The sequence below is a fragment of the Bos taurus genome, chromosome 6 (assembly GCF_002263795.3).
Source record: "Bos taurus isolate L1 Dominette 01449 registration number 42190680 breed Hereford chromosome 6, ARS-UCD2.0, whole genome shotgun sequence".
Lineage (NCBI taxonomy): Eukaryota > Metazoa > Chordata > Mammalia > Artiodactyla > Bovidae > Bos > Bos taurus.
This window is the reverse complement of record NC_037333.1, coordinates 67,852,304-67,996,482: the sequence shown is the minus strand read 5'-3', so window position 1 is coordinate 67,996,482 and position 144,179 is coordinate 67,852,304. Positions and strand designations below refer to the sequence as shown.

General features: G+C 41.3%; 3 protein-coding genes, 1 long non-coding RNA gene and 1 pseudogene across 11 annotated transcripts; 4 read left to right on the top strand and 1 right to left on the bottom strand.

Annotated features, from left to right (window-relative positions):
* Positions 1–36,266: 36,266 nt before the first annotated feature.
* On the bottom strand, positions 36,267–80,202 carry SPATA18 (spermatogenesis associated 18). 6 transcript variants are annotated; one of them, XM_024993573.2, is made up of 14 exons: positions 79,891–80,200; positions 75,287–75,319; positions 62,045–62,150; positions 61,797–61,912; positions 58,960–59,066; positions 55,313–55,408; positions 52,907–53,152; positions 50,966–51,284; positions 48,342–48,500; positions 46,200–46,375; positions 42,411–42,534; positions 39,046–39,129; positions 36,718–36,763; positions 36,267–36,446 (listed from the first exon to the last, which is right to left on the bottom strand). In XM_024993573.2, exons 1-14 carry the CDS (start codon positions 79,975–79,977, stop codon positions 36,439–36,441), a joined length of 1,707 nt encoding a protein of 568 aa, XP_024849341.1. In that variant the 5' UTR covers positions 79,978–80,200; the 3' UTR covers positions 36,267–36,438. The 6 variants fall into 6 exon arrangements, 5 of the variants coding, with proteins under 5 accessions (XP_024849341.1, XP_024849342.1, XP_010804441.1 ...); XM_024993574.2 differs by lacking the exon at positions 55,313–55,408 and having other exon boundaries at positions 79,891–80,202; XM_010806139.4 differs by lacking the exon at positions 75,287–75,319 and having other exon boundaries at positions 79,891–80,198.
* Positions 80,203–80,282: 80 nt separating this feature from the next.
* On the top strand, positions 80,283–81,290 carry LOC112447076 (uncharacterized). The gene is made up of 2 exons (XR_003035150.2): positions 80,283–80,652; positions 81,168–81,290. It is a non-coding gene; the product is annotated as an uncharacterized lncRNA (long non-coding RNA).
* A 9,283-nt stretch (positions 81,291–90,573) lies between these two features.
* On the top strand, positions 90,574–117,651 carry SGCB (sarcoglycan beta). Its single transcript, NM_001102188.1, is given in 6 exon segments — positions 90,574–90,628; positions 99,713–99,922; positions 108,186–108,371; positions 109,141–109,332; positions 109,656–109,787; positions 114,084–117,651. Coding segments are annotated over 6 exon segments (954 nt in total). The 5' UTR covers positions 90,574–90,598; the 3' UTR covers positions 114,288–117,651.
* Positions 99,930–103,120, top strand: LOC107132568 (ATP synthase subunit ATP5MJ, mitochondrial-like; annotated as a pseudogene).
* A 75-nt stretch (positions 117,652–117,726) lies between the features above and the next one.
* On the top strand, positions 117,727–143,933 carry LRRC66 (leucine rich repeat containing 66). Of its 3 annotated transcripts, none has more exons than XM_005207958.5 (5): positions 117,727–118,029; positions 120,825–121,325; positions 133,283–133,452; positions 138,550–138,739; positions 140,349–143,933. In XM_005207958.5, exons 2-5 carry the CDS (start codon positions 120,830–120,832, stop codon positions 142,064–142,066), a joined length of 2,574 nt encoding a protein of 857 aa, XP_005208015.1. In that variant the 5' UTR covers positions 117,727–118,029; positions 120,825–120,829; the 3' UTR covers positions 142,067–143,933. The 3 variants fall into 3 exon arrangements, with proteins under 3 accessions (XP_005208015.1, XP_005208016.1, NP_001179375.1); XM_005207959.5 differs by lacking the exon at positions 117,727–118,029 and adding an exon at positions 119,446–120,558; NM_001192446.1 differs by lacking the exon at positions 117,727–118,029 and having other exon boundaries at positions 120,830–121,325; positions 140,349–142,066.
* Positions 143,934–144,179: the final 246 nt, after the last annotated feature.

Here is a 144,179-nt window from a genome sequence, read left to right as displayed (position 1 = left end):
CATGAATTTCTTCATAAGTTAACTTGAGTGCCCTAATGACATGATAAGCTTATAGACAGACTAATAAGGAATACAAAAAAGAGGACATGGATTTTCTGTACAAAGAATGAAAAGAGGTGACATCACTAAAGATTCTATAGGTATTCTAAGAATAATAAGGAAATACCATTAATAATACTATCACAACAAATCCAACAACTTAGATATAGCGGACAAATTCCTTAAAAGAAATAAACTATCAATGCTCCCCAAGAAGAAATAGATAAACTAAATACTACTGTATCTATTAAAGAAAGAAAAAATAATGTCATAGCCAATGGGATTTATTTCAGGAATGAAGATTGTCTCAATCAAGGTAATTCACCAGTTTTAGAAACTAAAAACAAAAAGATGTATGATCACTTCAGTAGATGAACAAAGAAAATTTTGCAAAATCAAATGTCTATTCCTAATTGAAAAAAAAACCTCTCAGCAAACTAGAAATACAAGAGAACTTCCTCAACCTGATAAAGAACATCTATAGAAACCTGCTTATTTGATAAAAGACTGGATGTTTTCCTCCAAGATCAGAAACAAAATAAAGATATCCACTCTCACACCTTTTATTCAGCAGTTGTACTGGAGGTTCTTTCCAAGGTAATTAGGCAAGAGAAATAAATAGCATCCACATAGAAAATAAAGAAGTAAAATTATTTTTAATTGCAGATGATGATTATGATTATTTCTTTAAAACATCCTGTGACTATCCCTAGCACTAATAAGTGGATTTTGCATGGTTGCAGGATTCAAGATCAATATTCAAAAATCAGTTTTATTTCTAGATGCTATTAGCAAATACTTGGAAATAGACATTTTAAAAAGTAGTATTTTCAGTAGCATCAATGACTATAAGATACTTAGGGTTAATTGTGAAAAATAATATAAAATCTATGCATGAAAAATTGAAATAACATTGTTGAGAGAAATTTAAGAAAGATCTGAATAAATGGAGAGATATATCATCTTCATGAGTCAGACACACATTATCAAGATGTTAATTCTCCTTCAATTAACCAACATAATCCCATTCAAATTTCCCAGATGGTTTTTTTGTCCCAATTTGCAAACTGATTCTAAAATTCATATACAAACAACTTTAAGAAAGAAAAATAAATTTGGAGAACTTCTACTATCTTGTTTTAAGACTTATTTAAAAAGCTACAGTCATTAAAACAGTATGTTATTAATGTCCAAGTAAACAAAGATCAATGGAACAAAATAGAGACTACAGAAATAGACTCTCACATGTATGGCCAACTGATTTTTTACAAATGTGCAAGGGAAACTCAGCCTGGAAAGAATAGTATTTTCAACAGATATTTTTGGATCAAGTGGATATCCGTGTGCCAAAAAAATTAATTTGAATTCATATCACACCTCACACCAAATGCAGAAATTAATTCAAAATCAATCATAAACCCAAGTGTAAAACCTAAAGCTAAAATTTGTAGAACACATAGGAGAATATATTTGCAACCATGAGTTAGGCAAATGTTTCTTATACAACATCAAAAGCAAGAGCCTTAAAAAAATTAAAATGTATAACTTTTTTTTATCTGCATCAAAATTAGGAATGTCTATCCTTTGAAAGATACTATTATGAGAATAAATAGAAAATTCACAGATTAAGAGAAAATATTTGTAAATCTTATACTTGATAAAGAGTTTGCATCCATAATTTGTAAAGAATCTTCAAAATAAAATGGTAAAAAAATAATCAAATAAAAAGTGAACAAAAAGCCAAGAAACTTCATCAAAGAAGATACATGGATGCAATGAAAAGAAAGAAGAAAATCGTATCCTTAGCATCATTTGTCATTAGTGAAATGTAAATTAAAACCACAATGAGATACCATTACTACATACCTACTAGAATAAAGAAGACTGACCTTAACAAGTGTTGGTAAGAATATGGAGTGACAGAAACTCTCATACACTGCTCAAGGAATGCAAGATGGTACAACATTTTGGAAAGTATTATGGTCATTTTTAAAAAATTTAACCATACAGCTACCATATAACCCAGATATCTCACTCCTAAGTATTTACTCAAGAGAAATGAAAGCACTTGTACACATATGTCCATAGCAGCATTACTTATAATAGCCTAAGACTAGAAACAATCCAAATGTCCAGTAAGTGAATGGAGAAACAAATGGCAGTATATCCATATAATGGAATGCTGCTGCTGCTGCTGCTGCTGCTGCTAAGTCGCTTCAGTCGTGTCCGACTCTGTGCAACCCCAGAGATGGCAGCCCACCAGGCTCCCCCGTCCCTGGGATTCTCCAGGCAAGAACACTGGAGTGGGTTGCCATTTCCTTCTCCAATGCATGAAAGGGAAAAGTGAAAATGAAGTCGCTCAGTCGTGTCCGACTCTTCGCAACCCCATGGACTGCAGCCTACCAGGCTCTTCCGTCCACGGGATTTTCCAGGCAAGAGTACTGGAGTGGGGTGCCATTGCCTTCTCCGATAATGGAATACTACTCAGCAATATTAAGGAATGCACTTTTGATACACATAAAGGATGAATCTCAAAATAATTATATTGAGTTTAAAAAGCTAGACAAAAGTAGAGGGAGATGCTATGTGATTTCATTTATATAAAATTCTAGAAAGATTAATGAATTTATGACAGAAAGCAGGTAAGTAGTGACCTGGGGACATGGAGAGGGGTATGATGAAGGGATTATAAAGGAGCACTATTTGGGTATTTGTAGATATGTTTATTTTCTTGATTGTGATGATAGTCTCATGGTGATGTATACATATCAAAAACTCATCAAATTGTATACTTTAAATAACTTCGTTCATGGTTAATTACAAATCAATAAAGATATTAAAAGATATTTACTCCTTGGAAGGAAAGTTATGACCAACCTAGAGAGCATATTCAAAAGCAGAGACATTACTTTGCCAACAAAGGCCCGTCTATTCAAGACTATGGTTTTCCCTGTGGTCATGTATGGATGTGAGAGTTGGACTGTGAAGAAGGCTGAGTGCCAAAGAATTGATGCTTTTGAACTGTGGTGTTGGAGAAGACTCTTGAGAGTCCCTTGGACTGCAAGGAGATCCAACCAGTCCATTCTGAAGGAGATCAGCCCTGGGATTTCTTTGGAAGGAATGATGCTGAAGCTGAAACTCCAGTACTTTGGCCACCTCATTCGAAGAGTTGACTCATTGATGCTGGGAGGGATTGGGGGCAGGAGGAGAAGGGGATGACAGAGGATGAGATGGCTGGATGGCATCACTGACTCGATGGACGTGAGTCTGAGTGAACTCCAGGAGTTGGTGATGGACAGGGAGGCCTGGAGTGCTTCGATTCATGGGGTCGCAAAGAGTCGGACATGACTAAGCAACTGAACTGAACTGAACTGAACTGAAAGATATTTTTTACAACTCAAGTCTAATTTTTTAAAAAAGTTTGTGACATGATGACTGTACTTTATTCACTGTAGTTTTTATTTTTAACTGCAGAAAATTGAAAACAATAAATGCTATTAATAAAGTTCTAGATAAATATGCTATACTATGGTGCATCCAACAATAAAATATATGCAGTTGTAAAAAATGAATGAAGAACATCTCTACGTACTGATTTGGAAAGATCTCCAAGTTGCTCAGAGAAGGGAAAAAGTAAACACTCCCTTCTATGAGTACTGAATGGGGTAGTCTGGAGGTTCCAGAATACTAAGAATCTATATTCAAATGTTTATTTAAAGATACCCATTGATTTGGGATCCTGAGTTTTGTCCTCTGCCATTTAAATGAAAAGTTTATATCTGCATATGTGTGTTTAAGTGGTGGAGAATAAGAATCTGTATTCATTACCAATATATTCAATATATTATATATTTGCTCATATATATATAGATAAAGAATATCTATAGATATAGATACTCTGAAAAGATTCCAAAAAATGGAAAACCATGGAAGAGAAATAGGAGGATGGGGGAGTAAGTACAGCAAAGATATTTTTAAAATTAAATTGAAAATTTGTATCAAAACTTTTTGAATCTTTTTAAAAAATAGAAAAATTCTGCCTAGGGACAGAGGAAAAAGAGAATTTATAGTGATAGCTTTAAAAAGGTATATTTATTCAGATATCTGAGACTAAGACCTCAGAGCTTCTTCAACCAAGAGCAAAAAGTAAGTAAAATAACTAAACTTCAAAGTTGTAGACACTTTTTTGAGCTTTTCCCCCTAGTTTCTTAGACCTCTTACTGAATTTCACAAAGTGTATTTCTGTTTCAGTTTTTTGATGTATCCTGCTGAATTTTTAGTCTTACAACACTTGCATAAAATGAATTAAAACTGTTAAAACTCCATGTGTGCAGGTGCTGAGTCACCTCGGTCTTGTCCAACTCTTTGCAACCCATGGACTACATACAGCCCACCAGGCTCCTCTGTTCATGGGGTTCTCCAGGCAAGAATACTGGAATGGGTTGCATGCCTTCCTTCAGGGGATCTTCCCATCCCAGGAACTGAACCCACATCTCTTATATCTCCTACCCTGACAGGTGGATTCTTAACCAGTAGCACCACCTAGGAAGCCCTGACAACTTCATAGTGTGTATTGTATTTCTTTTTATTGGTATATTCCTAATAGATAAGGACCAAATATTCAGGACATTAATCTGTAACCCCTTTCCTCTTTTCTTTTTGGCAAATATTAAACAATCAGTGTCAAAAGTCACTGGCAGGCAAAAAAGGACATAAAATAATTGTTATTCTTTTTCAAACAATTGTTTCATGCCAGAATCCATATGAAAATGATTGGTTAACTATTGCTAATCTTATTAAATGAAAAAAGAAAGGATATTGAAAACACCACACATAAAAAAATAAATTATTAAATCTCATTCATAGTACAATGAAATCTACACAATTCAGCTGAAAAACATTTGCCAATGGATGGCTGCCTCATTGTGAGCAGATGTTGTTGCCTTCAAAGAATTTTTGACAACAATGGGTCAAGAGCTTTCCAAATATAATTTAAATGTATGTATCTATATTTATATATTACCCAACAGTCCAGTGGCATAGATCCATTTTTTATCTGAGATTCAATTTCTTTTTGATTGCCTTGACCTGTCTAATAAGTTTCAAGTAACTGTGACCCTCATCGTATGCCCAAACTGAAAGGACTTGGCAAGAAATAAATAAAACTCATTTTTCTCTTCATTCACTCATCAGGGTTATTATGTGCTATTTGTTTGATTCTTTATTTCTTTGGCTCATAATCTGTTTTTTTGGACAGACATGTGTGATGCAGAGAAACTTAGGCCAGGATTACTTCCTGGCAATCAACAACCAAAAATGAATACTAAATTTGTTGGTTGTCGAAGCCTTGAGGAGTATTGGAGAAAAGAGTATTTCTTTCTCTGTCTTCATTTGCAATGGAAAATCAAAAGTGGATTTTAGAGGAATCATCTCCTATTGACACGTACGTTTTTATTTTCTCTGTGAATCTAGTGGGGATTGCTACATTTCAGCAGAGATTGACAAAACACTGAGATTTGTAAAGGGACAATTTCTAGGTTATTTTCTTAAGTGGGTTTATACTTCATAAATAGCCCTTTCTTTTCTTTTAAGAAAACTAATATCGTTGGCTTTTCCAGATGTAAGAGATCGTACAAGTTTATTTTGTACATGCTGCTACTGCTGCTGCTAAGTTGCTTCAGTCATGTCTGACTCTGTGTGACCCCATAGATGGCAGCCCATCAGGCTCCCCCGTCCCTAGGATTCTCCAGGCAAGAACACTGGAGTGGGTTGCCATTTCCTTCTCCAATGCGTGAAAGTGAAAAGTGAAAGTGAAGTCGCTCAGTCGTGTCCGACTCTTTGCGACCCCATGGACTGCAGCCTACCAGGCTCCTCCGTCCATGGGATTTTCCAGGCAAGAGTACTGGAGTGGGCTGCCATCACCTTCTCCGATTTTGTACATGAGTTGTTTCTAAAACCTAATTTCTCTGACTTGGTTCCAGAGCCAGCTTCATGGGTGTGTGATCTGTCCAATTACACAGGCCCCTCCCCTTTAAGGGCCCCATGCTTGAATTAAAGGTCTGCTATCGCCGTCTTAGAACTCAATAATTAGGACAAGGGACCTCACATTTTCATCTTGAACTGAATCCCTCCAAATTTCATAGCAGACCTGCTCAGTTCATGTAAGCAACCATCAAAGTCCTAGTGAAAGAGTCTCCTGGGCCTTATGGAATATAATAGAGGACATTTATTGAGCATTAGGGGCTGTTGTAAGAACTTTATGGGTATTAATTAATTGAAGCCTTAAAAAAACCTCTACAAGGTAAGTGTGATCATTAACCTCATTTTACAGATGCAGAAATTGAAACACAGAGGTTAATGAAACGAATCACTCACTCAGCAAATTGAGGGGCCAGAATTAGATCCCAGACAGCCTGACTCCAGAGCCTGCTATGTTAAAAGTAGTGAGGGCAGTTAAAGATCATTTCAGAATCACATGGCTTCCATAACATAGTGCTCACCCCCAGAAACCTGGAGATCCAGTCTTGTTTTGTGCCTCCATGTCCCATTTCCCTTGTTTCAGACTTTGTCTCGGTAACTGGTATACTGTAGATATTTGGTTTAGCGGAATTTATAGGCTGCCCCCATTGCTTTGATCCGTGAAGCGTCTCACCTGCAAGTACCTCCTCAGACCTAGGGATCACATTCTAACTCTTCTGGAAACATCCATATAACCTTCAATGCATCTGGGGTGTGTAAAGCTGACTTCCTAATTCATATATTTGCTAACCCAGAAGATATTCTTACTTTTTACTTATTTAAGGCAGACTCAGTTCTTTGGCTGAACTAAAAATGCATTTTGCCCCATAAAACTTGCTTCAGCAGGCTTCTAATTAGTTTGCCTTCTGTCAGCAATGGGAAACCAGCTTCTGGATGCTAATATTTTTCAGGCAGGGAGGGTAATAAAATCTGGCAATCAGCAACTATGAATAAAAACAAAGAAAGCAGAAATGAATTCCCATTTTGTGAGACATGGCAACTCAAGGCCAAAACATCTATGTAGTAAGTGATTTATTTAAAAACATTTGATGGTGAAGAACATGGAAGCCTGACTGGCTGCAATCCATGGGGTCACAAAGAGTCGTACATCACTGAGTAACTGAACTGAACTGATTTTTAAACAAAGAATAACATAAATACCTTACTGGAGGGAACATGACTGAAAGTGATTTTAAGGATTGCCAACATATGCCCAGAGAAGACAGTAAAAAGAGTTTAGCTTGGTGGCTATGAGCTCTATAGCTTGAAGACCTGGCTTCAAATCCTGCCTCTAGCACTTAAATCCTACGCACCCCAGCGGCTCAGAAGGTAAAGAATCTACCTGCAGTACAAGAGACCCAGGTTCAATCCCTGGATCGGGAAGATCCTCTGGTGAAGGGAATGGCACCCATTCCAGTATTCTTGCCTGAGGAATCCCATGGACAGAGGAGCCTGATGGGCTGCAGTCCATGGGGTTGCAAAGAGTTGGACATGACTGAGCAAACTTCCACTTTACTTTTACTACTACTTAAAAGAAAGTGAGATCTTGAGCAAGGTCTTTTTATACATAAAACAAACACCTACTATGTGCCAAGTGTTGTGCTAGATTCTGGATACATAAAATATAGACGTATTGGGAAAAAAACAACAACATGGAGCCTGCTTTTAAGCCGCCTCTATCTAGAGTGATACTTCTGATAATACAATGATACTACTGATAATAGTAGAATACTACTATTGCACCTTTATACAATGAGTGTAGAAGACAGCGCTTTCCAGCATCACTCGATTTTCCACCTCTCTGAGGACCTGGTTATAACCTTACCAAGGGCCAATAGAATGATTTACACTAGGATATCCATTTCTGAGTCTTCACTTCCAACTACAGATAGAGTGCACTCTCCATAAGCATTTCTCAGGAAAGAAGACTCTGCTTCTTTCCAATATGCTCTGCAAAATATTGACTATAGCTCCATGATGCTGCAACTCAATGTACCTCTAATCTGGCTGTTATTGTGTCTGGGCTCCCTCTTCAGGGAGCAGCTCCGGCATCCTGAAGATGGGAAGGTGCATCCTTTATTGGCGAGAGTCACTTTCCACTGAGTCCAAGCTAAAGACAATGCTGCATTGTGAAAACACGCATCGCTCTTCATCAATGCCTAAAACATCCCCCCCATATATACACACTGTCCCTTAGCAACTGTATATTCTTGTTGTTGTTTAGTTACTAAGTCGTGTCCAGCTCTTTTGCAACCCCATGGACTGTAATCCTCCATGGCTCCAGGGGATCTTCTCAACCCAGGGATTCAACTCATGTCTCCTGCATTGGCAGGAGTATTCTTTACCACTGAGCCAACTGGGAAGCCCAGCAATTGTATATATGATACCCAATATTAGGTAGATGCGTTCTCTCCAGAAATTTAAGATACAGCATGAACACATGAAATCTTGGAAAGACATCTCCCTGAAACATCTATTCACTCAAAGATCTGGGAGGGAAACATACATTTGGTATTTTTATATTCTTATGTATATGAATTTGAGTTATCAAAATCTGACATAAGGAGAGTAGAAAAATTAACAGATGTTGGACTTCCCTAGTAGCTCAGCTGGTAAAGAACCTACCTACAATGCAGGAGACACTGGTTTGATTCCTAGGTCAGGAAGATCCCCTGGAGATGGGATAGCTACTCACTCCAGTACTCTTGGGTTTCCCTGGTGGCTCTTATGGTAAAGAATCCACCTGCAATGCGGGAGACCTGGGTTTGATTCCTGGGTTGGGAAGATCCCCTGGAGGAGGGAAAGTCTACCCACTCCAGTATTCTTGCCTGGAGAATCCTCATGAACAGAGGAGCCTGAGGAGCTACAGTCCATGAGGTCTCAAGAGTTGGACATGACTGACTGAGCAACCAAGCACAGCACAACCCAGCAACCTGATGGATGAGCTTCCCTGGTGGCTCAGCACCAGGAGAAGGAAATGGCAATTCACTTTAGTATTTTCGCCTGGGAAATCCCATGGACGGAAGAGACTGGCAGGCTACAGTCCACGGGGTCACAAAAGAGTCAGACACAACTTAACGACTAAACAACAACAACACCTTGATGAATAGTATTGGTTCTCCTCTGTTCAATCCAGTTTTCCAAATTTATAGACTTAATATAAGACATCATCCACTGACCATAAGGACAAGTAGGAATTGTTTCGTGGTCCCCAAGGTAAACCTGGAGCTCTCAAAATGTCATACTCTCAGCTACCTTTCCAGACTAGGCAAGCTTGATAGGGTAGGATCTCATGTTAATTATTTCTTATATTATTATATTTCCATGAAAAATGTGAGGAAAATGCTGCTCCAAGTTATCCTATGCACTTTGAGTATTACTGATTCTCATAATACCAAATAAGTTAAAAACTAAATTTTAATCTAAAGGAAACTCCAGGAGTCATCCTATCTTAGGGTCTTCAAGCTCTACTTAGGGGTCACAGCATAGGTTAAGGTGAGACCAAGAGGGAACAGCTTGGCCTCCCCCCGTCAGGTCCTCTGCCAAAATCCTTTTCCCTCATCAGTAAGATCCCTTTTGATCCTATTTTTATTTGCCTAGGATTTCCAAATAGGCTGTCAGGGACTTTCCTGGCAGTCCAGTGCATGGGGTGTGGGTTTAAACCCTAGTTGGGAAACTAAGATCCCATATGCTGTGCATTGCAGCCAAAATATTTTTAAAAAATAAATAACTAAAATGTGAGACAGAGATTAAAAAAAAAAAAAAGAATAATCAGCTCCCAGTAGGATTTCATTTGAAGAAAATTTCCTAGAGAAAAAAGGAGCTGAAAGTAGTTATGTGATTCAATGTTCTTATTTTTTTAATACTATCAAATTCATATTATACCTCAACTCAGTCCCACCTACTCCTGCCTGAAGCCATGCATGCTAAGTCACTTCAGTCATGTCTGACTCTTTGTGACCCCATGTAGCCCACCAGGCTCCTCTGTCCATAAGATTCTCCAGGCAAGAATACTGGAGTGGGTTGACATTTCCTTCTCCAAGGAATCTTCCTGACCCAGGGATGGAACCCAAGTCTCTTATATCTCCTGCATTGGCAAGCAGATTCTTTATCATTAGTGCCACCTGGAAAGCCCCAACCTCAAGCCAGTGAGCCTCTAAGCACAGGAACCCAGAGCAAATCCTGATTCACAGTGGTAGGCAAGAATTTCTAGTCTCATTTACAGAACTGTCACCAGGATTCTTCAACCAAGCATTATGGCTTACTAGCAAATTGAGTGAATTTAAGAAAATATTGATTCCTGTTCATTTGTTTCCATTCATGTATGATTTTCCAGCATTAGGAAACAGTAGATGTGGGTCTTTTTTCCTATAGGGAGCAGGAAACACCTTCTTACCCTTTCACTTCAGAGCCTAGACTCAGAGGAAATATGATAAATGAATGTTTCCTTAAACTCCAGTCATTCATATACCATTTTTATGATTTTCATTATATCTGCATATAAATTGCTTTTTAATTTACCTAATATTTTTCTTTACATCAGTTCACATATTAACGTTCAGTTCAGTTCAGTTCAGTCACTCAGTCGTATCTGACTCTTTGGGACCCCATGAATCGCAGCACACCAGGCCTCCCTGTCCATCACCAACTCCCGGAGTTCACTGAGACTCATACCCATCGAGTCAGTGATGCCATCCAGCCATCTCATCCTCTGTCATCCCCTTCTCCTCCTGCCCCCAATCCCTCCCAGCATCAGAGTATTTTCCAATAAGTCAACTCTTCGCATGAGGTGGCCAAAGTACTGGAGTTTCAGCTTAAACATCATCCCTTCCAAAGAAATCCCAGGGCTGATCAGAATGGACTCATGCCTTAATCAATGACATCCATTAAATCATGAAAAGTCTTTTTACTAATACACGTTGAAATAAACACAAAATCATTAAAATAAAAAAAATTTGCATCTGGGCCAAATCATCTCATGTTATGGGGGTTTTATTGTTGTTTGGAAAGCACTGATCTAATTCAGCCATTCAGCAGATAGTTACTGAATCCCCAACTCTCATCCATATCCTGTGCTAGGTGTTAGAAAACATACACCTTTGAAGGGAATATGGTTTGTGTCGTTTCTCAAAATTATCTAACCAGGGAACACTTTCTTGAGAATCGGTTCATCTAACTGTCCTATGGAATATGCTTTGGAAAACATTATTCTAGAAATACCCTGCAGTGTCATAGTAGTCAGGATTGAAACTCTTGGGGGTGGGGGAGAGGCAGCAACTTTGGCCCTTCACCTTGGCCTATGGCTGGCAGAAAACCTTCCTACAATTGGCTCCTGAGTACTGGAGAATCAAGACTGCATTGAGAGTTATCACCTCTCGGGCAGAATTTAAGAAGTGAGGTAAGATGAACAGAAAAGTGCAGGAGTATTCAACACAACCAGAGCACCCTGAGAGACAGGAGGAGCTTCTGCTCACTCTGAGGAGTCTCCCCCAATGGGGGTCAAGAAAGGACAGATGGCACAGGGTTGCCAGCTACACAGTGGGGCAGTGGGAGACCCAATACTTAGGCTCAGCAGCTCATGTTAGGCTTCTTCTCTTGGAGCATTTGAAATACTGAGTCCATGAAGATGATGCTAAATATTTTCTTAGGGCCAAGACTATAAATTCAACTGTAAAACTGGAACATTTTCAACCTTATTTCTCCATAATGTGCGTGTTTGGGTTTTTTTAAAGTACTTTTCCAGTAAATTGCACACTGCTTGTCCACAGAAGTAAACAGCAGCCCAAGGGCAGATGATGAACAATATAGCTTTCGGTGCCTAAGTCGTAAGAACATTTCTCCTGCAAATATCACTGAATTTCCACAGCCAAGTTGAGCACCACATGTGTGCCATATTTATTCCCTGGGCAGCTGTTACTCTTATTTCCCCCCACCCCCCGATCCCAACAAATGTTATGAGTCATGTATGGGTGACTCGGGGCTTCATAAATTGTGGTAAATGAAATCAAATTTTCTTTTTTCCTATGTGATTGAGCAACAAAAACCACTGCTCTTGATAACACAAAATGAGAGCTGTTAACATATGTTCACAGGGCCTGCGATAGGTTTATAGGTCCCTTTCAGAACATCTCTCATATTTTAAGGTCTGTGTTTCTCCAATGCAGACTTGGGTACCAGACTTGAGTGATTTTTATATTCCCTTGGTCTCTCTGCATTAAAATTTTAGGCTCTGGTCAAGTTTAACTTTCCAATCCAAACCTCCAGTTAGATAAAAGAAAATTTGACCAAGATATAGCCAACCAAATCTGAGGAAAGGGTCTTAGGAGCATGGGTGAAGGGTGATATCATTGAGATGAGTGAGAAGAAAATTTCCATGGTCATCAATTTGGTGGACTGAATGGAAACAAAATAGCTATGGTTATTCTTCTTCAGGCATCCAGGCCCTTGGCAATGCAATGCTGAAGCCCCTACCATCAAGAGATGCAGGCTGTTTCTCCATCCTTGGATGTAGGCTGGCTTTGTAACTCACTTTGGCCAACAGAAGTGGAGGAAGTAACAGCGTGCAAGGACTTGCACTCTCCCCGTCTCCTTGACCTTGGCCCCACCATGTGAACAAACTTGGACAAGCCTGCTAGAGAATGAAAGACCACATGGTCCATGTCAGTTGACTGGACTGTATCAGCTGTGATCCCTGCTGGTACCTATAATACACATGGTAGCTGATCCAAGAGCCCCATGTTACAAAGTTTCACCAAGATTAGCTTTTAAAAAAAGAAAAAAATTATTATTTATTTATTTGGCTTCATTGGGTCTTAGTTGCATCACGTAGGATCTTCACTGCAGCACACAGGACCTTTTGTTGTGGCACAAGGACACTCTAGTTATGACACAAGAGCTCAGTTACCCCTCGGAATGTGGGATCTTAGTTCACCAATCAAAGATTGAACCTGCGTCCCTTGCACTGGAGAGCGAAATCTTAACCACTGGACCACCAGGGAAGTCCGGAGGAAGAGTTTGTTGATTTGCAGCTGACTGTAAGGGCATGAGCTACCCTGGTCCAAATCATCAGAACCACAAAGCTGCCCCATTAACTTGTGAGCAATAATATGTGGTTATTGTCTTAAACCATGAAATTTGGGGGTGGCTTGGTATACAGTAGCAACTACCTAGTATAAACATACAGACCATATTTATCTTCATCATCAATAATCATCATTCATTTTGACATTTTTTCCCATATATCTTCTCATCTCATCCCCAGTTTCCCCTTATTGTTAACATCTGACATTAGTGTGGTGCTTGTGTTACAACTGATGTGCTAATATTCAGTTCAGTTCAGTTCAGTCACCCAGTCATGTCCAACTCTTTGTGACCCCATGAACCACAGCACACCAGGCCTCCCTGTCCATCACCAACTCCCGGAGTTCACCCAAACCCATGTCCATTGAGTTGGTGATGCCATCCAACCATCTCATCCTCTGTCATCCCCTTCTCCTCCTGCCCTCAATCTTTCCCAGCATCAGGGTCTTTTCAAATGAGTCAGCTCTTCACATCAGGTAGCCAAAGTATTGGAGTTTCAGCTTCAGCATCAGTCCTTTCAATGAATATTCAGGACTGATTTCCTTTAAGAGCTAATATTAATACATTATTATTAATTAAAATCCATAGTTACATTAAGATTCACTGCATTATACCTTCTACTAGTTTTGACAAATGTATGATGACATGTATTTCCCATTATAGTATCAAACAGAATAGTTTCACTGCCCTAAAAAGTCCCTGTGCTCCAATTCATCCCTCCTTTCCTCCCCCTGGTCTCTGGCAACCACTGACCTTTTTACAGTCTCCATAGTTTTGTCTTTTCCAGAATGTCATGTAGTTAGAATCATACAGTATGTAGCCTTTTCAGAAGGACTCATTGTAGCATTTTCTATTTGTTTGCAATGTGCTACTTTTCCTAAATGATCTCATTTAACCCCATAGGGTGCTGTAATTATGCTTAGCTTACAGAGGAGAGAAGTGAATTCCTAAAAGACGTTAATTGGCCCAAGGACATGCAGCTAATGAGTGCTAAGTCTTGAGAAACTCTGGCCTTTCTAATTTTAGAGTCCAAACTCTTAATTATTACAGGAAAAGTTGCAAAGTGGTGATCCAAAGGTTGCATTCAGCCTGCAGTTTTGTTTCATTTGGCTCACCTGCTATTTTAAATACCAGAAAATTTCAGCTTTTCTTTTAAAAATTGTAGGATGTGGCAGTTTAAGTTCTCACACTGCAGTTGTCTTAGTCAACTTGGCTGTTATAACAAAATAGCAGGGACTGGGTGGTTTAAACAATGTTTATTTCTCACTGTTCTGGAGGCTAGAAGTCTCAGATCAAGGTGCTAATAAACTAAGAAGCAAGAGTTTACCTCCTTGAAAGGAGGATGGACTGGCTGAAGGAGTGATACTCTTAATGAAAAACACCATGATGGATTCTGATCCTGAGAAAGTGGGTCTGGAGGCACATTGAGAATAGAGGGTAGAGAGAACAAAGCTAGAGGAGTGTGGAGTCCCTGTAGGCAGCTCAGGACTTATGGGAGTCAAGGAAAAGAGGGGAGATTATGAGAGAAGAGCTAGCAAAGCGGCATGAAGCCTGGACGTTATACAATGTGGCAGGCTAGTGAGATATGCTGGTGGTGATAGGTGTCTTAAAACATCCAAGTGTTGGCAAGGATGGGGAGAAATTAAAACCTTTGCACACTTTAATGGGAACTCAGAATGTTGACGTTACTATAGAAAGCAATATGGAAGTTCTCAAAAATATATAGAGACAACCCTAATGGCCAGATGAATATATAAAGAAAATGAGAGATACATTTTTGTGTGTGTATATATATATATATATATATATATATATGTGGGGGAGGAGGGTGGTGGCTTCCCAGGCAGCACTAGTGGTAAAGAACCCACCTGCCAAGACAGGAGAATAAGAGATGTGGGTTCAATCCCTGAGTCAGGAAGATTCCCTGGAAGAGGGCATGGCAACCCACTCCAACATCCTTATCTGGAGAATCCCATGGACAGAGGAGCCTGGTGGGCTACATTTCATAGGGTCGCAAAGAGTTGAACATGACTAAAGAGAGAGAGAATACAAAATATCATTCAGTCTTTTAAAAAAGAGGAAATGCCATCATTTGTGACAACATGGATGAAACTAGAGGACATTACATTAAGTAAAACAAGGCAATCATAGGAAAACGTGCACACCACCTAAATGAAAAGTGTTAGTCGCTCAGTCGTGTCGGACTCTTTGTGACCCTGTGGACTGTAGCCCACCTGGCTCCTCCGTCCATAGGATTCTCCAGACAAGAATACTGGAGTGGGTAGCCTATCCCTTCTTTAGGGGATCTTTCCAAGCCAGGAATCGAACACGTCTCCTGCATTGCAGGCGGATTCTCACCAGCTGAGCTACCAGGGAAGTCCCACCTAAATGAGGTATTTAAGAATAGTCAAACTCATAAATCAACTGTACTCCAAGAAAAAAAAAAAAATAAGAATATAAAATGGTAAAACTCATCGAAATCAAGAATAGGATGGTTGTTGCCAGGGGCTAGGGAAGAGGAAAATGGGGAGTTGTTTTTCAAAAGGTATAAAGTTTCTGTTACACAAGATGAATAAGTTCTAGAGATCTGCTGTATAATACAGTACCTATAGCTAACAACACGGTACCATGTACTTCAAAATATGTTAATAGGATAGATCTCATGAAATGTTCTTACTGGAAAAAGCAAAATGCAAAAAGAACACAGGAAATTTTGGGAGGTAAGGTATATGTTTAGTACCTTGGAATGATATTACAGGTGTATGCATGTGTCCAAAGTCATCAAGATATGGACTTTGCTGCTGCTGCTGCTAAGTCGCTTCAGTTGTGTCCGACTCTGTGCGACCCTAGAGACAGCAGGTAGCCCACCAGGCTCCCCTGTCCCTGGGATTCTCCAGGCAAGAACACAGGAGTGGGTTGCCATTTCCTTCTCCAATGCATGAAAGTGAAAAGTGAAAGTGAAGTCGCTCAGTCGTGTCCGACTGTTAGCGACCCCATGGACTGCAGCCCACCAGGCTCCTCTGTCCATGGATTTTCCAGGCAAGAGTAGTGGATTGAGGTGCCATTGCCTTCTCTGAGATATAGACGTTAAATATATACAATTTTTGTGTATCAATTTATCTCAGTAAAGTTAGAAAAGAATAAAACTATTTGATATGCAATTGTACACTGATTACTGTGTTGTGTGGTGTTGTGAAGCTCTCACATACTAATTCATAGACCTTTAGTAGAAGTTCTACTACAGGACTTCCCTGAAGGGACAATGGATAAGAATCTGCCTGCCAATTCAGGGGACATGGTTCAATCCCTGGTCCAGGAAGATTTCACATGCCTCAGGAAACTAAAGGTTGTGTGCCACAACTCCTGAGCCCCTATACCGCAATTACTGAAGCACGTGCCCCTAGAGCCTGTGTTCCGCCACGAGAGGAGATAGCAGCGAGAAGCCCATGCACTGCGACTAGAGAGTAGCCCCAGTTCACAACTAGAGAAAGCCCTTGCACAGCAATGAAGATTCAGTGCAACCAAAAATAAATTTTTAAAAATTAAAAAAAAAACTTTTACTATAGTTCACAGTTGTGTATTCACAAGTGTTTGGGAGAGCGCAATCAAGACGAAGATTCTAAGTTTGGAGTAGTATGGGGCAGAGAAAATTGAAACACCACCAAGATTCAGAATGTAAAACAAGACCTCAGAGGACACAGGAAATGGCAATGAATTTCAGAATCTTGAGTGGACACTGAACTTAACTTGAGGTCTTTATTTGTAGGTTAGGCCACTCCTGTCTAGATCATAAGGGCTCAGGGGACCTCAGATGATATCTGAGTTACACAACCATTGTGTTTAATCAAGAATTTCCCACTGAAATCTCCCAGCTGGTTCCATTTGCCCTGCCCCAGGCAAACGCAAACCACAGGTATTTGACGCTAGTTGGGGAACAGGGTGTCCAGACAGAATGAATGTGTGGGCCTTGAGAGTGTACTTTCCCAACAACCTCTGCAATTAAAGGAATTTGTCACTCAAGATTTGAGTAAGTAGTTGTATGAGAGAAGATGGAATCTGTTTGAGGTTTCTACATGAAGTATAAATAACATAAATCCTTAAATTGCACTAAACTTTTTACGTTTAAAAGTATGTCTTCAGAGAACAGGGTATTTTGCCATCGTGACCTGGTGGAAATTTTTATCTCAAGCTCTTGATATTAAGAACTATTTCTCTATGTGATTTAATCAGCATGATATAAATATTGATAAATTTCCATAAACCATGTTTCAGAAAACATAATTGAGCCAACATAACAGAAATTATATTCAGCTGTGAGTAAACAGATACCTGGGAAAAAAATAGTATATTAATCACACAAGAATGAATTCTACTGTGTAAAAGAAGTCTAGAGTCAGGCTCTCCAGGTGTCATACTGTGAGGCAGAGTTTATCACTTCCATATAAATACAGGAGCTTGCTTTGCATATCAGATTAGGAAGAGGCCATCTGTGAATTCACTGGAACTGCTGAACACTTGAATAATCTAAGGGTCCAAGTGTTCTGCTTCCTTCCATAGTTGCTGTCTCATGTGAGTCTCACTCGAGGTAGTTCTGGAGACATTACCACCTCCTTTGCACATATCTGGAAAGACGGAAGATGTGGGTCATAAACCAGGAAGTGGCAGTTCTCTTTCCACTGAGCAAATGAATATGAAAAGCTCCAGATTCGCCACCAAAGACTGAAAAAAAAAGCTTTTCTGGGACAATGGTCTCTCTTCATGGGCACTGCTTTCTAGACACACTTGAGGTTTCTCACTTCGACCGAAGAGTAAGTCTCTGGGCAGAGAACCCTACGGTCACCACCACCAAGCAAGATCTGGGACAAACAACCCAGCTGCCCTCTGTTTCAGGGTTCTGTTTCCCCCTAAGCCTCCACAACTCTATTAAAACTCCAGACCCCACTTCTCATTTCATTGTGTGCCAAGAACAATTTATTTGTAGCTTTCTCAACTCCCACAAGGTCTCACTGGAGCTCTGTTCGTCTGATTTAATTAAAAGTCTTGAAAAAACTCATATACAGGACTTAATCTGTAACAATATTCATTATTCTCTCACTAAGTTGCTGGAAAACCCTTCGTAAACCCGGTGAACTCAACAGACTGCAGATCTAACCATATGACCATCCAAAAATTCCTTCTCATTTCCTAAACTAGCTCTATAGCCAGGTTCAGGGTCAAAGGAAACCCCAAAATCTCACGCAACTTTTCCAGGGCCCAAAGATGTGAGCCGTGTCTCCTTTAAGAGGGACTGGAAACCTAGCCTGGAAATGATGTTTCTAAATCAGATTCTCTCAGTCTGTGGGATCCAGCTGCTCGGATTTCAAGAGGATGACTTCTTGGGGCCTTCAGATCTTATTTCACATCAAGCGAAGTCTGGTCTTGATTAACGTTGCAGCGAGGAAAGCATATGGCAGTCAGAGGGGCAGAGGCTGGGTAATCAGCCCCTGCAGGTTCACACTGCAGAGAGTAAGAGGCATAAACTGTCTGCCGCTCACTGAAGCTGGGCTCCAAATGAAACACGAGCTCGCACTTTTCCTGTGTTTATATATTTGAGTTAATTGAGTTTTTAATTAGAAGAGTGAGTCGAGCCAGGAGAGGGATTTAGTGAGCTCAGTATTAAAATAACACATTGCTGAGGCCCATTTTCTCCAACTCCGACAGAATAAGTGTGGGGACGCTTTGCTGTCGTATATCTTAATAGAAAAGATGAGGGGTGGCGGGGGGAGGTGCTGGAGCTGAGACCGTTCACAAGTTACTAAGCGTTTGCATCTGCAGAGTGGAAGGAATGATGCCTTCAGCTCTCAAATTCCGTTAGGACTAGACAAAACACTGCTTCTAGGGAACACTGCAAGAACTAGCCGTACCAAGAGGAAATGGAGCCTCTCTTCCTTTCATCACAGCTCCAGACCAGACCAGAAATTACACTGGTTACTTCTACAGACATGGTACGGGGAGAGCCTTTGCGCAGAGGTCTCATTACAGAAGGAATCAGTTCACAGGTCTTGTCCTAAATGCTCAGACTTCTTTATGCTGCAGGAGAAAACCTTGAGGGGTAAAGTTCCCCAGATTCATAAATTCTTTGCTTTGTATTATAATGGTGTAGAATATGTCTATATAGTACGATAGGATTGCAGTGGGGTGCTCCTGTTATTTAAGATGTCTGCTTTTTTTCCTGCCAAAACAATGTGCTCTTCAGTCCCCTCTCTTATGCGCAATACTGAACTGCTATTTCTCAAAAATATTAAATCTTTCTAAAGAAACAGCAGTGATGTGTTTCCACCAAAGCTGGTAGGAGAACCAGGTCTGACCTGACCATCTATACACCCTACAGTGGGTTTTCCTTGGCTCAGTGTCCTGTCTTCACTGACAGCTTCTCACAAGTAAAGTCCAAGGATTCCTAGGAGTGTCCCTGCCTGATACCTGAAAACTAGAAATTCAGAACCTGGCAATCAGGGGAAAGGGCCACAGCACTGAGGAAGAAGGGACGGGGCTGGAGCAGGGTATAAGGAGACAGGATGCTGAGCATTGTCAGCAAGAGACAGCTTAACTTTTCCAGCTGCTTCTTCAATGTTCTATTGAGACTGGGGTTCTCAACACATTTATCTAGTACCTGTTCTGCTTTGTTTCAAATTTAGTTCTTATAAACCTCCCATTTTATCCATCAAAGTGAGTCTCTGGGAAGTTAAATGAATTGCCCGAGTTCACAAAGGAAACCACAGGCAGAGTAGGAATTCCCAGCCCCAAAGAACTGAAGCCTGGGCAGTAGTTCCACAGATCAAAGAGCCTGCTCAGAGGGTCAAGGGTTGGTTCAGGGCTCAGGCAGTTCTGGGGGACAAGGGGAAGGGGAGGAGACAAGAAGGAATGGACACTTTGGCTGCCGCCTCAGAGGGACCAGCAAACGATGAGACTTCCAGACTCACCCAGTAATCTGCCACTCCTCTGAGCCGTGATTTTTATCCTACCAGTTTCACCCCTGTCCCGTGCCCCCCTTCACACACATCTCTTTTATCCACTCAAAGCGTTCTCTCCCTCGTCCTGGATCCCAAAGGGAACTCCCACCTGCTGGTTGGAAAGCCTTGTTGCAACAAAAGATTCTTCTTAGGCTGAAATCCCAGGAGAGAGAGAAGGGGGAAGATGGGAGAGGAGAGAAGATAAGGAACTCAGACCGATGCCATATTTCTTCAAGAGGGTGCCTCAACAGGGGCTACCATCTGGGGGTAACTCCTTGTCTTCCTTCTGTACCTTCTTGCTCCTGCTAGCTCTCCCTCCAAGGCCCTGCATTCCTCAACAGAAACCCAGCCCTGCAGAGTCCTAGCTAGTGTCTGTCCTGCAGCCCCAACATGAATGGAGGAGCAGCCACCTCGTGGATGAGACCATTCCTCTAACCCAGGGACATGCCCTGTGGGGCAATGGTGGAAGCTCTCACCCACCCAGTGTCTCCAGGGTGGAGACTCACAGCCTTGGGGGAAAGTCTCCCACTTCCCTGAGATATGGGGTTGAAAGCTAGAATACCCTCAAGCACTTCGCTTGACTTCAAGGGAGAAAACTCCTAAGATTTTTTTTTTTTTTCTGTTCCAGGCATCATTGTACCCCACTTTTGAAGTTCTGGACTGAGAATTATTTTAAAACTCGCATCAGCTCAATTCTCATGCTGTTCTACTTGAAGGCAAATATTTTACTTCATAAGGCATTAGTGATTGTTTTTTCAAAGATTCAGCCTGGAAAGAGTCTCCCTGGACCCTTCCTCTCTGAGGCAGGGTCCCAGCAGGCTGACTTTACATATTCAGAATAAAGCTGCCCAAGGCAAGGTCTCCAGCCTTCATCAGTATGTCTTTGCATGTGGTACAGAATGTGTGTCCGTGTGCTTGTGTGCAATACAGTCTCTCACTTGGGCTGGTTCTGGAATGCCCATCTGTTGGTCATATACTCGCAGAGAAAGGAGCCTAGTGCAAAAAAAATCAGTGTCTACATGTCAGTCGTACCTCCCAACCCCCTCGGTAAACTCTAGCCCTGCATTTTGCACAGAGCATCAGGAGTCTGCCTTGCTCAAAGCTGAGCCAGAGGGAAAGTGAGGGAGGAGATAACCCAGCTCTTTTCTCTCGGTAAAACCCAGAGAAGTGTTTTACTAACGGAAACAGTGCCACACGAGTCCCATTTAGTGTCCACATAGGTTGGCGCAGCTTCTTTACAGCTCAGAGACACCCTAAAGGAGCCACCTCTGTGGTTAAAATTCCCTCATTGGACACTGCTGTGGAGTTGGGGCGGGCACTGAAGTTAGGGCTCTGCCGGGAGTCCTGTTAAGCGCGTTTCCACTGGTGGAGGGAATCATCACACCCACAACAAGGAGCAGGAGCAAAGGGAATCCTCCAGACCTCTTTTCTAGTCAGAGTTTCTGGTAATAAAAGCAACCCCCTCATCAGGCGAGCTGGCTGACCGCCTTCTCTAAGAGCCTCAGTTGACAGACTGGCTTTGCATTTTGCACCTGTATGTGTGTGTTACTTTGCCTTCGAAGACCTTAAACTTGAAGAAATTATAATGCCACCCCCCCACCCTCATATAATTCAATATTTTTCACAGTCTAAAAACTTAAGGAACTTTAACAAAATTCTGATTTGTTTTCCCTAAAGCAAGTTATAGTATTTTTTGAAAATGACAGACACTAAATTGTTTTATTTGGGGGGTGACCTTGCTTTGCTGATATACCCTAGTTCATGTTCAGTGTGACTGACAGCAGCCCAGGGTTTGTCCTGGGCCTCTGCTTCAAGTTTAAAAATCATAACAGACTTTTATCTGTTATAAAAGGCCTCAGGGTTATAAGCATACATAGTTCTGCAGGTTCTTGGGAAGAAGGAAAAAATCAGCTTTATTTTGTTTTCAATAACTCTATTATCACAATTAAGAATATTTAGGAATTAACGAGTTCAGTTAAACATATTTCTGGCTCTTAGGAACGAGGTTTCCAAGAGAGAGGCTTAGTGGGGCATCAGTATTATCTGCGAAGTGGATGACTTTCCAGTTTGTTTCTATAGTTCTCATTGTTCTTCAAGGCAGAGATCACTCAAGTGCTGGTGTATACTGAAACATCCTGCAATTGCTGGAGGGCCATCTCTTCTCAAGGCAACTCTCCAGTACACAGAGACTAAAGTCAAATGAAATACATATTTCAGAATGTCCCATCAAAGAGCCGACAATGGAATTGCATCCAGTAACTAACTACACCCCCATCTGTGACTTTCAAAGAAATGTCTCTCTTCTTGACACAAGATGGTGAATATCAGAGATTCTGTTTTGCTCAAATAAAACTGTTCCTGTGTTACTAAATCTCTTTGCATTTTTATTCACAGTGCCCTTGATTAGAAATGCCTTTCAGGTCCACCCGTACAGGAGTCCACACATCAGACTGGTGCTTCCATCTTATTGTCCATGTTGGTCTGAAACAGTCCTAGAAATCAAAAGGAAGTTTATTGATTAGACCTGTGTAACACAGGTCACATGATCAGAAACCGAAGGTGGGCAAATCCTCATTATTTCTTAGATTTAGCATTTTTTTGTTTTTGTGGCTACAGAGGAAAGTTGCTGATAAATGCAGCTTCATGTGATACAAGAAACTTGCTACTTTTGGTCTTGTTTTGTTTCCAATCTGATTCATTGAAAAGAAACAGATTACAATGAGATTTAATCATCAAAGCCCAGAGATACTAGCCATATTGAATTAATTTGCAGACACTTCAGACAATTCAAATCATGGATTCAGAACCCATAAGAATGTATTATCAATATCATCCTGTCTTTATTTAAAAGGCAAACACTTTGCTCATCGTGGATTTTTCCCCTTAACTTTGACTTTTTTTTAATATTGCATTAAAATATTTTATTACTGAGTTTTTGGTACCTATTAATAGTACAACTGCTATCACTTGCCTCTCCCTAGTCCAGACCCTAGTGCATACTTTTCCTAAGAATCTCAGAAGGAAGACAGAAGCCCTGTTTGAAGAATATGGTTATATAAGGTTTATATCCTCCTCAATAGGGAAACAGCAAAAATGGTTCTGAAAATCTCTTAAATGAGACCTTCCAAGACTTTGAAGATGCCACTAAACCAATACTAAAGCCACCTTCTCTTGTGCAAGTTTACTGTAAGTTTCACTTTTGAGCAATGCACAGTTCTAGGGGACACCGTTCTGTTTTTTGTTTTTGTTTTGTCTACACTGGGTCTTCGTTGCTACATTCAGGTTTCTCTAGTTGTGGTGAGCAGGGGCTTCTCATTGCGGTGGCTTCTCTTGCTGCAAAGAACAGCAGCTCTGCAGCAGGTGGGATCTTTCTGGACCAGAAATCAAACCCATGTGCCCTGCACTGGCAGATGGATTCCTAACCACTGGACCACCAAGGAAGACCAGGTGCCACAGCTCTCATCATAGTCTAATCAGTGCTGCTCAGGACTGCTGCCAGTTCACAAGCTACTGATTTCAGGTCCATCATTAAATAACGAGCTTGCATCAAAATTTAAATCCACTGTGTCCCTAAGCATGCTGTTTAGTGCAGCTTTTTGGTTTGTTTTTTCCCTCAGCAGTACTTTCTCAGTGAAGGAAAGTGCATTGATTTATATTCTGATCCCAGCTCCTTGTCAACTTGCACTTTGAATAGCAGTTATCCAAATGAGAGGGGCTCCCTGTGGATGTGAAAAGCCAAATCTGCGCAACTGAACATGGACGCTGTGTTTTCACCTCTCCTTGCCTTTTTATAGTTCTGGTAGCAAAACTAGGAACAAAGAGATGTCTTTGAAAACAGCCCCCTTTCAACCCTTCTTTAATCCTCACCCCTTTTCCCTACATCTTTAACATTCAAAACTTTCCCTTTCCCTTTCTAGGGCAAAGGTTCTATTACACTATTTTGGTTTAAGAGTGATAGGTACCTTTCCCACAAGGACTTCTGTCCTCCTGGGAGCAAGCACAATGTCTATTTATTAAAAATTAAATACGGAGTAGACAGATGCTCTATTGTTAAAACTAAATACAGATAAGCTCTAGGCTCGCTGATGGCTTACAACATTAATTAACAGCATCCTTGTTATTGATAATAAACCCACAGCAAGGAAGAGTTTCTTTTCCCAGCCATCAGTGACAATATCCTAAAACCGCTATATCTCTGAGGATACTGGAAAATAGGGGATTGACCACTTTCCCCAAAAGTCTGACTGAGGTGATACAGAGCCGAAAGAATTGGATTGAAGTCTCGTAAAGGAAGAGGAAGTAGAAAGTCTGTCATCAAATTTTGCTTGGAGACTAGAATTTTAACCTAAACTTAGATGTGTGGCCATTGACAGAAGGGATAGTTCCCATAGTGAGACTTTCACTGACTGTAAAGATGTAAATTTTAAGATCAATGTTCTCTGAAAAATTGTTAAAAAATAAAGTAGAAAAAAAAAAAAAAAACAGTAGGTCTAGAGAGGCCAAAATGGAAGTTTACATTTGTTAAATTGAAATATAGTTAATTTACAATGTTGTAGTAGTTTCAAGCATATAGCATAGTGATTCAGTTATACATACATATATATATACACACATATTTTCATATTATTTTCCATTATAAATTATTACAAAATAATGAGTACAGTTCCCTGTGCTGTACAGTAGGTCTTTGTTGTTTATCTATTTTATATATTAGATCAGATCAGATCAGTTGCTCAGTCATGTCCGACTCTTTGCGACCCCATGAATCACAGCACGCCAGGCCTCCCTGTCCATCACCAACTCCCAGAGTTCACTCAAACTCACGTCCATCGAGTCAGTAATGCCATCCAGCCATCTCATCCTCTGTCGTCCCCTTCTCCTCTTGCCCCCAATCCCTCCCAGCATCAGAGTCTTTTCCAATGAGTCAACTCTTCACATGACGTGGCCAAAGTACTGGAGTTTCAGCTTTAGCATCATTCCTTCCAAAGAAATCCCAGGGCTGATCTCCTTCAGAATGGACTGGTTGGATCTCCTTGCAGTCCAAGGGACTCTCAAGAGTCTTCTCCAAAACCACAGTTCAAAAGCATCAATTCTTCGGCACTCAGCCTTCTTCACAGTCCAACTCTCACATCCATACATGACCACAGGAAAAACCATAGCCTTGACTAGACGGACCTTTGTTGGCAAAGTAATGTCTCTGCTTTTGAACATGCTATCTAGGTTGGTCATAACTTTCCTTCCAAGGAGTAAGCGACTTTTAATTTCATGGCTGCAGTCACCATCTGTAGTGATTTTGGAGCCCAGAAAAATAAAGTCTGACACTGTTTGCACTGTTTCCCCATCTATTTCCCATGAAGTGATGGGACCAGATGCCATGATCTTCGTTTTCTGAATGCTGACCTTTAAGCCAACTTTTTCACTCTCCACTTTCACTTTCATCAAGAGGCTTTTGAGTTCCTCTTCACTTTCTGCCATAAGGGTGGTGTCATCTGCATATCTGAGGTTATTGATATTTCTCCCAGCAATCTTGATTCCAGCTTGTGTTTCTTCCAGTCCAGCGTTTCTCATGATGTACTCTGCATAAAAGTTAAACAAACAGGGTGACAATATACAGCCTTGATGTACTCCTTTTCCTATTTGGAACCAGTCTGTTGTTCCATGTCCAGTTCTAACTGTTGCTTCCTGACCTGCATACAAATTTCTCAAGAGGCAGATCAGGTGGTCTGGTATTCCCTTCTCTTTCAGAATTTTCCACAGTTTATTGTGATCCACACAGTCAAAGGCTTTGGCATAGTCAATAAAGCAGAAATAGATGTTTTTCTGGAACTCTCTTGCTTTTTCCATGATCCAGCGGATGTTGGCAATTTGATCTCTGGTTCCTCTGCCTTTTCTTTTCTTTCTTTCTTTTTTTTTTTTTGAATGTTAATTTTTTTTAAATTTTATTTTATTTTTAAACTTTACATATTGTATTAGTTTTGCCAAATATCAAAATGAATCTGCCACAGGTATACATGTGTTCCCCATCCTGAACCCTCTGCCTTTTCTAAAACCAGCTTGAACATCTGGAAGTTCACAGTTCACGTATTGCTAAAGCCTGGCTTGGAGAATTTTGAGCATTACTTTACTAGCGTGTGAGATGAGTGCATTTGTGTGGTAGTTTGAGCATTCTTTGGCATTGCCTTTCTTTGGGATTGCAATGAAAACCGACCTTTTCCAGTCCTGTGGCCACTGCTGAGTTTTCCAAATTTGCTGGCATATTGAGTGCAGCACTTTCACAGCATCATCTTTTACAATTTGAAATAGCTCAACTGGAATTCCATCACCTCCACTAGCTTTGTTCGTAGTGATGCTTTCTAAGGCCCACTTGATTTCACATTCCAGGATGTCTGGTTCTAGGTCAGTGATCACATCATCGTGATTATCTGGGTCGTGAAGATCTTCTTTGTACAGTTCTTCTGTGTATTCTTGCCATCTCTTCTTAATATCTTCTGTTTCTGTTAGGTCCATACCATTTCTGTCCTTTATCGAGCCCATCTTTGCATGAAATGTTCCTTTGGTATCTCTGATTTTCTTGAAGAGATCCCTAGTCTTTCCCATTCTGTTGTTTTCCTCTATTTCTTTGCATTGATCGCTGAAGAAGGCTTATATTTTAATCCCAAACTCCTAATTTATCTCCTTGCCCCTCACTCTGGAACTCTACATTTTTGACAGGAAACATTTCTGCTTCTGCAAAGATTTATTTTTTAATAAAGTTTTAATTAATGCTATAAAATTTTCTTCCTTTCATTGGGGAATTTTTCAAATGCTCACAATATTATTCTGGTGAGTTCCTGTAATTTTGTAGACAGTTTCTCAGCAATATTATTCTATCTTCCAGGTGAAAACTGAATTATTTGTTTGGAATAATCCTAAGGGTTTCTGAAACTGACCTCCCTGCTCAGGATGGACCTGGGGAGTTTGGACCATGGGAAAAGCTAACAGTTTGAGAAACCTTGGAGATCTTAAAGGATCATTAAACCTTCAGTTTCTCCTACTCCATGTTTAAGAGCAAAGAGCTATATGCTATATATAGTATAGCAAAGAGCTGTATTATATAAATATAATAAAAATATTTATTAAGGAATTGAATTGTTTTAGTAAGAACTCCAAATTAACAAGATGATGGTGTTAGGTTGCATAAAGAAATTTTAAAGTCAACACAGAGAAAGCTTTGTTCTAGCACAGGAATTGCTTCTTGAGCCTTGGGGATCAAACGCATAAATCCTTCATTAGGTATAATGATAGCTATATAACACTTCATGTTTTCTATCACACTCTGTATTTTATGCCTGGCCATTCTCCATCAATTTAAGTTGTTCTCCAAATTTATGTACAGCAGTAAAACTAGTAACTAAATTACAGATTTTACCAAAGGAAAAGATTTTACTATTCTCTAGCGAGTCTTAGTACCGAGGACCAATAGCCTCTTATTTCTTAAGCAATGTTGCCATCTGGTGGCTACCTCTATACATATCCCAAACCTAACTGAACTAAGGAGATCTTGAGATTGGAATTGATTTATAGTGCAGAATTTCTTTTAATTGTGAATCAAATTGGTTAAAGAGGAGGCGATTATCTCTCCTCCCCAATTTTACATTGATTATTGTTTTTTTGTCTTTTGGCCACATTTGGCTATTCACTGAACAAAAGCTAAACCAAACAAGGAAAACATTAAGAAGAAAATTAATCATTATTTCCACCAAAGCACCATGTATTTCAAATATTGGCATGTTCAATTTGGCTCCGCTATATCAATTTTTTTCCTGGAGATTTTCAGAACTTTCTTTTCAACACTAAGACACCGAAGTGATGAGAGATGATATTGGGGCCTGAAAACAGAAAAAGTGCTTTAGTCTTTACAAATATAAACTGCTGCTGCTGCTGCTAAGTCGCTTCAGTCGTGTCCGATTCTGTGCGACCCCATAGAGGGCAGCCCACCAGGCTCCCCCGTCCCTGGGATTCTCTAGACAAGAACACTGGAGTGGGTTGCCATTTCCTTCTCCAGAATATAAACTGAGACAGGTTCATTTCTGATTTTCTCTTTGGGACATTTGGTGAGTAAACAGAAAAGGCCAAATTTGCCTCCTCTATTTAACATTTGGGAAAATTCCAGTTGAGGTGGGCCACCTGTGAGGTCTAAATGCTTGGATGTCAGTTTCACTCTCTTTTAGATTTTCTCTAGAGACTCATATGAATAATAATAAAGCTGTTCCTAAGTCTGACTCATCCAGGTGACTAGCTCCATTTGGCAGACAACGATGACTAGGTGAACTGTGGCCAACGGGGACCCGTTATTCTGTGACTCTTTCATAATACGCAGTGAACACGGGGTGGAAGGGAACGACTTATGAAATACACATTCTGACAGCTCAACAAAGAAGCCATCCAAATAAGAAGTGCAAGAGAGGACATTTTTAACCTCTAGGGAAGAAAAGTAAAATTTCTCTTCTCTTTTGTTCTCTTTTATTGAAAATCTAATTATATAGCAACATTTTTATATGTATGTATACAGATGAAGTGGAGAAGGCAATGGCACCCCACTCCAGTACTCTTGCCTGGAAAATCCCATGGACGGAGGAGCCTGGTAGGCTGCAGTCCATGGGGTCCATAAGAGTCGGACACGACTGAGTGGCTTCACTTTCACGTTTCACTTTCATGCATTGGAGAAGGAAATGGCAACCCACTCCAGTGTTCTTACCTGGAGAATCCCAGGGACGGGGAAGCCTGGTGGGCTGTCATCTCTGGGGTCGCGCAGAGTCGGACATGACTGAAGCGACTTAGCAGCAGCAGCATACAGATGAAGAGTGCATATACTAAATTGTCAGTAGGGCTTCCCTGGTGGCTCAGAGGTTAAAGCGTCTGCCTGCATTGTAGGAGACCTGGGTTCGATCCCTGGGTTGGGAAGATCCCCTGGAGAAGGAAATGGCAACCCACTCCAGTATTCTTACCTGGAGAATCCCATGGATGGAGGAGCCTGGTGGGCTACAGTCCACGGGGTCGCAAAGAGTTGGACACAACTGAGCAACCACTCACTCACTCACTACCTATTATTGGAGTACAGTAAATAATTTAATATTCTCAGAGGCTTTTAAATTAATTTATTATTTTCCATTTAGAAAGTAAAGGACAGCATAATACATGCAATAAATTATTTCTGTAATATTCTGCTTGTAAGTCATTAAGCCAGACCTAGACCAGTGTTTTTCAAACTTGTCTGCTGATGTTAAAATACAGATGCCCCTGGAGATTCTGATTCAGTGTGCATGGAGTGGCATCCAAGAATCTCTCCTTGACTAGTTTGCCAAGTGATTTTCATCATCAAACAAATTTGGAAAGTATTAGTCAACATTTTTACTGAAGTGACTAAAGATGTAAGCATAATCACTACTCAGACTTACTGGAAGTTGAGTATAATTTAAGAATTGTCATTTTTAATAACCCAAATATTCAAAACTTTAGAAAATAATTATTTAAAAGTTTTTACAAAATTCATGCTTTATATGAATAAGGATGCAAATTCATCTTTATAAGGAATGCAATTTGGTGTGTTCTAATTTTGAATAATATCCATTTGTCTCTTTCATCGATTCATAATTACATTAAAGTTTAGGTACCTGTTTGTAAGAAGTGTAAATGGATTTTCACTAGAGAGATTAACTTGGAAAACAAAAGCCTGAAAAAGAAAACAGAAGAGAACAAGAGAGAGAAAATAGAAGTGAAGGTTAAGGTATAACATGTAAGGGATTAAAGGAGAAACATGGAATGCTGGAAAAGCAACACTGACATAAACACTGAGTTCAAGGGAATCTTACTTTATGATACAATTTATAGAAGGGTGAAAAAAACAAGAGGAAAGGCTAAGCAAAAGTATAAAGATATAGACATAAATAAATAAGAGATTTCCATTCTGAGCCTTTTATTCCATAGTAAATTTATTGGGTGAAAAGTCTGTTTATCTGTGACAAGAGTCAGAATTCTTCCCTCCCTTGTAAAAGCTGATAAAACCTAACTCCTAGTGGTCACAGCATCTGTGATTCTAGAAAACAGTAGGTCTTAGGAAGCATTTCCTGAAATAGGTCTTTCAGAACAGCACCTCTTCAAGAACTCCATGAAGAAAAAGGCTTCCATGGAAAAATAAATTTGGAGAACCTACACGACATTCTCCTTGAAGTTCCCCACAAACAGTAGAAGAGTCAAGGCTCTGAAGAATCCCAGAGAGACGATTTGTGTGAAGACCAGGGAACACATTGCAGGGCTGGGTTCCCTGGTCTAAGAAGATGGAAGCAGCCCCAGCATTCATTGCAGAAGGGTCCACTTCATCCAGTGGCACTCAAGATCTTCTGACAACTACAACCTTTTCAAAAATATACTTCACATCACATTGCAAGACATTATTTTGGTTGTTTCACTAAAATTATAGCTTAAACTATACTGAAATGAAGCTTTAACATACTCATTTATCATATTTTTTGTTGCTCACCTAATAGGAGATGGAGTTAGCTGCCTGGCTGACATACTAATTGCCAGTGATATTATGGAAAGTATGATGTTCATTCTGGCAACATTAAGAGAAAATTTTTGAGGATGAAATTACCCAATCACATTGCATTTGAAAGAAGAAAATTCATTCCTGCCTCATTTTCAAGGCCCCTATTCACTCACTGCATTAAGGCTTCACCGCTTTGGTATTTAAATGGCATATATTGAATGTCACTTATCCATATGGCCCCTGGACTCATATTTCAATGATCTAATGCAGTTTGGAATACTAGTTTCTTAGAATCTCTATAACACATTACCCTTAATTGTAGGTATGATATTATTTAAAGTCACACTACTAAGAAGTCTTTCATTTGACTCAAAATGTATAGAATGCTATTGGCAGCAATCTGCCTCATGAAGGATCCACAGGGTGCCTAAAAGTGAATTATAATGGTCCGCAACTTGCCTCGTTTTTTAGGAATATAGTAGGTGGAACACAAAGTAGGGGAACAAGAAGTGTTAGACGGATCTCTGAGCCCCTCTCCCCACACTCATTTTATTGTTCATGATGATCTTAGGATTATAGTTTCAGTGTATACCTGTTAAAAGACTAATTCACCTGTGGATGACATAAACTGAGTTACATTCTCTCATGAAGTTCACCATGCTTCTCCTATTGTGGTAGGAGAAGTTCTTGCATAACTTTCTTGTATATAGATATTTGTCCTCAAATTAATTCAATTGATATGTAGCTCTCTTTTAAATTTACTCTACTGACTTATTTTTCTCTTTCTTCCATCATATATGCTATGACAGGAAAAACAAAGGAATGTAATTGAACATGACATTAAGCTCAGAAGAGCCAGAACCTTGTCTATCAGTGTATCCCTAGCAGTGTATACTGTATCTATCACCCAGGAGAAGCTCATTGAACTTGCGAGTGTATGAATGAAAGAACAAACAAACAAAGCAATAAACAAAAGAAATGATGCAGTAGACCATCGAGGAACAAAAGAAAACATGAACTATTATTTTGAAATAAAAAGCCTTGAAGGAAGACTGTATGGTGAACTTGATGAATGGTTTCCTTACCTTTTTTACAGTGTGGATCACAACAAACTGTGCAAAATTCTTAAAGAGATGGGAATACCAGACCACTCGACCTGTCTCCTGAGAAATCTGTATGCAGGTAAAGAAGCAACAGTTAGGACTGGACATGGAACAACAGACTGGTTCCAAATCGGGAAAGGAGTACATCAAGGCTGTATATTGTCACCCTGCTTATTTAACTTATATGCAGAATACATCATGAGAAATGCAGGGCTGGATGAAGCACAAGCTGGAATCAAGATTGCTGGGAGAATTATCAATAACCTCAGATATGCAGATGACAGAAAGTGAAGAGGAACTAAAGAGCCTCTTGATGAAAGTGAAAGAGGAGAGTGAAAAAGTTGGCTTAAAACTCAACTTTCAGAAAACTAAGATCATGGCACCCAGTCTCATCATTTCATGGCAAATAGATGGGGAAACAATGGAAGCAGTGACAGACTTAATTTTTGGGGGCTCCAAAATCACTGCAGATGGTGACTGCGGCCATGAAATTAAAAGATGCTTGCTCCTTGGAAGAAAAGCTATGACCAACCTAGACAGCAAATTAAAAAACAGAACAAAGATCCATCTAGTCAAAGCTATGGTTTTTCCAGTGGTCATGTATGGATGTGAGTTGGACTATAAAGAAAGCTGAGCGCAGAAGAACTGATGCTTTTGAACTATAGTGTTGGAGAAGACTCTTGAGTCCCTTGGGCTGTAAGGAGATCCAACCAGTCAATCCTAAAGGAAATCAGTCCTGAATATTCATTGGAAGGACTGATGCTGAAGCTGAAACTCCAATACTTTGGCCACCTGATGTGAAGAACTGACTGATTGGAAAAGACCCTGATGCTGGGGAAGATTGAAGGTGGGAAGAGAATGGGACGACAGAGGATGAGATAGTTGGATGGCATCACTGACTCGATGGACATGAGTTTAAGTAAGCCCCAGGAGTTGGTGATGGACAGGGAAGCCTGGCGTGCTGCAGTCCATGGGGTTGCAAAGAGACAGACACCACTGAGAGACTGAACTGAACTGACACCTGGATTCCTTGTGGGGAGCAACTGAAATCATGTGCGTGAAAACTATAAAAACAGTATAGAACTACTCAGGAAGTGTGTCTCGAATATGAAGACAATGAATTGTGAATAAACTAAAGCTGACAATTAAGCTATAGCAAGAACTGCAGCATCACAGAGTCAACCCCAGAGCAGAGGTGCTGCTGATATTTTTTGAGGGCATTTGCAGCCATGGTTCAGGCCTCAGAGAAGGGAGGTAGATGAAGGGAATCTGCAAGGGGAGCATATCATTGCAAAGAACTTATAGGTACAGAAGAATTTTTTTCTTGATTTTATTATTAGAGGTTAAACTGATAATACAATAACTAACATTTACCCAGGTTACAATAAAAGTTTATCATTTTTCAAAGTCACCAAGGTTAAGGTGCATGCCTTGATGAAATGAGTATAGGTCAGCCGCCTTCTGTTTTTGGACCCTTTCCACAAATTATTCTAGACTAACTGTCAGGCCCCGTGCAGTTACAGTTCAAATCAAAGACTTGGGAAATGGCAAGCGGCCTGACATGATACAGAGCAAATAAACTGAGTACATACAACATTTTTCCCAACCAGGTGCATTCCCACATTTCAGTCCTAAAAAAATTCTGATATGTAGGCATTCTCATTACTTAGTGAGATTTTAGAAAAGACCTTTTAGCCCATAACACAAAGTAATTGATTTATGGTTTTAATATACACCAGCTTTGCCAGGCATGTATTTACTATGCAAATCAAGGCACTGCCGTAAGTTATTATTCAAGACTTCACCAAGAGTTGTTCACCATTTCAGAAAACCCCTGGCATCAGTGTTTCTGACGTCACCAATACAACACACACTGATCTGCATTTGTAGCTGGTAATTCTACATACAGGTGCAAGTGTCTGATGACTTCACTGTATCTTCTAGGATCATTATACCCAAGCCTTTTCGTTGAAATACATTCTTTTATTAAAATACATTATTAAAATACATTTATTGAAATACATTGTTTTATTAAAAATTTCCCTTTTTTCTGTTTATATTACAGCTTGAGTACTGTATCCACTGTTTAAAAGCATATATGCCTATAATCATACTAATTTTGAACTTCATTTCAAAATAGCCAGAATACATATTATGAAAGGAGGCACTGAGTCTGGGAGGGCTGACAGAACTACCGATCCCATCCACCTGCTTCAGTGAAACTGAGGCTCAGAGAGGTGCAGTAACTTGCTTCAGGCCACCAAGCAAGCTGAGGACCAAGTCAAAACTGGATCTGCCTGGACACTGAGCTCTTCTATCAGCACTGGGCCCTGCCTCAAAATGATGACTACACAAATGCAGAGGGGAGAACAATTAAGCTTGCACTTCAGAATAAATTGGTGGCTCAGACTGTAAAGAATCTGCCTGCAACGTGGGAGACCCAGGTTTGATCCCTGGGTCAGGAAGATCCCCTGGAGGAGGGCATGGCAACCCACTCCAGTATTCTTGCCTGGAGAATCCACGGACAGAGGAGCCTGGTGAGCTCCAGTCCATGGGGTCACAAAGAGTCGGACACGACTGAGTGACTAACACTTCCACTTTCACTTTCAGAATAAATTGGTGACCATTAGACCAAGGGGTGGAGGCTAGAGAGGTCTCTCCCTTGCCTGTGTCCCAACACAAGAGACAGATGCTTTAGAGAAGTTTTCCTTTTTGTTATCTGAGGGGGTTTTCATTTTGTTTTTTATTTGTTTTCACCTAAATAGCCCCAGCTGCTGGTTCTGGCTGAACTTATGCGAACTGAGCTGTGACCAATTTGGCGCTTCTCTCTAAAAGGCACAAGGCAAAAGTTGCTGTTTTCGAAGCTTGCATTTAAAGACGGCATTAAAATGGACAAAAAAAAAAGCAAAAACAACATTACTTATCATTCCATCAAGAGCTTGAACTTCTTCAACAGTACTTCACAGTGAAGAAATCAAGGGACAGACGTTCTATTTAAAAGCTACAAATGGTTCCCTTAGCTTTTAGCCTTGAGTTTCAGTTTCAGTCAGATGGAGTTCTTTTTTTCTTTTTAAGATTTAAAAAAAACTTTTTCTTCTTTAGTACATTTTTCTAAATTGAATTTTTCACACAGCAAAAATCAAAAATAGTGCTATTTTATTTTTTAATTGTTTAGCATAGCTAAATGTCATGTATTAATCAGCTATTCAATGAGAACTCTTCTGCATTTCAGGCATGTCCCTTTCTTTATTTTTTTAATGGAAACACATTTCATTTTAGATACAGCAGTGTGTACAAGTCAATCCCAAACTCCTAATCTATCCCTCCCCCTCCCCACCCTTCTCCCAGTGTAACCATAAATCTGTTCTGTAAGTCTGGTGAGTCTGTTTCTGCTTTGTAAATAAGTTCATTTGTATCATTTTTTAGGTTCCATGTGTAAGCAATATCACACAATGTTTATCTTTCTGTCTGACTTACCTCACTTAGCATATGGTAATCTGCAAGTCCACCCGTGTTACTACAAATGGCATTCGTTCATTCTTTTAATGCCTGGGTAGTATTCCATTGAATGTATGTACCAGTCTCCTTTACCCATTCATCTGTTGATGTATACTAAGGTTGCTTCCATGTCTTGGCTGTTGTAAATAGTGCTGCTATGAACACTGGGGTGCATGTGTCCTTTCGAATACATGTTTTTCACTGGTTGGATGCCTAAGAGTGGGATTGCTGGGTTATATCGGTAGCTCTATTTTTACTTTCTTAAGGAACCTCCATACTGTTCTCCATAGTGACTGCATCAGTCTACATTCCCACCATCGGTGTCAGATGGAGTTCTTAGGAGATCTGAGTTTATAACCAACTAAGCAGAATAGGTAAAAGATGTCAGAATGTCAGGTAGCTTTTATATTTAACATGTACATTAAAACTGCATTCAGAAACATTCCCAGGAGATAAACACAAGGTAACTAACATAATCTCCAAGTTAGCTCCTACCCAAATCACCACTCCACATTTATGAAACAAGGGAACTCTCTCAAGTAGGTAGCTTCAACCAACAGTGCTGAACTAAACCAAACGGGGCACTTCACTCCACAGTAGGAAAATAGAAGACAACCAATGAACTATACTTTCCTAAGTCATCATCGTGTACATGTAGCCTGACGTCCCTGTTATGCTATAAGTTCCCCAACTTGAGACTGGGGCTCTCTTCCAAGTCCCCAAAGAAAATAAAAACACCCCAGATTGTTTCCCAGCTAAATCTAAAACCAGCAATTATAATATTTATGATCACTCTGCAAATTGAAACGACTCTTCTTGTCTTTTGGACATAGCACAGTAAAAGTTTTTCACTTAAGTTGTTATAAAAGAGCCTTGTGTTTCAGATTGAGAATCCTGAACCTGTATAATGGACTTTGCTTCAAATGAATATGATCCTAAACACCTAGGCAATAGTTTTTATCAAATTAATGGAATCTGTATCTATAAAAATAAAATAAAATGCAATGTATCTGCAGTTACAAATGCACTAAGCCAAAACATTTAACTCTCTGTGTGAAGTGATACACAGAAGTGCCTTGTCACATTAGCTTAAGTGAGGTCTGAGGCAACACAGCAGACAGGTGGAAGAGCTGGGTAAGCTGGCCATTGGAGTATCCTGGGCAGAGGAAAATGGCTGGTGGTTTTAAAACCCTAGGGAGAAAAAGAAAGGACTCATTATTATGGTTGATTTTTTAGACTTTCTTTTGAGAAGACCTAAACAAAAGATGGGTGGTTAATCCAAGTTTGAAAGTGAAAATGTTAGTCGCTCAGTCGTGTCCAACTCTTTGGGACCCTATGGACCTTATGGACTGTAGCCTGCCAGTCTCCAGGAAGCAAAACATTCATATTGCTGCTCCATGCTGAGTACTAAGAGAAGCATTAAAAAACAGAAACCTTGCTCCACCTAGACAATCCCACTTACTTGGCAATCCACATCTTATTGGAGAAGGACTCCGGCTTCGAGATATCTGGAAAATATAAAAGTGTAATGAGAATTACACAGTAGATGAAGCTCAAACAATGAATCGTTTTGATGTTTTTTCCGTAAATCCAGCTAAACAGTTGCTCTGAAGCAGTTTAGAGCTATGGTGGCTTTGCCCTGAAGTTTTTGCCCTATGATTCCTTTTATACTTTCTGAAGTGCATGTATACTCAACTTAGCTTAAATTATTTATTATTAATTAAAAGCTGGGCTCAATGGCCTGGGTTTTGTTGGCTTTTGTGGTGGTGGTTGTTAACAGTTGCTAAACATTTTTTGAGATTGGATGCTCACTGGCCATACTGAATTCCATGACTTCCAGAAGGTATTATTATAATTATGAAGATTAATTAAGGCTAAAATTATCAAACAGTCTCTGGCACATCCTTTATATGAATTATCTCATGTGTCCAAAATGCTGCCTATTAAAGGGAGTCCCTGGGAAGCCAGAAAATACTCACATGTCAAATCTCACCTTTGCTTTCAATGAGCAAAAGCCAGCTATCCCAGTTACCTACAAGCCTGACACGGCTCAGAAATAATTGACTGCAGGCATCATTCTTACTCTGAGCTTTCACTTTAAATAGACACTAGCAAAGATAGAGGCTGCTCTGCCTATGAAATCTCAAACAAGTCAATCAGATTAACCAAAAATATTTGTACCAGTCTTATTGTAAGGAGATGATGGCAGAAAGGGACAGAATTTTGGCAATAGTTTCACCTTTGAGAATGCATTTATTCTTATAAAAAGTTTTAAGTTTGTTTACCCGGGGGACAAAAGAAAGAGAGAGGAAGGGCTCAAACATGTATAGGTAGTTGTCACAGAGGGACGCTGCCCATTGATAAATCTTCCAGTCAGTGTCCAGAGTTAAAATGTGTCGTGACTATAAGGACAAGTGGCTAATATTGCTCTTGCTTCTGATATAACACTTCCTCTTAGGATGAGGAGAATTTTTATTCTTCCAGTACAAAACTCATAAGATGTCTCTTTATCAGCCCATTAAGTGTACAATCCTTTTGCTTTTACCTATGGTAAATATTTATTCAGCAATAAGGATAATTAAGTTATATTAAAATCTGCAAGCGCAGAAGAACCATATCTGACACGCCTTTGCATTCTCAGGCCATTTTATTCCTATGGATAGTCTTCCCCAACCCATAAAAACTCTGTAAGATCATATACCACCTCCCCCATGAACCAAATCCAGAGGGAATCACTGCCTCCTCTAACAGCTTTAGTACATGGTGCCTCTTTCATGGACTCTATCATATACCACATTCAGTTACTTTGTTTAAATCATACTGATCTTCCCATACTGATCTTCCTATTGAAACCCATTCAGGAAAGAGAACATGTTTTAATTATTTTTGTGTTGCCCCTCTCCTCCTAGTCTAGCATCCACACGGTACAGAAGAAATGTTTGATAAGAACTTTATTAAACATAATGTTTTGCTGAGAAGGGTTTAGAAGTGTAGGGGGCTAGAGTTGCATCACTAGAGATAATTTCAGAGAAATGGAGCCTTGACAAATGCGATCCTCCTTCTTCACCACTCTCCCCAAAACTAGGTTGAACAAATATTCAAAGAATTTTTATTTGAAGGAAAAGCAAATTGTTAGCCTATCTGGTATCCACATGTCTTAGTCCAGACACGTATTAAAAAGGCATTAACTAAATATTATGACTGAATGAGTGAACAGTGGTGATTCATAATAATGTTAGGTTTGGGGGATGTTATCACCACAGTCTTCAGAAGTGTTTTTGCTTTTTTTTTTTTTCTTTGACAGACTTATTAGTAATCCTAAGAACAAATATGCAAGACTAATCTTAATTCTTCCTACTTTGAAATTTGGAGGAAAATCAATACCTGCAATTCCCTTTATACAGTATTGAAATCCAGATCATTTGAGCAACTTCTCCAAGCTCATACAAGAAGTTCTAGAGGAACCAGGGACTGGTGTGTGCAGAGATCAGTTGACTAAGATGTCCCATTCTCTGTTCAGAAAACTGATAGATAACTAATAGCCCATTTTCATTTAAAGATAAAAATAAAGCAATAAAACGCCTAATAAATAAAAAAAAATAACTACCTCTATTTCCTTCTTTCTAGAATGATAAATTCCTTAGCCCAAGATCAGATAGAAATTAACCTAAGGTGACTACAGCAGGTTCTCTTTCTACCTCCAGACTTACCATCACCTCTTTTATAGGTAACTGTGGATGAAAAAATACATACGATGATTTTGTGTAAAAACAATGAGACAGATACATACCATGCCTAAACCAATACGGGTACGAGGGCAGATAGGGCTTAAACTCCTGCTTCGACATCGACTTACAGATCGCACTGAATTCCACTGGGAAAAAAAAGAAAGAAAGAAAAATAGTCAGTGGTTTGTAAGAGCCCATGTGGCTTAAAACAATACTTATATCCCATAGAATGTACAAGAAATTTTCTGACATGATTACACTTGCCTGGTACTGGTCATCAGCATGAGGTGCACTAATTTCTTATAGCTGCACAATATTTGACAATAATTCTAGGATATTTCTCAATAAAATCTCCTTACAATGAACTTTGGGATATCCAAATTCTTGGTGCTAATGGAACTGTTGCAAGAAGGGAGACCCCTTCCAGGGCCTGAAACTGGGCTCTTGTCTAACACTCGGAAATGAATTGTCCGAGGAGACACATGAGTTGACAAAGCAAGAGATTTTATTGGGAAAGGGCACCCGGGTGGAGGGCAGTAGGGTAAGGGAACCCAGGAGAACAGCTCTGCCATGTGGCTCACAGTCTTGGGTTTTATGGTGATGGGATTAGTTTCCAGGTTGTCTTTAGCCAATCATTCTGACTCAAGAGTCTTTCCTGGTGGTGCAAGCCTTGTTCAGCCAAGATGGATGCCAGAGAGGAGGATTCTGGGAGGTGGTCGGACATGTGGTGTCTCCTTTTGACCTTTCCCGAACTCTTCCATTTGGTGGTGGCTTATTAGTTCCATGTTCCTTACCAGGACCTCCTGTCATAAAACAACGCATGCAAATGGTTACTATGGTGCCTGGTCAGGGTGGGCGGTTTCAGTCAGTGTGCTTCCCCTAACAACTCTCCCCTGAGAGACTTCATACTCAAGGTACTTCTTGGGAATTGGGGCGGAGGTCTTTCTTCTGTAACTTCTTCCTGCTGTGCATGGGCGTAGGCCTGCCTAGCAGAGCAGAAGTCTCTCTCTACCTGATCTAAGTCAAGGTATTTTTTGCCTAAAACCAGCATTCACCCTTGTAATAGCAGCAATTTAGTTCAAAACTGTTGGCTCCTCTCAGAGATGAAATAGAAAGGGGCCAAACAGGAGACCTAACAGGATGGTCATCTCTGGTCCCTAGAAACATTTGGGGTGAGGTCTGCAGGGTTTGTGACTTTTTTATTTTTTATTTTTTAGATTGATTGGTTTTTTAGATTGATTGCATGAGTTGTTTTATGACAGGAGGTCCTGGTAAGGAACATGGAGCTAATAAGCCACCACCAAATGGAAGAGTTTGGGAAAGGTTAAAAGGAGACACCACATGTCTGACCACCTCCCAGAATCCTCCTCTCTGGCATCCATCCTTGTTCTTGGCTGAACAAGGCTTGCACCTCCAGGAAAGACTCTTGAGTCAGAATGATTGGCTAAAGACAACCTGGAAACTAATCCCATCACCATAAAACCCAAGACTGTGAGCCACATGGCAGAGCTGTTCTCCTGGGTTCCCTTACCCTACTGCCCTCCACCCGGGTGCCCTTTCCCAATAAAATCTCTTGCTTTGTCAACTCATGTGTCTCCTCGGACAATTCATTTCCGAGTGTTAGACAAGAGCCCAGTTTCAGGCCCTGGAAGGGGTCCCCCTTCCTACAACAGAACTCTGTTTTGATGCAGAAGCTGTTAGAAATTACGTTCAAGTTTCCAAGTGTTGGAGACTGTAAGCTCCATGTGGGCAGGAATTTGCGGCTGTTTTGTTCATTGCTGGATCCCAAGCACCTAAACAGAGTGCTTGGGTCATAAACAACTACCAAATAAAATGAATTAATGAGTGAGTGCATGAGTGAATCACCACTGTGGACCTTCTACTCTCTAACTAAATCAAGGCTCAAAAAAGAAAACTCTATTTTCTACAATGAGATTTTACTAGTCAAAGTCTTCTTATCAGATCCTTTCATTCAACCCTTTCCTTTTCTGCTTTTGATTTTAGGGTATTTTCTTTAAGTTTGGGAGTTTCAACTTGGGTAAATACTGATGGTGCACTTAAGGAGAGAGACAAAGGAAGTTAAAAGGCAATTGCTATTTGATGTAGAACATAGAAATAGTGGCTCCTCCCCTTCCAAACTATACTGCAGACAGTCTACATTAAGAGTTTCTTAACAAAGGGTGATTGTTTTAAGGGCAAGAAGCAGTTTTATGAGCTTACTTCATGTGAGCATGTGCAATTCTCAAGTCAACACAACCAATTTCTACAGCCTCAGTTTCCATAGCACAGAATAGTTCACTGAGATACTATTTGCTCTAGTGAGATGTTTAAGCTGCAAAAACCCTTTTCTTAAGTTCTTTTAAAATATACTACTCTGCTTCTCACGCTCTGCATGTGAAAAGCTGCCATGAAACACTTCCTGTCTTCTCCAAGTCAAAGAGAACAGGAACTGAGACCACTCAGATGGTGGCTTTGCTCTGGACCCAGGAGCTTCTCTCCAGAATTCACTTACCTCCTTCTAGGAAGGGCAGGGTAAAACTCCATAATGGGAAACGTGCTGAATATCCAAGCATCCACAGCAACCAGTTCCAACACCCATTCCCCACCTTAGCACACACATGTTCACACACTTGCATACCTAATATTCCACTTTGAAGGCTTTCCAATTATTTGACATGTTCAAAGCATTCTACAGCTGATGTATATAGGAAACTGATTGACTACTCTCTCCCCACCTCCTCTGCCCTCTTTTTCTCCATCCCTCCCCTCCTTACACATCATACCAAGGAGAGAAAAACAGGACACGTTCCACACAGGACATATTTCCAAACAGAGAACTGTCGATAAAATTTGACCGTGTTCTGAAAGTTAATCAATCACTTTTAAATGCTTAGAATTATAGAATGCCTCCAACAGGTGAGCTCGAAGGCTTTGCCTTTATAATAGCATACTATTTATAAGATGAAGAAGGCAACTAGAACCAGTTCTATCTTATAAAGAGGCTTTCCAGGTGGCTCAGTGGTAAAGAATGACCTGCCAAGGAAGGAAATGTGGGTTCAATCCCTGGGTCGGGAAGATCCCCTGGAGGAGGAAATGGCAAGCACTCCAGTATTCTTGCCTGGGATGTCCCAGAGGAGCCTGGTGGGCCATGGGGTGGTAAAGAGTCAGACATGACTTAGCAACTAAACCACCTCCATCTTACAAATAAAGCAATAGACAAAGAAAAGACTGCCAGGAAATTCTGAAGACTCATGAGTCAAAGAAAAGAATCTGTTTTTTCACAACCAGTCCCATTCCTCTCCTTTGTATGAAATCTTATCAAACAACCCTTATGAACTTCTCTTATACAATCTTTGGGTTTTTAAACATTCTCGAACTTGTGAATCAAACACTTGGGATGAATTGTCACTACACAAGGCCACCGTACAAAAGCCCCTCTCCTGGTGACAGCTTCTCCCTTCATGATGACACAGTCATTCTCCATGAGAGCGGGCCACACATGATAGAAGACCAAGGGAGCCGTGAAATCAGAGTCATAGCTTCGACGGTACCTGTTATGAACACACAAAAGAACAAGAAAGAGAGGTTAAGCAGTTATGTAACCTAACCGGGAGGGGAGGGTCATCAGTGTAAAATTCTCATCTTTTATTCTGCTCAAACCTGGATAAATATGGATTCCGATTCTATTATTAAAGAGACAGTTGTGGGCTCCTAGAATAGGAACCAGTTATAACAAGGACCCAACATGAGCTCACTAAGAAAAAGTCATGTCATAGAGAACAGACTGGGGTTGCCAAGAGGGAGGAGGTTGGGGGAGGAGTGGAGCGGGAGGCTGCTGTTAGCAGATGCAAAATAGTATATTTAGATGGATAAACAACAGTGTCCTACTGTATAGCACAGGGAACTATATTCAACACCCTATGATAACCATCTGGAAAAGAATATTTTTAAAAAATGTAAATACATATGTATAATTGAATCACTGTGCTGTACAGCAGAAATTAATACAACATTGTGGAAGTCCAATGTGCCATCCATTGCATAATGGAGCAACCCTAACACAACGCTGCAAATCAACTATATTTCAATTAAAAAATTAACATCATGTTGATATGTGGCAAAACCAATACAATATTGTAAAGTTAAAAAAATTTTTTAAAAGTGGGGAAAAAATTAACAATAACAACAACAAAAACTCAAATCATGTCAGACTAATCTTGTTCCTACTCAGGATTACAAGAATTGTAATTCAGGGAAATGCTAGAGATGGAGAGCATCTGAAGTCCCATAAGCCACCTACAAGATTTCTTGTGTTATCTTTGTGGACAAAATAAGAAAAATATAGGTGGATTATTAACTTAAGTAGGTGGATTAGACACTGGTTCAATAATCATGTGCAAAATGGGTAGTTAATGAGTCAACGAGAATGAAGGTGCCCAGGGCTCACTTGCTCGCGCTCTCTCTCTCCCTCTCTCTCAATCCTGGGGTAAGTCAACATGTTCATCAATGACTCCCATGAAATACAGGAAAAATGTTCAAAGGTGGGGAGTGGGTAGGGAAAAAGAAACAGATGAGTGTATCAAGAAAATAGTTCAAGAGGTTGGAACTATAAGCTAAATCTACTAAGATAACAACATAATGTGGACATATATGAGGTCCTACAGTTGAGTCTAAAAAGCATGTAACTGGGTTCAGGAGGGAGGGGACATATGTATACCTATGACTGATTCATGTTGATATATGGCAGAAACCAACACAATATCATAAAGCAATTGTCCTCCAATTAAAAATAAATAAATTTTTAACAAATAAAAAGCATGTGACTGCACAGATGATTGGCTCAATCGCAGTAAAAATAAAAAATTTTTTAAAAACAGGTTTTAGTTGAACTCAAAATGAGCCAACAGTGTTCTATGGCTGGAAAAAAAAGAAAAGAAAAGCTACTATAAATTAGAAGACTTAATGGAGGATAAAAATGGTGATAGCCCCTCTATTCTGGTTAGTTCAAACTTGGGGTTTACGTTCATTGTGGACACTTTTTAAAATTTGTATTTACTTTTAATTGAAGGATAATTGCTTTACTATATTGGTTTGATTTCTTCCATACATCAACATGAACTAGCCATGGGTATACATATGTCCCCTCCCTCTTGAGTCTCCCTCCCACCTCCCACCCTTTCCCACCCCTCTAGGTTGTTACAGAGCCCCAGTTTGAGCCTCATTTACCTTGAGTCATATAGCAAATTTCCACTGGCTCTCTATCTTACATATGGTAGTGTATATGCTTCTATGCTACTCTCTCCATTCATCTCATCCTCTCCTTCCCCCCCCACCCCACCCTTGTCCGTAAGTCTGTTCTTTATGTCTGCATCTCCACTGCTGCCCTGCAAACAGGTTCATCAGTGGCATCTTTCTAGATTCCATATACATGCATTAGTGTATGGTATTTGCTTTTCTTTTTCTGACTTACTTCACTGTATAACATGCTCTAGATTCGTCCACCTCTTTAGAACTGACTCAAATGTGTTCCTTTTTATGACTGAGCAATATTCCATTGTATATATGTAAGTGTGGACACTCTTTTTTTTTAAGGAATACTCAGACAAACATGGAGCACAGACCAAGAGAACCAGTCTAAATGTGAGGTCTCAAAAATCCCTTCAAATGAAAAAAATCTAAAACCATGAGGCTGGAGAAGGATGAGTATTTGATTTCAAATGTGTGAAAGGCTATCAGGGTAAGAATAAAAACAAACAAACAAAAAAAGGTTTAGTCTTGTTCTGTGAAACCCTAGGGTAGAACCAAATAAATTCAGTCATTATTAGGAACTCCAGTCTGAGCTCACAGCCATCCAGGAGGACAGGCCACAGTGCCCCAAGAGACAGCATGTTACAGCAGGTATGTAGACTAAAATGGGTGAATACTTCTCAGTAGTTAGGCAGAAGATCTGAATGGACATTTTTCCGAAGAAGATATACAGATGGCCAACAGATACATGGAAAGATGTTCAACATCATTAATCACAGAGAAATCAAAATCACAATGAGCTATCACCTCACACCTGTTAGAAGAGTTGTTATCAAAAAGATAAGAAGTGCTGGCAAGGATGTGGAGAAAAGGGAACCCTTGTGCCCTATTGATGGGAATGTAAATTGGTATAGCCATTATGAAAAACTGTATGGAGGTTTCTCAAAAAACTAAAAACAGAATTACCATATGATCCAGGAATTCCACTTCTAGATATTTATCCAAAGAAAACTAAACTCTAACTTGAAAAGATACATGCATCCCCATGTTCACTGCAGCATTATTTACAATAGCCAAGATGGACACTTAACTGTTCATTGATGGATTAATGGTTAAAGAAGTTGTAGTATATATACAATGGTATACTATTTAGCTATAAAAAAGAAAACGAAATCTTGCCAATTGAGACAACATGGATGAACCCAAAAGGCATTATGAAATAAGTCAGACAGAGAAAGACAAATATCATACAATCTTACTTATACGTGGAATCTAAAACAAACAAAACCAAGCTCACAGATACAAAGAACAGATTAGTGGTTGTCAGAGGTGCGGGGTGTGCGAAATGGGTTAGAGAGGTCAAAAGGTACAAACTTTCAGTTACAAAATAAGTCATGCAGATGTATAACTGTTAACAATATAGTTAATCATACTGTACTGCAAATTTGAAAGTTGCTTAGAGAATAGATCTTAAAAGTTCTCATTGCAAGAAACAAATTTTTGTAACTATGTATGGTGACAGATGTTAAGTAGACTTTTCACGGTAATCATTTCACAATATATACAAATATAGAATCATGTTGTAGAAGTGAAACTAATATAACACTAAATGTCAATTATACCTCTATAAAAAATTTTAGACAATAAAAAGTAATGCATATTTGTATTTACATAGCACTTTTCTTTTAAAGTGTTCCAGAGTCCAGGTGCTCCTTAGTTCTCCCCAAAACCAATATACTCAATGGAAATCATAAGGTCTCCTCTGAATCACATTTGGCCGAGAAGGAAAATGACCCCAGGAGAGGGCCCCACTCTGTAGTGCAGAGAAGTATATGGCAGGGCTTGGAAATCAGGTAATATCTGTTGACTTCCCCACCCAGAGTTCTTTTCCCTGAATTGTTCCCAGGAAATAAAGACAATATCATTTATTTATAAAGAATCCCTTAGCTTCTGCTTCTATGTCTCTTACTTGCAATCATTAAAAATTTCTCCATCAGCCCCAAATGCAATATCCAGGGGTGGTTCTAAAGTCTGCATTGCAAAGGCAATGCAACATATCTCCTGGATGAAGTTACTGAGGAGGCAAAAGTCAACTTCAGGAGGGAATGAAATCTTGGGATTGACATTCATGGCTCGGATCACATCCTGAAAAACAAAAAGATGGCATCATCTTGTTACGAACCTGTGAAAGATACACTGACAATCCCTAAGGTTGTTATGACTGATGGGACGTGGGAAAAGGGCACATGAGTGAAAATAAGCTAAACTAGAAAAGGAGTGTATGTGCTGAAAGGAGGAAGACTCCTTAACAAAGAGGAGGAGAGATGACAGAGGACAAATGGCATACTAAAGGCCAAGAAAGTCTTCCCAGAAAACTAAAGTAAAAACTCTTAATAGCTTTTATTTATTATTTCCTACTATTTTTCTATTCTGGGCAAGTTATACAACTACCAGCACAAAACTCTGCCTCGTTCATAATCTGTAATAATACCAATTATAATCGTTCAGCCTCAGTCACTCAGTCGTGTCTGACTCTTTGAGACCCATGGACTGTAGCCTGCCATGGGATTTTCAAGCCAAGAGTACTGGAGTAGGTTCCCATTTCCTCCTCCAGGAGAACTTCCTGACCCAGGGATAAAACCCACAACTCCTGCATTGGCAGGCAGAGTCTGCCGCTGAGCCACCTGGGAAGCCCAACAATTATAATCTTGCTCTTACCGAGAGTTTTTTTTTTTTGCTAAGAAAATTACTTGCTTCCTTTCATTTAATCCTCTCACAAACTCTGTGGGCTCATGACCATTTTGCTCCCACTTAAGGATTAGAAAATCTAAGTACAGAAAAGTAAACGAGCAAGGTCACACAGCTAGTAAGTGTCTGCGCAGAGCCAGGATGCAAATCCATAGCTATCTTTCCCAAAATCATTGCTCTTAAGCACTACGATATTCTGTCTTCCAACCTTAAGGGCCTGTCTGAAGAATAGAACTACAAAGCTCAAAATAGTTTCCCCATAAAATGTCTAAGGAAGAAAACAGCCAATAATGACTGGTTCTATAAAGCACATTGGATGCTGCTCATTCCTGCTCTTTCATTATGTAGAAGTGAGAGAGTCAATCCCTAGGCAGGTTGATAAGAAGTCTGGGGCTCCCGAGGAGGGAACAAAGGGTCTGAGGCTCTCAAGGAGGAGAAAAGGACAAACATTTTTTTCTACATTGCTTTGTCTTAGTCAATATAACAATGTATCTTACTCAAGGATATGTTTCTCCTTAACAAGAACCCGCTGACTAATCTTGTTACCTTAAAACCTGTATACTGTGGGAGTGGGTCTAGTTCAATTCATTTCAGTTCAGTCGCTCAGTCGTGTCCGACTCCTGGCAACCCCATCGACTGCAGCACGCCAGGCTTCCCTGTCCATCAACAACTCCAGGAGCTTACTCAAACTCATGTCCATTGAGCCAGTGATGCCATCCAACCATCTCATCCTCTGTCATCCCCTTCTCCTCCTGCCCTCCATCTTTCCCAGCATCAGGGTCTTTTCAAATGGGTCAGTTTTTCTCATCAAGTGGCCAAAGTATTGGAGTTTCAGCTTCAGAATTAGTCCTTCCAATGAATATTCAGGACTGATTTTCTTTACGATGGACTGGTTGGATCTCTTTGCAGTCCAAGGGACTCTCAAGAGTCTTCTCCAACACCACAGTTCAAAAGCGTCAATTCTTCAGCACTCAGTTTTCTTTATAGTCCAACTCTCACATCCATACATGACAATTGGAAAACCCAATTTAAGATGTATGTTGTGGGAGTGGGTCTGATAAAAGTATATAAGGCCTCGCTAAGACTAGTGAGGAGGGCACTCTCCATCCCCCTTCTGACGTCTATGTCAGAAGCTTTCTCTGTCCATTTTCATACTTTAATAAAACTCTGCTACATCAAAGTTCTTGAGTGATCAAGCCTGCTCCCTGGTCCCAAAGTTAAATCTTCTTCAGAGATCACAAATCTGACATCGTTCACCATAAACTATCAGAAGTGATAGTAAGCACTGGATGGACTTCTGAGTTATTAGTATTCAATGCAGCAGCTGTGGCAAACCAGTCCCAATAAAAGACCCAACACTTACATTAACACTGCTTTGGGAATCATATAGATCAAGATGACAGATGATATAATCCGAGACAGCATCCTCAAAGTCATTTGACCCCGCACAAGATGGCGTCAGTGATTTCCTCACACGGATCTTGAAGTGTCTGAACGCCATTTTGGCCACATGGAATGCCTCCTGCACATAAAATACAGCCCGTGTATTTGGTGGGAGGAGGGAGTAAAGAGGTCCAAAGGAACAAAGAAAGAATACCAAAAAAATTCAGCATCATATTGGACTTCTGAAAACTAAACCCTGCAGTCAAAACTATTTTTAATCTGGGGGAAAATACACAACTAAATTTTGGAAAGTGCATAAATACATTTCTATCCATCATCTATTAGATTATCTATATTCACTAATTTTGAGACCATTGACCATTGTTCTGATAACCCTGATTTCAAGAAGCAGGACAATGCAGGCATTCAAGGAAATAAAATCACCTGTGGTTACATAAATACTTGAAGTATGCCAGTTGATGCTTTGTCCCCACAGCATGATCGTATTACTAGTCAAGAAATAAGAGAAAGTGATCAATCTAGTGGTCATGTCATACAAAGATACATATTGAGCATCTGGCATGTTTCCTGGCAGATATTGATTCAAAACATATTTATTTAATATCTGTTATGTAGCGGGCATAGGAAAACCTCAATTATGCATGAAAGATATGGCCTCTACAATTACAGAACGTTTAACAAATCAGTATGTGATTTTTAACTATATAACCCAGGGCTTGGCAAACTTTTTTCTGTAAGAAGCCAAATGGTAAGCATTTTAGGCTTTGTGGGTCCAAATGCTTTTGTCACTATTTTTTTTTTTAAACAGTCCTTTAAAATGTAAGAGTATCCTTGTATAATAGCTCCTGGGTGGTATTTCTCTTAGAATTACAGGCCAGAACCAGATACGGCCCAGGGGTCATAGTTTGCTGACTCCTAATATATAATAAACATAGGATAAAATTCAAAAGATTCTGATAATTCTTCTCTTACATCAATATTTTGTTTTGTTTTGTAATATTTAATTGTCGGGAGCTGCATTAGGCATTACTGACAAAATGGAGGCATGGCCCTAGACCCCCTCTTCATTCCACAGGCACAGACCCGGGATGAAGGAGTTAGGCCTTGTAATTCTGACTTGTCTTTTCCTCTCCTCGGCTGAGTTGACTGAAAAGGAATATTAAGGTGCTTATTGTTCTTGAGAGGAGCATGAGAAGGCACAAAGCTTTCTGCAGCTGTGCTCAGAAAATAATTCATAAAGTTAATCATTGACATTTGTTCAAAGACTTTTACAAAAGAGGGTTCCAGGATGAGCACATAGGCTGTAGCTTGAGGCCATGGGAGGGATTGCTATCTGAAGCCTATTTGTGAGGAAAATGTTTATGGCAAAGGAGTTTACTGAATTTAGGGCTTAGAAATAATTAAAACAGTTAGAAGTTAAAGATTTAAGGAATGTTGTAAAGTTAGCATATTTTACTATAGTTTATAGAAGTTAGGAATTTTTAGAAACACTATAGCTAGAAGCCTTTCTAAGAGATAGTGAGCTCAAGGATGTTAGGGGCAAACAGGATTTAGGAAGATAAGTAGTAAACTGAGGAATGTAGCATGAGTTACAATGTAATCACAAGTTAACTATAGGACACATTAGAGGAGGCAGATAATAGATGATAAGGCTGATTCCAAGGGAATCACTGAAGCAGGAACTCTGTTTGAAGAGCAACAATAATTTATGGAGATAATAAATCTGGAAGAGGGGGAACTGAAAATGTCAAACCTCTGGCCTAATGTTTTTGTAAAAGTATAAAAGAGAATCTTAAACTTGAAATAAACAGGCAGTCCAGAAGAAAACTGAGAGGCTGCCTCATCGCCAACACCGTTCATCTCTTCAGGTTGACTCCCTGGCTGCTGGAGCTGGACTCCAGCATTTAATTGTTCTCATAACAGGCTCTTAGTATCTCAATATGGTACCCATAGAACTGAAGATTATATATAAGCACTCCTTAATTTTCCATATTCAAATAGCTGTTATATTAGCAATTTCAGTAACTGCTCTTCATTAAATAAAAGAATTAACATATTCAGAGCCTTTTGATTTATCTAAGAATGGAAGATAACCAATCAAATGTTTGTTCTTGATTAGCTGCTAAGTTGTGTCCAACTCTTTTGCAACCCCATGGGCTGTAGCCCTCCAGATTCCTCTGTCCATGGGATTTCCCAGGCAAGAATATTGGAGTGGGTTGCCATTTCCTTCTCCAGGGGATCCTCCCCTACCCAGAGATCAAACCTCCATTGGCAGATGGGCTCTTTACCACTGAACCACCAGGTAAGCCCATAAGAAAAGGTTACTTAGTGTGAAAAATAATTCATTGCAAATATTTGTAATAAGTGGATGGAAGGAAAGTAAGAAGGAAGGAGAGAAAAAGAAAAAACAGAAGAAGAGAGCAAAGAGGAAAGAAGGGAGGGAAGAAACAGAAGCCCACCCTCCTTCGGTGATCTCAGGCTCTACGAGTCTTCTTGAGTGTCCTGTTGAGGTTATCCAGGTTTTCCCGCCCGCTTTGCCCAGGAACCACGGAAGCGCAGCGACCTATCGCGAGGCTCACTTACCACAGTCGCGATGTAGATGATCCGCTGCACCGTCTCGGCTTTGTCGATGCAGCGCCGCAGCAGGCACTGTGCATCCAGGCGGCCCTGGGAATAGGCATCGCTGAACCGGGACAGCAGGGCGGCTTTGCGCGCCACGCTGGACAGTTTGGCGCGATTCGGGGACGGGGTCCTGGCCTTGGCAGAGGAGGGGCTGGTGGATCTGCTTCGGCTGTGACTGTGGCTGCGGCTGTGGCTGCGGCTGTGGCTCCGGCTGTGGCTGCGGCTGTGGCTGTGGCTGCGGCTGCAAGGAGCAGGACTAGGAGACCTGCTCCTGGCGGACCTGTTGGTGAGCAGGAATCAGGCAAGGAAGTGCTCCGATTCCCTCCTCCCTTCTGTTCCTACACTCCAGCTGCTTCTCTCCCCATAAACCAGAAGCCACCGGAGGCAGAGGCAAGGAGAGCAGCTCCCGGTGAGAGGCACTGTGTCTCCTCAAAGGAAAAACAGTACTCTATATTTGCCTGATGCATTAGAATTTATAACTCACTTTCACTCACTCAGCACATCAGTTTACCCTTCAAACAGCCAGGTAAGGTCACCATTGATTGCTGGTCATTTTACAGATGAGGAGGTTGAGGCTCATAAACGCTAGGAGGGCTGCCCTAGAGTAACATAGCTAGCAAGAGCCAGAGTTAAAGAAGTCAGATTTCGCACCCTGACCTTGGGCGACTGACACATCACTGAGCTTTCTGGTATAAAATGAGATAAACAGATTGAACAATGAGAAAGAAAATGTGTTTTCCTTCTATAACAATGAAACCATTTGCAGTCATGTCTCCTCTCCAGATCCTCCATTTTCACCTACATAATTTGTGCCCTATTTTAGGATGGTGGTGGGGGTTGGAAGAATATGGGGAGGTACTTGGGGAATCGAAAAGCATTGTGTCAGTGAAAGGTATTATATATTGCTATCAAGTACATAATAAATGATCAGACTAGCTAGTCCTAAGGGAAAGTTTTGTGGAAGGAACTATGGGGCAAAAGGTGGGGCAAAAGGTAGTGCAAAGCAGCCTCTCTGAAGGTGGAAGGTGGAGGTGGGGGGGGGGGGGGCTTCATTTATAGTGTTTGCCAATTTCCACAGTGCAACACTCTCACCGTAGGCAATTTCAAACTATTCATGTGATGTCACTGAACCTGGAGTTAAGTAAAAATGCACAGAATCGGTCCCCAGGAGCTAGTACCAGCTGGCACCTGCACCACACTGATGGAGCGATTCCCCAAAATGAAAGATTAAGGTGACATTTAAGGAAATGGAGAGCTGGGGTAGGCGTGGCTTTGATGTTAGCCTGAATCTGGGCACACTGTGGGGCTGGCCGGGAAGAGGGAAGTGTTAAAGAGCACAAGAAAAGGCAGAGAAACATACTTAACACTGAATGACCTTTCTTAACATATTGTCCATCAGTAGAGGCAATTTCACATTCCCTTACCTACCCACCACACCTGACAAAGTGAGATGTAAAAAGGAAATGCCTGGCAGTAAAGTGATGGTGGGTTATCTCTGGAGAGAGGACTCCTAGGACTCAGAGAACAGGATCCTCCTATCATGAACAGTGTTTCAACACAGCCATCAAGTGTTTCAACAGGAATACTGCCTTTTGCATTATAGGCACTCAAATCTGGTTTCAAGCCACAAACTTTCCTTTGCACATCTCAGTTCCATTCCATAAGCTTCGATGTCAGTCCAAAATTAATTAGTGCCCAAGTATTGTAAATCCAGGAGGTATTTTCTCTGGAAGGGAGCAGTTAGAGAAACCAGCCCTCTACAGTTCAAAATTTTCCATACTGTTGGGGTTTGGGTTCAGGATATCATTTTACTTTTGTTTTTTTCCTTTACTGAGCCAGGCTTTGATCACTAACTTGGCAAAAAGGGGCTTAAGTGAAAAGATCTGTGAAAGTTTGTCAGACCTTCCTTGGAGTACAGATTTTTCAGCAGACAGAACCGCTATCTCGTCCTTCAGTGTTCGGAGCTGTTTCTCATAATCGCACACAGCTTCTGCGTTCCGCTGGTTTGCGCTCCTCCTGTCCAGGTCAGAGACCCGCTGCTCTGAGCCCCGCAGCTCCACTCTCCTACGCTCGGAGCCCCGCTTCTCTGATCTCCTACGATCTGAGTTTCTGTGGCGAGATTCTTCCTGGGCTTGAAGAGATTTAAGCCTAAACAGAAACAAAGGTTTGAAAGAAGAGAGAGGTAGAGATGGAGGAAAGGTGATAAACTGCAATTGGCGTACTTAATGAGGCTACTCTATTTAGTGTGCCGTTACTGCCTTGGAAAACTCATGGAAATAGGAACAAGAACAAATTAACAGAATTGCCAGGGTCAGGGAACCACACCGTGTCTGCAGCTTGCATGGGAAGGCTCCCGAAGAAAAGATAGATGTGCAAATCTTCTAGCCAAAGCTGTGGGCAGAGTCATGAAATCCTTGCAGAGGCAAAGCAGAGTCATCCTACTCTATATTGGATGGCTTCACTGCACTAAACTCTGGAAGCAAGTAACCTCCAAAACCTACTCCTGAAGCTGGTCAAGACATGATCTATTCTTACTAGTGCTTCAGAATGTGGGGGGCTAGGTGTGGGAGAAACTTCACTGGAAATTGAATAACATCCACAGCACTAAGCAGATGTGTGGACCTATAAAAATAATGTACTACAGAAAGGAGCAAAGCTTTAGAAATAAAATGGGCATCCTCATTACATACAAAGAGTGACCATCATACCCAGGGAGAAAAAGTCATAAGAAGAGAACATGGTGTGATGAAAATGACAATGGTGTTAGAAGAAAAGGGAAGGGGCAAGATTAAAGAGGATACAGAAGAATGAAAATGCAGTAGCAGAATTAAACGCTGCCCTAGAAACAGTGAAGAACAGAGTAGGTGCTATAGGAATTGCTGAGTAATAGGACATAAAGAATTTGAGAAGCTTTATCAGCTAGAAAAATAAGAGATTGAAACGATGATGAGAGGGGAGTTAGAAGTGGAAAACAAAGACGTGCTCCAAGCTAAAATTTATGGATGTTCCTTAAGAAATCAGAACAACTGGAACATGTATGAAGACAGTAGAAATGTGTATATATGTATTTTACTACAACTGCTCTTTTGGGGGAAAAAAATCAAAGTTAAGATTTTAAAAAGTATAACTTTAAAGGATCACTGTTTATTTTCCCCTTCTAGAAATTTATCTTTAGAGACTAACAATCTGAAATTTAAACTAAGATTTGCCACAAAAATTATTTCTAATGTTGAAAATTGGCATCAAAGTAAATATTTAATATTAGGGAAATAAATAAGGAAATATGATGGATCTATTTAAAACTAAGCTCTGCTTTATTTTTTCTTGGTAATAGAAAAAAATATTAAATGAAAAAATGGGTCCACAACTGTATACTTATATTTTGTTGTCTTTATTTTTAATGAACTAATTGGAAGAAATAGCCAATGGTGACAGTGAACTGGCTCTGGAATTATGAGAGGTTTTTGGTTCCTTTCTGCTATGCTTTGAAGATTTTCTATAGTAGATAGGCAAGTAGATGGGGAAACAATGGAAAACAGTGACAGATTTTATTTTCCTGGGCTCCAAAATCACTGCAGATGGTGACTGCAGCCATGAAATTAAAAGACACTTGCTCCTTGGAAGAAAAGCTATGACCAACCTAGACAGCATATTAAAAAGCAGAGACACTGCCAACAAAGGTCCATCTAGTCAAAGCTACGGTTTTTCCACTGGTCATGTATGGATGTGAGAGTTGGACTATAAAGAAAGCTGACCACCAAAGAACTGATGCTTCTGAACTGTGGTCTTGGAGAAAACTCTTGAGAGTCCCTTGGACTGCAAAGAGATCAAACCAGTCAATCCTAAAGGAAATCAGTCCTGAATAGTCATTGGAAGGACTGATGCTGAAGCTGAAGCTCCAATACTTTGGCCATGTGATGCAAAGAACTAACTCATTTGAAAAGACACTGATGCTGGGAAAGATTTAAGGCGGGAGGAAAAGGGGACAACAGAGGATGAGATAGTTGGATAGCATCACCGACTCAATGGACATGAGTTTGAGTAAGCTCCAGGAGTTGGTGATGGACAGAGAAGCCTGGCATGCTGCAGTCCATGAGGTCACAAAGAGTTGGACATGACTGAGAGACTGAACTGAACTGAACTGACTGCTTTTGTAATAAGAAAAGTATATAAAATATTAATAAAAATATTGCTGCCTCTCCTCTTTGTGGACAGATTCTTTTGTATTGTCATGGAGCACCAAAAAAGCTAAATTCAAAGATTAATTAGCAGCCTGCAATAATCCTGTCATTTTTTTTTTTTTCTTACTGCTTTTTTAGCTGATTTATTTCCTCCTCTGCAGCCAAAAGGGATATGGCAGATCTGTTCTTGGGTTCTTCAAGAGTCTTTTCAGTCTCAGCCATACTGTAAGAGAAATCAGTAACTAAAGACAGACTTTCCAAAACTGGCAGACTTTTTAAATCAAAGCATAGTTTCTCTTGGGAACTTTTGCCATATGCTATAAATTCAACATAAACAAGAACAAATTATAATACATCTGCATTCAATCAGATGATATTAAAAATAATATGTCACACTGGTATGCAAAAACGTGCTAGCATCTTTCCTCAATGTCAAACACAAAGAAATTTCAGTGCTACTACCCCTACAAGACTACATAATAATTACTGATATTAGAATATAAAGTTCAAAGAAACTTGTTCAATCTCTTCATCTCATCCTCCTAATTCATCTTCTCTAATTACAGTAAATCCCCAGGTTGCTTCTCTCTATAAAATCCCCATTTTTCTGTAATACATTAATACCTATTCTTATTATTTTGCACTGTAGCATTGTATTTGACTTAATTTTCCCAGAGTTACTAAATATAAAAATTTATTTGCCTACCTATAAAGAAAGTATTCTACAATTACACTCAACTACCAAGTATCTCATGTGTTCCTCCCTCCTGCCTCTGACTTCCACCACTAATCAAGGACAATTTTCCTGCAGAGGGAAGACTGGATGAGGGGAGCCTGGCATGAGATGAGGGTGGAGCGAGAGGTAGGGTCAGATCACACAGGGCTGGGAGAGCTCCAAGAAGGAATTTAGAATTTTTTTTCTAAGTACAAAAAGGGGTGGCTAAGAGGCTTTAAGCTGGATGTGGGGGAGTTACTTGCTATAATAAAAATATATTTCTATTTCCTGTGTGGAAAATGGATGGTAGTAGAGCAAGAACAGACCCAGGGGAGCCAGTTGGAAGGCAACTGAGGTGAGAGCTTACAGAGGTTTGACTGAGAGCAGCAGTAGTAATATAGAAAGGACCATGTGCAGGACATGTTTAGGAGGTAGATTCCACTGGATCCTCCAACAGATTGGACACAGGAAATGAGAACAGGTGAGGTTTCTAACCAGAGTCCCAGCATAAAATATAGTGGTCTTCTCTTGTCTGCTGCTGCTGCTGCTAAGTTGCTTCAGTTGTGTCCGACTCTGTGCGACCCCATAGACAGCAGCCCACCAGGCTCCCTTGTCCCTGGGATTCTCAAGGCAAGAACACTGGAGTGGATTGCCATTTCCTTCCCTTGTCTACGGCTCATCAAACCTGGACAGACCTGTCCCCATTCTATTGGAATTGGCTCCTTTGGAACTGAGTCACACACAAACTGGACTCCGCAAGGTTAGACCTGGGAACCTCCTTAGATGCGCCCTTCATTCCACAGTAGATAGCATCCTGGATTTAGAGACAATGAAACAGAGTAGTGGAGGAGAGAGCTGGCTACCATTAAACCTGGGTGAACAGCCTCCATCATTTCTGATGCCTTAAGAAATAGAATATGAACCACAAACGGGTTAAACCAAAACAAAAGTAGGAAATTTAGGGGAAAAAACAAGCACTTTACTGTGTGCAACTTTCAAATGGGGGAGGGGAGTGTACACACAGGTAGAGTATAAGTACAAATGATAAAGTAAACAGGGCAAAGGGCCTATGAAAGGGTACATAGGTGTTTTTACTACTATTCTTGTAAATTTTCTGTATTTGACATTATTTCCAGATAAACGCTTTAAAAAAAAAATCCAAGCAGTCATAGCTTTTGGTCCATAATACCTCTTATGGGTAACTACACAGCTATGGTGACAAGAGAAGGAGGTAGGAATTCCTGGTTCCTATGGGTGCTGCCTGAAGTCAAGAACCAGAAAGGTCACAAAGATTTGCCTCATAACCAGAGGCAGCAGCAGAAGCCATCGAATGCCCCAGGAAACCTAACAACAGCATCCATCAGCACAAGACTCTAGCACCCAGGCAGAACCAAGGCAGCAAGAAGCCAGAGGGAAGTACAACACCCAAAGCCCCTCTCCTCCAGCACCAGGAGAATGCAAAAGCATCCCTCCACCCCTAGACAGCCATCTAAGGAAGGAGGAGGACAGTGAGACCCCTTGAAAGGGCAAACACAGCCCCTAACAGAAGTCCGAACTTGGAATTAACTGAAGATTTACACAAAAAGAACTATGATAAACCAGAAAAGAAGTGGCAGGGTTAAGGCTCCTCTTTGCTGCTGCTACTGCTGCTAAGTCGCTTCAGTTGTGTCTGACTCTGTGTGACCCCATAGACGGCAGCCCACCAGGCTCCCCCGTCCCTGGGATTCTCCAGGCAAGAACACTGGAGTGGGTTGCCATTTCCTTCTCCGGTGCATGAAAGTGAAAAGTGAAAGTGAAGTCGCTCAGTCGTACCTGACTCTTAGCAACCCCATGAAATGCAGTCTACCAGGCTCCTCCATCCATGGGACTTTCCAGGCAAGAGTACTGGAGTGGGGCCATTTCCTTCTCGGAAAAATGTTAATAGGCATAAACTAATAGGTGATTTTCACCTTTGTACTTTTATTATATGCATCTTGAGAAGGAAATGTGTATAACTTTTATAATTGGGCAAAACTAAATCAATCGATCAATAGAGATGTTTTCTTAGAAGGAAATCTCAGCAGAGAACAAGGCAGAATACCATATGGTATTCACTGTAAGCGCCCTGTAGTATGGTAGTCGCTCAGTCGGTCAGACTCTTTGCAACCCCATGAACTGTAGCCCGCCCACTCCTCTGTCCATGGGATTCTCCAGGCAAGAATACTGGAGTGGGTTGCCATTTCCTTCTCCAATGCATTAAAGTGAAACGTGAAAGTGAAGTCGCTTAGTCGTGTCCAACTCTTAGCGACCCCACGGACTGCACTCTACCAGGCTCCTGCGTCCAGCCCTAACTAGTGACAAAAGAATCCTTTGCTGCCCTCTGCTGGTCAGCCATGGAGCAATGCTGCCGTGGGAGAAACACCTTATGATGGATTTTTGTTAGACAAGTTGAAGCAGTTGCATCACATTTGTCTGTCTCCCTCAAGTACAAACCCAAAGTCTGCAATTTTCATTGCAGTGATTACTTGAGCTTGCTGCCCTGGCTTTGCACATAGCATACATCTGAGGTCCATTATTGCCTGACAGTACTTAACTTTTTCAAATTACACTTTTGTATCTCAAAAGTATTCCAAAATTTTGAATGCTTCTTAGTCAGGAATACATAGACCTTAAATGACAGACAGATGCAGACTGCTTCATTTTACTTTTTCTCTCTTTCTCTTATTTTTTCTCTTTACCTGATCTTTCACTCTTTTCCTATCTGCATCTTTTCTTATTTTCCTTCCCAAAGGTAGAATTGCATGTTACAATCTTTCTTTTTTATAAATATGGACTGATAGTGGGCCTATGAAGAAGGAGGAACCTCAGGAATGGAGCCAAGGGAACCAGAGTCTTAGGGATCATAACATAGAAATCCCATCCCCAAATTCAAAGACACTGACTCCCAACTCATACACACACACATCATGTTACGTATTTGCAAATATCTACATTTTACATGAGCCAATATTTTCCTTTTAAACTTAAATATTAAGAATAAGCAATTCTTTTTGAAAGAAGATAACTTGCATTCCTCTTACTCGTCTTGAACCTGGTTGAGTTGATTACGAGTTGCACTCAAATCAGCATCTAATTGTTGTATGTCTCGAGTACCAGACTCCTTATGTCTGTCCTTATCGAATGTGTCCTGGAATGATAAAAAAATAAAAAATAAAAACAGAGTCTGAAAACATGAAGCCACATGGACAGCAAAAACATTACGCTGGACAAAAGAAGTCAAGCCAAAAGGGCATGTAATGTATTGTTTCATTTTTGTGAATTTTCCGTGCAGGCATAATGAACCTAGAGTGATAAAAATCCAAAGGGTGATTGCCCTAAGGGCGGAGGGAGGGAACTGGGAAGTGGCACAAGGGAATGAGCTGAAGGAATGGAAATGTTTTGTATCTCAATAGGGATGTGAGTTACAAGGATATATCCATTTGTCAAAATTCATCAACCTATGGTTTTCACTGCAGGTAAGTGATACCTCAGATTTTTTAAAAAGACATCAAAATATCATTCTACATCTTTATGTAGAATAACATCTACAGGGGGTAAAAATCTAAGAGACTTTTTTTTCCCCATATAAAAACTTTCTTTAATGAAAACTGACATCTACAGAGCACTTCCTACATGGAGGTTTTTTCCCATGCTTATCACGTTTAACTAACAATGACCCTATTAGGTAAGCAAAAGCATTGTTCCCATTTAGCAACTGAGGAAACTGAGACCTAATAGGCTGGACAATCTACCTAGGACCTAAGAAGGTGGACAAGGATTCTGTCAAGTGATCTCTAAGCAGGAATCCTTCACCCACTACCTCATAAGGCCCTCTTGCTTAGAACACAGCTATGGTGGTCTTAGAACGCAGCCTGGTCTTAGAACAGGTCATAGAACACAGCTATGGTCTTAGAACACAGCCTGATCTAAGTTGTTCATCTTTTGAAAGAAATTTATACGAATCCAAAAAACATTGAAAATCAAGGTTACCAATGTTTTGCTTATCCAGACATAGTGATACCCGTGCCTTACCAGTGGTCCCCAACCTTTTTGGCTCCAGTGACCAGTTTCATGGAAGACAATTTTCCCACGGACCCTGGGGTGGGGGATGGTTTCAGGATGATTCAAGTGCATTACATTTATCGTGCACTTTATTTCTATTATTATTACATCAATTCCACCTCAGATCATCAGGCATTAGATCCTGGAGGTTGGGGGCCTCTGCTCTGAGCAAAGTATGTGTTCTCTTTTCAGTCTGGTCCTCAACTATTAAAACACTACCACTGCTGCGTGGAAACCACCGATATATCAACCACAATGATGACACTCTCTTGATCAGTCTACCAGGATTGAGTTTTCTTATCTGGGAAGTTTCCAATTAGGTAATTCATTTAATTTTACTTTTTCAGAATACTGAGCTGCCCCCCCCTTTTAATGATCCCTTTCTCTTATGACTCCCCTCCCCTCCCCCATGATACCCTGTCAGGGTGACTAACTTGTCTTTTTTTTTTTTTTTTAATTTATTTATTTTAATTGGAGGCTACTTACTTTACAATATTGTAGTGGTTTTGCCATACATTGACATGAATCAGCCATGGGTGTACATGTGTTCCTCATCCCTCCCCATCCCATCCCTCTGGGTTGTCCCAGTGCACCAGCCCTGAGCACCCTGTCTCATGCAACGAACCTGGACTGGCGGTCTGTTTCACATATGATAATATCCATGTTTCAATGCTATTCTCTCAAATCATCCCACTCTCGCCTTCTCCCACAGAGTCCAAAGGACTGTTCTATACATCTGTGTCTCTTTTGCTGTCTTGCATATAGGGTTATTGTTACCATCTTTCTAAATTCCATATATATGTTTTAGTATACCATATTGGTGTTTTTCTTTCTGGCTTACTTCACTCTGTATAATAGGCTCCAGTTTCATCCACCTCATTAGAACTGATTCAAATGTATTCTTTTTAATGGCTAAGTAATATTCCATTGTGTATATGTACCACAGCTTTCTTATCCATTCGTCTGCTGATGGACATCTAGGTTGCTTCCATGTCCTGGCTATTGTAAATAGTGCTGCAATAAACATTGGGGTACATGTGTCTCTTTCAATTCTGGTTTCCTCAGTGTGTATGCCCAGCAGTGGGATTGCTGGGTCGTATGGCAGTTCTATTTCCAGTTTTTTAAGGAACCTCCACACTGCTCTCCATAGTGGCTGTACTAGTTTGCATTCCCACCAACAGTGTAAGAGGGTTCCCTTTTCTCCACAACCTCTCCAGCATTTATTGCTTGTAGACTTTTGGATCACAGCCATTCTGATTGGCGTGAAATGGTACCTCATTGTGGTTTTGATTTGCATTTCTCTGATAATGAGGGATGTTGAGCATCTTTTCATGTGTTTGTTAGCCATCTGTATGTCTTCTTTGGAGAAATGTCTGTTTATTTCTTTGGCCCATTTTTTGATTGGGTCGTTTATTTTTCTGGAATTGAGCTGCAGGAGTTGTTTGTATATTTTTGAGATAACTTGTCATTTTAAAGTTACTATTTAATGCCTACAGTGGGTGCATCAATGTCCCAAATACAGACCATCACCAGACCCTTTTCATAGCTGAGGAAGCAGAGGCTCCTTGAGTTGACTGAAGCCATACCACCAGGAAGTAGGCAAGGCTGAGATTTTAATGCTGATCTGTCTTAAGAGAAAACTCAATCCATTATGCTACATACTACGATAATAGAAACTCACCTTTCCAACCCAGGTCTCAGTTCCCTAACTAGAACTGAGACCCTCACTAGGTAAAAAGCCTTATCTTATGTATGTTTGAGTTCCCAGAGCCTGATCAGGTGCTGAATACTGAGGATGATCCTTTAGTATCCCTACCTGTAAAGAAGGGACCTTGCTGTCCACAGGTTTTCCCAGGGAAGCAGCTGTAAAGGAGGCCTCCAGCCAAGGCAAAAGGCGTGATTTGATTGTTTCCACACCATCATAATGTCCTCCTGGAAGAATCCACAGACCAGGTGAGCGAGAGAAAGCCAACCACATCCACCCAGGCACAGAGCAAAGGGAAGGGAAAAGGAAAAGAAGGCAAAGAGGGGAGAACCAGAGGGAGACGCACGGGCTGTTCTCACCTTCTTGGGCTGCTATAGTGAGGATCCCAAAGAGTTGTCCCTGCACTTTGGCAACTTGTTCAATGAGTTCAAGGCAGTGATTTAGATTTTGATCACATGAGTTCGCCTGCAAAGCCAGAATGGCAGACATCAGTTCAATTTCATCCTTCTGGGACCCACTGCACGGTGGACATACGTGTCACTTTATGGACATATGTATCCCTTTACACAAGGGCCAGCTGACACTGGCATGCTCCCAGGGCAGAGACTGCTGTGTGCTCACAAAACACACTTGCACCCCACTCCAGTACTCTCGCCTGGAAAATCCCATGGATGGAGGAGCCTGGTAGGCTGCAGTCCATGGGGTCGCTAAGAGCCGGACACGACTGGGTGACTTCACTTTCACTTTTCACTTTCATGCATTGGAGAAGGAAATGGCAACCCGCTCCAGTGTTCTTGCCTGGAGAATCCCAGGGACGGTGGAGCCTGATGGGCTGCCGTCTATGGGGCCGCACAGAGTCGGACACGACTGAAGCCACTTAGCAGCAGCAGCAGCAGCTAAGTGCCAGGCACTGTCCATGCTTTATGTAGGTAAACTCAGAAAATCCACACCATAGGTACTGTAGAAGATTAGGAGGACTATTGTCATCATTGCCATTTTTAGATGAGAAAACTGAGACCCAGAGAGGTTAAGTAATATGCCCAGGGGTACTTAGCTAGTATGATGTCAGAACTGAGACCTGCTTCCAGAGTCCATGCTCTTGACTACTAAACTATACTGACATTTGGATCATGATTAGTGCCAGAAGAAGGAGGGGGAGGATTGGATTATGTGACAAAAAGTGAGTTAGGAGGGCAGTCAGGGAAGCCTCTCTGAGGAGGAGTCACTGGAGCTAAGTCTCAGATTCAGAGCACCAGAGAAAGAGCAGGCCAGGCTGTGGGAACACCAAGGCAGAGACCCAATGGCAGGAAGGAATCTGGCGACCTTGAACCAGAGGTAAGTGCGTGTGGCAGAGGATAGGTGGTCAGAGAGGTTGGCAGGACAGATTCTGCGGGCACCCTGCAGGCCGGGTAAGCAGTCGGGATGGAAGGGACTCGTAACTGAGAGGGAGATGCTGGTTAACTTTCCATGCCTGGTTAACGGTATCTGGGACTAGCTCTATTGTAACACTTATAAGAAGAAATGGACACAATCAAAATCTCTCATTCTTCTATCCCCTTCTCCTAAAAAGTCTATGAGCTGTTTTGGTTCGATTTTGACTATGAGTTTTCTTTTTTAAAGACTTTGTCTTTCTCATCAATCACTAGTATCCATGGCAAATCAAAGGCCCCAAAGATTTGATGAATGAGTGACTGAGTGACTATCATAATATGGGCATGATCAGGACATACGGGACCCACAGTCTGATCAGCTTTCTCCATTCCTTCCTTGTTGAACCAGCAACTCCTTGCCCTTGCTATTTCATTCCTGCACTTACCACAGTGAACTTCATTTCCCCAGTTACAGCCTTTTGCCCTCTGACTGGATCATGCCATGTGCTAAGTGGACAGAGAATAGGCTTGGGAGTCAAGCAGACCTGAGTATCTCAGCTCTGCTACCTGCCACTGTTCTGTGTAATTCTGCACAGGTTGCTTAGCCTCTATGAGCCCATATCCCAACCTGGAAAATGAAGATTATGGCTTGCAGAGTGTTAAGAGAATCAAATCAAAATAATGCACTTTCTGCACCTTCAAGATGTAGCCCCTGTAAGATGTAGCACCTGTAAGATGCTGCACAGAACTGAAGGGAGCAACGGACTGAGTAATAGGGCAGACCCTAGTTCAGATCCAGTTCTCCACTTATTAGCTTATTCCCTTAGAGAAGACATTTTTAAAATGCTCTTCCGTTCACTGGAATTTAGAAGGTGGATGATCTCACCAGCTAGCATAGGTGCAGAGTAGAGAAGGTATATAATAATTAGTATTATTATAGTATTATTACTATAGGTTTCTGTGCCTTGACCAGTGCCCGGCACACTGTAGGGGTCCAATGTTTATCGAATGAGTTTGCACACACCACTAACATAGAGAATATACCGTGTCAGACTGCTTCTGATCCCAAGACGTGTCACAACACGTTGCCCGTTTCTAACACAATGCATTGCACAAGACACTCAACCTGCCATTGTCACAGTACTCTACCAAACAGTTACTCCCCACAAGATAAACAGAGCAAAGATATGAACTAATTACGTGCTTGCGTGCGTGCTCAGTCACTTCAGTCGTGTTTGACTCTTTGCGACCCTATGGACTATAGCCCATCGGCTCCTCTGTCCATGAGATTCTTAAGGCAAGAACACTGGAGTGGGTTGCCAAGCCCTCCTCCAGGGGATCTTCCCAACCCAGGGATCAAACTCTAGTCTCTTTCATCTCCTGCATTAGTAGGTAGATTCTTTACTACTAGTGCCATCTGAGAAGTCCATGAACTAAATTGTACTGTCTCCTAATTCCAAATCTCATTCACTTATAAATCCTTGAATTCTTTTAATTCCTAAGCCTTGGGCTGGCAGCTCAGGGAACAAAACTACATTAAAAAATAAAAAGTTGCCTGCTGTCAATGAACTCAACAGCTGGGGAAGCAGGATAGAGAGTAGGAAACACACAGGGGATAAATAATTCCCTTAGAGTTTACTAAGTGCTCTAAGAAGATAGTGAGGTGTAAAAGAAGTAAAATATACTCTGGTACCGGGTGATGGGTGGGAGGTTAAGACACTTTGAGCAGAGGAAGAGCAAATATTATTATCAAGGCAAGAAGCCACAAGGCATATTGTATGGGAGAGGAGAATACAAGGTCCAGAGACTAAGTAAAACAGGACTTTGTCACATGAAGAGCTCTGGGCTCTATCCAATCACTGAAAAGTTTAATGAGGCAAGTGGAGGGTTCACTTTGATTTCACAAAAATGACTGGCAGAAGCAGACCAGATAATTGGATTAGAGAGTGCATCTGGGAAGGAAGTAGGCAGTTGTAAGCATCTAGCTGAGAGATTCTGAGAGCTGTGGAGGTGACAATACTCCTTCCCAGCTCTGGAATCACATCTGTGTTGGCCACGGTCCCACTGATCCTAGCATTACCTGAGGAGGAAGTCAGGTGGTTTGGGAAGAGGTAAGAGGTATGTGAGGGAGAATGCTCTTTCCAGACGGTTTAAGGAGTCTGGGCTTTCCTGGTGGCTCAGATGGTCAAGAAACTGCCTGCAATGCAAGAGACCCGGGTTCAATCCCTGGATCAGGAAGATCTACTGGGGAACGGAATGGCTACCCACTCCAGTATTCTTGCCTGGAGAATTCTATGGACAGAGGAGTCTGGCGTGCTGCAGTCCATGCAAAGAGTTGGACATGACTTAGTGACTGAACAACAACAATAGCTCCTTCTAAAAAAATTTAATGAAAGAGAAAACAGTTACATCACAATTATAAATAAGAATTATTTATGAAAACTTTACTTCATTTATATAAAGTATAAGGGGGTATATGGTGTTGAGGGTATGGTGTTGGAGAAGACTTGAGAGTCCGCGGACTACAAGGAGATCAAACCAGTCCATCCTAAAGGAAATCAACCCTGAATATTCATTGGAAGGACTGATGCTGAAGCTGAAGCTCCAATACTTTCGCCACCTGACTCAAAGAGCCAACTCATTGGAAAAGATCCTGATGCTGGGGAAGATTGAAGGCAGGAGGAGAAGAGGATGACAGAGAATGAGATGGCTGGGTGGCATCACTGACTCAATGGACAAGAGTTAAGCAAGTTCAGGAGATGGTGAAGGACAGGGAAGCCCAGCATGCTGCAGTCTATGGGGATGCAAAGAGTCAGACACAAATGAGTGACTGAACAACAACAAAGGGGGTACGTGTGCTATGTTGTAAAGTAAAATGCATTAACTTTGTGCGTAAGTTTTAACAATACTATCCCAGGGAATAGGGTTTTGGCTGTGTTGAAAATCACTGATTTGGGCAATGAGGAGCCCCAAAACAATCCCATGAAGAGTTGTATAAAAATTGGATTGGAGGGAGGCATGGAGAAAGGTAGGAAATCAATAAGAATATGCCATGCTGCTGGTGTGGAACTTTGCTGGGGGCCAGCGTGAGGCACTCCACCCATGGCAAAGGTCATGAGGAAGGAGGCTCAACATACGCAAAGGCGGGATTGAGCCTCAGGAGTCCCCCTGGAAATCCTCGAGCATCTACCCCCATAACCAAAGTCTGCCTACTTTACTACTTTGTGCTCTCACCTACACCTCTGACTTTACGGGGGGCTGTCCCCCACCACCTCTTTCGGAGAAGGAGCTAACTTAGAGCTCCAGTTAATAATAATTCCTGGGCATGACAAGAGTGTTTTAACCTACAAACTCCTCTGAAGGTTCTCTAGCCTGCCTGACAGGCTTGTCCAGCCACATGTGATTGCTCACAGCCTCCCAACTGTGAGAGGCACAAGATGCTTTAAACCTTCTAAAAACAGGTTCCTTAGAAAAATTAGAAAACCATTAGTATAAATATAATGGGCTGATTAGAAATTGTATTGGTGAAGGGTTTTTCATTTGTTGAGCCAATGTTTGTTGCTAAGTCTCCACATCTCTTGCCCTTACACACATTAATGAATATATAGAAGAAATAAGTATTAACCTTTGATATAAATCACGTTAGACCTTAGGCTAAGTAAATTCTTTCCTTAATTAAAACCCACTACACCCTCACCCTATAGGAATGTAACTTTATCTGGTACCTTCGGAAGGTGGAGTCTTTTTTAAGAATAATCACCCCTGGAGAAATAAGTGTCCTGGTTGACTGACCGCTGTCACAAGGAGAGGGTCATAAATTGTCAGCAGGCCCCCTGGCCAGAAGATGATGTAACACCCCTAAGACCTCTGTATACATTTGTATGAAGCACCTGACTTTGATAAAAGTCAGGACTGCTGAACCCACGTGACTTTTGCATAACATCTCAGTGTATAAAAGTAGACCATGGAAAATAAAGAATTGGGATCAGATCCTCGAAAGACTGGTCTTCCCATGTCTCTCTCTCTCTCAAACTCTGGCTGAGTCTCCATCTGGAGCGCGGAACCCGCCATGCTTACTAATTATGCCTGGGCTTCTAAGATCCGACCGGGGAGGCCTCAGTGTCTCCTCTCCTTCGGGAGAACGGAAGGACGCCTGCGGCCTACATAAGTGGTGCAAGCTTCTTGTCTTGAAGTTTTATTGGTTTCTCGCGTAAACCAAGCTACTCAGCCTCTTTTCTCCACTGAATTTTCCTGCTGAGCTATCCTCATTCTATTACTCTTTATATCTCTAATTAATATCTAATTGAAGCTATTGTATCCTGATCCTTGCCGATGCTGTCCCCGCTTCGAACTCCCTGGATCAGCCGGGGCTGGGCCCCAGCAGAACTTACACAAGGAAACTTCAGATTTATTCTAGTGGCTTTGTGAAGATAGGAAAGCTAGAAGTAACAGAAAGGAGTGTCATATTCCAGAATATAACCACCAGCATTACTAACATTTTTTTTTAAATGTTCTTTTGAAGGGAAAAAAAACCCTGTGTATTGGAGATAGGCTACTAGCCTCCTTTTGTAAGCATGATGGCTGCAAAAATACTGTGAGTTGTGAGGGAAAGAATTCTCTGCACAGCAAGCAGCTGCTTTGTCAGTATGTCTCCTCCCTTACTCTCCTGCAGCTGTAGGCATTATTGCTACAAAGCTCATGTGAGATCTGCCTTAACCATAGGCCAGAAGTTAGTTTCCCCACATATGTAAGATATGATTGGAGTTTGAATAAGAGCAACTGCAGCTAAAGGGGAAAGGTGGGAGATATTTGAGACTTTTAAAAGGTGAACTCCTCAGGGCTTGATGAACCCATTTACAAGGTGTGATGGAGACAGAGGAGATCGGGTTTCTGACTTGGGCCACAGGGGAGATTGTGATGCTGTTGCCTAATCAGAGGCCACAAGTAGAGAAGCAACAAGACCGGAGGGAGGGAAACTCATCCTGTTTGCTTCATGTTGACTCAGAGGATCTGGCCATCCACATGGAGCTGTCTGGAAGGCAGGTGGCCAGCCATTCAGGTCGGGAGCTCTGGAGAAAGGTCAAGGCTGGAGATAAATCTTGGAGTCATCAACATCTGGGAAGTAGCTAAAGCCATAAAATTGGATGAAAGTGTCAGTATGTTTGACTCTTTGCGACCCCATGTACTATAACCCACCAGGCTCCTCGTCCATGAAATTCTCCAGGCAAGAATACTGCTGGAGTGGGTTGCCTTTCCCTTCTCCAGGGAATCTTCCTGACCCAGGGGTCAAATCCAGGTCTCCTGCATTGCAGGCAGATTCTTTACTATCTGAGCTACAGGAGAAGTCCAATAAAAGTGGATAAGATGTGTCAACTGCTGCAGAGAAATCAAGGAGATAAGGACTATGGAAAAAAAAAAAGAGAGAGAGATTAGACTTGACCTGACCATTAGGTGGAGCAGTTACAGCAGAATGTTTTGGGGAAAGGATACTTGATGTTGTTCCAGATCATTCCAGGTTGAGGAACAAATGGGAGTTAAAGAAGCAAAGACAGTGAAGACAGATTAGTCTTTCAAGAAGTTTTGCAGTGTGGGGAAGGAGAGATACAGAACAGAGGCTTTGTTCCCACCCCTTTAGTGTTATCACTCTCTAGCCCAGACCAAACCTTCTGACCAACTGAGCTTAAATGTTGCCTTATTTCCAAGGTTCTTCATAAGGTGCCTCTGCATGACTTCTGCTGCCTCACTTCCTCCAGCAGCTCTCTCCACTCCCACACAAACCTATTTCGCTAGTGTACGTGTGCCGTGGGCACAAGATCAACAATCCTTTGATCCCTTTCAATTCCTATACTTCTGAACAGCCTTGACCTTATTAACATTTCTCACGAGACCCCAGTCATCGCAGCCTGTGTTGAAATGGCTCTCTCATCATACTATTCTATTCTTAACTTGAATCACCTACACAATATTGGAAAGAGAGAAAATTTTCACCCCAGTTCAGTTCAGTTCACTCGCTCAGTCGTGTCCGACTCTTTTCGACCCCATGAACCACAGCACGCCAGGCCTCCCTGTCCATCACCAACTCCTGGAGTCTACCCAAACCCATGTCCATTGAATCGGTGATGCCATCTAACCATCTCATTCTCCACAAATATTAATAATAAAACATACCATTAAATATTTTTAATCAACTTGCAAATTTCAATTTGAAAAGCTATTCAAATCTATCAATTTTAGTACAAAATATAGTTATTTCCACTTAGAGAAACTTTACATTCATATACACAAAATATGCTTCATCTGTATTAGATAAGAAACTGTGCAAAAGGATTTATCATAGTATCCTTTAAAATATGAAAGTTACAATCATTTAATAATGATCTGCCTGATATTTTTGGAGAAGGCGATGGCACCCCACTCCAGTACTCTCGCCTGGAAAATCCCATGGACGGAGGACCTTGGTAGCCTGCAGTCCATGGGGTCGCAAAGAGTCGGACACGACTGAGTGACTTCACTTTCACTTTTCACTTTCATGCACTGGAGAAGGAAATTGCAACTCACTCCAGTGTTCTTGCAGCCTGATATTTTTATTTTTTAATACTCTTCTTTTTTTTAATTTTATTTTATTTTTAAACTTTACATAATTGTATTAGTTTCGCCAAATATCAAAATGAATCCGCCACAGGTATACATGTGTTCCCCATCCTGAACCCTCCTCCCTCCTCCCTCCCCATACCATCCCTCTGGGTTGTCCCAATGCACTAGCCCCAAGCATCCAGTATCGTGCATCGAACCTGGACTGGCATCTCGTTTCATACATGATATTTTACATGTTTCAATGCCATTCTCCCAAATCTTCCCACCCTCTCCCTCTCCCACAGAGTCCATAAGACTGTTCTATACATCAGTGTCTCTTTTGCTGTCTCGTACACAGGGTTATTGTTACCATCTTTCTAAATTCCATATATATGCATTATAGAAAAAGAATGCCATTTCCAAACACGCCAATTAGCGAATATGTACAGGAGCAAAGAAAAAAGATGATCATATTAGGAAGGATGTGGAGTCTAGTCTGAGGGGTGGCATTTCTCAGGTCTTTGCAGCTGACCCTGGAAATTCACATATGGAAAGCAAAGCCCTAATTTCTATCTTCCTTCCCCATTCCAATCTCCCCACTGCCACCACTGACTGGGGTATGTATTTTTAGAGGGTGGATGGGGGAAGGATGGCAGGAAACAGACACTGCAAGTCAGTGGAATGTCCTTCCCTCCTTCTGTAGGAGATAACAGAATGGACTTGACAAGCAAAAGAGCTAGGTTCAAAACCAAGTTCTAAAGTGGAGTGGCCTTGGGCAAGCAAGCTGCCCTCTTGGGATTTGGAGGGCAAATCCACGGATTAGACTCCACATCCTTCCTAATGATTATCTCTTTTCCTTGTTCCTGTACGTATTCGCTAATTGGCGTGTTTGGAAATGGCATTCTTGTTCTATGTAAAATGACTTTTTTTTAAAGAAGAGTATTAAAAAATAAAAATATCAGGCAAATCATTATTAAATGATTGTAACTTTCATATTTTAAAGGATACTGTGATAAATCCTTTTGCACAGTTTCTTATCTAATACAGATGAATAAAATACAGATGTGTAAAATACAGAAAATAAAGCCTGCTATTTCATAGGTTCTTATAAAGCTTAAAGGCAATAATGCACAAAGAATGGTTTAAGGGCTTTCAATAACTGTTTAAACACTCGTTTTAAGGGATTAAGAGGTACTACTATGAGTAAACTACTATGAATAAAATAGACATTGTACTGCAACAAGCATTGGGGTACATGCATCTGTTTCAATTATGGTTTTCTCAGGGTATATGCCCAGTGGTGGGATTGTTGGGTCATATGGCAGTTCTATTCCTAGTTTTTAAAGGAATCTCCATATTGTTCTCCATGGTGCCTGTATCAATTTACATTCCCACCAACAGTGCCAGATGGGGACAGAGATGGGAAAGGGGACATATGTATACCTGTGACTGACTCATGTTGATGTATGGCAGAAACCAACACAATATTGTAAAGCAATTATCCTCCAATTAAAAAAAATCAAAAATAAATAAATAAGCTACAAGGATATTATGTACAGCATGGGGAATATAGCCAATATTCAATAATTATAAATAGAGCATAGCCTTCAAAAATTGTGAATCACTATATTATATACCTGAAACTTATGTAACACTATACATCAACTATACCTTAAAAAAGTCTTTTAAATGAAGTCCTCTGCAAAGTAAAAGTAAAAATGCTGGTTATAACAGGCTATAACTGCTTCTAGAAAGGTGCCCATTTGTGGGCAGCCTTTCAAGCAGCTCTATTTTGAAATCAACCCTCTGTTCTACATCATTGAGGCTGACCCTGCCACACACTCACTGCCTCCACAACAAAGTTTTTAAACTGCGATCCTGAATTTTATTTTTTCCTTAATATATATATTTTATTGAAGTACAGTTGACTTACAGTGTTTCAGGTGCACAGCAAGGTAACTCAGTTATACATATACATTGTTTATATTATTTTTCAGATTACTTTCCACTATAGGTTATTACAAAATATTGACTATAGTTTCCCGTGCTATACAGTTAACCTTTGTTGCTTGTGTTGAATATCTATTTTTTCCTGAATTTTAGATATAAGAAAGAGGAGGATTATATCTCAACGATTTAGGAACAGCTTCTATTTAGGCTTTCCCAATGGATTTTGGAGGCAAGCATGGCAACCCATTCCAGTATTCTTGCCAGGAAAATACTATGGACAGAGGAGTCTGGCAGGCTATAGTCCATGGGGTCTCAAAGAGTCAGACATGACTGAAGCAACTGAGCATGCACACACTGGATTTTAGTGTCTTGATCCATAATTAATATTCCTACTGGACTTATTTTGTTACTTCTTCTCCTTTAATATTAAACAATGGTGATGTTTACATTAACCAGTTTGTCCAAGATGAAAAATAAGGAGAATCAAATTTAAAAGTTGGTAGACTCTTTGTTAAAAAGAAAATAGTCTTCCTTAACTATTTGTCAATTATTTTGTAGCCATGAATTTATCATTAGTAACTGTGGCAGAAGGAGTGGTACCCATTAAGTATTCCACGTGCTTTTCCACATTTCTCAGGCTCCCTTATAGTTAGACAGCAGCCACACAACTAAGTCTGCCCAAGGGACAATGAGTGCAAGGGCTGTGTATGATGTAGGAGCAGGGCAAGTTCTCCATTCCCTCTATTCCCCTTACAGAACCTTCAGGGTCCGGTAATGAGGCAGCTGCTCCATCTGATGGAGGGCACCTGAAACTGAGCCAGTGACAGACAAGAGCTACCATCAGACTTTGCATGAATGGGAAAGAAATCTCTATTCTGTCAAGACACTAAGGTTTGGCATTTATTCATTACTGGCCAGTAATGCACCCGTCCCCTGGCCCCCACCACCCCATCTCCTTGGCCTTATCTCATGTCCACTCCCTGCCTGGAAGTATTCCCAGTCCCCCGAGATATGCTAGCTTTTTCATGCTTCCCAGCTTCTTGCACACATCCTTTCCTCTCTCCCTTGTCCTCTTCTCCAGCTAGAATTTCATTACCAAGATGCAGCTGACATTTCTATTCCCAGAACCTAGCATAGACAAGACATATTGTAAAAAAAAATTGTCTGAGGAATAAACGTACACTGCAGAAAAAGTGTGAATATAGAGTATCTCACCCAAACCTTTATACATACCAGGAGCTAAGTAACCATTTGTTCAATTAATTCTTAAACTCTTAATACTTGGCTCAGTTATTGGTTGAACAAGAAGGAATTCTCTTTGGCTGTTCCACTAACATTCTCAATAACCACAAAGGAGGAAAACTAACTCTGCAATTCATGTGTTTACCACAACCCGTCCCTGAGTCTCCAATGGAGTCCAGGTTTTAAAGACCAAGTAATGCACCATCACTGCAGATGGTGGCTGCAGCCATGAAATTAAGAGACACTTGCTCCTTGGAAGAAAAGCTATGATCAACCTAGACAGCATACTAAAAAACAGAGACATCACTTTGCCAACAAAGGTCTGTCTAGTCAGAGCTATCGTTTTTCCAGTAGTCATGCACAGATGTGAGAGTTGGACTATAAAGCTGAGCACCAAAGAATTAATGCTTTTGAACTGTGGTGTTGGAGAAAACTCTTGAGAGTCCCCTGGACTGCAAGATCAAACCAGTCCGTCCTAAAGGAAATCAGTCCTGAATATTCATTGGAAGGACCGATGTTGAAGCTGAAACTCCAATACTTTGGCCACCTGATGCGAAGATATGACTCATTTGAAAAGACCCTGATGCTGGGAAAGACTAAAGGCGGGCGGAGAAGGGGACAACAGAAGATGAGATGGTTGGATGACATCACCGACTCAATGAGTTTGAGCAAGCTCCGGGAGTTGGTGATGGACAGGGAAGCCTGACGTGCTGTGGTCCATGGGGTCGCAAAGAGTCAGACACAACTGAGCGACTGAACTGAAGGAGATAAAGGTCCTGAAGGGAAGAAAAGTGTTCTCTATAAATTTAATAACTAGTTGAACCCTCAAGAATGTAGAAGGGGAGGAGTGAAGGGGGGTCAGGGAATCTGTTTGAAGACACCATAGCAATGACAACCACCTTTTGAGAGGGTAACAGGTAGGGAGGGTAGAGGTGCCCCCAGGCGGCAGGAGGAAGTAAACTGCAAGTGGCAGACTTTTGTTTCCTTCTGTGTTGAGGAAACAGGTTCTGCCTAAGACCAACCTTTTTTATCTTTTCTCAAACCTTGGGCTGATAATGGCTCAGCAAACCAGTACTCATACTAATTGTTTTATGGCTGGGGATGACACACCTTGGCCATCCTATCTCAAAAATGCTTATTGTGGGAGAGGGGCCTGATGAAACTCCCTCAGCCTTGAGGTGTTTCTTTATCTGATTAGAAGCTAGCTAACAGACATAAAATGCCTTGGCACTCTTTCTGTTCCCTTCTGATGTCTATGTTAGAAGCTTTCCCTATCTCTGCTATACTTCATTAAAACTGCTACACAAAAGGCTCCAAGTAATCAAGTCTCGTCTCTGACCCTGGATCAAAATCCTCTCTTCCAGAGGTCACGAATCCTGGCGTAACACACAGCTCGCAGTAGCAACCTTTCACTTTTGTATTTAGAATCAGGCATGTTTTGGCATAAAAACAGGCTCTATTTCAATCACAGAGATTATTCTAAAACAAACAGAGGACACTTCTTTAAGAGCTCGTTTTTATGTGCTGATATTTAATATGTTGTTTACACTTGTTAGTACAGAATTCTATAGCACAAGGGAAGGGTAATGCAAGAGAAGCATTACCTCCCTATATAATACTTTTAGTTTCTCCCCACTGCCCTCAGGATAAAGTCCGAACTCCATAACACACCACCAAGGCACCCGTCCCCTGGCCCCCACCACCCCATCTCCTTGGCCTTATCTCATGTCCACTCCCTGCCTGGAAGTATTCCCAGTCCCCCGAGATATGCTAGCTTTTTCATGCTTCCCAGCTTCTTGCACACATCCTTTCCTCTCTCCCTTGTCCTCTTCTCCAGCTAGAATTTCATTACCAAGATGCAGCTGACATTTCTATTCCCAGAACCTAGCATAGACAAGACATATTGTAAAAAAAAAATTGTCTGAGGAATAAACGTACACTGCAGAAAAAGTGTGAATATAGAGTATCTCACCCAAACCTTTATACATACCAGGAGCTAAGTAACCATTTGTTCAATTAATTCTTAAACTCTTAATACTTGGCTCAGTTATTGGTTGAACAAGAAGGAATTCTCTTTGGCTGTTCCACTAACATTCTCAATAACCACAAAGGAGGAAAACTAACTCTGCAATTCATGTGTTTACCACAACCCGTCCCTGAGTCTCCAATGGAGTCCAGGTTTTAAAGACCAAGTAATGCAATAATTCAGCATCTCTTTAATAACGAAAAGAAAATGAGGTGGTGCTGTTTGCTGTTGTTTTTAGGATTTGCTTCTCTGGGAGGGGAGTGGGTTGGAAAATATTTCTTCCTGAAGTTAGGATAAATATAACTTAAAAAAATAAAATCAAGCAAGAAACAGTTTTGCCAAAGGCCCAGAAGATTGGTAGATGTTGTAAGGTTAAAAACAAGCCAAAAGATAAAAAACAAAGGCTTCAGGGCAGAAAATTATATTTTAAAAGAACTTACTGTTTCTGACAACGTAGGAATCAAGGAAACAGACTGTGTATGAGACGGTGGTGATGGCCGGATAAAGGCAGAGGGGATAGGAATGGATAAAGAAGGAAATTATATTAGAGAAATTAAGAAGAAAAACTAAATAGCATCTAATTGTTAATCCAAATGATGGCTAGTTTGGAAAACAATCAAAATTCTGCATTGTGTTTTAGAATTAATCTGTTCAAGTTATTTATCTATTTCACTTGAAAATAACTTTTCCCAAAGGAATAACTTTAACCATGTTCCTAATTCTAGAGGAATATACACGGTCTTTTCTTTTGCTTGAGTTTATCAGAAATCAACTAATGTGGTCACAGTCAGAAAAGTCAACCTTCCATAGCACACATAATTTGAAGCTTTTAAGGAAAAAACATAGTTCTCTACAACCAATATTTTAATAAATATAATTTGCTACAATGAGTACTCTTCATCTTAAGGATTCAAGGCCAAAGTCTTTGGAACTAATAAAATAACATTGCAGTATCACAGGAAAACCCTTAGCAATTGACTGAAACTCAAACTGTAGATGACAAGATGTTGAATAAGTCTCAATGTAACCTAAATGTTGGTAGGTGCTGTAAAGAGATTTTCTCATCATCTTTCTTTAAGCGCCACACCCCCACCACCCACCACACACACACACTGTTCAGAACGCTTGCACCCTCTCACTTGTGCTCCTGATCGTTAATCCTGGCTTCTGGTTTCAATTTTAAGAAAAGTTGAATTAAAGATGTTTGGGGATCATTTCTGGGCTTCCCTGCTGGCTCAGGGGTAAAGAATCTGTCAGCAATGCAGGAGATGCAGGAGATTCCCGTTTGGTCCCTGCGTCAGGAAGATCCCCTGGAGGAGGGCATGGCAATCCACTTCAATAGTCTTGCCTGGAGAACCCCATGGACAGAGGAGCCTAGTGGGCTATGGTCCATAGGGTCACAAAGAGTTGAACACGACTGAAGCATCTGAACACACAAGGCACACACAGGGATCATTTCTAATTTTACACTGAATATGAGGTTTGTCAGAAATGAGTCCAAGGAACTGGGTGTCTGGGAGAAAGGTGGTGGCATTCAGCCAGTCATGATTTATTGAGCAACTACTAGGGGCCAAACGGAGAAGGCAATGGCACCCCACTCCAGTACTCTTGCCTGGAAAATCCCATGGACCGAGGAGCCTGGAAGGCCGCAGTCCATGGGGTCGCTAAGAGTCAGACACAACTGAGCGACTTCCCTTTCACTTTTCACTTTCATGCATTGGAGAGGAAATGGCAAGCCACTCCAGTGTTCTTGCCTGGAGAATCCCAGGGACTCGGGAGCCTGATGAGCTTCTGTCTATGGGGTCACACAGAGTTGGACACAACTGAAGTGACTTAGCAGGGGCCAAAAGTGGAATGAAACAGAAATCTCTGCCGTCTGAAGCTTACCTTTTAGGGTGTGTTGGGGGAGGGGAGGGAAGGAAGACTAATCAACAAAATAAAAGAGTAAATCAGTAAAAATTAGAAGGGGTAGATATTATGGAAGAAATAAAGCAGAGAAGGGGCACAGTGGTTCCAGGGGTGAGGGTGGCTGCTCAGTCCAATACAGTCGCCACTGGTCATATGTAACTAGTTGAATTCAAACTAGATTTCAATGAAGTTAAAACTTCAGTTCCTCAGTTTGCACTCATTGAATTTCAAATGCTTATTGGCCACCATGTTGGACAGTGATGATATAAAGATATATATAGAATGCATCCATCATCATGGAAAGTTCTTTCAGACAGTTCTACTCTACAAAGAGCAAGGAGTCTAGTATTGCTGGAGTGGTTGAGCAAGGGACAGGGTAAGAGATAACATCACAGAGTTTAAAGGAGCACAGTTGTACAGGAGTTTGATGGCCATTGCAGGAACTTTTTTTCTGAAATATGAAGTTTGGAGAGTTTTGCCATAGGAGTAACTTAATCTGACTTGGTATTTAGAAGAATTACTTTGGGTTATTTTTTTTTAAGTCACCCAAATAAAAGATGACCAAAGGTGTACAAGTGTGGCAGCAGAGGCAGGGACGGTGTGGAACATGCTCAGGTTCTGCACAAGCTTAGAAGCTAGTACCAACAGATTCTGCTGGTGAGAAAGTAGTGGAGTATGTCATGATAAAGACTGTAACTAAAGGAAAGAAGTCAGTGTTTGTGGCATGGGAGAAGCTATGGTCAGTCACACACTGATTTGACTTTGCAATGACAAAAGCACAACTGAAAATGTCCAATGGACATTTGGAGAAGTGAGAGCTCAGATGAGAAAAGGACCTGAGTATAGATATGATATTCATCAGCATAGGGGTAAGAGATGAAACAGGAATGGAGGTGGAAGAGAAGGTTTCTAAAGTCTGCCCTTGAAGAACAACTATAAGAGAGGTGTGGGTAAGACAAGGAGACAAATAGAGTCTTAGAAAAATGCAGGTGTCGACAGCCAAATGCAAGAGAGATGCCAGAAAGTTGAAGAGAAATGATGATGCCCAAGGAATGGCCACAAAATGTGGAAAGGCACTGATCTCTAAGAGTGCAGTCTCTACTAATTATATGTGTGTATTGGAGATGGGGAGAGCCACAATCTAAATATAAATGGTTTCGGTGAGAACAGAAGAATGGGGTGCACCACTGTTAGTGAGAAGAGAAAGTACAATAAACTGTGGCATTTCTCAGAACTTACAGGTCGTTTCTAAAACAATCATTTGATTTGGTCCAGCCACTACCAGTGTCATTTGTGTTCAACATTGTCTAGTGACAAACTGAATACACTTTTTAATGGTTCAAGTTAATTTAGGCCACAGGGCAAGAAAAATTGTATAAGAAGTAGCTTTAAGAAGGGAAAATGCATGTATTAGGATTTGTTATTCTCATCCTTCTGAGATTAAGTAACAAGTAGCCACTTTTAAAGGTAGGTGGTGGGGGGAACCCAAGGCTTTGTGCTAATGGTGAATTTCAATTTTCCTGCAATTCTGATGGAGAAGGAATAATCAATATTGGTACTTTAAATGTGGGCAAATGGGGTAAACACTAGAAAAGAAGGCTAAGGAGAAAGCCATAGTTCTTTGAGCTCCCCTCCTCCCAGGAGCCTGGTTACAAGGTGGATAGGAAAGTCCAGGGACTCATGATGGCAGGCAGTTGCATTTTCCTGGTAGGATTTCAGAAACAAGCTAATCTAGACTCAAAAAATTGAGATCCAAAAAGCACCTTCACCCATGATCAATTCCAGTCTCCCAGTTAGCTGAGGAGGTACTGAGACCTAGAGGTTAAATAATTTGCCCCAAATGATTCAGTTTTTGTTGTTGTTGGTTGTTGTTGTTTAGTCACTAAGCCACCAGGCTTCTCTGTCCATGGGATTTTCCGGGCAAGAAAGAATACTGGTGTGGGTTGCCATTTCCTTCTCCAGGGGATCTTGCAGACCCAGGGAATGAACCAGCATCTCCTACACTGGCAGGTGGATTCTTTACCGCTGAGCCACCAGGGAAGCCCCAATGATTCAGCCAGCCAGTTCTCTGCAAAGTCAGACCTAAAAGCTGGCGGGGTGGAGCTGATTCTGGGTCCCCAGCTCTTTTTCCTGCATTGTTCTACTTGCTATGTGAGAATAGGACTCTCCTTTTTTTTGTTATTGTTCAGTCGCTAAGTCATGTCTGACTCTTTGAGACCCGATGGATTGTAGCCCTCCAGGCTCCTCTGTCCATGGGGATTCTCCAGACAAGAATACTAGAGTGGGTTGCCATGCCCTTCTCCAGGGGATCTTCCTGATCCAGGAATCAAACCGGAGTCTCTTGCATTGCAGATGGATTTTTTTTACCAGCTGAGCTACAGCATAGAACTCTTCTTTTTAAGACAGACCAACCGAAGCAAATTCTGCATTGGAGTTCTACTATCTGGACTCGGAGATGAACGGGAGCTGGAGTAGGGTGGGGGATGGAAGGAATTAATGAGATTTGAAGAACCCTATTGGGTTTGACGACAGAATATTGGCTTACAAATGCCTTGACAACAGGCTTTCTGAAATCTGCCCTGGTGTTGAAACTGCCTTACTTGCCATGCTCATCAGCGCACAAGTGAAACTCGCAAGGTTGACTAGTGTCCGTTTCATTGACTTCTGGGTACTAACTCCTGGGTATATTTCTATAAAAATCTTATCTCCAGAGTGGGAGACTTGCGGAAAGGCAAGAAGAGGGATGTAATAAATAATAATAATTCGAGTCGGGGTATGGGGGTGGACTGCAGGCAGAGGAGACTGGAGGAAGAGTGACAAGCCAGACCGGACCTGGGTTGCTCGCAGGGCTTTCCCGTTGCTAGGACCGCCAGCGTCCTTGGCTACCGCTCGCTAAAATAGGAGCTCTCCTCTGCTACGACCAGTCCAGCGCTTCGCGGACCGCGCCACCTCGCGTCAGAAGGAGAAAAAGGAATCGCATTTCCCCGCTTCCCTCGGTGCGGGTCCCACAGAGGAATCAAAACTGCGGGACTTGGCAAAGCAGTCACCCGGAGGCCAGTCCTAAGAACCTCCCGCTGAGGGTTGTGCGAGGAACTAGAGAGAGGGCGAACCCCGGGGGTCTTCCCCTCTGACTCACGTTGTACTCCCTCAGCCAGGACTCTAGCTTGTCCTGCAACGATCGTAAAGCTTCGTTGGAGACCAGTCTCCTCAGGTTATCTGCCATCGCTCGCTCTTCCGCTCGGCCCGCTCTGGGAGATGGACTCGTGGACCGCGGGGTGGTGTGGCGGGAAAGGTGTTCTCTTCCTGAGGAGCTCAGAGCGCGGCTGGTGTTTCCATCCTCCCCGCTCGGGTCGGACGGGGCAGGGTTCGAGAAGCCGGGGGGAGGTGCCCTGGGCCACAGCCGCCGCGCCTCATTCGCTGCCCCGTGCGCGGTCTCCCGGCTCCCGCGCGGCCGCCGGGAGCCAGGACAATAAAATACCCAGGCGATTATTAAACAAACCTTGACGTGAGCGCGCGGCAGCTGGGGACGCGCGCGGCCCGTTTCCTTGGCAACGCCTGCGCCGCCGCCCAGCCCTAGCCCAGCGCACTACCCGCCTGCAGCCCCGCCGCCCGCATCCCTCCTGCCTCCCCACCTCGACCCGCCCGCGGGTCCGGGGCACCGCCAGGACGCGCCATGCCGCTCTTCCTCATGCTACTGATGCTCAGCCTCATGCTGCTGCTGCTAGTGCTGCTGGTGGCCGAAAGCGAGAGCCCCCAAAGTCTGTGAGACTCTGGGTTGGGCCGGCGGCTGGAAGACGTTAAGACTTCAGATGGCAGCAGCCCGACCCTGATGGAGAGAGAGGCGCCCGCAGTGTGGCGATGCTGGGCAGCCGGAGGCCTCTTGTCTAGGAAAGCAAAGGTTCTTTCTTTCTAGACGTTTTTGGTTAGGCGGTGAAGAAAGCAGTTGTTTGGCTCCTTCCTATATTCTTTCACTTCTCAAGACTTTATTTCTTCCTTTGTAACATCTAGGATTTGGTGGGTGCCCAGCTAAATAGATTTTAGCTCCAGGATGTTCACAAATTAAAGTCAATCAGGTTTAAATAATATTTGGTTTGTTTTTAGAATCATTAAGCACTCTAAAGTTATTTAATTATGAATTCTCTACTTGAGACTTTGTGCAAGTTTAGAGCCGGTTTTGGCACTATTTCAAAAGGTGTATTAAGCCACAGTGGTAGTTTGGACTACTTAAGAAATGAAACCATTTCAACCATCATTAAGCACTTTAGTACCCGTATTTTCAATGTCGTCAAATAATGTGCAGATTGCAAATCATCCTAATCTATCTTTTTTAAAACGGAGCGGGTGGAAGCAGGACCTCAGCTAGCTAGTCGATTAGCTAGTTTAATTCAGTTTCTTCTTCTTTTTTTTTTTCAGGTATTTAAGAGTTATGAACATTGAACATGTCCACTGATGGTAAACTTAAGACTTTTTGCCCCCACCCGCTTTTTTCCTCTTAATTAGTGGTTTTACTGTCCTCTGATAAAAATGAAAGGCTCATTCTGGAGTCTGTGTTCTTACTATCTTCTGTAGACCACAAAATAAGGACTATAAAAGTTCTCACCACAAGAAAAAAAACTTGTAACTATGTCTGGTGATAGATATTAATTAGACTGATTGTAGTGATTATTTCACGTTATATACAAATATTGAATCACTATGTTGTACGTAATGTATTATTTTAATTATATGTCAACAAAAAGAAGAAAGAATATAAAGAGAACACACATTTTATCATAGTGCAATAACAATTGCTAAACTACAAAAAATAAATGTTCATTACTGACTTTCTTTAAAAAATATAAAGAATGAGGAAGGCAACGAAGAAGCTTATAGATTTCTTAACTTAATGCACATTTTTATAGATGATTGGAATCTTTGAACAGTCTGATTTACTTATTAATAAAAACCAAGTTGTAATATTTGCTTAGGTCAGACTCAGGGTTAAATCCTCCTCCTTACTGTTACACTTTAATTAACCTCTAGTCCTTGTTTATATCATCTTGCATGCCTGTGTGCTCAGTTGCTTCAGTCGTTTGGGACTCTTTTATGACTGTAGCCTGCCAGGCTCTTCTGTCCATGGGATTGTCCTGGCAAGAATACTGAATAGGTTACCATTTCCTCCTCCAGGGGATCTTCTCAACCTAGGGATCAAACAGCGTCTCCTGAGATGGATTCTGAGCCATCTAGGAAGCCCTTATATCATCTTACTATAGTTCCTACTTCACAGTGTTATTAAATAAGATCATTCATGTGAAGTGCAACACAGTGCCTGACATGTTATAGCAAATGTTATAAATTTGCTTCCTAAATGCTATGATTACTATTACTACACATGTACAATAGGTCACAGTACTAATATTAAACAGCGAAGGGTAGGTTGGAAACATATAAAGCAACAATAGGGCTGCTGATTGAGTAAATTATTCAATGGAATGTTTCACTATAGAAATCTCATTTTTGAACAGCTAGTATCTAGGAATTACTACTATATAATGTTAAATGAAAAAAAGCATGTCTCTAAATTATATATTGGAGAAGGCAATGACACCCCCACTCCAGTACTGTTGCCCAGAAAATCCCATGGATGGAGGAACCTGGTAGGCTGCAGTCCATGGGGTCGCTAAGAGTCGGACACGACTGAGCGACTTCCCTTTCACTTTCCACTTTCATGCATTGGAGAAGGAAATGGCAACCCACCCCAGTGTTCTTGCCTGGAGAATCCCATGGACGGAGAAGCCTGGTAGGCTGCAGTCCATGGGGTCGCATAGAGTCGGACACGACTGAAGTGACTTAGTAGTAGTAGTAGTAGTAAATTATATATATTGTCTTACATTATACAACATGAACCCAAGGCATGATTATGGATGATTTTAATTGGTTCCTTTATACTTTCCCAATTTTTCAAATTTCCACCATGAACACAAACTGCTTTTATGAAAACTTACTCAGAAACAGCTATCCAAAAACTTGATCACCTTCAAAAAAATGTTACTCAAAATATCAATATTTAAGCCAACTCAAAATAGAATATGCTTTGACCAAATGTTCATATTACTCATTTAATAGACGTATGGAGTCTTAGGATAGAATGAGCCTGAAATCACTTAGAATATGCTACCTGACCTTATCTCTACAATACTTGACCACCACAAGTAGATTCAAGACCCTTCAGGTTTCCCAGTCATTTCATACACCTCTTAGTTTCCATAGAGCTCTGGAGCATGGTTGTCCTTAGCAAGAACTTGATGCTTACTAATAACAAGCATAACTCTCAAGTACTCAAAACAAAGGAAATGTTTTACGTACTTATTCATTATTTATCCTCCTAAAATTTCCAAAAGAGGATCTCAGATCACTTACAGTAAAAGGTTTGTAGAAAACATCTTTGTTAGATTTAGAAAAAAATTAATGAAAAAAACACAAATGTGCCCCCAGTTTAAGTCTGTGTACTAATATTTAGCCTTATTTTACATTTATTTTGGGGCTATGTGGCAGTCAAGAAAAAAAGGAAACTGGGTGGTATGATTACCATTTGATTTTTAAAGTACACATACCAATTTTTTGAATGAAAGCACATTTTTTGGTACCAGTCCTTAAATATGTTTATTCCTTTCCAAAGAGTATAGAATAACAGATGAATGTGTCCTTAATAACCTCTCCTTTGTAAAGAAAATACAGAAACAATCTTCATGTGACTTTCTTGCAGTCACCTTTGATCAATGCCAATGGGGGTAACACTAGAACACATGCCATCAAAGAGAGGGCCAAGCAATTGACACCCCATTTCTTAGCTCTCTGGTGATGTTACTTGATACAAGCTTAGAACTTCCATACCTGTAGGAATAAGTAGATGCCCTCATAAGTGCCCTTAATGATGATCCCAACATGGAACAACAGACTGGTTCCAAATAGGAAAAGGAGTACGTCAAGGTTGTATATTGTCACCGTGCTTATTTAACTTATATGCAGAGTATATCATGAGAAACGCTGGACTGGAAGAAGCACAAGCTGGAATCAAGATTGCTGGGAGAAATATCAATAACCTTAGATATGCAGATGCCACCACCCATATGGCAGAAAGTGAAGAGGAACTAAAAAGCCTCTTGATGTAAGTGAAAGTGGAGAGTGAAAAAGTTGGCTTAAAGCTCAACATTCAGAAAACGAAGATCATGGCATCCGGTCCCATCACTTCATGGGAAATAGATGGGGAAACAATGTCAGACTTTATTTTTTGGGGCTCCAAAATCACTGCAGATGGTGACTGCAGCCATGAAATTAAAAGATGCTTGCTCCTTGGAAGGAAAGTTATGACCAACCTAGATAGCATATTCAAAAGCAGAGACATTACTTTTCAAACAAAGGTCCGTCTAGTCAAGGCTATGGTTTTTCCAGTGGTCATGTATGGATGTGAGAGTTGGACTGTGAAGAAGGCTGAGTGCCGAAGAATTGATGCTCTTGAACTGTGGTGCTGGAGAAGACTCTTTCGAGTCCCTTGGACTGCAAGGAGATCCAACCAGTCCATTCTGAAGGAGATCAGCCCTAGGATTTGTTTGGAAGGAATGATGCTAAAGCTGAAACTCCAGTACTTTAGCCACCTCATGTGAAGAGTTGACTCATTGGAAAAGACTCTGATGCTGGGAGGGATTGGGGGCAGGAGGAGAAGGGGACGACAGAAGATGAGATGGCTGGATGGCATCACTGACTCGATGGACGTGAGTCTGAGTGAACTCCAGGAGTTGGTGATGGACAGGGAGGCCTGGCGTGCTGTGATTCGTGGGGTTGCAAAGAGTCGGACACGACTGAGCGGCTGAACTGAACTGAACTGAACTGAACTTCCTTAGCACTTTTGATGGGTGCAGGATGGCAATCAATTTAAGAGAGAGTTAGACCCTGGAATGCAAACAGTAGACATTGCTGATTAAAGAAGAATCCACATGCTTCAAACTATAAGCATGCACTCAACAAGGTTGAGATTCTGTTTTTAAAGTCTATATGTATATGTGTATATATATATATATATATATATATATAGCTTCCTGGCATCTCAGAGGTTAAAGCATCTGCCTGCAATGCGGGAGACCCAGGTTCGATCCCTGAGTCTGGAAGATCCCCTGGAGAAGGAAATGGCAACCCACTCCAGTATTCTTGCCTGGAGAACCCCATGGACAGAGGAGCCTGGTAGGCTACAGTCCACGGGGTTGCAAAGAGTCAGACACGACTGAGCAACTTCACTTTCACTTTCTTTCACTTTTTTATATATATATATACATATGATAAAGGAAGTGTTTTATATATATATATATATATATATATGATAAAGGAAGGGTTAGAGTCCCTCCATATATATATATATATATATGGAAATAGATAAGTAAAGGTTCTATTTGAAGAATCTTTTGATGCTCTAATTTTGTTCCTATTTATTTCAGGATATTATCAAGCAGGCATTTATTTGGAAATAAAAGAAAAATCAAATCTTTCTTTCTGGTACACTATCAGATTATCTTAGAGAAGTTCAAAGGACAATAAATTTGAAACATGGATACTCTTGTTTTATCTCACACTCTTCCAGTTAGTGGTTTCTCATGACTTTACATAAGTCTTTAATCATTCTGAGCCTCACTTTTCTTCCATCTACATAATGAAAAACATGGACTTGATGAGCTCTAAGATCTCTTGCAGTTCTGACATTCTTTAATGTTGTTTCCCACCCCCCCCCTTTTTTTGTAACATATTGGTTATGGTTGAGATTGAGCAAATGTCGCTTGTTGTCTCAATTTCTGGTTCACAGTTCAGTTGAGGTCAGGCCTTGATTCTGAGAGCGTTAGCCAATATTAAAAGTTGAACCTCTTTTTGGCATACAATTTATTTTGCAGGCTTGCTGAAATAACTAATAGAGCTAATCTCCAAGAAATAAACACGGGGTTCCTCCAAAGTTACACTTTTAATAAATTTAAACTCAGCTCAAACTGACAAAATCTTCCTAACTCCCCCACCCCCACAAAGCTCATCACTCTCTTCTTTATGCTTTGTCTCTCTAACTTTAGAAATGTTGATACTGTTATCCTACTATATTAAACTTATTTGTCTGCATCCTATATAAGCTTGTGAGTTTCTTAAAGAAAAGGGCAAAGGTCTATTTAGTTTAATATCCTCAGCACAGCAAGTGGCACATTCTAAGCCCTCTATAAATGTTTGTTAAACTATTAACAAAAAGAGAAAGAAGTAAAAGAAAGAAGAAAGGAAAACAAAGAAGGAAAGAAGGCAGGAAGGAGATGATAGGCTGCTTTATATCTGAGGTCATAACCCCATAGAGGTAGAAGAGCAAATTTAATAGCTATTGGTTGTTCTTAAAGCATCATAATTCTACCACCCAGCCAGGAGCCTTTTTTTCTAGAGAAGTGTAATGAGTCAAACATCTGGATGGAATAGGCTTTCTGAAAGTTCTTACTTTTGTCCACTTTGAATTTTACCTGTATCAGTTAGCTGGAGAGATTTTTAATTAGGGATTTTATGAAGCCAACAAAAGAGCAACCAAACTCCTCAGTATAGCAAGAGCTGTGTGTGTTTTCTGATGCTTGTATGTAAGAAGCTTGTATGCAAGGAGCTCCAAGGATATTCAGTGGGATCCTCATCATAATTTCCACTGGGGACAGTTGCAAACCCTCAGCATATGTGGCTAAAGGCATAATCTGTTCTGCTCTAGTCAGGCTTCTACCCAGTCCTCTTCTGTGTGTGTCATGCTATTCTTATCCTACAGCTGTCAGTGTTAGTCCTTTGGGTTGGGGCCTATATTACTATTTGAAGAAAATCTTTTAGCTTTTGCTGACCCAATTGTATGTGATTTCCTTTAAATTTAGTGGTGGTATTAAATTTTTACTGGTGGTATTGCCAAGGCACTTTGTCTCTATGTATGAGACAGGTTGGCAAAACCAAGGCAGAGCTGCTAGTCTTAGAAACTGGGGTATTACAGATTTCTAAGATACTTATCTGGGGAGGCCTTACAAATAGCTGTGAAAAGAAGAGACGTGAAAAGCAAAGGAGAAAAGGAAAGATATAAGCATCTGAATGCAGAGTTCCAAAGAATAGCAAGGAGAGATAAGAAAGCCTTCTTCAGCGATCAATGCAAAGAAATAGAGGAAAACAACAGAATAGGAAAGACTAGAGATCTTTTCAAGAAAATTAGAGATACCAAGGGAACATTTCATGCAAAGATGGGCTCGATAAAGGACAGAAATGGTATGGACCTAACAGAAGCAGAAGATATTAAGAAGAGGTAGCAAGAATACCCAGAAGAACTATACAAAAAAGATCTTCACGACCCAGATAATCACGATGGTGTGATCACTGACCTAGAGCCAGACATCCTGGAATGTAAAGTCAAGTGGGCCTTAGAAAGCATCACTACGAACAAAGCTAGTGGAGGTGATGGAATTCCAGTTGAGCCATTTCAAATCCTGAAAGATGATGCTGTGAAAGTGCTGCACTCAATATGCCAGCAAATTTGGAAAACTCAGCAGTGGCCACAGGACTGGAAAAGGTCAGTTTTCATTCCAATCCCAAAGAAAGGCAATGCCAAAGAATGCTCAAACTACCGCACAATGGCACTCATCTCACACGCTAGTAAAGTAATGCTCAAAATTCTCCAAGCCAGGCGTCAGCAATATGTGAACCGTGAACTTCCAGATGTTCAAGCTGGTTTTAGAAAAGGCAGAGGAACCAGAGATCAAATTCACAACATCCGCTGGATCATGGAAAAAGCAAGAGAGTTCCAGAAAGACATCTATTTCTGCTTTATTGACTCTGCCAAAGCCTTTGACTGTGTGGATCACAATAAATGTGGAAAATTCTTCAAGAGATGGGAATACCAGACCATCTGACCTGCCTCTTGAGAAACGTGTATGCAGGTCAGAAAGCAACAATTAGAACTGGACATGGAACAACAGACTGGTTCCAAATAGGAAAAGGAGTACGTCAGTCAAGGCTGTATATTGTTACCCTGCTTATTTAACTTATATGCAGAGTATATCATGAGAAACACTGGGCTGGAAGAAGCACAAGCTGGAATCAAGATTGCCAGGAGAAATATCAATAACCTCAGATATGCAGATGATACCACCCTTATGGCAGAAAGTGAAGAGGAACTAAAAAGCCTCTTGATGAAAGTGAAAGAGGAGAGTGAAAAAGTTGGCTTAAAGCTCAACATTCAGAAAACGAAGATCATGGCATCTGGCCCCATCACTTCATGGGAATTAGATGGGGAAACAATGGAAACAGTGTCAGACTTTATTTTGGGGGGCTCCAAAATCACTACAGATGGTGACTGCAGCCATGAAATTAAAAGATGCTTGCTCCTTGGAAGGAAAGTTATGACCAACCTAGATAGCATATTAAAAAGCAGAGACATTACTTTTCAAACAAAGGTCCGTCTAGTCAAGGCTATGGTTTTTCCAGTGGTCATGTATGGATGTGAGAGTTGGACTGTGAAGAAAGCTGAGGGCCAAAGAATTGATGCTTTTGAACCGTGGTGTTGGAGAAGACTCTTGAGAGTCCCTTGGACTGCAAAGAGATCCAACCAGTCCATTCTAAAGGAGATCAGTCCTGGGTGTTCATTGGAAGGACTGATGCTAAAGCTGAAACTGCAATACTTTGGCCACCTCATTCGAAGAGTTGACTCACTGGAAAGACTCTGATGCTGGGAGGGATTGGGGGCAAGAGGAGAAGGGGATGACAGAGGATGAGATAGCTGGATGGCATTACGGACTCAATGGACAGGAGTTTGAGTGAACTCTGGGAGATGGTGATGGACAGGGAGGCCTGCTGCTTCTACTGCTGCTGCTAAGTCACTTCAGTCGTGTCCGACTCTGTGCGACCCCATAGATGGCAGCCCACCAGGCTCCCCCGTCCCTGGGATTCTCCAGGGAAGAACACTGGAGTGGGTTGCCATGTCCTTCTCCAATGCATGAAAGTGAAAAGTGAAAGTGAAGTTGCTCAGTCATGTCCGACTCCTAGCGACCTCATGGACTGCAACCTACCAGGCTCCTCCATCCATGGGATTTTCCAGGCAAGAGTACTGGAGTGGGCTGCCATTGCCTTCTTCAGACAGGGAGTCCTAGCGTGCATCAATTCATGGGGTCGCAAAGTTCAGACACGACTGAGTGACTGAACTGAAATGAACTGAACTGAACTGAAGATACTTATTAAGCTTCATTACTGTCTTAAGCATTGGAGATAGAAGGATGAGTAAGATACGGATCTTCCAGATATAGCTCCCCATTTTTTTGATGAACTTAGGACAGGTAAACAAAATAGAATACAATGCACTCTGAAATACATGTAGAAGACAAGGAGCAGAATTAAGGGACAGACTGCCCAGGCATGTAGGAAGGCTCAAAGAGAACATGACATTTGAATGGATTTTTGAATGATGAATAAGAGTGTGCTTGACAGAGAAAAAGAGAAGGACTTTTCAAGCAGAAGGAAAAGAAGCAAAACATAGGAAGTAAGGACTAGAGGACTAGAATTAGAGATAGGAATTAAGGATCAGTCAAAAGCCCAGTTATCTGAGTGGATTATTGGGACCACAGCCAGACTATTATCAGAGGCTTACTGCTGATTCCCCAAAGCATTGAGCTGTAAGCAGAAACCGTCTTTCTGCTTAAGATGAAGCTTGTCCTAGAGATCCAGGAAGGAGTCAGCCTAGAGATGCAAGTCAATTGGTTCCAGCATTTGGAAAGGATTTGCAGAACTTGATGACCAGCTAGGTACTGATCTTAGCCAAAACTAGAGGAGAGACGGGAAAGATTATAAAGGATTTACCAGGTGAGAGAGCTGAATCTTCTAACTACAATTTCTTGGCAATCCTCTGATGTAAAGTACGCAGAGAGAGAAACATCAGCTCCGGTCATCAAAAAGCAAAACTGATTTAGTTCCTAGAGAAAGAAAAATTTGGCCAGCAGGTCTCTCTGGTGTTCCTGTTGAGTTAGGCAGGCCTGGGGTCCCAAGATGCTTAGAAGAAGTTTCAGCTACTTGAGGAATAGTTAACGCACCTTGCTCACCACTGCCCTCTCTTTCTTTTTTTTTTTTTAAACTAAGAGGATTATTGGATTATATTGACTCGACAGGGAACAAGGAATGTGTACTCGAGCTACTTGTATATCTGAGTGCCTTCCTGGTGTGCAGTAAACATCTGTTAAATTGGATTCCCCAGGAGATACATCACACTATCTTCAACCCACCTCCAAAACCACAGAAAAAAAGCATCAGCCTTCACCGGCCCGCCAAAACTAAGCAGCATCCCTGAAGTGACTGTCCTCTTTAAGGACATTCGGTTTTCAAGATTTTAGCTGCCTGTCAGCAACTTGTTAACTTCTGTCCACGTTGTCACCACCTCCTCCCTCGTCCACATGTACTCTGCAAATGCGCCCTCCCCACCCAGCCAAGGAGACCCCCGACTCGTGAAGCAAGGAGCCCTCCTGATGGCACCAGCACCGCCCCCCACCCCTTGCTGGGAAATGGAGGGGAAGGGAGAGGGGTCCTCTGTATTTTGAGGGCGCCCTTTTGGAAGAATCCAGAGGCGGCCCGAGGTCGAACGGAATCCCGGTGTGCGAGAAAACGCTCCCGGAGGCCACTGCCTGGGCGCCGGGGGCAGCGGAGCTGGCACCAGCGGCCTGGGCGGGGCGGGGTTGGAGATGGGGGGCGGGGGCGAGGAGCGGCGGGCCCCTCCCGCCCCTCCAGCGCGCAAGCGCAGGCGCGCGAGGTGCGGAGGCGGCCGGGAGGGCGGCGGAGCCGGCGGGCGCGGGAAGATGGCGGCGGCGGCGGCGGCCACGGAGCAGGTCTGTGAGCCCCGCCGCAGCCGGGGGCTGGAGGGCCGGGGGAGGATGGGGTCCTGCCAGTGAGGTCCTCCGTAGGACCGGCAGGCGGGGGCTGGGGCGCGAGGGCGGGCTCCGCGGGGCGGGGCTGGGCGGGAGCTGTCCGCAGCCCGGGATGCTGGCGAAGGCCGGGCGGGACCCCGGGCAAGGGTCTCCGGGGCGGATAAGGGGGAGCCAGCCGCGGGCTCCCGGCCTGGCCTGGCTGTCCCTTGGCGAGGTCAGGAGGGGCGCTGTCTTGGAGGCCTGGGATGGGGTCGAGGCAGCCCGGAGCCTCCGCCAGGACGTACCGGGGACATGTCCTGCTCCATGGCCAGCGAAGATGCGGATAAAAATAACCCCAGCCAACGAGCCGCCAGCCTCCCCTGATACCAGCCAAAAAACAGTCAGCTGTTATTGGATATCAGCTTGCGGCCACTTCTTGTGTGCCATCCCCCTAGGCTGACAGCCACGTTTCTCCTCCCGCTTTGGTTCTGGAGACTAAGTCGCCAATCAGTACAAGACTGTCTCCTATCCAGTTGGTTTAAAATCATTTTTTTAAAATCCTTTATCAAGTATTCCCTAATCTGCATTGTGAACTTGTAACTTAGAATAGCTTAAAAGGCTATTTTCTTCCCCAAAAGCAGGCTATACATTATGCACACACTTACACACACATGCACACATTTACACACACACACACACACACACACACACCTGTAGTTACTAGGGTGGTTTGTTATAATAAAAATAATTTTGATAGTCTCTTCTTCCCTTCTTAACTGTTATTTTCCTTTAACAATAAACTGTGGTAGGATAGTTTCTTTGGAAACGTCTCATTCTTCAGCATTGTTGAAAAAAATAAATGAGCCAGGTAGCCAACATTCTGTTTCCAGAAAAATCTTGTCTGGAAAGATTTTCTTAAGTAATTAACTGCTTTTAGAGACATAGTAGGTAGATATCACTGGAACAGTGATGCTGAGCGCCATGAAAAATAAAAGACATGACATCTGCCTTCAAAGTTAAAGTCGAACTGCCAGATAAATGCAGAAAAATCAGCTAAAGATGGTAGGCAAGCTACAGCACCTAAACAATAAAATGTAAAGGAATGAGTGAAATTGAGACAAAGCTTCTTGGAGTTGTTGAGATTGAAATTGTCCCTTGCTTTTGTGATTTCCCTCCTGAATTATCAGCGCCTGTTTTAGACGGTTCTTTTTTCATCTGCATCACTTGTTGATACTCTTGGGAGTTCCACCTAGTTTCTATTCTTGCTTTACACAAAGACTGGGCAATCTGATCCATCCCTTATTCTCCACTTCAGAGTTAGGTATTTATGTCTCCAGTCGGAATTTAACTGAATTTTCCACGGGCACCCCAAAGTCAGAAATTTTTAATGGTGAATGGTGCATCACACTCACCATTAAAAGGGCTACAACCATCCATTCACTTGGTTCACCTTGCCACAAGCAGGACTGGCTCAAGGGAGCTCAGGATGGACCCACCTTTGGGTTAATGCTCTGCTCTCCCAGGCTTGGTACTTGAGCAGAGAACCTCACGTTTTCTTTTTGCTCTAGACCCCACAAATTATGTATCAGGCCCTACTTGGGGGTCATCTTAGATGCCCCTAAGCAACACTCACATCCAGTCAATCACCGGATCCTTTCAGTTCTACCTCTTGAGGACTCTCCCAAATCTTGATGTGCAGTGTCAAAATTCAGTCAAGCCTTCCTTTGGACTGTTAGGGAAACCTGCTGTTGATGTCTCCATCTCTAAACTCATCTATTCCAGTTCAACTCTTCTTGGTTTAATTTTGCTGTAATGCAAATCTATCACTAACCTATTTTAAATCCCCATTGCCTTCAGAATAGAGTCTGTCATTCTTGATGTGGTACTTATATCTACTCATTTATTGATCCCTAACCACATCTTGGGGCTTCCCAGTGGCTCAGCGGTCAGGAATCCACCTCCAAAGCAGGAGACCCAAGTTTAATCCCTGAGTGGGGAAGATCCCCTGGAGGAGGAGGGCATGGTAACCCACTCCAGTATTCTTGCCTGGAGAATCCCATGAACAGAGGAGCCTGGAGGAGTTCAGTCCATAGGGTTGCAAAGAGTCGGACATGACTAAAGTGACTTAGCATGCAAGCACAACCACATTGCACTTCTTATTTTGTCCCATTCGTATACTCATCTTCTTCACCATCCATATAAAATTACCAGCATTAGTTTGCACAAGATGACCTCTACTCAGTTTCATGATGTTTCCTCTGCCTGGAAGGCCTTTCTTGGTACTTTACTTGGCTAACTTCTGTTTGTCCTTCAATGTTCAACTGAGGCCCCAGCTTTTTTGAAGAATCGTCAACTCATGACCTTGATAAGTCAAAGGGTATTCCTCTTATGCACTCTTTTCAGTTTCATTGCTCTACCACTGCACTTGCCATGTTGAGCTGTAATTGCTAATGACTCCATCTATCTACTCTGCTGGCCTGTAAGTAAGTTTGTTGAAAGTAGGTGCTATGCCTTGCACGTCTTTGTAGTCTGGAACATCTGGCATATAGTAACTCATCAGTAAATGGTAAGTACAAAGAATGAAATATACTGATGTACATGAATTGACAGAGAAAAGTAAAGAATTCATCCCAAGAAGGTAAGATGTGCCCTGTCTCTCTCTTATGTAGACCTGTATTCAGAGTCTGGCTAAGAGTTCTAAATTGCCCATCTGACATCACTGTCATAATCCTATACTGGATCTGTGAAAATTAGAAGCAAACTCACTTTCCCTAAGATATTCTACTTTCTCTGGCCGAAAAACTACCAAAATACAAATTCAGCTCTAAAATGTTTGCAGTGTCGACAGGCCCTCATAGCTTCTGCACCTCATGTGGATACACAACCTACACGACTGTATTCAGCAACTTGTTTTGTGTTAAACCTGTTAAGTAGATTGAAAGCTCTTCTACAAAGCCTTTCTTACCGCTTCAGTTCAGTTCACTTACTCAGTTGTGTCCGCTCTTTGCGACTCCATGAACCACAGCACGCCAGGCCTCCCTATCCATCACCAACTCCCAGAGTTCACGCAAACCCATGTCCACTGAGTCGGTGATGCCATCCAACCATCTCATCCTCTGTCGTCCCCTCCTCCTCCTGCCCTCAAACTTTCCCAGCATCAGGGTCTGTTCAAATGAGTCAGTTCTTCGCATCAGGTGGCCAAAGTATTGGAGTTTCAGCTTCAGCATCAGTCCTACCAATGAACACCCAGGACTGATCTCCTTTAGGATGGACTGGTTGGATCTCCTTGCAGTCCAAGGGACTCTCAAGAGCCTTCTCCAACACCACAGTTCAAAAGCATCAATTCTTCAGTGCTCAGCTTTCTTTATAGTCCAACTGTCATATCCATACATGACCACTGGAAAAACCATAACCTCAACTAGACGGACCTTTGTTGACAGAGTAATGTCTTTGTTTTTTAATATGCTATCTAGGTTGGTCATAATTTTCCTTCCAAGGAGCAAGCGTCTTTTAATTTCATGGCTGCAATCACCATTTGCAGTGATTTTGGAGCATCTATTTCTGCTTTATTGACTATGCCAAAGCCTTTGACTGTGTGGATCATAATAAACTGTGGAAAATTCTGAAAGAGATGGGAATACCAGACCACCTGACCTGCCTCTTGAGAAACCTGTTTGCAGGTCAGGAAGCAACAGTTAGAACTGGACATGGAACAACAGACTGGTTCCAAATAGGAAAAAGAGTACGTGAAGGCTGTATTTTGTCACCCTGCTTATTTAACTTTTATGCAGAGTACATAATGAGAAACGCTGGGCTGGAGGAAGCACAAGCTGGAATCAAGATTGCCAGGAGAAATATCAATAACCTCATATATGCAGATGACACCACCTTTATGGCAGAAAGTAAAGAAGAACTAAAGAGCCTCTTGATGAAAGTGAAAGAGGAGAGTGAAAAAGTTGGCTTAAAGCTCAACATTGAGAAAACTAAGATCATGGCATCCAGTCCCATCACTTCATGGGAAATAGATGGGGCAACAGTGGAAACTGTGGCTGACTTTATTTTTCTGGGCTCCAAAATCACTGCAGATGGTGATTGCAGCCATGAAATTAAAAGATGTTTATGCTTGCTGCTTGGTGGAGTTTAAAAAATTTTGTCTGCCACATTACCCACAATGATTATTCTTGCCTTTTTCTGTTTTCCATAAGCCCTCAACCAGCCTGCTACCCCTGCAACCACAGTAAGATTCCAGATGCCCTCTCCGCTCTTTATTGAGAGCTGACCTTGCCTTTTACATCCCGAGGAAAAATAGAAATGGTTTCTCTTCCTGGTGTGAACCATTTGAATGAAATGGGAGCCCACCTTTTAAGACTCTTCTGTACATTCACTTTCTTTCCTGTCTCCTGGAGGATCTTATTTCCCTCATTACTCTGCCCTACTCTGAGGTATCTGGTCTTTGTCCTTCTTGGCATGTTTCCCTCTGCCATCAAACATGTGAGTCTTCCTACAAATTGTTGGAAAGGGACAGAAAGATCCTAACAACAAGAACAAGCACAGTTTTCCTCTGACAGTACATAATTCTTTAGTTATTGTCTTCTCTCTCAATGAAAATAAATGTACACTTGCTGGCATCTTTTCAGGACTATTTCTACTTACCAGTTTGCTACTCAGAGTTTGAAAATCACAGAGGCAATTCTTACCATATTAAGTTCAGCAATGCTGCACATCCTTAGTTTTCTTGTATTTCTCATTTTCCATTGCTCCTGCACAAAGTTTTCCAAGAGTACTTCCTTGGCTCTTTGTTCTTTTGCTCTATACAAGGGGTCCCTGACTTCCAGGACCCAATGCCTGATGATCTGAGGTGTAGCTGATGGAATAATAATAGAAATAAAGTGTGTAATAAATGTAATGCCCTTGAATCATCCCCAGACCATCCCCCTACACCCCAGTCTGTGGAAAAATTGTCTTCCATGATACTGATCCCTGGTGCCACAAAAAGAGTTGGGGACCACTGCTTCATGTTTTTTTTTTTTTTTTTTTACAGTAGACTGATATTAGTCTCATAGATTTAATTTACTTTGAAGCTGAAGACTCAAATTCGTCAAGTCCTGACTGACCTAATATCTCATACCATCCTTCTCATTGCCTCTGAGGCATGTGGTCGTTTCTCATTCAGTTCAAATGCAGCATATGTAAAATCTCCCTGCTTCATTCCCCATGTTTAACTAGTCACCATTCAGTAAACTGAGGGGCTTTTTTTTTTTTAAACCTGGCTACAAATTCACTCAGTTATTCTCTTGAAGTGTATTTTTAATCTCTCCTTTTTCATCCCACCCGTTTTAGGCCGTCAATACCTTGAGTTTCCCTTACGACAACATCCCAGCAGCCTACTTGCTAATATTCTCCTCTTTCCTGTGTCTCCTGCAAATACTCACACATTTAGCATCCTGAAATATATATTGTTCATATTCAGAGACCTTTAGTGACTCACAAATAAACAGATGTCAAGACTAGAATTTGTTCACAGGTGTCCCAAAACTTCTACAACCTGTCCTCCTTTTCCGCCTTGATCCTGCCTGCATTGCCAGATCTGACTCACCTGCTCCTTCTGGTTTCCCGGACAACTCTAAGCCCTGCTGTCTCTTCTCCCATGAACTCCACAGCATGTATTGTCTGTACTATTGATTTTGGCATCGGAGCATACAGAATATGTTATTGTGCAATTCACATTTGTAATATCTGGAGGATGAGGATCTTGTCCTGTATTTCTTGTGTATTCCTATGTATGGGATTAATGTTAAAGCCTAAAGAGCTTAAAAAATGCTTATTCAATAAATTAATTTTCTCAAAGCTCTCAAAAATATGAAAGTTGGGCAGTAAGCATTTCTACTCCTTCCTTTTATGTTCATGATATACCAAATAATCACCTACAATGTCATTCAACCTTAGTCAGAGGTTCTCAAATTTTTTGGTCTCTGGTTTTCTTTTTACTCTTCAAAATGACTGAGAATCCCAAAGAGAAAAAGCTGTGGATTTGTAGGGGGAAATCAAGAGAAATTAAGTCTGAAGGAATCTCTGGTATCTGAAATTATTAGACATACTCATTTCAGTAAAATATCACTGAGTGCCTTGTTGTTCAGTTGCCAAGGTGTGTCTGACTCTGCAACCCCATGGACTGCAGCACGCCAGGCCTCCCTGTCCTTCACCAACTCCTGGAGTTTACTCAAACTCCTGTCCATCGAGTCGATGATGCCATCCAACCATCTCATCCTCTGTCATCCCCTTCTCCTCCCGCCTTCAATCTTTCCCAGCATCAGGTTCTTTTCCAGTGAGTCGGCTCTTCACATCAGGTGGCCAAAGTATTGGAGTTTCAGCTTCAACATCAGTCCTTCCAATGAACACCCAGGACTGATCTCATTTAGGATGGACTGGTTGGATCTCCTTGCAGTCCAAGGGGCTCTGAAGAGTTTTCTCTAACACCACAGTTCAAAAGCATCAATTCTTCGGCACTCAGCTTTCTTCACAGTCCAACTCACGTCCATACATGACCACTGGAAAAACCATAGCCTTGACTAGACGGACCTTTGTTGGCAAAGTAATGTCTCTGCTTTTTAACATGCTGTCTAGGTTGGTCATAACTTTCCTTCCAAGGAGCAAGCGTCTTTTAATTTAATGGCTGCAGTCACCATCTGCAGTGATTTTAGAGCCCCCCAAAATAAAGTCTGTCACTGTTTCCACTGTTTACCCAACCTTTTGAGCTGAAGTGATGGGACCAGATGCCATGATCTTAGTTTTCTGAATGTTGAGCTTTAAGCCAACTTTTTCACTCTCCTCTTTCACTTTCAACAAGAGGCTCTTTAGTTCTTTGCTTTCTGCCATAAGGGTTGTGTCATCTGCACATCTGAGGTTATTGATATTTCTCCCGGCAATCTTGATTCCAGCTTGTGCTTCATCCAACCCAGCATTTCTTATGATGTACTCTGCATATAAGTTAAATAAGCAGGGTGACAATATACAGCCTTGACGTACTCCTTTCCCTATTTGGAACCAGTCTGTTGTCCCATGTCCAGTTCTAACTACGCCAGAATACTGGAGTGGGTAGCCTTTCCCTTCTCCAGGGGATCTTCCCAACCCAGGAATCGAACCCAGGTCTCCCGCGTTGCAGGCGGATTCTTTACCAGCTGAGCCAGATGGAAAGACAGAAAAACCATACCTTTGACTATATGGACCTTTGTCGGTGAAGTGATGTCTCTGCTTTTTCTCTGCTGTCTAGGTTTGTCATAGCTTTTCTTCCAAGGAGCAAGCATCTTTTACTTTCCTGGCTACTGTCACCACAGTGACTTTGAAACCCAAGAAAATAAAATCTGTTACTGTTTCCACTTTTTCCCCATCTATTTGCCATGAAGTGATGGGAGCAGATTCCTTGATCTTAGTTTTTTGAATGCTGAATTTTAAGCCAGCTTTTTCCCTCTTCTCTTTAACCCTCATCAAGAGACTCTTTATTTCCTCTTTGCTTTCTGCCATTAGAGTGGCATCATCTGCATCTCTGAGGTTGTTGATATTTTCCCCGGCAATATCAGCAGCACAATGGTTGCTTTATGGTAACTTAATGTAGCCAGTGGGCTTCCCTGGTGGTTCCGCCTGTCAATGGAAGAGACTCAGGTTTGATCCCTGGGTCGGGAAGATCCCCTGGAGAAATGGCAATTTTTTGGAAATGGCAATCCACTCTAGTATTCTTGCCTGGGCAGTCTCATGAACAGAGGAGCCTCATGGGCTATAGTTCACAGGATCTCAAAAGAGCTGGACACAACTCAGCAACTAAACAACAAATGTTAATCAGTACAGTTCTTTCATGGTAGCCTAACCTATACACTTGTGAATGAATTGTAAAAATAAAAACTTTTTATGGCATAAAGTATCACAATCATATTCATATCCTTTTTAAAAAGCCAGTGATATGGGATGATCAGCTGATAACCAGTTTCTCCAGTTATGAGACAGAGAGACTGTACATAATATAATTCTTTAAAAACAAGGTTATAAAACAGTAAGGAAATTGTTATTACTTTTATATTAACTATTACTCATCTTATGTATCTACATGTTTTATACATTCACAGCAAATCTTTTAATTTTTTCAGTATTTCATCTGCAAGTTTTTTTAAATTGTTGAAAATCTCCAAAATTTTTTCCAATACATTTATTGAAAAAAATCCATATATAAGTGGATCCATGCTGTTCAAACCCATTTTGTTCAAGGGTCATCTGCACATTCATGAGAGAAGAAGAGTAAAAAAAGAAAACAGCATCATAGAGGGTTTCTTTTGAAAATGATTTTCACCCTCCAGACACTTAAAGGATTTCAAGAAACCTCTCCATGGTTTCTCAGCCCATACTTTGAAAACTGCTGGTCTAGGATAATACTAACTTTAGCCAACTGGAGTGATAAGTAAAGTGTATTAGCCTTTCTAAATTCTTTTCATGTAAATGAAGTATGTATATGATTAAGCAGATCTTTATAAATTATTAATAAAAACAGTTCCACTATAGAGTATATCTATCAGCTCTCCCCCAAAATGAGCTGGCTGTTCACTTGACTGATGGTAGGACTATTCAAAGCAGATAGTAGAAGTCTGTTATCAGACTGTTACCTACAACCCTTCTCAGTACAGTCGTGTCCCCGCTTGGAGCCTGCAACTCAACATGTGTGTGCATGCATGCTAAGTCACTTCAGTTGTGTCCAGAGCTTTGCAACCCTTTGGACTGTAGCCTGCCAGGCTCTGTCCATGGGGATTCTTCAGACAAGAATACTAGATAGAGTGGATTGCCATGCCCTCCTCCAGAGGATCTTTCCAACCCAGGGATCAAACCATGTCTCCTGCATTGGCAGATGGGTTCTTTACCACTAGCGTCACCTAGGAAGCTCCAGTGCAACATGACTTGAGGTTTATTAGTAGAAAATGTATCACTAACCAATTCAGCTTTCTTTCCTTATGAATTTGCACCTAACAAATAATGCATCCAAAATAGAGGGTATAGCTGCTCCATTGTGTTTTATTTTGCTTTTAGCAAAGTTCCAATGGTCCTGTGAAGAAGTCCATGCGTGAGAAGGCTGTTGAAAGAAGGAATGTCAATAAAGAGCACAACAGTAACTTTAAAGCCGGCTATATTCCAATCGATGAAGATCGCCTCCATAAAACGGGACTGAGAGGGAGAAAGGGCAATTTAGCCATCTGTGTGATTGTCCTCCTGTTTATCCTGGCTGTCATCAATTTAATTGTGAGTATTTAGCACAGAGTATTCTTTTCTTAATTAGCATGAGGAATTTTTCTTCTGTTTTTAGTGAAATCATGGTAAAGAATCTGCCTGCAGTGTGGGAGACCCAGTCAGTCCCTCAGTTGGGAAGATCCCCTGGAGAAGGAAATGGCAACCCACTCCAGTATTCTTGCCTGGAGAGTTCCATGGACAGAGGAGCCTGGCAGTCTACAGCCCATGGGGTTGCCAAGAGTCAGACACGACTGAGCAACTAACACTTTCTTACCTTGTTTTTTTGGCATTTAGCTTTACTGTACTTTGCCTATACTGCATTTTTTACAGATTGAAGATTTGAGGCAGCCTTGTCCCAGGCATGCCTGTTAGTGCCAGGCATGGCAGCATGCTCACTTTTTCCAGCAGTGTCTGCTCACTTCAGTCCCCTTGTCACAGTTCAGAAATTTTCACTATATCTCAAGAGTTTTTCTCATTATTATATTTCTTATGGTGATCTCTGACCAGTGATCTTTAATATTACCATTGTAATTGTGTGGGGTTCCCACTATCCACATCCATAAAAGATGGTGAATTTAATTGATAAATGTTGTATGCATTCTGATTGCTCCATCCACTAGCCCTTCCCCCCTTTCACTCTTTCTCTCTCTCTACTTGAAGTGAAGTGAGGTGAAGTCACTCGGTCATGTCTGACTCCCATCATGCTCCTCTGTCCATGGGATTTTCCAGGCAAGAATACTGGAGTGGGTTGCCATTTCCTTCTCCAGGGAATCTTCCCAACCCAGGGATCTAACCTGGGCCTCCTGCATTGTAGACAGACTCCTTACTGGATGAGCCATTCCCTAAGAGGCCGTTCCCATGGCCTCTTAAGTGTTCAAGTGAAAGGAGGAGTTGCAAGTATCTCTCAGTTTAAATCAAAAGTTAGATATGATTCAGCTTAGTGAGGAAGGTACATGACAAGCTGAAATCAGCTGAAAGCTAGGTCTTTTATGCCAAACACTTAGACAAGTTGTGAATGCAAAGAAAAGCTTCTTAAAGGAAATTGAAGGTCCTACTCTAGGGAATTCCTTGGTGGTTCAGTGGTTAGGATTTGACACTTTGACTGCCAAAGTGCCCATTTAAATTCCTGGTCGAGAAATTAAGATCTCACAAGCTTTGCAGCACAACAACAACAAAAACTTAATTCCTATTCTAGAGAACACATGAATGGTAAGAAAACAAAATAGTTTTATTGCTGATACAGAAGAAGTTTTACTTGTCTGAATGGAAGATCAAACCAGCCACAAAACTCTCTTAAGTCAAAGCCAAATCCAGAGTAACTAACACCCTTCAATTCTATGAAGGCTGAGAGAGGTAAGGAAGCTGCAGAAGTTTGAAGCTAATGGAGGTTGGTTCATGGCGTTTAAGAAAAAAGGCTCTCCATAACATAAAAGTACAAGGTGAAATAACCTGTGCTGATATAGAAGCTGCAACAAGTTAACCAGAAGACCTAGCTAAGATCATTACTGAAGGTGACTTCACTAAATGACAGATTATCAATGCAGACAAAACAGCCTTATGTTGGAAGAAGATGCCATCTAAGACTTTCGTAGCTAGAGAGAAGCCAGTGCCTGGCTTCAGAGAACACGCTGATTCTCTTGTTGGGGGCTGAGACAGCCAGTGACTTTAAGTTGCATCCAGCGCTTATTTGCCATTTGGAGAATCCTAGGGCCCTAAGAATTATGCTAAATCTTCTGTGTCTGGGCTCTGTAAGTGGAACAACCAAGTCTGAATAACTGCACACTTGTTTACAACATAATTTACTGAATATTTTAAGCCCACTGTTGAGATTTGCTGCTCAGGAAAAAAAAAAAGTTTCTTTCAAAATGTTACTGCTCGTTGATGATGCATCAGTCACCTAAGAGCTCTGATAGAGATGCACAACGTTGTTTGTGGTGTAGATGTAGTGTTGTTTTCATGCCTGGTAATACAGCATCCAGTCTGCAGCTCACCCATCAAGCAATAATTTTGACTTCCAGGTCTTATTAAGAAATATATTTTTTATTAAAAAAAAAAGAAATACATTTTTTAAGGATAATAGCTACCGTAGATAGTGACTCCTCTGATGGATCTGAGCAAAGTAAGTTGAAAAGCCTTTGGAAAGAATTCATTATTCCAGATACCATCAAGAACAATGGGGGTTTATGGGAAGAGGTCAAAATATCAATGTACACTGCAGTTTGAAAGAAGTTGATTGCAGTCCTTATGGTTGACTTTGAGCGGTTCAAGACTTCAGTGGATCAAGTAACTATAGATGTGGTAGAAATATCAAGATAATTAGAAAGAGCCTGAAGATGTGATAAATTGCCACCATCCCCCTGATAAAGGATAAGGAGTTGCTTCTTATGGATGAGCAAAGAAAGTGGTTTCTTGAGATGAAATCTCCTCCTGAGGGAGATGCTATGAAGATTATGGACATGACAATAAAGGATTTGGACTGTTACATAAATTTAGTTGATAAAGCAGTGGCAGGTCCTGCACAGAGATGCCTCAAAGCCTTGTTAAGACTGTTTGGATCTCCGTGAAGCCCTGCTATACCCACGTTTACCTGGAGATTTGGGTAGGCATGGCTTCATGATTTATAAAATCAGGAGTGCTGATAAAAGAGGTAAAGCCTTGTAAGTTTCCAGTCCTGCACCTGCTCGTGGTCATCATTAACCAGCTTTACTTGAGTGGGATGTAGGTCTGACTGTGTTGTGGGAACACAGGACGTTGTGTATGCTTGTAGCAGTGCTGCTGCTCTCGGGCATGAATAAATGTGCCTGTGAGGATCTCTCACCCGCCACACACACACACACACACACACACACATAAATAATAAAAGCAGTAGCAGGATTTGAGAGGATTGGCTCCAATTTTGAAAGAAGTCATACTGTAGGTAAAATGCTATCAGCTATGTGTACTACAGAAAAGTCATGAAGAGTCAGTGCAGCAAAATTCATTATCATCTTATTTTTAAAAATTGCCACAACCACCCCAGCCCTTCAGCAACCACCACCCCGATCTGTCAGCAGCCATGAATGTCAAGGCAAGACCCTCCACCAGCAAAGAGTTTATACTCACTAAGGGCTCAGGTGATAGCATTTTTTAGAAAATAAGCATTTTTTAATTAAGGTATGTACATTTTTTTTTTTGGCCTAACCTCATGGCTTGCATGGAGAAGGCAGTGGCACCCCACTCCAGTACTTTTGCTTGGAAAATCCCATGGACGGAGGAGCCTGGTGGGCTGCAGTCCATGGGGTCGCTAAGAGTTGGATACGACTGAGCGACTTCACTTCACTTTTCACTTTCATGCATTGGAGAAGGAAATGGCAACCCACTCCAGTGTTATTGCCTGGAGAATCCCGGGGACAGGGAAGCCTGGTGAACTGCCATCTCTAGGGTCGCACAGAGTCGGACACGACTGAAGGGACTTAGCAGTAGCAGCAGCATGGCTTGCAGGATCTTAGTTCCCTGACTAGAGATCAAACTCAGATCCTCAGCAGTGAGAGTGCTGGGTCCTAACCACTGGACCACCAGGTGTACCAACAGGATTCCCTGAAAGTTGTTTTTTTAGACGTAATGTTATTGCATGCTTAATAGACTACAGTATACTGCTGCTGCTGCTAAGTCGCTTCAGTCATGTCCGACTCTGTGGGACCCCATAGACAGAAGCCCACCAGGCTCCCCCGTGCCTGGGATTCTCCAGGCAAGAACACTGGAGTGGGTTGCCATTTCCTTCTCCAACGCATGAAAGGGAAAAGTGAAAGTGAAGTCGCTCAGTCGTGTCCGACTCTTCGAGACCCCATGGTCTGCAGCCTACCAGGCTCCTCCGTCCATGGGATTTTCCAGGCAAGAGTACTGGAGTGTGGTGCCATCGCTTTCTCCTAAGTGTCCTTAGGGCTCATCAACTCACATTGAAGGGCTGCAATTGCTGATGACTGTGACATCCTTGTATACTGATACAGCAGGAAATACTTCATTTCTCACCATGTATTAATTTTACTTAGAAAAAAATGTTTATAGACTGTTTCCTTTAAACAACTTAACTTTTAAAAGATTAGCATCAACTCAACAGAAGAGACCTTTCCCAAGATGATTTTATTGCCTTCATCTCTCGTAAAAATACACTCCTTCATGTTTTCTTTCAACTTTTACCAAATTTACTTTGCCTCCTCAGCTTAAAAATAGTGAACCTTGGATGCAGTAAAAGGTTACCTTTTGCAGTCCTAAATCTTTATAGTTGAAGAACGAAAGGACCTGAGGTAGACTAGTTTACACCAAGGTATGAGGAGTTGGTGTATTACCTTTTCCAAAGATAATTGCTTTCTTAAAGAAGGAGACTTTTTAATAAATATTTATTCATTTATTTGGCTGTGTCAGGTCTCAGTTGTGGCACATGGGTTTAGTTGCCCCACGACATGTGGGATCTTAGTTCCTTGACCACGGATCGAACTCATGTCCCCTGCATTGCAAGGCACATTCTTAACCACTGGACCACCAGGAAGGTCTCTTAAAGAAGAAGACTCTTAACCCAAGGTTGAAACTATCTGAGAGTTAAATGTGAAACCCTCTGGCATGTGTGTGGACAGACATTTTCAGAGACTGATTATTGGTATCCCTAACACCGATCATGAACATGGATGCAGCAGTTCTACAGGGATTCTGTTTACTGTATTCTTTACTTCTAATACTCTTAAGTCAGTCCTTGTATTTTATGTACATCTAAAACATTTGTGTCTAATTGTTCACTTAAATTGAAAAGAGCTGAAACTATAGCTTTACTAGGAGCACATGTTCTGAATTTATTTTATTGAAAAGTTATGGTTAAGATAGCAAAAAAAAGAGACATTTTTCATCCACTTCTGCTCTAAAAAGTTCAACCTAAGGTTACAATGTCAAGAAGCAGAAATATCTTGGAAGAAAGCGGGAGGCAATCAGAATTCTAAATCATAATATTTGAAGACAAAAAGGAGGATAAGGAATGGCAACTTACCAGAGAAGAGAAACTGCATGTTGGGGAGGGGTTGCAGAGGGCATTGGTGGAAGTGCCTTGCAGAATCCTGAAAAACCTCAGGAAGTGGAAGTACAAGTTCCTTGAAAAGCAGGAGTGAGAGGGGAACCGAAAACAGAAAGCTGCTTTGAAAAATCCGTAGAAGGACCCATGCGATCCCCAGCCCTGCTCCCCTTCCAGCCAGCAGTCACGGAGCTGCCCCTCCTCACCCTGCGCTGAACCAGACAGGATTCTTTCTGCTGAGGGTAGGCATGGGTTTCCACAGGAAAGCAGGGGAGTGCTGCACCCTGAGTCTTGAGGCTCCCTTATCCTCATCCCCCACCTCCAGCTCCCTGCACCAGGCTTACATTCTCTGGGCAGGATCTGAAGATGCTGACACTTGGCAGGTCCCCGTGAAAAAGCTACCTAAATCCCCCTACTGTGAAGCCTGTCAGTTACTAGCCCCACCCCACACAGAGACCTTTCCATGAACTTTTTATAACCACTGTGTTAAATATGAACACAGAGTCACAGGGATCAGTAAATTTTTATGGAAAGCTCCCAGAATTGAGAAATCATTGAGACCAAAAGCACCCAAACCACGGAGAAAGTAGGAATTCAGGGAAATAGAGAAAATGTAGCAAATGACAGTAAACTTAGATGTCCGTCAGCAGACGAATGGATAAGGAGGTTGTGTACATATACACAATATCAGGGCTTCCCTGATAGCTCTGTTGGTAAAGAATCCACCTGTAATGCAGGAGACCCCAGTTTGATTCCTGGATTGGGAAGATCCACTGGAGAAGGGATAGGCTGCCCACTCCAGTATTCTTGGGCTTCCCTTGTGGCTCAGCTGGTAAAGAATCCACCTGCAATGTGGGAGACCCCAGTTTGATTCCTGGGTTGGGAAGATCCCCTGGAGAAGGGAAAGGCTACCCACTCCTGTATTCTGGCCTGGAGAATTCCATGGGCTCTATAGTCCATGGGGTCACAAAGAGTCGGACACAACTGAGTGACTTTCATTTACTTACTTATACACAATGGAATATTACTCAGCTATAAAAAGGAACACATTTGAGTCAGTTCTAATGAGGTGGATGAAACTGGAGCCTATTATACAGAGCAAAGTACTTCAGAAAGAGAAATATCAATACTGTATATTAACACATACGTATGGAATTTAGAAAGACAGTAATGATGATCCTATATGCAAGGCAGCAAAAGAGACACAGAAGTAAAGAACAGGCTTTTGGACTCTGTGGGAGAAGGTGAGGGTGGGATGATTTGAGAGAGTAGCATTGAAACATGTATATTACCATATGTGAAATAGATGACCAGTGCAGGTTCGCTGCATGAAACAGGGCACTCAAAACCAGAGAGATGGGGTCGGGAGGGAGGTGAGTGGGGGATTCAGGATGGGGGGACATGTGCACCCATGGCTGATTCATGTCGATGTATGGCACAAACCATCATAATATTGCAAACTAATTTTTTAAAAAGATAAAACACTAAAATCATTATCTTCAGAGAAGTAAGAGGATATTGTGTCCATTAAACAAGGATACCATGCCATTAAAAAGCAATTAAAGAATATGGAAAAACTCATAGAAATATACACACATGGGTGGGTAGATGAATGGATAGATAGGTAGGTAGATAGATAACATAGATATTGGAAGAAAAAAGAAACCTGCACGAAATTCAACAAAATTAATCCATGAACATGCTGTTAATAGGAGTTTTAGAAAGAGAAAAGAACACACTAGGGAGAATGTTACCAAATAAATCAAGAAAATTTGAAAGCTACCATTCCGGGTCCATGTGTGTGTGTGAAGTCGCTTCAGTCGTATCTGACTCTGCAACCCTAGGGACCGTAGCCTGCCAGGCTCCTCTGTCCATGGGATTCTCCAGACAACAATACTGGAATGGGTTGCTATTTCCTACTCCAGGGGATTTTCCCCCCCAGAGATGGAACCAGCATCTCTTAAGTCTCCTGCATTGGTAGGCAGGCACTTTACCACTAGACCACCTGGGAAGCCCATTCTGGTCCAGCAGATGCCTAAAAAGGACTCACACCAAAGCTATCACTGTTAAATTTAAGCAGACCAGGAATAAAGCGAAGATCTTAAAATCTTCCAGAGAATTTTTTTTAAGAAGACTACGTATAAAGAACACAAAATCAGAGTGGCATCAGACCTTTCAAAAGCAGTGCTGGAAACTAGCAGGCAGGAGAGCAAGGGCTTTCAAAATTCAGACAGAAAATAATTTCGAATCTAGGAATGTGTGTCAAGCTAAACTATCAATCAAATGTGAAAGATTATAGAGACGTTTTCTTAGCTGTGCTCAAAAAATATTTACTTTCCATACATTCTTCCTAAGGAAGCCACAGGAGACTGCTTTACTGAAAGAAGGTACTAAACCAAGAAGGTTGAAGACAAGGATACAGGAAACTGCGTACCCCACACTGGAGAAAGAACAAGGAAGCTGCAGCATGAAAGTGAAGGGAGGGCTCAGGGTAACAGCTGTGAGGCAGACCCAGAGGGCAAGAACAGACTAGAGGCAGAAGATGAGGGTTCCAGAAAGAGTTCTGGGCGAGGAAAACAGAACTAACACATTTTCTGGGAGGTTTGGACTTTTAGAACATTTTATTGAGAGACATTTTATAGAAATGTTGGAGAGTTTGAAAAGACTTAGTCTGATATTCAGAGAAATTAAGCAAATAAGGGAAAGACAAAAAGACACTGAAAGACACAAAGCCCAAGAAAAGAACTGCCATCATAGTACAGTGTTTGGCTTAGTATGAATAATATTTATTTTGTCATAATGGCTGAGAATACTGAACATGGATGTAACGTGCACTGGAGTTAGGGGAGAAGAAGTATAAATGAGCTAAAATTCTCATCTGCTAAAATAGATTAATAGATAACAATCTAAAATTGATCAGTAAAGACATAACACACACCTTATTTAGAAATATGGAGAGAAGTTCTAGACAAAAATAGCTAAAATTGCTTAAAGTGGACAAGATACAGAGGGGGTAAAAAAAAAACTGCTTCCTTTTTTTTAACTTTTAGATTTGTATATAATACCTTGATTAAAATAAAATTGGTTTTGTTTGTAAGTGGAAACCCAGTTTATGTGTTTATGTCACTGATGAAACCATTTAGGAAGTTTAATCCTTTGGCAGCCGCCTTTTCTGTTTGCTTTCAAGTTGTGTTAAGAATGTATGCTGCCTATCAACAGTGGGTTTGATTGCTCTTTTAGATAACACTTGTTATCTGGGCTGTGATTCGCATTGGACCAAATGGCTGTGACAGCATGGAGTTTCATGAAAGTGGTCTGCTTCGATTTAAACAAGTATCTGACATGGGAGTTATACATCCTCTTTATAAGAGCACAGTAGGAGGAAGGCGAAATGAAAATTTAGTCATCACTGGCAACAATCAGCCTGTAAGTAACCATATTATTTGAAAAACATTAGTGAAAAATTCTTTGTAAAAACCTCAAGTTGATTGTTTGAAATGGATATTTTCCTTTAGAGAAAATTCATAATTATATTTGATAATACTGGTCTTGTAATCTATTAATATTCAGTACTTTCTTAATATTCTAGGTTTTGTTTATGGTAACATTTTCTGGGATAGATACAATTACTATGAGAATGCATACTCTTTTCTCCTCCATATGAAGAAACCATTTTATAAAGCACCTTCGGCCCACCCTCGCCTTCCCCCACTGTGTCCAATACGACATTGTAAAGCAGTTATCCTCCAGTTAAAAATAAATTTTAAAAATCATCACCTTCCCAGGTTAGAATAACCTCTACTCCCTGGTTGTCTGGTAGGGAATACGTCCATCTAGTCAGTGGCAACCCCGTCTGGTAGGGAATACATCCATCTAGTCAGTGGCAACCCCTGCCGAATGGCTAATATAACTGACCAGAACCTGAAGGAAGCCTCCTTACTGGCCCTGCCCATCTTAGCTCTGGGTCCCTGTGCTCGGCAACCATCTGTTTTTTGCCAAGCATTACAGCACATAAGCCTGTAAGCCCTCATTTGAAAGAACTCTTCTCCCAAGTGGGTGGAGGGAGTCAGAGAGAGGCAGTGAAAATTACTTGAAGTTAAAAGTCTGTTATTGTAGAGTTTTTGATAATGCTCTTGATGAATTTTGGATGCAGCCTTTTTCAAAAACATATTCATGATGAAGTGTTTTTCTGAAGATTGTTTTTCAGCAAGGGACAACAAAGCTCAGTGTGGGAAAGAACAAAACTTCTATTACAAGTGACACTGGCATGCAGTTTTTCGACCCAAGGACTCAAAATATCTTATTCAGCACAGACTATGAAACTCATGAGTTTCATTTGCCAAGTGGAGTGAAAAGTCTGAATGTTCAAAAAGCATCTACTGAAAGGGTATGGTTTATTTACTTTGCTTTATTCATGGAAGAGAATTACTGTCTAGAGTTACAAAGTGTGTATGCGGAGGAGGCAGTTTTACTGATACAGTGCTGTGAAAGAATTAACTCCAAAATAGTGGAAAAGATTGGTTCTACATTTGCCATCAACTGGTTTGTGTGATCATTATCAAATCATCTCTCTTTACATCTATAAAATATGAATGAAAACACTTGCCTTTCATATTTTTTCATTGAAACTTCTACTCTTCTATCTCTAATAACAATTCTCACTTTAATTTAGAAATTCTTCATCACTAGTTTGTTCTTTTTAATTTTCAGATTACTAGCAATGCTACTAGTGACCTAAATATAAAAGTCGGTGGGCGTGCTATTGTCCGTGGAAATGAAGGCGTGTTCATTATGGGCAAAACCATTCAATTCCACATGGGTGGTAATATGGAGTTAAAGGCTGTGAGTATTTTTTGAATTTAAGTGAATTGCTAGATTCTTGGGTATATAAACCCATGTTTGGAAAGTATAGTTATGAAAAATGATAGTGTATTTGTGTTTTTTTGACATGGAAAGATGTTCACAATAGATTATGAAGTGGAAGTAAGTTGTAAAACAATGTGTGAAATACCTTGTTTTTATTTTTCAGATTATATGTATGTTTATAAAAACCTGGAAGGTTATGCCAAAATGTCAACAGTGGTTAGTTATGGGCAGCAGGGTAACAGATGATTTTTATTTTATTTCTGCTTGCCTGTTACTTTCTAAAAAAAAGTTTTTTTGCATAATGATGCCTGTATTATTTTAAAAGGCAAGCAAACAAACAAAAAAAAACTTCTTAAAGAATATCAAAATAACTATCCATGCCCTGAAGTTGATGGGCTTTTTTCAGTTAAAGATATTTCATATCCCTTCCTGGGTTTTGTATCTAGTGATGTAAAAATCAATTCAGTTCAGTTCAGTTGCTCAGTCGTGTCCGACTCTTTGCAGCCCCATGAATTGCAGCACGCCAGGCCTCCCTGTCCATCACCATCTCCCGGAGTTCACTCAAACTCACATCCATCAAGTCGGTGATGCCATCCAGCCATCTCATCCTCTGTCGTCCCCTTTTTCTCCTGCCCCCAATCCCTCCCAGCATCAGAGTCTTTTCCAGTGAGTCAACTCTGCGCATGAGGTGGCCAAAGTACTGGAGTTTCAGCTTTAGCATCATTCCTTCCAAAGAACACGCAGGGCTAATCTCCTTTAGAATGGACTGGTTGGATCTCCTTGCAGTCAAAGGGACTCTCAAGAGTCTTCTCCACACCACAGTTCAAAAGCATCAATTCTTCGGCGCTCAGCTTTCTTCACAGTCCAACTCTCACATCCATACATGACCAGTGGAAAAACCATAGCCTTGACTAAACGGACCTTTGTTGGCAAAGTAATGTGTCTGCTTTTCAATATGCTATCTAGGTTGGTCATAACTTTTCTTCCAAGAAGTAAGCGTCTTTTAAATTCATGGCTGCAGTCACCATCTGCAGTGATTTTGGAGCCCAAAAAGATAAAGTCTGACATTGTTTCCACTGTTTCCCCATCTATTTGCCATGAAGTGATGGGACCAGATGTCACGATCTTTGTTTTCTGAATGTTGAGCTTTAAGCCAACTTTTTCACTCTCCTCTTTCACTTTCATCAAGAGGCTTTTTAGTTCCTCTTCACTTTCTGCCATAAGAGTGGTGTCATCTGCATATTTGGGGTTATTGATATTTCTCCCAGCAATCTTGACTCCAGCTTGTGCTATACTTCCATTAAAAAAACTGCTTTACAAATTTAAAGAAAGTAAAATTACATGACCACAAGATGGCAGCATTGGAACAAAATTTGAAAATTCCATGTACTATCTCAATTTCATGTACTATTTCTGAAAGAAAATGGAATACCAGACCACCTGACCTGCCTCCTGAGAAATTTGTGTGCAGGTCAGGAAGCAACATTTAGAACTGGACATGGAACAACAGACTGGTTCCAAATAGGAAAAGGAGTACGTCAAGGCTGTATATTGTCCCCCTGCTTATTTAACTTATACACAGAATACATCATGAGAAACGCTGGGCTGGATAAAGCACAAGCTGGAATCAAGATTGCCGGGAGAAATAATAATAACCTCAGATATGCAGACAACACTACCCTATGGAAGAAAGCAAAGAAGAACTAAATCTTGATGAAAGCGAAAGAAGAGAGTGAAAAAGTCGGCTTAAAACTCAACATTCAGAAAACTAAGATCATGGCATCCGGTCCTATCACTTCATAGCAAGTAGATGGTGAAACAGTGGCAGACTTTATTTTGGGGGGCTTCAAAATCACTGCAGATGGTGACTGCAGCCATGAAATTAAAAGACATTTGCTCCTTGGAAGGAAAGTTATGACCAGCCTAGACAGCATATTAAAAAGCAGAGACATTACTTTACCGACAAAGGTCCGTCTAGTCAAGGCTATGGTTTTCCCATAGTCATGTATAGATGTGAGAGTTGGACTGTGAAGAAAGCTGAGCACCGAAGAATTGATGCCTTTGAACTGTGGTGTTGGAGAAGACTCTTGAGGGTCCCTTGGACTTCAAGGAGATCCAACCAGTCCATCCTAAAGGAAATCAGCCCTGAGTATTCATTGGAAGGACTGATGTTGAAGCTGAAACTCTAATACTTTGGTCACCTGATGTGAAGAACTGACTCATGTGAAAAGACCCTGATGCTGGGAAATATTGAAGGCAGGAGGAGGAGGGGACGACAGAGGATGAGATGGTTGGAGGGCATTACCGACTCGATGGACATGAGTTTGAGTAAGCTCCGGGAGTTGGTGATGGACAGGGAGGCCTGACGTGCTGCAGTCCATGGGGTCGCAAAGAGTTGGACACGATTGAGCAGCTGAACAACAACAACATCACTAACATAGTCAATTAACGATTTCCATCACTTCATAATCAACTTTCTCTCATTGATTTAAGCACCCTCTATAAGCTGATGACTCACCTTTGGAACTTCTTCTTTCTCCCCTGAACTAAGATTCATATATCCAACTGCCTTCCCACCTCTCCACTTCAGTGTCTAATAGGCATCTCAAACGCAGCACATCTAAAAGTCTGCATATCCTGCCTCCCTCTCCAAACATGTATTTCTCTCAGTGTTCCCATCTTGTTAAATGGTGCCCATTGGTTCATCAGCAGAGCCTTCGGGCTCTACCTTCAGAAGATGTACAGAGCCTGGCTGATGCTCGCCACCTCCTCCACCTCCACCACCATGGTGCAGACCACCATCATTTCCTGCCTGCACTGGCAAAACAGCCTCCTCTTTCACTCCTGTATGCAGTTCTCTATAAAAACAGCCAGAGAAATCCTTTTTAAAAGATCATGTCACTTCTCTATTCAGAACCCTCCAAATGTCTTCCCGTCTGATTGGGAATAAAATCCAAAGTCCATTCCCTGGCCCCATGTGTCTTGCCCCTGGTTATTTCTGTGACTCACCTCCTTCAGCCACACCGGCCTCCTGTCTGTTCCTGGAACACAAGTCCCACGTGCATATTGTTCTTTCCTTTGCCCGGTCACCCACATGCCCTGCTCCCTCATGTCACCCAGTTTCCACCAGACTGTGACCTCATCAGAGAGGCCTTCCCTGACCTTCCTCAGTAACGTAGAACCCCACCTGGTCACTCTCTCTCTACTTATCCTGACTTGCTCTTCTCAGATGATGTTCGTTTTACCTCTTAAGATGTTTATTGTCTGCCCCTCCCCAGTAAAACATCAATGTATGAGGACTTGAACTTTGCTGGTCTGTTGACTGCTATGTACTCAACACCAAGAATAGTGTCTGACACGTAGGAGACATTTAAAAATAATCATTGAATGAAGGAAAAGAAGAAAAGGGAAGAAGGGAGAGAGAGGAGTTCCAAAAAAGAAAGAGTCTGCAATACAGTAGTGCTCCTGGGACAGTGGGCTGGAAGAAGAGAACTTCCAGGCAGTCTTCTTTGAGTATCTGGTCTTCAAAATTATATGGCTTGAATCTTCATTTATGGTGTTTCCAAAAATAATTGGAAAGTAAGATTACTTTTCTCTAAGAGAAAAACATTTTCTAGTTTTTCTTTTTCTGTTCATTGTCAGAAACGTATCAATCAGAAACTTAGTTAAAATTCTCTTTCTGCTGCTGCTGCTGCTAAGTCGCTTCAGTCGTGTCCGACTCTGTGCGACCCCATAGATGGCAGCCCACCAGGCTCCCCTGTCCCTGGGATTCTCCAGGCAAGAACACTGGAGTGGGTTGCCATTTCCTTCTCCAATGCATGAAAGTGAAAAGTGAAAGTGAAGTCGCTCAGTCGTGTCCGACTCCTAGCGACCCCATGGACTGCAGCCTACCAGGCTCCTCCATCCATGGGATTTTCCAGGCAAGAGTACTGGAGTGGGGTGCCATTGCCTTCTCCAAAACTCTCCTAAGTAGTAGCAAATGAAAATGATCTGAGACTTGATCAGTGTAAGTCTTATGTGCACTTAGGAATTTTGATATAATTTTTAGCTAACTGAGAAATAAATTGTGTTAAGTGTATAAATACACCTTATGAACAGTTACTAAGAGGTCACTAGTCGAATTTCGATTGGTTTGGGAATTTTTTTTTTGTTATTTTGGTCCTGACTTTATCTTACCACCTTCTATTCTTGCTCATATTCCAGTGAGTTTATTGTTTTTGTTCTGTCCCTTCTTGTGGGTGTAAATAAACCGTATGATTTTTCTCCTGATAGGAAAACAGCATCATCCTGAACGGAACTGTGATGGTCAGCACGAATCGCCTCCCAAGTTCTTCCAGCGGAGACCAGTTTGGTGGTGATGACTGGGTGCGTTACAAACTCTGTATGTGCGCTGACGGAACGCTCTTCAGAGTGCAGGTGACGGGTCAGAACATGGGCTGCCAGACCTCAGACAACCCCTGTGGAGACCTGTACTAGAAGAACCCAAGAGCACATCAATAGATTCATATTGTGACTTGACTTTTTATTTTTTTAAGACTAGGCATGCATATCATGTTTTTACAGAGTTTGTGATAACTCATAATTATTTTATCTGCAGTGCACTGCTGCATCTATTATGTAGTCTCCATGTTTAAAATAGTCTCAGAGAGCCTAAATTCTAATACATTTCATTGAGTTGCACTGATCTTCAATTTACAGTTCTCTAAAATTATTGAGAGAAATGAATATAATCAAAATTAATCTTTAAAGAAGTATTCTTAAAATGCCACTGTTCCTGTCTAAAGGATAAAGGGATGAAGCAACTGTTTAGACTCACTATAAGTAACTTTTGGTAACTAATGGGGATAGACCCACTTACAATACTTAAAGGTACACCATCAATAAATACTACATGTTCTGTCTTTTGGCTTCTAAGAGGAAAGACAGATTTTTAGTGCATTACTTTCAACTATATCCTCACATACAAGTGAGGTCACTAAAGAGCTTCACATATGGGAGATAGTAAGGAACTAAAGGTCCGTCTCGTCACAGCTATGGTTTTTCCAGTAGTCATGTATGGATGTGAGAGTTGGGCTATAAAGTTGAGTGCTGAAGAATTGATGCTTTTGAACTGTGGTGTTGGAGAAGACTCTTGAGAGTCCCTTGGACTGCAAGGAGATCCAATCAGTCCATCCTAAAGGAGATCAGTCCTGGGTGTACATTGGAAGGACTGATGTTAAAGCTGAAACTCCAATACTTTGGCCACCTGATGCGAAGAGCTAACTCATTTGAAAAGACCTTGATGCTGGGAAAGATTGAAGGCGGGAGGAGAAGGGGACGACAGAGGATGAGATGGATGGAGGGCATCACCGACTCAATGGACATGAGTTTGAGTAAACTCTGGGAATTGGTGATGGACAGGGAGGCCTGGCATGCTGCAGTCCATGGGGTCACAAAGAGTTGGACACAACTGAGTGACTGAACTGAACTGAACTGCTGGTTCCTTAGATTTGCACTAGGATAAAAATACTCTAAGAGAATGTTCACTCATTAAATATTGATTTACTCGTTAAATACTGTGTTCGCAATGTGGTAGAAATGAAAGGAAAGCACCATCTCAGCTTTAACTAGTAAATGATGACAGCTGTCACTTACGGAGCATCTTACACTGCTAGGCGTTGTCCTAAGCATTGCACATGTAACGTCTAGTTCTCACTACAGACTGTAAGCAGACGGTATCCCAGTTGACCCATTTAGGAAACTGAGGATTAGAGAAGTTAAGAAACTTGCCTGAGGAAAGAGCAGAGTTGGGATTGGAATTCAGATGTGATTCAAACCTAGATAGACCTGTTTCTAAATACCACATTCTTTTTATCACTATCTGTACTGAATTTTTAGGTATTTAAAACTCTAGAAAAGATGAACAGAGGCTAATTCAGACTTACCTATGCAGATAAGAATCAAAACAGTTGTGCTACTCTAGATAAAAGAAAATCAATCTCATGTCAAATAACTGGCCAGTCAATATCAGATTTCAAAGTTTCTTAAGCCAGTTCCAAAATATTATACTATAGAGAGGTCATAGTTGTGGGTTACCCCCATTCCCCAACTGGGGTGCCTGACTGGGTAAAGGGGTTGCCAAGATATGTATACCTCAGCCTTCCAGGTGGCACATTGGGAGACGGGAAGGTCATGTCCCAGGCGAGCCCTGCTGGCCAGAGATGGCTGGTGAGTTTACCCCAGCGAGCCAGACACATATTAACCTTTTTAATATGTGCCAAACCTTGAGAAGAGTCAGGAAGCACTGGACTAAAGGGCACTAATGCAGGAAGTAATACAAGTAATTTTTATGTCAGATGAGAATTGATCTTTGCTTCTAACATCAGCACCCATTGTAATGATTTACAACCCTCAAGGCTGTTGATTTTTAATGTGTTTCATACTTAACTTAAAAGGAATTCTGGTATTATTAACACACATGCAACATCAGGAAGAGAGACTTCAAAGTAGTGTGCCGTAAAGTAGGCAGCAGAGATAAACCATAATCCCCATTTTGCATTTAAATATAACAATACTCTGTCCTTGACACTTTGAACTATATAGATGAGAAAATCAATACAAAAAATAATTTGCATTCAGTATTGTCACAGTCTGTCTGATAGAAAAACCAAACCACAAAACAGTAGAGACTGACTTGCCTGTTACTGAGTACAGTTTTTAAGTGAAGAAAAAAAGAGAGGAAGTGAAATTTATGACCTGTGGGTATTGTTAGTTGTAGTGATATTCAAAACCCATATGAATGATACTCAGAAAAAATCCATTGGAATTTTCATTCAGCTGCTCAGTATATTTGTAAATTTTACATTCATTACATGTCTGCTTTATTTAGATTTGCTTTGCAGTTTTGTTTAGATAAATATTTTTACAAAAACCGCAAAACACTGTTACAAAGTATTATTCATTGAATGTAATTCATGAAACAATCTATTTTTACTTCTCTGAGAAATAACTTGTTTTTGATACATTTCCATAAAGTGCTTTGGACATGAGAGAATATTTTGATGTTTTTATAGAACTGATTGTTAAGGTAACAGGTATAGTATTTTAGGACACTTTACAGGTAGCTTTTGCTTCTTCATCGAAACATAGTCCTGGAAAATTCCCTGGGAAGCAGAACAAGAACAAACCATCCATTTTGTGTAACAGTAAAGCCTCAGCTACTCATTCTCACCATCAGATGGTATTTTTCTATAAGCTGAATTCTTAACTTTGCCTCTTCTGCTGATTCCTCCCCTCCGTCAAGCACTGATACGACAGGCAACAGACTTAGGGTGAGTAGAGGACAAAGACAGGATCCCAGGAAAATGGGGCAGACCCAGGCTTGTTTAAATAACTACTCTCCTTTAGAGGTAGATGACAGTGACAAGGGGGACAAATGAAAGCAAGGTACTTTAGAGGCTGTGTAATGGGCAGGTAGGAAGAGTGCAAACAGCACACAGTAGGGACTGTCTATGTGTTGTCTGTAATATCTAAAAATATACTTGTGTTCTTTTTGCATTATGAAAAAAACAAATGGTGTTTGATAGTTTTGAATGAACAGTGAAAGTTCTACCTAGTTTTGAGTGAGTTCTTTAAAAGAATGAGGATGTTACGGTGCTAAACTTGACAAAAAAAGAGACCACTGAAATGCTGATAATTTTAGTAACCTTTTTTCAAAGCATTGAGGGGGCAAAGATTACAAATTATGCCATATAAAAATAAACATACATCTGTTTTGAGTTACTAATTTGACTTTCAGTTGATTCAGTTTGTAATAACTGTTAATGACCTCTGTTTACAATAAAGATTCTATAAAATTGTTTGCTGCTGATTGTTTAATTGTTAAAATATTGGCAGGTTTCTACTCACTCCTATAAACATGAAATAGCTTGAGAATTGGGCACCCCCAGTATTTATGTCATCTCTCTGGAATCCTAGAGCTCAGAGTGAGAAGTTGTACAGTCCCAGTCTGGAAAGTCCTGCCCTCTGCACTGCAGAAGGCCTCTCTCTCTGGTGGCTTTTCCCAACATCCCAGGGGAATGTGCATTACAAGAGGCCAGAGCTTAGATAAGAAGGGGTTAAAGGTTTGCCAGAGGGCAGGCTCCAGGGCCGATGGGTGGAGCCTCAGAGGCTCGGGTCTAAAATCCTCACCTGGCATGATTCAGAGAGACCCACTGGAAAGAATCCCTGAGGACCGGAGGTATGCCCAAGAAACAGTGTTCCTGGTGTGTGCTTTCTACGTCTTGGCAAAACTAGCCTCTTTCGCTTTTTCCTTCTAATTGTGGTAACTTCTCTTTCATGTAGGAATGGACTCGTTTCCTTTCTACTTTCTGATTTTTCTACTGCTTTCTCCCTACCTCTCTCACTGACACACCCAATATTTCTGTTTCCTCATTACTTCAGCTTGAATGTGTCCATTTATAGATTTACATTTCACCTAATTGTCTCCAGTAGCCTCAGAAAATTTTTCTGGAGTTCTCAGATGTTCCTTACCTAACATAGAAGTTTGTTTTAGTGTGTATAATCTTTTGAATTTATTTTTAATTGGAGGATAATTGCTTTAAAATATGTTGGTTTCTGCCATACGACAATGCAGAGGGGATATATGTATATTATGGCTAGTTTGCATTGTTGTATAATATTTTTTAATTTATGAATTAATACCTTTCACTTTAAGATATAAAGTTATCCTTATCAGCTGTTTTGAAGTCAAATCTACTAGTTACAGATAAATCTCTTCAACTTAGAAAGAATCAGGTAAGTGGGGGGAAAAAAGTGATTTTTAAGTCCCCTTAAGAAAAAACTTTTCAACCGCATGTTTCTCTTTAGTATTATAGTATGCCTCTGAATGATGACTTTTTTCTGTTACTGCTGATATTGTGACATTAGCTTGCTATATAATTGCATACTGATGATTTCAGCTTTGAAATGTAGTAACAAATACCTTTCTGACTATACAAATTAATTCAATTGCTGGTATTACAAAAGAGGTATGCTTTAAAAATCAGTCACTCCTCCATGCTGTAGGGCACCTTTGCAGTTCATGGCCATGTGTACCTGAATTTAGATACCCTTCAATTATGGGAGATTTGACCTTATATGAAACCAAAGTTTAAAAAGTTACATGGTAAGTTTCATTCACTCCATCTATTCATTTATCCAAGCAGAGTATAACCCTATGACAAACTGCAGACTTAAAAATATAGAACATGGGGGGAAATATATAAATTTAGATGATAAATAGGTTGATGATACAGATATATCCCTATTTATAGATAGCATAGTCCTATGACAGACTGAAGACTATTAAAAATATTTTTTAAATAGGGGAACTTTATGTATATAAATTTTAGATGATAAATAGGTTGATGATATAGATACAGCCCTATTTATATATAGCATAGTCTTATGACTGAAGAGTATTAAAAATATTAAAAAGTGGAGGAACTTTTATCTTTATATATGTGTATGTGTATATATATAAAAACATGGCCCTTACCATCTGGGAGCTGTTGTTTTTTGGGGTGTTTAAAACAGATACAAAGCAAAGCAATGCAGGATAGTATTGATATCCTGTCAAATTGAATGTTGTTAACATATATTCATTCATTCAATAAATATTTATTGAAAGGTTTCTGGATAAAATAGAGGCCAAAGCAGGAAAAAGGGTCTTAAGGTCATAGGATCTGTGATAGATCTAGAAGGACATACGTAGGTTTTGAACTGAGAAGAGGAAAGGGCTTTGGGCTTGGAATTAGAGTGAACCAAAAGCTGATTGTTGCATGAGCTCTGCATATATATTGAGGTGCACAAGCCTCACCTCATAGGTACTTCCCATGTGCTTTCAAAACTAGTTCATAAAGTTATGTAAATAATACAAAGCCTAGGATGCTGACCCGAGGGATTTGGACTATAGGCACTGAGGATCCCTTTAAGGATTTTGAATGAGGGAATGAAATGAGGAAAACAATACTGTGGGGAAATAACCCTTCAGAATTTCACTGGATAAACCAAGAAGGAAAATCAAGAGGCAGTAAAAATGGCAGGAAAACTAGTTAGCCCATTCTAGTACTCAGATGAGTGACGAGAACGAGAGTGGTGCCATTAGAGCAGAAAGGGTGATTTGTCGTAAACCTACCTGCTGAATCATGTGGTTATCTGTACACACGCTGATTTTTAACAGAATTTAGTAATTAAATCACAAAAGTATTCATTTACTTTTCTTTTAAAATTGTTTTTGGGTATACCTTCAGGCATTATGATTTGTAGATACTTGTTTTAAAGCTTTTGATTGCTTTCAAGAATCTCTGATGAAGATACTTGAGTTTCTGTATCTTACATCTTCATGGATCCTAGGCAAACCATCCTTTTTATAACCCACCCCTCCTTTTTTTTAGTGTTGTATATGTCTCATTTCCGGAGGATTTGAAAGGTCACCAAAGCCACAAAGACAAAGCTTGTAGTTCCTCCAGTCGTTTAAAAAAAATCATGAGTCTCTTTCACATGAGTTGAACTTTTCACCAATACAGTTCTGTGGTTTAGTGTAACTGGATGACTTGTCACTCACATGGTAAAGCACAAGGCTGATTACAGTGCTGTAAGATAAACATAATAGACTTTACTCAGTGCTAATGACCAGCAAGGAACAGGGAAGTGTTTAATCTTGGTAGGTTTCCCTCATTCTAAAGTAGACTGTAGGGCGAATGGTCCTGGAAAAGCAGACACAGAGGTGAGACCCAAGCGAATATGTATTTTTTGACAGATTGGGGTGGAGGGCAGTGGGGGGAGAGGGTCTTTCTTTTAAAATGTGACATAAATGTAATTTTACACTATGGCTGTATACCATTTTGGCAATTTGTAAGAAATCAAACATCCACTTAAATTGACAATCAAGGCAAGATAACTTTGCTAAGTCTTAAATTGAATATTAAATTTTCTGCTTATTTGCTGTTTGTACACAAGTCATTTTGAATAAGTCAATTTTTCTTTCTCCAGGCATTATGAAAAACCTGTGTTTCAGAGTGATTACCATGGTTATAGGTCTTTATTTTACTGGCACAATGACAAACCCATCAAGAAAAAGCAGTATTTTATTCAATTCCAAGTACCAATGGAATGGATATCTTACAACAAATTGCTCCTTTGCTGGAAAGCATGAAATACCCATGGACATACCACAGATGGCACCCACAGTGGATGACAGTTCCAATTTCTTGAGGGTTCTCTTACAAACTCACATGAAAAAAGAAGAATGGAACATAAAACACCTGGACCTTAGTAACAATCTCATATCAAAAATAACCTTAAGCTCTCTTGAACATTTTCATGCTTTGGAAACATTAAACCTCAGCAACAATGCCATTCACTCAGTATTATTGGATCTACCCAGTTTTAAGTCCTCATGGGTGAAACGCCACAGAGGCAGCTTGAGAAATCGGCTTCCATTTCTCAAGTTGCTTACTCTTCAACGAAATAAACTCAGCAACATTCCCAAGGGTAAGTACAATTTTAAAAGATGGACCAAGAAACCACGAGTATTTGGAGAGGTAATATGCTTGCTTAGTTGCTCAGTCACATCTGACCCTAGTGACACTTTTGACTGTACCCAACCAGGTTCCTCTGTCCATGGGATTTTTCAGGCAAGAATACTGGAGTGGATTACCATTTACTTCTCCAGAGAATCTTCCTGACCGAGGGATCAAACCTGTGTCTCCTATGTCTCCTGCATTATAGGCAGATTCTTTACCCACTGAGTCATAATGTTTTGTGTCAATAAGAATTCCAGGTTTGTTTTCAGTTTCAGGAAAACAGCTGCAAGTACAGCAATTTGATCAGAGTAAATAAAATAAAAGGATTTCCCTGGTGGCTCATACGATGGACTCTGCCTGCAATGCAGGAGACCCCGCTTCGATCCCTGAGTCAGGAAGATGCCCTGGAGAAGGAAATGGCAACCCACTACAGAATTTTTGCCTGGAAAATCCCATGGATGGAGAAGTCTGGAGGGCTACCGTCCATGGGATCACAAAGAGTCAGACACAACTGAGTGACTAACTTCACTTTCACTTTTCAAATATAATAAAAGGAGTTTCTTATGAAAATTTTAAGTTTATAATATGTGGAATTTAAAATCAATGTAATTTAATCTCCTGTTGCCATAACTTATATTGATATTATATGAATTTGTCAAGAGGTACTAATAGGAAGTATTTAAGTACTAAATAATAATGCATTATTTTAAATTACCTAATTTGATTTATGTATATTTGTTACTAATTATAGAAAAGCATTGAGAAATAACTAGTTCAGATACTTTTAATATGTAACAATTCAAATTAAATGTTGCCATATTTATAATTTTTGTTTCTACAGAATACATTTTACATCTACTTATCTAGTTCTCTCCAAATGTAGACTATACATATGCTAATATTATATGTAAACTCTTATTAAATCAAAATTAGAACTCATCAGAACACATATTATATTATTTTATAATAAATACCCATCCATTCTGATACTCAGTAATCTACATGTTGGAGTTCCTTAACTCCAATGTCTTTATTTAGAAAATATATAATAATACTAATAATAATGTTTTATATTTTTATATTTTATAATGATGTTTTATTTAGAAAATAAATCAGATTTGTAAGCCACAGCTTCCTTTTTATATTCAGGAAAGCTACAGAGTTTCCTTTCCCTATTTGTTTTCAGTCTCAATCACCATTGTAAGTACTTACTTTATGTTAGACCCTAAGGTGGCGCTAGTGGCAAAGAACCTGCCTGCCAGTGCAGGAGATGTGGGAGACGTGGGTTCAATCCCTGGATCAGGAAGATCCCTGGAGGAGGGCAGGGCAATCCACTCCAGTATTCTTGCCTGGAGAATCCCATAAACAGAGGAGCTTGGCAGGCTACAGTTCATAGGGTTGCACAGAGTCAGACATGCCCGAGACAACTTAGCACACAGGCATGCACATGCTAAAAAGGAAAATGTAAGAATATTTTCATTTCTCTCCATCTCAAATTATATTTAGTTTTTCTCATTTTCAGTTCTTTAATTTCATGTTTTTATTTTTTTATTTATTCATTTATCACCAGTTTCTGGTCTTGTTGTAAGCGTAAATGTGGCAGTAATAGCCTGGCAGGTGAAGGGACAACTGTTCCAGTCACCATATCAGCAGAATTGTGTGAGGACAGGAGTCTTCTCTCCCTGACCTTTTCCATAAAAGCAGGGTGTAGTATTTTCAGTGCAAAGTATAAACTAATTGCATTTTATGATTTTTATTATATTGTTCTTATTGTAAAAGAAATGCCTGTTATTTGTAGAATATTAGGAATTAAAGAAAAATTTAAAGGGAAACATTAAAGTCCCTCATGTAATATATATTCTTCAAGTTTATTCTTTATGCCTACTCATATATTTTTCTTTCAAAATTGTATCCTACTGCCCATATGTCATAACATAATTTTATATCACAGAATATTTGGAACATCATTATGTAATTAAGCAATCTCATAAATATTTTAAATAGTCAAATAATTTTCATATATGTTAGTTACTCAGTTGTGTCCAATTCTTTGCGACCCCATGGACTGTAGCCCACCAGGCTCCTCTGTCCATGAGATTCTCCAGGCAAGAATATTGGAGTGGGTAGCCATTCCCTTCTCCAGGAGATCTTCCCAACTCAGGGATAGAACCTGTGTCTCCTGCATTGGAAGGCAGATTCTTTACATCTGAGCCACCAGGGAAGCCTCAATTTTCACGTATACATATATTATAATAAGTTTAGTTAAATAGCATTTAGATTATTTCCTTTTTGTTTGCTATAACTCTTTGATGAACATCATTAAAGCTACACATATTCACATGATATAGCAGTGTTTCCTAACTAGTGTGTTTAAATGTAAATCTCAACCCACAAATTCAGGTGAGCTGGATACGTAACTATTGTTTATAATTCAGCAGAATTTCTAATTTTGAGCCCCCATCCTGCTAGCATCAGTTAGAGTGGGATGGAGAGATAGTGACAGTTACCATCAGTCTTTCATGGACTTTCATTTGTCTTTTCCTAGATTTGTACCATAGCTCTAGAATCTTATACCCCGACAAGGCATCAAAGTGTGTGTGTGTGTGTGCACGTGCACACATGCTCATATATGTATCCTTTACCCCTTCTAGCCAGAGAACATTTCTTTTCAGTCCTTCACTTTGGAGGAAATTCTTACCTGCTTTTGTTTCTTCAAAATCCTCTATCTAGATCTAGAAATTCCTTTCCTCTAAAGATTTAGGCCTTTAGTAAATAAAAGCCAAAAAGACATGATTCACCTCTGCTTTCTGCCTTATCATGTGCATTCGGGGGCTACTGTCCAGTTGCTGCCTGCGGGCTTCTCATTGCGGTGACTTCGCTTGCTGCGGAGCACAGGCTCTAGGCATGTGGGCTTCAGCGGTTGCAGCACAGAGGCTCAGTAATTGAGACTTGCAGGCCTTGGCGCTCGGGCTCAGTAGTTGTGGTGCATGGGCTTAGCTGCTCCGCGGCATGTGGAATCTTCCCCAACCAGAGATCCAACCTGTGTCCCCTGCATTAGCAGGTGGATTCTTTCCACTGTGCCACCAGGGAGGGCCTCCCCTGGAACAATTAACACAGATCTTTTACTTTCTGCTTGAATGGAGAGAAAGGAAATAAGGAAAAGAGATAGGCAAAAGATTAATATGTCAAAATATTAGCCCACAACAGTAAATAGAGAAATGCTGACTCTGTCTCCTTAAGGCAGATGAATTCCCCAGAGCTCACTGGAAGTTAGGATGCATACATTTCATTTAAGGACCAAATATCCCTATAAAATGCAGATACAGTCCCATCTTCTTTTCTCAAGTTAAACTTTTGCTTCCCAAAATATCAGGAAATATGTTAAACTTCCAAAGGAGGGGGGGAAATATATGAAATGAGCAAATCTTGTATCTGAAATTCTATTCAATAATAGAATTCTAGCATATAGAACTATGGAGAGATGAATAAAACAGATCAATGATGGAAGTCCAATGTAAGCCCTAAATCTAATTGGATATACTTGAGTTCTTTTATCCATAGCATTTTGTGATTTGAAGTATTTTTCTGTAGTCATCATATACTTTCAGTTTTTACTAGGTTGAGTCCCCTCTAGCGTACCTTCCCATTCATTATTCTGTGACTATGGCTAGGTAACAATAAATTTGTTTTTGGCTAAATCTCAAGTTATCTTTTAAAATATTAAATAGTTATTGCAGTAGACGTGATCTTAGCCCACTCTAATTCATAATTATAATCCATAAGCAGAGAATCATTTGTATCTATTTATATAGGTAAATAGATTTACAATGATCAATGCAAAGAAATAGAGGAAAACAATAGAATGGGAAATACTAGAGATCTTGTCAAGAAAATCAGTGAAACCAAGGGAACATTTCATGCAAAGATGGGCACAATAAAGGACAAAAATGGTATGGACCTAACAGAAGCAGAAGATATTAAGAAGTGACAGGAATACACAGAACTATACAAAAAAGATCTTCATGACCCAAGATAACCACAATGGTGTGATCACTCACCTAGAGCCAGACATCCTGGAATGCGAAGTCAGGTGGGCCTTAGAAAGCATCCCTATGAATAAAGCTAGTGGAGGTGATGGAATTCCAGTTGAGCTATTTCAAATTCTAAAAGATGATTCTGTGAAAGTGCTGCACTCAATATGCCACCAAATTTGGAAAACTCAGCAGTGGCCACAGGACTGGAAAAGGTCAGTTTTCATTCCAATCCCAAAGAAAGGCAATGCCAAAGAATGCTCAAACTACCACACAATTGTACTCATCTCACACACTAGCAAAGTAATACTCAAAATTCTCCAAGCCTGGCTTCAACAGTACATGAACCGTGAACTTCCAGATGTTCAAGCTGAATTTAGAAAAGGCAGAGGAACCAGAGATCAAATTGCCAACATCTGTAGTATCATCAAAAAAGCAAAAGAGTTCGAGAAAAACATCAGCTTCTGCTTTATTGACTATACAAAGCCTTTGACTGTGTGGATCACAATAAACTGTGGAAAATTCTTGAAGAGATGGGAATACCAGACCACCTGACTTGCCTCCTGAGAAATCTGTATGCAGGTCAAGAAGCAACAGTTACAACTGGACATGGACTAATAGACTACTTTCAAATCGGGAAAGAAGTACATCAAGGCTGTATACTGTCACCCTGCTTATTTAACTTCTACACAGAGTACATCATGAGAAATGCCGGGCTGGATGAAGCACAAGCTGGAATCAAGATTGTTGGGAGAAGTATCAATAACCTCAGATACACAGATGACACAACCCTTATGGCAGAAAGTGAAGAAGAACTAAAGAGCCTCTTGATGAAAGTGAAAGACGAGAGTGAAAAAGTTGGCGTAAAACTCAACATTCAGAAAACTAAGATCATAGCATCCGGTCCCATCACTTCATGGCGAATAGATGGGGTAACAGTGGAAACAATGACAGACTTCATGTTTGGGGGCTCCAAAATCACTGCAGATGGTTCCTGCAGCCATGAAATTAAAAGATGCTTGCTCCTTGGAAGAAAAGCTATGACCAACCTAGACAGCATATTAAAAAGCAGAGACATTACTTTGCTAACAAAGGTCCTTCTAGTCAAAGCTATGGTTTTTCCAGTAGTCATGTACGATGTGAGAGTTGGACTATAAAGAAAGCTAGCACCAAAGAATTGATGCTTTTGAACTGTGGTGTTGGAGAAGGTGCCTAAGAGTCCCTTGGACTGCAAGGAGATCCAACCAGTCCATCCTAAAGGAAATCAGTCCTGAATATTCATTAGAAGGACTGATGTTGAAGCTGAAACTCCAATACTTTGGCCACCTGATGCGAAGAACTGACTCATTTGAAAAGACCCTGATGCTGGGAAAGATTGAAAGCAGGAGAAGAAGGGGATTACAGAGGATGAGATGGTTGGATGACATCACCATCGAAATGGACATGAGTTTGAGCAAGCTTTGGGAGTTGGTGATGGACAGGGAAGCCTGGCGTGCAGCAGTCCATGAGGTCACAAAGAGTTGGACTTGACTGAGCGACTGAACTGAACTGATTTACATAGGTGTTTGCTCTCATCTCAGTTAACAATTAATTAGAGATAATCTCAGCACCAATCAAACAATTGGCCTGTGGCACATGTGTACCTTTATAAATCATGTTTGACATGTCTTAAAATAGTGACAGTTCATAGAGCCAGTGAAACGTTGCTTTGACTCCAGAAAGCCCACTTTTTGAAGGGTAAAAGATCATATTGACTAACCCAATGTCAGCTGACTTCCTGTCTTGATACTGACCATCTGTGATGTTACCAAAAATCTTCATGTTGGAAAAACACCCAGAGGAGGTACTGGCCTATATAATTTACAAAACAGAAGCCAACCATGAATTTAACCTTAATGATCACTTCACCTTCTTCCCATATTTTGGGAGTATAGCCTTAATAATGGAAAAATCAGTTTAAAAAAAAATAGAAATCCTAGGGACTGGTCTACAGTTACACTATCCCACTTACATCAAGCAGTATTTTGGGAGTGCCCAAAAGTGCCTGAAAATATATCAGGACAAACATCTTACTGTGTTTCCAGTTATGCTGAAAGACCAGAGGTGACAACCTCACATTAACACACTAAATTCCAGAATCCAAGCGATAAGTATGTTATCAATGAGGCAAAATATTACCTGATTTTTGAAACTGGTAGAGAAGGAAAAAAAATGTAACCAGTGTATTGTTGAAAAAAAGAAGCATGTTGTATTCTTTTCATTTGTAGGATATTAAACCTTTCATCCTGATTGCTCCTTGGATTATGGAAATACCAATAACCAATGTTCTCAAAACCAATACAGGTTCTAAAGTAACAAAATGAATATATGTCATTAAGCTAAGAGGGCAAGGTCTATGGCTCACCTATGTAAATTTGACCATATTAAGGGCTGATTTTATGAATCAAATATGTTATCCAGGACCATTCCAGACTCTATTCTAATTCTTAATACTTTTTGAACTTGAAGCCATAAACTTTATGTTATCAGATTATCACATTTGGAAGAGCATTTAGGAAGTTCAGAGTCCCAAGGAATGTTTCTAAGATAGTGTAATGTCTGGGCATACCCTCTGTAGCATTTTTTTCTAATAGACACTGAGATAATTTCTTGGAAGTAATAAAACTGTCTGGCCATTTAAATGCAAAGGCTAATCAAATTCCTGCCCCTTGTGGCCTAAGTGATCATCAGAAGACAGTTTAATAAATAATCCCATCTCCACAAAATTGCCTCCATATTTTTCTCCCAACATTTAACTCTCTTTAAACATGAAATGTGCTCTCTGATAACCAAGCCCCACCCAGTAATGCACCTCACAACCTCTTTCACTCACCTGAATGTCCCTCAACACTGATTCACCATGCAGTTTGTAAAAGAACATGCTTCCCCTTATTGAGAAACACAGTCAAGGGTCTTGGAAGAGTTTACCCAAATTCCCCAACTCCATCTTGAGAGACCCCCAAACGAAAAGATCATTTGTAGAACTTCACCAGTTCTCTTAGTAGCATTGAAGCTTGATTCTCTAAAAGTAGAAGTAAAGAGAAAATCTTCATGTAGAAGGAATAACTGATCATCACAGTCTTAATTCCCATGTGCAAAAGTTTTCTTCTTCTTGTGGATCTTTGCTGGATATTATGAAGGAAGTCAAATAAAAAGGTATTTTTTATAACTGTCAATGTTCAAAAGCCTCCCCGCCCCCCATCCCCAAACATGCCTGGGCATGTTCTGGTTCCACTCTTCCAGTTTGTATTTATCAACCCCAAACTCCCAGTCCATCCCTCTCCCTTGCCAACCACAAGTCTGCTATCTTTATCTATGAGCCTGTTTTGGTTTTGTAGGTAAGTTCATATGTGCCTGTCATATGCGCATTTACTCTCTGCTTTATCTTTTGTATTCCTTGCTGGTGGTTTTGTCACTATAGTGTCCAACTCTTGTGACCCCATGGACTGTAGCCTGCTAGGTTCCTCTGTCCATGGGATTTCCCAGGCAAGAATTCTGGAGTGGGTTGCCATTTCCTTCTCCAGGGAATTTTCCCGACCCAAGGGTCAAACCCCAGTGTCCTGCATTGCAGGCAGATTCTTTACCAACTGGCCTACCAGGGAAGTCCCTTGTATTACTCTACTCATTTATTGACCTTAAGCAAGTCACTTAACCTAGAAAAGACTCCTGGTTCTTATCTTTACCTAGAGATAGTGGCACCCCACTCCAGTACTTTTGCCTGGAAAATCCCGTGGACGGAGAAGCCTGGTGGGCTGCAGTCCATGGGGTCGCTAGAGTCGGACACGACTGAGCGACTTCACTTTCACTTTTCACTTTCATGCATTGGAGAAGGAAATGGCAACCCATTCCAGTGTTCTTGTCTGGAGAATCCCAGGGACAGGGAGCCTGGTGGGCTGCCCTCTATGAGGTCGCACAGAGTCGGACACGACTGAAGCGACTTAGCAGCAGCAGCAGCAGCAATATATATAAAGGTTGATGTGAGGCTTAGAGAGAACATTTGTAAAAACTGTAACAGAGCGATGTATGTAAAACATCTCTCCTTCAACCTCATACAAAACAGATGTGCAAAAATGTTCTCTCTTAGGGCCATTTTGATCATCCTGAGTATCTAATTCTCTTTCCCATCCCAGTTCTTGCTACTGTACCTTAAAGGTACCTTAGTGGTAGCAGCTAAAATGCCCCTTAGTTGCTAACTGCCCCACCCCCCAATTTTATTTCAAAACTCAAACAGCTGAAGTGTTTGTTTGGTCTGGAGTTATTCCTGCTACAGACAGCTTCCACCGAGCTGGCAGAGGACGTTTGCTGAGAGCAGCCTCCCTGCCTCCTGCCAGCCTCATGTGGCAGCTACACCCATATGGCCTTGCTCTGCAGTGGGACACACTGGGCATGCCATAGGACACCTTGATACCAAGACCAAAGCACCTCTGGTTTACAGAGGGGGCACATCAGCCTGCAGAGCTGGCTGAGATGAGACTGTGGTTTTTTTTTTGGGGGGGGGTCGTTTTTTTAAATGAAGTGTAGTTGACTTACAATGTACTAATTTCCGCCAAGTGATTCAGTCATACACACACACACATATATATGTATATTCTTTTTTTATATTATTTTCCAATATGGTTTGCCGTAGGATATTGAATATAGTTCCCTGTGCTATATACAGTACAACCTCGTTGTCTATCCATCCTAAAGCTAATAGTTTGCACCTACCAACCCCACAGTCCCAGCCCCTCCCTCTCCTCTCCCCACTCCCAGCTTAGCAACCACAGTCTGTTCTCTGTCCATGAGTCCGTTTCTGTTGTGTAGACAGGTTCATTTGTGCCATATTTTAGATTCCACATGTGCTGCTGCTGCTGCTCAGTCACTTCAGTCGTGTCTGACTCTGTGCGACCCCATAGATGGCAGCCCACCAGGCTCCCCTGTCCCTGGGATTCTCCAGGCAAGAGTACTGGAGTGCGGTGCCATTGCCTTCTCCAAGATTCCACATGTAAGTGATATCATATGGTACTTGTCTTTCTCTGTCTGACTGACTTCACTTATCTCTAGATCCATCCATGTTGCTGCAAATGCAATTATTTCGTTCTTTTTTATGGTTGTGTAGTATTCCGTTGTATACACGTGCCACATCTTCTCTATCTTCATCTGTTGGTGGATCATTTAGGTTATTTCCATGCTTTTGCTCTCTCTTTTGACAGTGCTGCTATGAGCAGAACTGTGCATGTATTTTTTTGAACTAAATAGTTCTGTCTGAGTATGTTCCCAGAAGTAGGATTGCTGGATCGTATGATCATTCTGTTTTTATAAACTATTATTATTTTATCTTACTTGACTGTTTTCCTTGGTTTCTACGTTTTCTCACTTCTCTGATTAAATTTGCTCTTTGAAACTTGGGGAAGGCCTAGGAGGTTAAAGCTTTTCTACAGACGAGAGGTAGGGAACACAGGGCCCTGTCTCTGAGAAGGCCCCACAAGGTCCAGCTTCATTTCAAACCCACGGCTAGAGGTGGAGGTTTCAACACCCGCTGTCAATTGATAGATGCGGTCTCCTTTATCCCTGAACTCCTGGGGTACTTATTCAATTCAATTAAGCACTAGATATAGTAGCAACCATGAGCTTACATCCCTAAACAGGCCAGGAAATCTCATGAAAATGTTAAGAAACTCCTTCATATCAGTTTCTGGGTGGCATTTTTTTCTCAAGACCCATATGTCTGCATATTAAAACACATAGGGATATTCTTCATTCCACAAAGAAACAGATTTTCTCCAGAGGTTACATTTAAAACATTTAACAAGTGACCTTTAGCCTGGGTTCCCAAGCTGGAAGCCTCCTGGCTGTATTGATGGAGTGGAATCTTTCTGGGGGAGGAAGGGGGAGGGAGAACGCAGTCAGTCAAGTGCCCAGGGCCGTGGAGCAGCACACAAGGGCTCAGCGATGGCTGTTCATGAGCCAATATGGAAGAATTTCTCATATTGTATTCATGAGTATTCAGCATATGCCAGCTGAATATTAACCTTGGCTGACTCTCATTGTTCTAAACATGAGGGCTTCTTGGCCTATTCTTTGTCTTCCTGTTTTTGATAGAGACATCATATTCATCTATAAGTACATGTCCCATCCAAAGCAGGCAGCCTTCATTCAGCTCCAGCCAAATGTTTCATGCCATTTGAGACTTCCAATTTTTCAAGAAAAGTTAGAAATGTATATATTTGTATTGAATCTTTAATGTTGGCCCCACGACTTGTAAATTTCTGTGCAGGTCAACCACTGTGACCTCTAGCCTACGGAATGTATATCATACAACAGGCCTTACAAGTGTTCACAAAGATGTGAATTCTGCCCTGAAGGGACCAATCATCTGATGGAGAGACTGACAACCAAAGACTGTTTTATTGGTGGGGGCATAACTGCTTTGTGTAACTAATAGCTTTTTCTTGTGTGTGTGCTTTATCATGAACCCGACACAAGGTTTCTCTATTGTCTTCATCCCCAGCACCAAGTGCCTTGCTCATAATATTTTGACTGAGTTGTCATCCTTGTGATCTCTTGCTTAGTCTATACAGCTGAAATGAACATATGAGGGCATAGATGTGAAGCCATTTCAATTAAGTCATCATCTCTCAGTACAAACAGTCTTATAGTAAGTACTCTGCAGATAGTAGACAAGAAATAAACCCTTGCGGAATTGAACCACATGATCTGTATGTAGTAGTTTGTTAAAGACGCAGGCTACATGTGAGAACAGAGCAGAAGGAAATGTACAAATGCAGGGCTTCCTTGGGAGACTCATATGGGAAATCAAATTTTGAAGACTGCTATGGCTAGCACCTCATTCTCAATGTTTATCTTCAGTGCCAAACGGTTACTTATGGAATCAAGTGAAATACGAAGGCAGAGGCCAACCCTCAATTAGATGATTTTGCCAGAAAGTAAAATATCTAGCTGTAACACATTACCTAATATAAGAATTTCTAGAAAACACTTATCAACAATAAGTAGTTAAAAGATAGAACTACAAAATAGAATAATAATCTCTGAAAAGGGGACGAATTCATCCATGTAAATGAAGCATCAAAACAACTTTTTTCTCTATAACCATAGCAAGATCATCCAGTTTTACCCACAGGTCAATCAAATAAGCAAGTATTATAATTCTCTCATTCAATCCAGGTTAGATTTATTTTACTGGTGCTCTTATAAAATTAGCATGTGCGTGCGTGCTAAGTAGCTTCAGTGGTGTTTGACTCTTTGTGACCCTGAAGACAATACCCTGCCAGGCTCCTCTGTCCGTTGGATTCTCCAGGCAAGACTATTGGAGTGGGTTGCCATCGCCTCTTCCAGGGGATCTTCCCCACCCAGGGACTGAACCCACATCTCTTATGTCTCCTGCATTGGCAAGCAGGTTCTTTACCACTAGCGCCACCTGGCAAGCCCCCAAATTAGCACATGTTCTTATAAAGAAAGAATTGAAAGTGTATAAAATAAAAGCATAGTCTCACCTTTCTTCACCATCCTGCTCCAAAGTGTAAATACCACTGGTACCTTAGTTCATCTCCTTCCAGGCCTTCTTCTCTGCTCTCTCAAAACATATGTATCTGGTTCTTCTTTTGCAAAAACATTAGAATTATACTCCGTACTTTTCTGAAAATTAACGTTTACCTTCCTGTTCAGTCAGTTCATATTGGTCTATCCCATTCTCTTTTAAGGCTACACAGTATTTATAGTATTGATAGACTACCCTTTGTTTGCCTCTTTCTCTGTTGTGAACCATTTAAGTTGTATGCAGTTTCCTCCCATTATAAACAATGCTGCAGTAAATGTCAGATTTATATTTCAAACTGCTTTTTAATTTTAACAGGACTATGGAAACTGAAGTCATTGCAGAGTTTGGATCTGTCATTCAACAGGATATCGCAAATTGGTTTGTCTGATTTTCATAACTGCCTGCAACTGGAAAACCTCCATTTAAAGAGCAACAGGATATTCAGAATTCATCCAGAAGCCTTCAAGGACCTAAAAAAATTACAGGTTAGAAAATAAAGTTTATAACATCTCAAATATGTGGACCTACAGGCAATTACATTAGAACTCTTCATTGAACAGTTTGTACATGCCCAATAGTACTGGCTACTAATCAAAAAATATAAGTCTATTTTAAGATTCCCCTGAAAAAGTTGAAGTCTCTCTCTCGCCTCAAAACTCCAAGGCCTCAGTAGTGGACATGAATTTTATTTGAACGTTAATACTCAGCAGCAAGAATAGGCACATTATTTTTCCTAAGTCAAATTAAACCCAGCTCTGAGCTTTCACTTACCAATTGGCAAGAAAATGAATCTTAGTTATTAGGAACGCTCCCTCCCCAAACTACAAGATCAGTCAAATATCCCTGGTGTTTGATGCAGTTTGGGATGCTATGGGCCTATATGGACTCTACACCCATAAGGCCCAGGACCCCATGAATCTCAGAAGGCTAGTGACCCTGGTGCCTCCACACCAAAATTGGACACAGAATAATACAAATAATAATGATATCAACATATACTTGCATCGCACATACCACATGTCACATATGGTTATAAACATCAGACCAATGATGGGGGGACCGATGTCACATTTTAGAGCCCTGCTGCCTGGCTCTTGGGCACCCTGCAGTGAATCTAACCAAGGTCCTGACATCCTGACAGCTGTGTGAGGAGCTCCCAGAGCCCTGCTCTAGTTCTGACAGCCCTAGCCCCTTCTCCTCCAAGCCCCTTTCTCCCACCTCCCCGTCTTTGAGGAGATACTGTAAAATCTCTCCTCAGTGCTCCTTTAGAAATACCAAAGTGGCCAGCAGTGTGGCACCTAGAGATGCCTTGTGCTGTGTTTGGTTGCTCAGTCGTGTCCAACTCTTTGTGACCCCATGGGCTGTAGCCCGCCAGGCTCCTTTGTCCATGGGGATTCTCCAGGCAAGAATACTGGAGTAGGTTGTCATGCCCTCCTCCAGGGGACCTTCCCCACCCAGGGATTGAACCCAGGTCTCCCACATTGCAGGCAGATTCTTTACCACTGAGCCACCAGGGAAGCCCCTTTGAGGACATACATTATGTCTATTTTGTTTTCTAGTGCTTAACGTCTGTCCAGTACGTACCATGCATTTACAAACTCTTGGTGAACAAACAAAGGAATGAATGGATAGATGATGATCATGCATAGGTGTATACGTTATCTATTGCTGTGTAACAAATTACTGCAAACCTGGCAGTCTAAAACTACACACATGTATTTATCTGATGCCTTCTGTGGATCAGCAATCCAGGCAAGGCTTGGCTGGGGCCTCTGCTGAAAGTGTCTCAAGAGACTGCAGTCAAGATGTTGGCCAGGGCTGGAGTCTTACCTGAAGGCCCAACTGAGGAAGGATTCACTTCCAAGGCCACGTGGTTATCGGCAGGACTCAGTTCCACATGGGCTATTGGGCTGAAGGCTCAGTTCCTTGCTGGCTGTCAGCGTAAGCCTGCACTTGTTTCTGTGCCATGTGGGCTTCCACACAGCAGTACACAGCATGGCAGCTGGCTTCAGAGCCCAAAGGAGAAAGCCTGCTAGCAAGAACATTATAGGCTCATGGAATGTAATCACGGGAGAGATGTCTCATTGCTTTCAGCATAGTCTATTTGTTAGAAGCAAAGCAGAGGTCTCACCTCTCCCCCTCCAAGGGGAGGCAATGACTCAAAGGATGTGAATGTGGGGAAGGTTTTCTGGGGACCTGTCTGCCATAGTAGTTATCAGAGCAGATGAAAAAGTCTACTTAACTTGGCAGCACTCCACAATTTGCCACAGAAATATTGTCAGATTGCCTAGAACCTCATTTAGTATGTTGTATTCTGATTATGTGTGTGTGTGAGTGCTGAGTCGTTTCAGTCATGTTTGACTCTTTGTGACCTCATGAACTATAGCCCGCCAGGCTCCTCTGTCCATGGAGATTCTCCAGGCAAGAATACTGAAGTTAGTTGCCATGCCCTCCTCCAGGGGATTTTCCCAACCCAGGGACTGAACTCACATCTCTTGCATCTCCTGCATTGGAGGCAGATTCTTTTAATGCTGACCCACCAAGGAAGCCCATACTGATTATATTTATATATATAATTTCCCTATGCCTGTTTTATTTCCTATGCATTTTTATTGTACTTATAAATAAAAGTCTTCTGCAGCTCACAGGTAATAGATGCTACAGGCAGACTAAAAAATAAACCCAAGAATGTTTAAATCATCTGTAATTCTAAATTACCTGAGTTGCCCAGAATAATACAATTTCTCCTCTCTTATCCCTTCTGCATGTTCAGCAATAACTCTAAAACCTGGTTTGGGGACATGATGAGAATCTTTGGTACCAGAAAGCTGAATATTAAAATGGGTGCTGTTTTTTTTTCCCCCCAGATGATATATTTAATGCTTGCACTATGTGTCTTCTTATGTGGGAATCTTTTCAGAAGCCAGATAGATTTTTTAAAGCATAAATCCATCCTCGTGTTTAGATGGAATGAAAATGTTTCATTGGCATTTCAAATTAGCCTTCCTTTTTGCATGCCATTCTTCCTAGCATAGTGATTTGTTACCAACATTATATGCTTCTCCCAATCTCTACAATATAAAGTACATTCCTTTCAAATGATGGTGAATGGTCACTTCTTTAGCCAAATTGGTCTATTCTGTTTTCATCTTTTCTCAGAAATTACCCCTCCTGAATCATTTTATTAGCTTTCTGTCCTCTATTCTGTTTTGATTTCAGTTTCATGATTTGTAACATAATAGCTAACTAGGATGAAAAAGCAGATGTGCACGAAGAAGAAAATACCCATCAAAACATTAGAATATCTCACCTGTTGATGAGAATGGTGTATGTCAGGGGACATTCAACTTTAAGGGATCCAATATGTTGCATTTTCCTTTGTGTGCCGTTTCTCAAGGACTCTCTGTTCCTTATCAGTTCCTGGAATACAGGAACGAGTAGAGCTGCATGCAGGTCTCAGGACTGAGATCATGGGAAAGGGAACCTGCTTGGATTCCTTTCAGTGACTCCCTTCAGTGACTCACTTCAGCGACCTTGTATGTATTAGACTATCCATTTAGTTGCAACTGGTGGAATTTCATTCTTTGTAATGGCTGAGTAATCATTTTACTGAAGATATATAAGCATGCAGTTCTGCTAATAAAATACCCTTGCTCCACTAGAGACCTTGGTCCCCTGCACCCTTCTTTCTGTCTTCATTCTCATCAGAATGTGGAAGCCTGCCAAGCTCACTTTCTCACCCAGGCTTTCAAGACCTCCTTGAGAGAGACTTGTGCCTTCATGAGCGGTACAAGTCCTCTGCATGGGCTTTATTGGTTTTCCATGTAACCCAAGAGATACTGCTCTCTCTCTCTTTTTCTCTCTTTCTTTTCGTCGACTCCAGTCCCCAGGTCTTGGTCTGTAAAAGACCACAACAGGTATACACAGAAAGCTCTTGATCCTAGACAAGGCCAGGCCAAAGGAAAGTTGTTTTGTGTATGTCTTCCAAATCTCATTTCCTATTTTTGACCACCTTCCTTTAAGAGTTAAGAGTGCTTGGTTACTCAACAAAGCAAAGATCACTACTTCACTATTGAGTATTGGTTATGGTGTTGTTTGAGTGTTTAAATCAGCTTTTCTTAAGAATTTATATGACCTAAGATGCTAATACTGCTTTTTCCCTGAGTTTCTTAAACAATTGACCTGAATTACATTCAGACTTTCTGGTTTTTATCCATGGCTCTCTTTTTACTTTTCAGCAAAGTTTGCATTTATGATTTGCTTTCAAACCCCATGATCCCACTCTGGTGCCTCACACTCCAGGCCTCCTCTGCCCAGCCGTTCACTTCAGGGCAGTGAGCGCTTAGGCTCCAAGAGGCTGTATTCTGGAATAGAAGGCACCCAGCTGCAGAGGCAGATCAGACTTTAACTCTGCCATTCATTCATTCATTTGTTCATTCCTCCATTATTTTCTGAACATGTGGGTACCAAGTTCTAGGACTAGGGACTATGTGGGATATACTGTGACCCATCCAGTTTCCTCCTTTGTAAAAAAGGGGAAATGACAAAGCTGTTGTGAGGATCAGAGATAAGGCATGTAAAGCACCCAGGAGAATGCCTGGTACACAGCAGCAGTGCTCTGTAGACAGCAGCGAGAGCTACACCTAACTCTGTTTCCCCTACCCCATAACACCCCTGCAAGATCCAACTTCAGCAGATCCTGCTCTGTGTTTCTAGAGTCACTGAGTCCTTTTTGTTCCTCACATTCCCTTTTGTTTCATATGAGACTAGGAAAAGTAGTCATTTTGTGTATACTGAGTAGCCATGGATGCAGAGAAAGCCACTACCTTTAAGATAAGGTAGTATCTTATCTTCACACCTGATGTGAAGAGCAGACTCACTGGAAAAGACCCTGATGCTGGGAAACATAGAAGGCAAAAGGAGAAGTGGGCAGCAGAGGACAAGATGGTTAAATAGCATCATCAACTCAGGGCATGAATTTGAGCAAACTCTGGGAGATAGCGGAAGACAGAGGAACCTGGAGTGCTGCAGTTCATGGGGTCACAAAGAATCAGAAACAACTAAGCCACTGAACCACAACATTTAAAATAATACTTGCAAAAGAATCCTCTCGGCTCCTTCTGTTCAATCACAGTTGTTCTTCTGGACTCTATCCTCATCATCCAATATTTTCTGCCACTTTCAAGATTACAGGGCTTCTAGACTTTCTAAACCTGGTACCTAATTCCAAATCTTGATAAAAATTGGGAGTCTAGGTTATATCTAGCAGTAAAAATCACAACTCTTAGGAAAAAAGGAAGGGAAAGTGGTTGGGCTTTTAATAAAGGCTCCAGACTTAAAGATTTCCCATACATTTAATCTTCAGAACAACCCTGGGAGATAGGCTCATTGAGAGTCAACAATTTGCTGAGTCTGACAGAGTTCTTAGGGGCAGAGCAGAGATTTAAACCCAGTAGTCTCTGACTCTGGAATCAGTGGGAAATTCATATCACTTCCATAGAGATATAGACTGTATCTGTAACTCATTTGTCTCCAAATGTCTTTATTCACAGACTGTCCTAATTTTTTTTTTTCTTGAGCAGATGGTAGACCTCAGCAACAATGGGCTGACAGCCATCCTGCCAGTGGTAATCATGGCCCTAGAACTTCCCCACCTGGAGGCTGACCTGGCTGATAACCCATGGCAGTGTGACTACAGCCTGGCAGTCTTCCAAAATGTTATTTCTGAGTCCTGGAGGAAAAGGTGGAATGCTATTTGCAATGAGTCCATAGGTAAGTCAGTAGTACCTCTCCTCTCAGAAGTGGTTCCATTTAAACAGAAAAAAAATGTATACAAAACATTTAGTGTCATTTGAAACAATGACAGCCGCCTCAGGAGCAAGAGTGCGTTAGTCATCCTTGGGCTGTATCACAGAACAATTGTTGGTATCCGTTTTCCTCAATTCATGAACAATTTTCTTCACATGGTCAGGAACCACTGGATTTGGTCAAAACCAGAAATTTCACAAAGAATGTTTCTCTACAACCCCCAATGTCATATTTTGTTACCCAAAAGAGTAACAAAATAATCAAAGAACTTCTAAAACTTGAACCATAATTATTTAAGATACTTGCTACCCCTCTGAAAATATACACAAAACACACAAATTTAAAAAGAATATTTTTCTTTGATTTTTTTATCTGTCACTTTCCCAAACTGCTAAAATATGTGACTGGAATTGAATATTCTGGATTTTTCTTTTTTTTTTCACTATTAACTATCAGGCTTCTCTAGTGGCTCAGCGGTAAAGAATCCGCCTGCCAATGCTGGAGATGTGGGTTCAATCCCTGGGTTGGGAAGATCCTTTGGAGAAGGAAATGGCAGCCCACTTCAGTATTCTTGCCTGGGAAATCCCATGGACAGAGGAGCCTGGCAACTACAGTCCATGAGGTTGCAAAGAGTCAGACACAACTGAGCAGTGAGCACTGTTGTTAGTAACTATCTTGGCTAAATCTAAAATCAAACTCCTAACTGGGAAAAAAGAGAGAAATAGACTTTTCTTTTCTTTTTTTTTTTTAATGAGTTCTGGCCTCTGCTGTACTCAGGACTGCTATTGAGTAGAGACATGGCCATGTTTAACAGGTTTAGGAGAAATCCATAACAATGAGAGAAGTCTTAATAGTGTCAGCCACACTTGTTTCATCACTCTGTAAAAGCCACACCAGCCTTCTGAGTGTGGAAGGCAGAATGTCAGGAACCAGTAGAAAAACCTGAATATTTTTGCTGTTTACCAGCACTGAGGAATGGTGAGGAGATGATATAACAAACACAGGTGGGGCCAAGGCAGATTTTGCAGGGGGCTGATAGAATGTCCTCACAGATGTGCAGTAAGTAGGTAAGGATGTGGAGAGAGGAGGGGCAATGTGACTGTACCCACAGCCTGGCTTCCTTCCTCCTGTGGGCAGGAGTCAGTCAGGAAGCCTAAGAAACACAGCCTCTGGGCCTTGGAGCCTCAGACCCAAGCCTGAGAGCCTCGTGTAAATGTGCACAGAGCCTTACACACACCGTTGGCATCAGACAACCAACCAATCAATCAGCCAGTAAAATTGCTAATCATGTAAAACAGACTTTAAATCTAGCTAGATAAGGACTGAGGCTTCCCTGGTGGCTCAGTGGTAAAGAATCTGCCTGCAAGTTAGGAAATGTGGGTTTGATCCCTGGGTCAGGAAGATCCTCTGGAGGAGGGCATGGCAATCCCCTCCAATATTCTTGCCTGGTGAATCCCATGGACAGAGGAGCCTAGCAGGCTACAGTCCATGGGGTTGCAAAGAGTAAACACGACTGAGCGACTGAGGACTCACAGATGCTTTTAAATCACTGGACTCTCATTCCCATTCTTAGGCAAGGAGGATGCACACTGGTGGACCCCCACAAGCAGAATGTCCAGAGAGACTCACCTTCCTCACGCTGATTTGAAACATATGAATACCCTCATACGGAGCAAAGCTGAGAGGGCCCAGGAAGTGCGCTTTTCCATGCTGGAGAAGGACACTGCAGGCTCTGATGCGGGTGACAGGCCGAGAGAGCTGCCAAAACGGGTTAGGAGGGCCGAGGATGTGCGTGCTGCTGGCAGAAAGGCAGACTCTTCCCAGGACCTGGTCCTGGCCGTCTGCCTGTCGGTGTTCATCACGTTCTTCGTGGCTTTCTGCCTGGGGGCTTTTGCAAGGCCTTATGTGGACAGACTGTGGCAACAGAGATGCCGGGAAAAAAGTCCAGGTTCAGCGTCAGGGAACGAGTATTCAAACCAGGCCTTCTACGATGAAATCGAAGGTGCGGTAAACCTACAGCAGCCGAGGATGGATCTGCCCCAAACTTTCCACCATCTAAACCTCTATGAGAACCAAGCCCCACGCACTGCTGTGGTTCCAGCAAGAACGGTGGCACCGAGCAGAAGGGAGGCTGGCGGCCGGCAGGACAGGGAACAACGCAGGGTCTCCACTGGGGCAGGAAGTGGGAAGGATACGGTTCCCCCAAATCACAGTGCAGCCCGGCGCGTTCTCTACGGACCGCCAAACGCCCATGACACCCAACTCACATCGGCGGGATGGGACCACATCTACAGGAATGATCCTGGAGAAGGCAACTATGACACTGTGGCCAGGCAAGTTTCCCTCAGTGAGCGTTCAGTGGGCATCCCTGCAGTGGCTGCCGGAATACAGACCAGCCCTAGCTCAGTCCGTAAGGATTCCGATGAACTAGGACCACCCTGCCCCAGAGAAACGACAATGCCTCTCTCCCAAAGACCAGCACGCACACACACGCCCAGCACTGGGGAAGAGAGAGGAGGGGTCCCTCCACACTTCCCTTCGGAGTTTTCTAAGGAGAATGGGCAGAGCGCACAGCAGCAGAGGCTCCAGGGCGCCAGTGCTGAGGGACAGCCTCCCGCCCACTACGAAGCGGCCACGCTCAGTGACCTGGGAGACCCGTCCCCACCCGGCGGCCCTCCAGGATGCTGCGGGGACCTGCCAGTGACTCCAGCTTACCAGGAGCCCGCGCAAAAGCACACTCCTGACGCTCAGTACGAGGTGGACTCTGACTCTGATTCTGAGGAAGGGTCTTTATTTACTCTGAGTTCAACAAGTTCAGAAAACTGGAGAAATGTGGCCGAAGAAGAGGCAGGTGGGGAGCAGAGCTGGAGAGCCGGGGAGCCCCCTGGGGACCAGGTCTCCTGTGAGAGGAGGGACAGTGTCAGGCCATTAGAGAGTCCTAAGGACAACATCGCCTTCCAGAAGACTCTGAGGAAATGTGAAAACCAGGAAGATCATTTTGGAAAAACTGTCACTTCTGACCCAGACTCTCATTTGTGCCAGACTCATCTGGAAAGTGCCTCTAACACCAATAATTATGAGGATCCCTTGCCCCGGTCATCAGGCAGCAGTTCTAGCAGTGAGGAGGTCCCAAGCATGTCCATTTACAATTACATCTCTGCTCTTCAACCCAGCGCAGTGGAGTGGCAGTACTCACTTAGAGACTTGGAATTTGCAAATGTGGATGCTTTACCACAAACACCACCGTGTTCTGCCAAAGTTCCCTCAGATCCTGACAAGTGTCTGTCGTGAAGGAAAAACAGATGTTTGTAAAGAACTTTATGTTAAAGGAATAGACACAGCTCAAAACAGTATTCCTTCCAAGGTCACTGTAGGGCAGAACTTGAGAACCTCACAACAAGATTCTGAAAAGGACAAGAAGAATGGACACTGATGCAAATGAGGGTTGTGTATGTCCTCTTGGGGACAATGATTCCAGAAAGGTTATAAGTGCAACACCATTTGTGAAGGGGTAGGGGGCAGGAGGGGTTATTTGGAAGATGGTCTCAAGAGCCAGGTACCACTATTACAAGTGCTTTCAGATAAGGCCAGCTCCCTGAGCACATAGGAGCACTTCAGTGATAAAGACTGGGGTCAGCACTCAAAGCTGAGTCAATGAACTGGAGTCTCTAAATTCTTCTCTATGTTTAGTTAATTCTAATATAAAACTGCCATTCACAAGACATGGGTCATTTAGGTAGAGAAGCATTGAGATACCTAAACATCGAAGGTTCCAATTAATACATTTTACACTAAAATTTAACACTTATGGTATTGCAGTTAGAAAAAAAGGTGATTCCAGGTTTTATACTCAAATGCAGACCCAGAGAAACCTGATGGGAGTTAGCTGTCCATGTGAGGACCAGATCTGCTATAACAAACACAAGGATGTTCAACCTGAAAATCAAAGGGGATTCAAGTAACATTTTTGTGCATATTGAAGCACTTAGATGGAGCTGCTGAGGAGATTTTAATGAATTTTGCACAAAGAACAGCACAGCTTTTTGGAGTTTGATTAGAAAACTACAAAACTGGAGGGATTCAGACCAATTCTAAATATTTGTTTAAAAAATGTTAATGGCGACTCCATTTTGTAGAACAAAGTATAAATTAAAAATTAATTTTCAGGAAGAGCATTTATGTTTCTTGTAAAAGAAAACGGTACTCCACCATTCTATGTTTGCCTGGTAAATGTCTATGTTGTTGTCATTTTTAGCCATGTCTGGCTTGGTCCCAGACCCTCTTGTCTTCTGACTCAGTTTCTTCTCCCTGAGTGAGCTATTACTTGTCATGGCTTTTAATTGTTATTTTCTGCTTCTGTAACTTCAGCTCTGAAATCTTTCTGGAACTTTAAACTCACATGCAGCTGCCTGTTGGATATCCCCATAGGCAGTTCAGTCTAAGCATGTCCAAAGTGAAACGCAGTAGCAGCCCCTAATCCTCTCCACCACCACCTCCCCCCCACCCCCCAGTCTGAGCCTCCATTTCACTATCTGCCCTGTTGCTCCATCCAGGAACCTGGGGGTCTTCCTCTCCTTGCTGCCCACATCTAATTATTTTCATTGAGTACGATCACTTCTAGCCCCTCAGTATCTGTCAAGTCTGTTCTATCCTCTCTGTCCACACAGCTCCAGCTTCAGTTCTCACCTTGACACTCCCACTAGATCTGTGACGACAGCACACCAACTGGTTTCTTTAGCACTGGCCCTACGTGCCTTTATCATTCCCACGCTACAGCCAGGGAGTGGTTCCTAAAACCCAAGTATGATCACATGGCTCCCATTTTTTGTGGATGCAGTCTTTTCTGTTTTGTTTTGTTTTTTTTTCTTTTCTTTTATAATAGCACCACATAACTCCCTGTCTCCAGACCTTTGTCCACATCACATCTGCCTGCAATGTTCTTTCCAACCCCACCCAACAACCTCACCACCAAACAAGCCCCACTTTAAGCTCAACAGACCCTACCTGAGTCTCAGCCTTAACTGTCACTTCCTCATGGAAGCCTTCCTGGACCCCTAGATTCAGTTGGATTTTCCTGTTGCAAAGTTTCTCATTACACAAGCATTGTCCTTCACCAGGAGAACTTATCGCAAATAAAGTTGAATAATTATTTGTGTGATGGTTGGTTTACTGTCTGTCTGCCTCTTCTATACTCTTATCTCCACAAGAACAACAACAAAGTGTCTTGTCTCCTAAAGGTCTGGCATTTAATAGGTTCTCGATATATGGATTTATGAAATAAATGAATGAAAACGAACTCTTTAGTATTGATCTGGCCCCGCTTTCCATCCAGCTTTTCCTGTGGTATTTATCTCTCTGTGCAGTACCTCACTCTGAAATCCACAGTTACAGACACACCAGACTA

What these genes read in the sequence shown, in the direction of transcription:
- SPATA18 (XM_024993573.2), bottom strand. Translation starts at nt 79,977, where the DNA reads ATGGCAGATAACCTGAGGAGACTGGTCTCCAACGAAGCTTTACGATCG. An exon ending in GCAAGGTCCCTTCTTTACAG is followed by an intron (nt 59,067 to 61,796) that starts GTAGGGATACTA and finishes TTATCATTCCAG; the next exon opens with GACACATTCGATAAGGACAG. An exon ending in ATTCCCAAAGCAGTGTTAAT is followed by an intron (nt 46,376 to 48,341) that starts GTAAGTGTTGGG and finishes TTTGTTTTTCAG; the next exon opens with GATGTGATCCGAGCCATGAA.
- LRRC66 (XM_005207958.5), top strand. Translation starts at nt 120,830, where the DNA reads ATGAAAAACCTGTGTTTCAGAGTGATTACCATGGTTATAGGTCTTTAT. An exon ending in ACTCAGCAACATTCCCAAGG is followed by an intron (nt 121,326 to 133,282) that starts GTAAGTACAATT and finishes TAATTTTAACAG; the next exon opens with GACTATGGAAACTGAAGTCA. An exon ending in AGGACCTAAAAAAATTACAG is followed by an intron (nt 133,453 to 138,549) that starts GTTAGAAAATAA and finishes TTTCTTGAGCAG; the next exon opens with ATGGTAGACCTCAGCAACAA.